The 132606-nt window shown below is 38.8% G+C and overlaps 5 protein-coding genes and 1 pseudogene across 6 annotated transcripts in view; 3 read left to right on the plus strand and 3 right to left on the minus strand.

Moving 5' to 3' along the window:
- Positions 1-7427, plus strand: part of LOC146480400 (D(1)-like dopamine receptor) — a 10625-nt gene extending 3198 nt beyond the window's left edge. The window contains exon 2 of the mRNA XM_085109564.1: positions 7193-7427. The gene's annotated coding sequence lies outside the window, so the exon portion shown is untranslated. The remainder of the gene's footprint in view (positions 1-7192) is intronic.
- On the plus strand, positions 250-11675 carry LOC146480401 (D(1)-like dopamine receptor; annotated as a pseudogene).
- Positions 11676-18839: 7164 nt separating this feature from the next.
- Positions 18840-27950, minus strand: LOC146480402 (uncharacterized). Of its 2 annotated transcripts, none has more exons than XM_085109562.1 (6): positions 27797-27950; positions 26890-26959; positions 26700-26803; positions 23834-25067; positions 21235-22786; positions 18840-19947 (listed from the first exon to the last, which is right to left on the minus strand). In XM_085109562.1, the coding sequence occupies exons 1-5, from the start codon at positions 27944-27946 to the stop codon at positions 22614-22616; spliced, it is 1731 nt and encodes a 576-aa protein (XP_084965688.1). In that variant the 5' UTR covers positions 27947-27950; the 3' UTR covers positions 18840-19947; positions 21235-22613. The 2 variants fall into 2 exon arrangements, with proteins under 2 accessions (XP_084965688.1, XP_084965689.1); XM_085109563.1 differs by having other exon boundaries at positions 18840-19944; positions 21231-22786.
- Positions 27951-28006: 56 nt separating this feature from the next.
- LOC146480403 (eukaryotic translation initiation factor 2-alpha kinase 1-like) lies at positions 28007-51206 on the plus strand. Its single transcript, XM_085109565.1, has 18 exons — positions 28007-28275; positions 31292-31453; positions 33642-33670; positions 34371-34478; positions 34902-34963; positions 35215-35332; positions 37246-37326; positions 37994-38105; positions 39155-39221; positions 40455-40600; positions 41327-41553; positions 42277-42370; positions 43492-43592; positions 44284-44455; positions 45583-45674; positions 46801-46938; positions 47677-47772; positions 48318-51206. The coding sequence occupies exons 1-18, from the start codon at positions 28194-28196 to the stop codon at positions 48546-48548; spliced, it is 2118 nt and encodes a 705-aa protein (XP_084965691.1). The 5' UTR covers positions 28007-28193; the 3' UTR covers positions 48549-51206.
- Positions 51207-56032: 4826 nt separating this feature from the next.
- On the minus strand, positions 56033-121684 carry LOC146480404 (uncharacterized). The gene is made up of 5 exons (XM_085109566.1): positions 121598-121684; positions 67126-67660; positions 59199-59430; positions 58294-58406; positions 56033-56978 (listed from the first exon to the last, which is right to left on the minus strand). Exons 2-5 carry the CDS (start codon positions 67555-67557, stop codon positions 56166-56168), a joined length of 1590 nt encoding a protein of 529 aa, XP_084965692.1. The 5' UTR covers positions 67558-67660; positions 121598-121684; the 3' UTR covers positions 56033-56165.
- An 8500-nt stretch (positions 121685-130184) lies between these two features.
- The window catches only part of LOC146480405 (cytochrome b-c1 complex subunit Rieske, mitochondrial-like), a 4937-nt gene continuing 2515 nt past the window's right edge, over positions 130185-132606 (minus strand). The window contains exons 2-4 of the mRNA XM_085109590.1: positions 132377-132606; positions 131579-131871; positions 130185-130509 (exon numbers count right to left, since the gene is read on the minus strand). The exon at positions 132377-132606 is cut by the window's right edge and continues 37 nt beyond it. Coding sequence (XP_084965716.1) covers positions 130462-130509; positions 131579-131871; positions 132377-132606 — 571 coding nt within the window. The 3' untranslated portion in view covers positions 130185-130461. The remainder of the gene's footprint in view (positions 130510-131578; positions 131872-132376) is intronic.

Below are 132606 nucleotides of genomic sequence, written 5' to 3' on the forward strand. Positions count from 1 at the left end.
CGTTCTCTGTTATCTCCCCGCATTTATTTGTGCGACGGTCGCGGCCAAACTCGGATCAAGTTCGGTCCCAGTTGCACTCCGTTCGCCCTTTATTCTGCTGCTCGCTATAAATAGCGCTCTGAACCCAGTCATCTATGCGTTCCGGTCAAACGAGTTCAAGCTGGCTTTCAAGAAACTTCTCAGAGGAGCTTCGGTTGGACGTGAAATAGAAAATAACAACAGGGTGCGTACTGGCGTGCAGCATTCAAAATGACCACCTGCCATCGTTATCTTGCCTTCCCAACTGGCAAAACCAAGATTGGAGGAATCATCGGTGATGCTGTGATGGGGAATTTCGGAGGCCAGAATGAAGAGAGTCAAAAGCGCGTTGGTTGTGGTATGACCAGGGTGTGGCTGGAGCAAGTGCAAAGGAATACAGCAATATTTGACTTTGCAAAAAAAAAAAAAAAAGAAAAAAGAAGAAGAGTACATTAGAAATGTACAGAACTGCCAAAAATTATCCAACATTTCTAATCACGCGTGGACCAACCAACAACCACTCAATTGACTTTGAAAACGCAACTGTGATTGATAAAGGTGACCATCGTGCGAAAGAGTCTTGAGCCATGACTAATGAAGCAGACAATAATTCCATGCCATTACCTAAACAATAGCAAGTTTATTATTCCGCTATTTTTTCGCACTGTATGCATTCGCGCGCTTTTTAACATTTGTTAAAGGCTGTAGTCTGGTAGCCGAAATCTTATGTTTTTTTTTCCTTTTTAAGCTAGAGAACGCCTTTTAGATTTTAAGATGTCTAATACAGGTTAATCATCTATATTTACAACTATGACTATAATGTGAGTTCATACAGTCGATAAATACAGTCGAACCTCCATGTGCGACCGTCCACTCGTAAGCGACCACCTCCCATAAACGATCCCCTGGTCAAAAGCCCTACAGTTGAAAGCTCTCGTAAGCGACCGTGACCACTTTTTGAGGTAACAGTATTATAATTTTTCATTGTTTTTTAAAACTCTTGTAAGCGACCACTTGACACATCGTTTGATGTCCATGTCATACCAGGTTACTCAGAGTTTACGAGGAACTTTTAATAGTGACCATCTAGCACTGCTCGTATTGTAACTAGGAAAATGTATGCAATAAATTCTCTTCAAATAAGCAGTAAATGTGTCAGACCTGTTTCTGGAAAAGAACCCATCTGGTTCGACTCTCGTAAGCGACCACCTCCCATAAGCGACTACTAAATCTTTGCATTCTGGGTGGTCGCTTACGGGTGGTTCGACTGCAGGTCGTTCTTTAGGTGGGGACTCAAGACGTTTATATAATCAATCTGTCTTATTCTATTAGTTTTATAATGGTAAGTTCTACGCTTGCTTCTACGGTATCCAGCTCGTGCCACACTAGATTTACTCCACGTTAAGGGCACAGTTTACAACAATCCCAGGGGCCCCACTCACATATTTTAATGACGAGGGGGTCCGAAGGATTTTTTTGGGTCTGACATTTTGGCCAAAATGGATTTTTTTGGGTCTATAAGAGACGCCGGGATTTTTTGGGGTCGCGAAAACAACACAGGCATTTTTTGGGAGGTATTGTATTTTTCATCAGCTCAAATCAACAATCACAAAAGCGCAATTTACTGCTTGTGTGGTATTACAGGATATTTCTGAGATTGTAATCTATTTGTTTTAACTTTCTAGAAGATAAATAATAAAATTTGCTAATGCAAAAAACTCTGAGGGACTTTTTTGGGTAGACAAATTTTGAATTTGGGATTTTTTTGGGTATAAAATATGAACCTCTGTCGGACCCCCCCCCCCCCCCCCCACCCCCGTCATTAAAATATGTGAGTGCCTTTAACGTATAGGTACCATTTTTTTCTAAGATGTACGAGAGTCTGGAACATATTTCCTAATCATGTAGTATGCTGTGAATCACTTGCTAGCTTTATAGAATCAGCCCTGAAGGCAGTCAAGTAGCTGGTAGCCCCAGCTCATCTTCATAGACTGTAAACTGACCACTGCCTGACCACTGCCTGACAACACTACTCGCCTCGCAAGCTACAAAGGGAGGCATTTATTGGTCTTAGTATCTAATCTAACTTTTCAAAATTGTTGTGGTTTGCAAACTCGCATGTGTTATATGAAGTTAATGAAAATGTGTTATTTCCTTTCCTTTATTAGCCTTCTTTAGCCTGACTATTCAGTTGACCTTGCTCAGTGTGCCTCCTTCAATCACCTTCTAAACTGTCGCCTACAAAGTTTGGCATCGGTATTCAGTTACATGTAGCTTCGCTGTTTCGTCCTTAATCGCCTACTAAACTGCTGATAACAAATAGATCAGCCTTCTTAAGCATGACTATTGCGTTGGCTCTGCTGTTTCCTTCTTTAATCGCGTTAAAAACGGTCGACGACAAATACATCAACCTCCTCTAGCATGAATATTTAGTGTATAGCGTTCCTGTTTCTTTCTTTACGTCTCCAAAACTCATGGAACTGATCTGTGTTGATCTTGCTGTCTTGGGTTCTGTTCACCCCAAAGTCAATGGTCCTGACAGACGGTTCTCTTTGCTCAACTTACAGTTGCAGATGAACCTTGCTACTCATGACGTGATCCGAATGGTCTGTCACATTCATTTATTATTATTATTATTATTATTATTATTATTATTATTTAAAATTGCATTGTAATTATTGGAATTATTAGATACTTTTTAAGCTCTGAAAAGCCCCCCCCCCCCCCCCCCCGGGGAGAGTTAAATAAATTATTGTATTGTATTGTCTGTCAGAATTCGCGTTTCTCTAAAAGCAGGTACAGGGTATCCTTTGATTCTGAACCCTCCTTTACTCGCCTTGGTTTGCGCTAGCCCTGGTCACACATCTGGTCTCCACAGCCAGTTTGGCCACTTCAGCCAGATTTCTAGAAGCTGCTACGACTCACTGTTTCTGCTCCCCACGTCATCTGGGTTTTGGTCAGTTCCTACCTGTCTCCAATTGATATAGGCCTTTTGCACTGATTTGTGCTACTCTATTTGAAACAAATTGATTGTAATGGAATAAACGTGATCGAATATTTAAATTCTGGTAAATAAATGAGAATGGTGTATTATTCAAATTGGTCATGCTTCTCTGAAAATCATCTTTCCTTTTTAAGGCTACAGAACCTGCTACTCCTAGGGGGTCATGCAATGAAGCTAGGCTCCTCAGCCCTTCTCTTTGTGGCTTCCTATGAATCTCTAGAGAAAGCAACAGTTAAGGTGTCTTCTTTCTTATCCCAAGGGAGTCCTAGTAGCTTTGCTTTATTGGGCCGGTTTTACCACCAAATGTTCCTTTGCATATGTTTGGCCTTCATCCTTCTAATGTGTACATGTATTTGCTTCCAGTTCTGGTGCATTAGAGTACCACTTATTCAAATCAAATCCCGCCCCCTTAAATACTGACACTGCCTTTATTCCGTGGCATTCTTCAATTCTGCTCTCGAGAAGCTTACGATGTCTGTAAATCAGATTTAACAACTTACTCCCTGTAATTTTGTCTGTACTTCGTTAGTCAATGGCAGTACCTTAAGTTTGTTTTCGATTGTTTTCTCCTCCGCTGCGATGGTTGTCGCTTTTATTGCTATAATTCTATCCTGGCAAGGTCACCATTTTGTCGAAAACTGCTTCTCCGGACAATAAACTAACACTCGCGATAGTAAACAGAACGGTTTTAATGGTTTTGCAAAGACATTCTCTCGCCTTGTCCTCGCTGTTCACAAAAAGCTAATCGATAACAACATCCTATAATATTTATGGATAACCGCTCCCAGACTCTAGGAAGGGACGTCTGGTACCAGATAACAAGAAGAGGTTAGAGTAAACCACGCCAGCGGGCGAACATTGTCTCCCGCGAGAAGATGCAACTCGTTTTACTTTTCCTAACAAGAATGAGGGGTTGCTCGTAGTCTAAAGCTCCATTCATACCAACAAAATATGTTTAATTAAACCAGGTTTAACAAAATGAAAACAGAAAGCTGAACCATTGGCTTTGACATAGGATTCAAGTAAACTTTAACTTAATGCTTTCATTTGTACTAAATCTGCAGTCCAAAAAAGAAAAAAAATACGAAAGCAGGTTTTATGAAGGAAACAATTTTAAACTGCGCTTGAACGTATGTGTGACATAACACTTGTTTTTCTTGCATGAAAGCATTTTCCTTTCCTTTAAATGTAAAAAGCACGACTGTCTTAAACTCCGTGGGGAAATGGTATTTCTGCTAAGCATTGCGGAAATGGGGCAGAAATGGCCGTTTTGTGGTCACGGACCAGAAGACTGGTTCCGAGTAAGGGGAATTATGGTTATCTTCCCGAGATATGTGCAGTTGCTCGTTACGAATTTGAATCAGTCTAGGCCAGGACTTGCTCGAACTCCAAAATTTTAAAATACAAATGACGAGATACTTACTTTGAGTCATTATTTAATATTAGTTTCCGTGTACCTCTGCAACCAGAGTTGGCGGCGCCGCAGCAGATTTCAACCACAACGTGGTTTTGGGTTTCAGTTAATGTTATGAAGATCGATCTTTTGTGATACGAGTATTGAAGTGTACAATGATAAGTTAATGGCTGTCTTACAATAAACCGGCTATGAGGTCCTTGCCGACCTACAGGCCTCTGTATCTTCACATCCGCGTGTCTTTCTGGGTAGTGTAGGCAAACTAAGAAGTATTTGAGAATGTGGAATTGACATTCAATAAACTCGTTTGATGTGGGTTTTTCTTTTAAATCACTTGGCTGTCGCCGCGATAAACACAGCTGCTGCGTTAATATTCAATATCACATAAAAATTGAACGTTACGTAATAAGCTTTTAAAAGTTTTTGAGAAGGTGAAAGGAAAGCAGAAAAATGCTCACTGTATATGCATTCATATGTTCTAGATACGTTATTGCAATAGTTGCAGATCTCTTAGCTACACCGATATGTTCATCCTCCAGTCTGTAAGATTGAACATCAGAAATCCAGCCGATCATGGATTGAAAAGGCAGCCATTAGCTTTCTAATCTTCGTCTCTTTTCACCTGCTGCCTATCAAGACGGAACAACAAGCGACAATAATCATAAAAGACTTAAAAATTGATTACACCGTGTTTACCGTTTCCTGTGTCACTTCAACCGCACTGTAATTATGCTCTGTTTTTATCCCCTTTTGTCAAAATAAACTAAACAATATACTTACTGATCCCCTAAGACAAAGTTCTAAACCTCAACTCAAGATAAAGTTTATGATCATTATTATTATTTTATTTTTTGTCATCGCGTCGTTCTCTTATCGTTAGTTTTTAAACTCGTTAATAATTCCTTTTAAAGCGACAAACAAGGGAAATCACCGTGAAGGAGGCTTGGAAAAGTAATCTTAATTATCATAAATTTGATGAACTTTTGCTTTAATTTCTCCAAGCATTATTAATTCACAGTTTAAGAAAAACTATATCAAACACTCGAAAGAGTGTTTTATCCGATTTCCAAACACCTCGAAGTTGGTTGACAAAATTCGGCTGCGCCTCATTTGGTCAAACCACTTTTCGGTGTTTGGAAATCGCAGGATTAAAACACTGTTCCTCAGTGTTTTTGCATAGCTTATCTTATGGTCAATTTGTAATAATAATAACTCTAAAACGCTTGTTTTATTTTCTGTTAAAATTAATAATAATTTGTTCCATTGACAGTTTTTCTTTGTGATAATTTTGAGTACTTACGTCTTTAGCACAAAAGCAAGGAAATGAACTTCAGAAAGGACATATTGGAAAAAATGTGACTCACAGACCAGTTCACTTGCTTGTGAGGAAGAAATGATCTACCACCGAGCGCCGTCAAAAGGTTTTCGCAAAACAGTGATAGTTAATACTTTAACTTGAAACGTGACCTGACATGAGTAGTTCCCTGGACGCCCGTGTCAGTAACAGCTTTGCCTCCAAGGACCTTGTCCAAAGCTTTGCAAACCGCAGTTCTGTGTCCCACAATCGTAGCAAACCTGCTCGGTAATATATGCATTTGCCTGGCCGTTGTTCGAGTGCGCTCCCTCAGAAAGAGACCAAGCAGTTCTATCCTCGCCAGCTTGGCGATATCTGATCTCTCCGTGCTGTCTTTCCTTCTCCTCCGTTTGATCTGGTTGTACGACTTGGAAGCAGCGTCCAAAGTCTGTGAGCATTTCTTTTTCTTGGTAGGAACCCTGACATACGTTAGCATTGCTCACATTTGTCTGCTAAGCTGCGATCGCTATGTTGCTATCATCTGTCCCCTAAGGTACCGAGAAATTGTGTCTAAAAGACGCATCAGAGGAGCATTGGCTGTTGCTTGGGGTGCTCCGTTGGCATCTTTGCTTGCAGTGTCAGTGATTCATTCTAACGAGAGAAGTGCTTTGTACAGGACAGATGCTCTTGGCTGCTCGGAGTCTGACAGTAAACCTTCATTGGCTTTTCAGGTTTATATTTCCTTCGACATCACCTTCTTTGTGGCTACTCCTTTTCTGGTGATGATTTTCGTATACGGTCGTATCGCAAAGGTCTCCTTGTTTCATAATAACCGTGTAGAGCCTGGAGAAAACCTTAATCCTGAAACGGCCGAATTGAAAAGGAAAAGAAAAAAAAGAGATGAAATGGATGAAGACCATAGGTAGGTAACAACTCTCCAGTGACTCAATTATTGTACAATTTCTGTTATGAACAGTCCAAACGGACGGCGCTTTCCATTTGTCTGAACTGGCAGCCCACACCAACCAGTCTGTAAATCGAATGCGTCATTTTGAAAGGATGCTGCAAAATCTTGAAAAATAACCACTCAGAAAATGGTACGCGCTATTTTGAAAAATTCGAAGGACTAGGATAAAACTTATCCTTCAAATCTGTGCATTCCGTTTACGAATTGACTGGTCTGGCCGGCCAGTTCTGACAAATGCAAAGCGCCCTCAAACTTCATTTTGCCAAATAAATAAATAGGACACAACACAAGAAGATTTTAAACACACTCTCAAAACTTAAAACCACCTTGCACAGCTTCACCTGTTAGAGCCACACACAGAAGATATCTTTTAACACACCTATATTTTTTCTCATTTATATGTACCAACAATTAAAAAAAATTTAAGAAACGCTTTAATTCTGAACAGCCACACACACCTCTGGCTTGAGTTAAAAAGTTAAACACGCAAAGCAGGTGTTCCAAAATAACGAATGTGGTCGGCTGGCCGCTGTCAGAATTGTTTACTTACAATCCTTCATGGCCATTTATATAATAGCATCTTCATTTTGAATTTTTATAGCCTTTATATTTTTGGTACTTCTACTCTGGCCCTGTAGGAGACAGACAGGTTTCTTTTTACATTTATATTGAACGGCTAACGCGTTACAATGGCTTACGTTACGTTTCAATTACATACAGCAGTTACTTACTTACAACTAGTATACCGGAACGGCAGTGAATGCTGCCTTGGGGAGGCAGGTGACTGCTGTTATGATGAGAATAAGAAGGGGAGGTTGAAAGAGTTGAAAATGACCCATGGTGCTCATTTGAAACCGGAAATCACAGTGATGACAAGAAACGTGTAAAACAACGGAAATGTGTATTTAATGACATGTTGAAAGTACAAAGGAAACAGAACTTACAATTGTATTTGTTTGAAACTGTTAAATATAGAATAAATTGTAGTGTGATTTTACTTAACGGCGGAACAGACTTCTGAGTTATACTTACTGTTACTAAGTAGTGAGCGTTTCTACAACGCCCTCTATTAGAGTGATTACATAAAACCTGTGAAGCAGCTACATACAAGGCAAAAAATATCGGACATTTGAAATGTTGTTTCCTGTTGCACTTGTTTATTTGGTAAGATAATGAATCTAACTTTTGTTTTACGGGGCGTATAAACATACACCAAGAGATCAAGTTTGGAACGAGGCGTATAAACATGCACCAAGTGATCAAGTTTAGAACGAAGTGTGAAAATTCACACCAAACGAAGCAATGGAAAACTAAAGTTTACTGACCTTGCAGTGAATACAATGATTCGCGTAAATAAAAATCTGATAGAAAATAAAATGTTGTTTACATGTCAAGCATGTCATTGAAAACGACTAACATCCAGTAAAACATTTGAAATGCGTATGTTATTCACATATTCCTGACTTAAGCTGAGCTAAAATGCAGTTTTGACCTGCTGAAAAAAATATAATCAGAAGATTGCTCGATTGGAATTAAATACGCTGTCTCAGCGATTTCGGCGCGGCCGGCTTCGAGAGTTCTGAAACATGGCTAAACATGAATGATTCTTCTACAAATACAGTCCTTGAATGCATTATTTGCTTTTCGCATGAGGTAGTGTTCATATTATAGTGTAAGTTCGTAGCTTGAGTGCCTACGTTTTGTATTTAAAAATGAACAAAGTTGGAAATAATCAACGCAGATAAGCTTACGTAATCAACAACTCAACCTTCAAGAATTTGCCTTCACTTTTACCTCGAGGGTTCTCGAGGATATACCTGACGCTGAAATTGCAAATATATTGCGTTCTGAAATTAAAAGAGATTCAGTTTAGAAAATATAAACGAAGTAGAAACATTCCGCAAAATTAGGGGCAATCAAAACGAAGAAAAAGTACTCACCTTGATTTCTCTCCCTTGCTCTGTCCGAAACTGGAAAAAGCAAAGCAGCGCGTTGCATTGTGGTGCCCACAAAATTAACCACAATTCCTTTTTCCTTTGATCTTTGCGCGACCACAATCCTTTGCATTTTGCAAGAAAGCTCTCGCAAGGCCCCATAAGTAAGAAGTATATTTCTGTGCCGATTAGAGTTGCTGCCTTGCTCGGTCGTTTCAGGCTCCCTCGCTGCGGCAGCAATTACTTACAATAACAATACTTGTAATTCACCGCCGACCGGTTAGCTCAGTTGATTGAGCATCGGACTAACGTGCGGGAGGTCGCGGGTTCAAACCCCAGCCGGACCAACACTCAGGGCCGAACACAGTTTTCAAATATACAGGTGTTAGTAAACATTATTTGAAAACTACGTACTTCTGAGTACCCGAAATCAGCATGGTGCAAAATTAACTAAGAAGGAATATATTTGGTATTCGGGACTTTACGCGAACACGACGCCGACGGCAACGAAAACGTCATCAAAGAAAAGGCTTAATGAGCTAAACAATGCTTTGCACGTGCACTACAAATTTTGATACATTTCGTCGTCATCTTCGGCCAAACAACAACGTGAAATGCCCAAATCCAAGGTTTTATGGAGAGCGGGAGCACATGACAGTAAATTTTCATTCTCTGTACTAACTTGAAGACCGTTTCCACAAGTTCTTTTACTGGATAGTTCGGCCACATTGTAGAAGTTGAAAGAATTGGAATAAGCGCAAAGTAGTACAAGTAACAGAACTTGTATTTTCAAGTGACGTTTTCGTTGGCGTTGCCGTCGTGGTTGCGTAAAGTCCCCACTTCTTGTTGAGCAAGGTGTCGTTGCCATGGCAACAGAGCAAGCTATTAACCATCCACAAATAAAGGTTTTCCTTAATTTTTAGAAAATGCAGTCGTTAGATTTTTTCCATTTTTTGTATCCAGAAAAACTCACAAAATATTGACATAGCGACGCTGCTTTCATGTAATTTTAACAGAGAGCTCTCCTGTAAATGTTGGTTTTGCACTTTCGTGTTTTTTGAAGACACCCTCTGTTAGATTTTTTTTTTTTTTTTGTTTGTAGGCGAGTTACGCTTTTGGAGAACTACTGTTTTGTCAAATTTCACGAAATTCTAACGAGCGGTTTCTTAGAAAACAGTTAATTTCCATTAAAACAACCAGTCACAATTTTTTGCTCAAATGCGCATGCGTGGCTTTTAATTAGATTTTCTCAGCAAAGATGAAAAGCGTACAAAAAGGCTTAGCTTCTCGTGAACTCACTTTTTTTGTTCGGCGATAAATGAAGGATTCACAAACAAGAAACTGAGCTATTTTAAGAGCTAAGGCTTACCTTTGTGATCCATTTAGTATAGAATCGAGGCATCGATAGTATTTGCTTACCACAACCCTAGCGCGCACTTAATAGCATCACTAACAGAATCTTTTAAGCGCGCGCAAACTGTGTTCGGCCAGCTTAAATAACTGAGAAGAAAGTGCTACCTTTGTAATGACATCTGCAAATGGTTCGACTTTCTAGTCTTCTCGGATAAGGACGATAAACCGTAGGCCCCGTCTCACAACACTTTGAACAATGTTCATAACCCTGTGGGACGTTAAAGAACCCAGACACTAATCGTAAAGAGTATGGCATGGAGTTCCCGGTGTGCTGGTCTGGTCTCGGTGATGTTTCATGATTTCGCTAATGGACAAATGCTGAATATATATATGAATAGAAAATGCGGTATATAAATGCAAAATCTGCCCTTCAGTCCGTTGTGTACTGGCCTTGTAGTTGTTGGTTATGTTTTGTTTTGCTTTTTGTTTTTTTTTTCTTTTTCATTCTTAATGTCGTTTAGTACAGGCTTCCCCTTTTGTTAAAAGGTTTAGACCTCGTGCATTGAAAGGTCACAACAATTAAGGTTTTTTCAGCCACCTCCGGCTGCCGCATTGGTGACCATGTATGATACATGTATTAACGTGATGTGTTGTGCAATGTATTTGATATCATATGACATGTAATAATTTATTTAACTATGTTTTTCGTTGCAGTGATTGTGATTGGTGCCTTCGTTCTCTGTTATCTCCCCGCATATATTTCTGCGGCGGTCGCGGCCAAACTCGGAACAAGTTCGGTCCCAGTTGCACTCCGTTCGACCTTTGCTCTGCTGCTCGCTATAAATAGCGCTCTGAACCCAGTCATCTATGTATTCAGGTCAAACAAGTTCAAGCTGGCTTTCAAGAAAGTTCTCAGGGGAGCTACAGTTGGACCTGAAATAGAAAATAACAACAGGGTGCGTACTGGCGTGCAGCATCCAAAATGACCACCTGCCATCGTTATCTTGCCTTCCCAACTGGCAAAACCAAGATTGGAGGAATCATCGGTGATGGGGAATGTCGGAGGCCAGAATGAAGAAAGTCAAAAGCGCGTTAGTTGTGGTATGACCAGGGTGTGGCTGGAGCAAGTGAAAAGGAATACAGCAATATTTGACTTTGCAAAAAAAAAAAAAGAAAAAAAAAGAAAAAAGAAGAAGAGTACATTAGAAATGTACAGAACTGCCAAAAATTATCCAACATTTCTAATCACGCGTGGACCTACCAACAACCACTCAATTGACTTTGAAAACGCAACTGTGATTGATAAAGGTGACCATCGTGCGAAAGAGTCTTGAGCTATGACTAATGAAGCAGACATTAATTCCATGCCATTACCTAAACAATAGCAAGTTTATTATTCCGCTATGTTTTCGCACTGTATGCATTCGCGCGCTTTTTAACATTCGTTAAAGGCTGTTATCTGGTAGCCGAAATCTTATGTTTTTTTTTTCCTATTTTAGCCAGAGAACGCCTTTTAGATTTTAAGATGTCTTATACAGGTTAATCATCTATATTTACAACTATGACTATAATGTGAGTTTATACAGTCGATAAATACAGTCGAACCTCCATGTGCGACCGTCCTCTCGTAAGCGACCACCTCCCATGAACGATCCCCTGGTCAAAATCCCTACAGTTGAAAGCTCTTGTAAGCGACCGTGACCACTTTTTGAGGTAACAGTATTATAATTTTTCATTGTTTTTTAAAACTCTTGTAAGCGACCACTTGACACATCGTTTAATGTCCATGTCATCTGTATGTACTAGGTTACTCAGAGTTTACGAGGAACTTTTAATAGTGACCATCTAACACTGCTCGTATTGTAACTAGGAAAATGTATGCAATAAATTCTCTTCAAATAAGCAGTAACTGTGTCAGACCTGTTCCTGGAAGAGACCCCATCTGGTTCGACTCTCGTAAGCGACCACCTCCCATAAGCGACCACTAATCTTTGCATTCTGGGTGGTAGCTTATGGGAGGTTCGACTGCAGGTCGTTCTTTAGGTGGGGACTCAAGACGTTTATATAATCAATCTGTCTTATTCTATTAGTTTTATAATGGTAAGTTCTACGCTTGCTTCTACGGTATCCAGCTCGTGCCCCAGGGGCCCTACTCACATATTTTAATGACGAGGGGGTCCGAAGGATTTTTTCGGGTCTGACATTTTGGCCAAAATGGATTTTTTTGGGTCTATGAAAGACGCCGGGATTTTTTGGGGTCGTGAAAACAACACAGGCATTTTTTTGGGGGGGTATTGTATTTTTCATCAGCTCAAATCAACAATCACAAAAGCGCAATTTACTGCTTGTGTGGTATTACAGGATATTTCTGATATTGTAATTTATTTGTTTTAACTTTCTAGAAGATAAATAATAAAATTTGCTAATGCAAAAAACTCTGAGGGATTTTTTTGGGTATGCTAAACAAAGTAGGGATTTTTTTGGGTAGACAAATTTTGAATTTGGGATTTTTTTGGGTATAAAATATGAACCTCTGTCGGACCCCCCCCTTTCCCCCCCCCCCCCCCCCCCGTCATTAAAATATGTGAGTGCCTTTAACGTATAGGTACCATTTTTTTCTAAGATGTACGAGAGTCTGGAACATATTTCCTAATCATGTAGTATGCTGTGAATCACTTGCTAGCTTTATAGCATCAGCCCTGAAGGCAGTCAAGTAACTGGTGGCCCCAGCTCATCTTCATAGACTGTAAACTGACCACTGCCTCTACAACACTACTCGCCTCGCAAGCTACAAAGGGAGGCATTTATTGGTCTTAGTATCTAATCTAACTTTTCAAAAAAATTGTTGTGGTTTGCAAACTCGCATGTGTTATATGAAGTTAATGAAAATGTGTTACTGTATTTCCTTTCCTTTATTAGCCTTCTTTAGGCTGACTATTCAGTTGACCTTGCTCAGTGTGCCTCCTTCAATCACCTTCTAAACTGTCGCCTACAAAGTTTGGCATCGGTATTCAGTTACATGTAGCTTCGCTGTTTCGTCCTTAATCGCCTACTAAACTGCTGATAACAAATAGATCAGCCTTCTTAAGCATGAATATTACGTTGGCTCTGCTGTTTCCTTCTTTAATCGCGTTAAAAACGGTCGACGACAAATACATCAACCTCCTCTAGCATGAATATTTAGTGTATAGCGTTCCTGTTTCTTTCTTTACGTGTCCAAAACTAATGGAACTGATGTGTTGATCTTGCTGTCTTGGGTTCTGTTCACCCCAAATTTGACTTGCTTATCAGTCTCATGCGTAGTCAATGGTCCTGACAGACGGTTCTCTTTGCTCAACTTACAGTTGCAGATGAACCTTGCTACTCATTACGTGATCCGAATGGTCTGTCACATTTATTTATTGTCATTATTTTTTAAAATTGCATTGTAATTATTGGAATTATTAGATAGTTTTTAAGCTCTGAAAAGCCTCCCCCCCCCCCCCCCTGGGGCAGAGTTAAATAAATTATTGTATTGTATTGTATTGTATTGTCTGTCAGAATTCGTGTTTCTCTAAAAGCAGGTACAGGGTATCCTTTGATTCTGTACCCTTCTTTACTCACCTTGGTTTGCGCTAGCGCTGGCCACACATCTGGTCTCGACAACCATTTTGGCCACTTCAGCCAGATTTCTAGAAGCTGCTAAGACTCACTGTCTCTGCTCCCCACGTCATCTGGGTTTTGGTCGGTTCCTACCTGTCTCCAATTGATATAGGTCTTTTGCACTGATTTGTGCTACTCTATTTGAAACAAATTGGTTGTAATGGAATAAACGTGATCGAATATTTTAATCCTGGTAAATAAATGAGAATGGTGTATTATTCAAATTGGTCATGCTTCTCTGAAAATCATCTTTCTTTTTTAAGGTTACAGAACCTGCTACTCCTAGGGGGTCATGCAATGAAGCTACGCTCCTCAGCATTTCTCTTTGTGGCTTCCTATGAATCTCTAGAGAAAGCAACAGTTAAGGTATCTTCTTTCTTATCCCAAGGGAGTCCTAGTAGCTTTGCTTCATTGGGGTTTACCCCCAAATGTTCCTTTGTATATGTTTGGCCTTCATCCTTCCAATGTGTATTTGCTTCCAGTTCTGGTGCATTAGAGTACCACTTATTCAAATCAAATCCCGCCCCCTTAAATACTGACACTGCAACTTTTTTCAACTCACGCGCTTGTTCAATGGTATCTCTCCCATGAATGACGTCATCGACAAAGAGACTCTGTGATTTCCTCAATGTGCTCAGGGTATTCAACTCTTAAACTCTCTAAATGTTGGCTCAGAGTTCCAGCGAGAAGGAATGAGTACTGTACGAGCCCAAACAAAGCACGTGGGAATCTGAAAGTCTCAACCTGTCAGGAATCCTTGTCCTTAGTTTATCCAATGAAATCGCAGTGCGTCACAATCTTCCTTCCTCGATCAACACCTGTAGGAATGCCTGCTTCAGATCACCACATACCGCAAATGGTTTGAGACAGTGTCGGACCAGCACACTCCAGACGTTTTGCATCAGCGGCCCAGTCTCTAAACAATCGTTCAGTGATCGGGCATGAGGGACTACCATGGCTGGCCTTAGCTGATGCGTCGAACACGATTCGCATCTTTGTACTCTCTGTTGTTTCTCTTATAACAGCTTCGTGAGCTAGATAAGACTCCCTTTTGCCCTGTGATTCCTCACTCACTCTCTACACAATTCCCAATTCTAGTTGGTCTTGGATTATCCTTTCGTACTCATCGAAGTGACCAGGTACCTTCTGAAGTTTCTTCACCAGGCTAGATAGTCGTTGAGAACTTCCATCTCGATTGTTAGGGAGGGAAGGATGTCCAGCGTTCCACAGTAGCCCTGTCTCGTACCACACTTCAGGGTGACGTACCAGTTGCTCTTGACATTCGTTGTATACTGCCTGTTGATCGCCTGCTGGTTTGTTTTCTAAGCCTAATACATCCAGGCTACGCAACTTCTCGTAATCTGTTGAAGAGCTCCTAGTCAGATACACACTGCTCAGGTTGGTCTCTGCATCGTGGGACATAATAGTCTAACCAAACGAAGTGAGCTCTACCACCGGTTCACCTGGATCCCCCATTCTCGGTGCTGAATTTGTCTTTAGCTTGGCATACTCGCTGGCACCCAGGATTACATGAATTGGAAGCTCGGCCTTAGTATCAGTATCAGCAATAATCACTCCTTTGAGATGCTGGTGCTTGAAGACTATATCTGCATAACTTGGGTTAGGAACAGTCAGCAGGGTCCCCTTGTCCACTTTACTCAGGGTGGTGGACAAGTTGAAATCTCCCTTGATGTTAGAGATTTGAACCTTGTATAATTCTATCCTCTGACTGGTTGAAGTCATCATCATTTCAATTCCTTGGCACTCCTTATGATCGGGTTTTCTGTTCAGCTTTTCTATCAGCGTTGCTGACGTATAGGTACTCCCCGCACTCGTGTCCATTAATGCTCTACACATAATTCCCACTACCTCTGCCAAACCTATTGGATCGACCACCTGGCCTCCGCCTGTTGCTAACATTAACTGCCAGGGTTAGAATTCTAAAATTGTCAGAAATCGAACTATGATGCTTTCAGTTACACTTCTGACAAGAAATTGTGCATCGACATTCAGCAGCTCTGTGCCTAATACAGTTGAAACATAACTTATTGTTAGACCAATACTTTCTTCTATCAGCCACTCCTTTGATCTTCTCACAGTCAACGGATGTGTGTTCTCCTGACTTACAGTAAACACAAAGCCTAAGTTTTGAACCTTCTTGCTCAGCTTGAAGCAACGGGTCTCTTCCCTTGTCACGCCTTCCGGGGTTCCCATCCAGGAGCACGGGGTTTCTTTCACACCATTTCCTCAAAGCTTCCACTAAATGCGAACCCCTTCTCTCTCCAATCTTCATCAAGCCTCACGAGGTCGGGTTTGATGCCTGGTTATTTATCCAAGGTAAGTCTAACGCCCTATCCCCCCTCCTGATATCCTTCTCTTTTCCCATGGACTCTAGTGTTTGGATATTGGTTACCAGTTTCTAATAAACTTCACTGATTCTTGCTGGGTTAGTTCCCGAGATGACTGGCAACCCCATTATGCTCTGAATGTGTGCATTGGCCACATCACTTGGCCTGCCATGCTTGGTCTGTTAAAGGGTAACCCGTCTATGACTGCTCTAACCCGTGGTACAAGTAATTCTTTCAAATATGAGAATTTATCAAATTGATTAATGTCTGATTTGTCTCTCTGCTTCAAACTGCCCCCAAAACCTTTGCCAGCCTAGATGCGTTCCCTGGAATTTTGTAATCACAAACTAGGTTGGGTAGTTTGACTTTTGGTTTACCTACTTCACTCTCCTTTTCGTCTGGTTTCTCCTTTATCTCCCATTTTGCCTTCTCCTCTATTTTCCTGAGTTTCTCTCGCGTCTTGTTCCCTTAGGCTTTGCTCCAAATCCTCTAGTTCTTCGACCACTTTCTCGCACTGCTCCAACATTGCTTCAATTCCCGAGCTCTACTCTTCGATAACATCCTCGCTGTCGCCTTTATTCCGTGGCATTCTTCAATTCTGCTCTCGAGAAGCTTGCGATGTCTCTGTATCAGATTTAGCAACTTACTCCCTGCAATTTTGTCTGTACTTCGTTACTCAGTCGCAGTACCATAAGTTTGTTTTCGATTGTTTTCTCCTCCGCTGCGATGGTTGTCGCTTTTGTTGCCATAATTCTATCCTGGCAGGGTCGCCACTTTGTCGGAACTGCTTCTCCGGACAATAAACTCACACTCGCGACGGTAAACAGGACGGTTTTAATGGTTTTGAAAAGACATTCTCTCGCCTTGTCCTCTCTGTTTACAAAAAGCCAATCGATGACAACATCCTATAATATTTATGGATAACCGCTCCCAGACTCTAGGAAGGGACGTCTGGTAGCAGATAACAAGAAGAGGTTAGAGTGAACCACGCGAGCGTGCGCGAAAATTGCCTCCCGCGAGGAGACGCGACGCGTTTTACTTTCCCTAACAAGAATGAGGGGTTGCTCGTAGTCTAAAGCCCCATTCATACCAACAAAAAATGTTTGATTAAACCAGGTTTAACAATATGAAAATTGGTAACAGAAAGCTGAACCATTGCCTTTGACATAAGATTCAAGTCAACTTTAACTTAATGCTTTCATTTGTGCTAAATCTGTAGTCAACAAAAATCCCAAAGCAGCGTTTATAAAGGAAACAATTTTAAACTGGTTTAACTAAGCAGCTTTTAAATGTCTTTTTAAAAGCCTTGGCATGAATGCAGCATTATAAGAGGTGTACACTTCTCTAAGGCTTGAACGTATGTGTGACATAACACTTGTTTTTCTTGCATAAAAGCACTTTCCTTTCCTTTAAATGTAAAAAGCACTGCGACTGTCTTAAACTCCGTGGGGAAATGGTATTTCTGCTAAGCATTGCGGAAATGAGGCACAAATGGCCGTTTTCTGGTCACGGACCAGAAGACTGGTCCCGAGTAAGGGGAATTATGGTTATCTTCCCGAGATATGTGCAGTTGCTCGTTAGGAATTTGAATCAGTCTAGGCCAGCACTTGCTCGAACCCCAAAATGTTACAATACAAATGTTGAGATACTTCCTTTGAGTGATTATTTAGTACCTCTGCAACCAGAGTTGGCAAAACCGCAGCTGATTTCAACCACAAAGTGTTTTTGGGTCTTAGTTAATATTATGAAGATCGATCTTTTGTGATACGAGTATTGAAGTCTACACTGATAAGTCGTGATGAATGTCTTACAATAAACTGGCTATGAGGTCCTTGCCGACCTACAGGCCTCTGTATCTTCACATCTGTGTGTCTTTCTGGGTATGTTGAGTTGTCATTCAATAAACTCGTTTGGTGTGGGTTTTTCTTTTAAATCACTTGGCTGTCGCCACGATAAACACAGCTGCTTGCGTTAATATTCAATATCACATAAAAATTGAACGTTACGTAATAAGCTTTTAAAAGTGTTGTTTGCGCATAAAATATATATGCATGAAATGCATAAATGACTTAAACCTAGTAAAAAGTTTATGAGAAGGTGAAAGGAAAGCAGAAAAATGCTCACTGTATATTCATTCATATGCAATAGTTGCGAATCTCTTAGCTACACCGATATGTTCATCCTCTAGTCTGTAAGATTGAACATCAGGAATCCAGCCGATCATGGATTAAAAAAAAACGGCTATTAGCTTTCTAATCTCCGTCTCTTTTCACCTGCTGCCTATCAAAACGGAACAAGCGACAATAATCATAAAAGACTCAAAAATTGATTACACCGTGTTTACCGTTTCCTGTGACACTTGAACCACGCTGTAATTATGCTGTTTTTATCCCCTTTTGTCCAAATAAACTAGACAACATACTTACAATACTGATCTCCTAAGACCAATTTCTAAACTTTAACTCAAGATAAAGTTTATTATATTATTATTATTTTTTATTTTTTGTCATCGCGTCGTTCTTTTATCGTTAGTTTTCAAACTCGTTAATAATTCCTTAAGCGAAAGACAAAGGAAATCACCATTGTGAAGGAGGCTTGGAAAAGTAATCTTAATTATCACTGATAAATTTGATGAACTTTTGCTTTAATTTCTCCAAGCATTATTAATTAACGGTTTAAGAAAAACTATATCAAACACTCGAAAGAGCGTTTTATCCGATTTCCAAACACCTTGAAGTTGGTTGAAAAAATTCGGCTGCGCCTCGTTGTTTCAAACCATATTTCGGTGTTTGGATATCGCAGGATTGAAACACTGTTCCTCAGTGTTTTTGCATAGCTTATGTTATTGTCAATTTGAAATAATAATAACTCTAAAACGCTTGTTTTATTTTCTCTTAAAATTAATAACAATTTGTTCCATTAACAGTTTTTCTTTGTGATAATTTTGAGTACTTACGTCTTTAGCACAAAAGCAAGGAAATGAACTTCAGAAAGGAGATATTGGAAAAAAATGAGACTCACAGATCAGTCGATGCTTGCTTGTGAGGATGAAATGATCTACCACCGAGCGCCGTCAAACGGTTTTCGCAAAACAGTGATGGTTAACGCTTTAACTTGAAACGTGACCTGACATGAGCATTTCCCTGGCTTCGCCTCAGAGTACCTTGTCCAAAGCTTTACAAACCGCGTTTCTGTGCCCCACATTCGTAGCAAACCTGCTTGGTAACATGTGCATTTGCCTGGCCGTTGTTCGAGTGCGCTCCCTCAGAAAGAGACCAAGCAGTTCTATCCTCGCCAGCTTGGCAGTATCTGATCTCTCCATGCTGTCTTTCCTTCTCTTCCGTCTGATCTGGTTGTACGACTTGGAAGCAGCGTCCAAAGTCTGTGAGCATTTCTCATTACTGGTAGCAACACTGTCCTTCGTGAGTATTGCTCACATTTGTCTGCTAAGCTGCGATCGCTATGTTGCTATCATCTGTCCCCTGAGGTACCCAGAAATTGTATCTAAACGACGTGTCAGAGGAGCATTGGCTGTTGCATGGGGTGCTCCGTTGGCATCTTTGCTCGCCGTGCCAATGATTTATTCTAACGAGAGAAGTTCTTTGTACAGGACAGATGCTCTTGGCTGCTCGGAGTCTGACAGTAAACCTTCATTGGCTCATCAGGTTCATATTGCCTTCAACATCACCTTCTTTGCGGTTCTTCCTTTTCTGGTGATGATTTTCGTATACGGTCGTATCGCTAAGGTCTCCTTGTTTCATAATAACCGTGTAGAGCCTGGAGAAAACCTTAATCCTGAAACGGTCGAATTGAAAAGGAAAAGAAGAAAAGAGATGAAATGGATGAAGACCATAGGTAGGTGACAACTCTCCAGTGACTCAATTTTTGTAGACGCCATCCTTTTCGGTTAGGTGGATTACAGCAAAACGCTTGTTGCTTACACTCAATTACGTAATGTTAAAATCAAAGGCTCCTGTGAGCCAACTCGTGAATGCAGATGACACATAGTAATTGCAATTTAGACGGTTACGGAAACTTCCTCAAAAGCTAAAAGAAATTATATCTTTGCCCGATTATGTAACGAAAAAATGACCATTCTTGTACTATTAAAATGATTGTCAAATTATTCTGTACAGATTGAATAAGCCGATTATTCTGATGCGCCGATTAAAAAATATCACGTGTTTTTTTTATTCAAAGTTTATAGGAGCACGCCATGTGCAGTACGTCATGCAAATTCGTGTGATAGTCCGCGGCTACTGGATTTCGCGATCGGGCTAGTGGATTCTAACCATCACTTGCCCGATGGGCAAGTGAAGTTTTTTTGGGAATTAAAATTACAAAATTACTGTAGGGCAAGCCGATCTCACAAAGGGAAATATGTTCAACAAAGTATCGCATTACGATTCATGCCCGACATAAATGCGTGAAATTTTTCCTTTGGAGTTCAGTCCACGCAATCCTCAAGTAAAAATAATGAACTATGACAAGCTCTTGCTAAATAAGAATTATTTATCGACCGCGTCCTTTTGCTTTCCCATAAATTACCAGTTGTAAATTTCGAAAATGAAACATTTTTTCCCTTTGAAACCTCTATGAAAGCTGACAAGATCTTAAAAGTGTTCATTTCACCAGAAATTTGCATAATTTTGTTTACGACGTCAATGATGCGTGACATGGCACGTTCCGCTTTCGCGTGAAAACTGACAAATTAAATTATTTTTTAATTAAATTATTTTTAAATTAAATTATTTTTAATTCTTGAAAGAAACCGCACTTCGTAGAAAAAAACGAAAAAATCCTATAACTTTGCTCAGATTCAACGAAAAATCCCCATTCTTACACTAAAATGATTGTCAAATTATTCTCTACAGAATGAATGAGAGAATTCTGACGCGTCGTGAAACAAATTTTCACGTTTTTTTTTTTTTCACTAATTGAGTTTACGACCCCGGACTTTCTGAAAAACTGAAAAAACTTGAAACTTTGCTCAGATTGAACGAAAAATCGCCATTCTTGCACTAAATGATCGTCAAATTATTCTCTACATATTGAATAAGAATTTCCTGATGCGCCATGAACAACAAATGTTCGCGTGTTTTTTTCCACTAATTGAATTTAAAACTCATTCACTGCGCACGCCCGAAAGTTAACGACAAAACCGACTGATCGACTGATCGACTGATCGACCAAGTCGAGAGTCAGCTATCGCTATAACTCGTTCATTGCGCATGCGCGCGTTCACGAGTTAAAAACGAACAGGAGTGTTTTATCGGGTTTAAAATCACGAAGCGCAGCCAAGTGGTTTTAGACCCGATAAAACACGTGCTGCAAGTTTTTTGAACGGCTTCAAAGTCATTCCTGAAAAAGTGTGTGTCACTAGAGTTCATAACAATTATGCTTTTGTGAACTTTGTAAATTAGTATACGACAAAAACACCGCATACTAATGAGGAGTGTTTTATCACCTGATAAAACACCGCATACTAATAAGGAGGAGGTTTATCGATATAACTGCACGTGATGTATTATCGACCATTTGATAGGTCAATGGGCTTATGAATTATTAATGAGTTTTGAAACACAATTTTCGTTAACTGAAGTACAAATTTTGGAAGTTAGACAAGAAGACAAATTCTACTAGTCGAAGTATCGACCTACATTAAATCTGCCCTTCTATCCGTTGTGTCCTGGCCTTGCAGTTTTGATTGTTTTTTATCGTTGTTAATGACGTATAGTTCGTCAAAAAGGTTTAGACGATAAGAAAATCGCGTGATCTCGTGCATTGAAAGGTCACAACAATTAAGGTTTTTTCAGCCACCTCCGGCTGCCGCACTGTTGACCATGTATGATGATATTAAAGTGATGTGACTTGCGTAGCTTGATGCAATGTATATGATATCATATGACATGTAATAATTTGTTTAACAATGTTTTTCGTTGCAGTGATTGTTTTTGGTGCCTTCGTTCTCTGTTATTTCCCCACATTTATCTGTGCGGCGCTCACGGCCAAACTCGGACCAAGTCGAGTCGCAGTTGCAGTGCGTTCGACCTTTTTTCTGACCATGGCTATAAATAGCGCTCTGAACCCAGCCATCTATGCGTTCAGGTCAAACGAGTTCAAGCTGGCTTTCAAGAAACTTCTCAGGGGAGCTTCAGTTGGACGCGAAATAGAAAATGACACCAGGTTGCGTACTGGCATGTCATGCGTGGAAAAACCGAAATGCGGACACCTAAATGAGCATCTGCCCCTCCCAGATAACAAGGTTACATCTCCAGAACCAAGATTGGAGGAATCATCGGTGATGGCAAATGTCGGAGGCCAGAATGAAGAGAGTCAAGAGCGCGTTGGTTGTGTGCAGGTGAATGTCACGTATGGCCAGGGTGCAGCTGGAGAAGGTGCAAAGGAATGCGGTATAATGCAGTAGAATGCAGAATAATGCTGGTTCATCTGAAATAGTTCGTTCTTTAGGTGAGGACTCCTCTGGCATGACTATTCAGTTTATAGCGTTGTTGTTTCTTCCTTTTGTGTCTCAAAAACTGTTGATTATAAAAACATCATCTTCCTTTAGCATCACTATTCAATTAGCTTCGTTGTTTTCTTCTTTAATCGCCTCGTAAACTGTCGGTAACGAAGTCATCAGCCTTCTTTAGCTTGACTATTCAGTTGGCTTTGCTGTTTCTTCTTTAATCGCCACCTAAACTGTCGGTTTCTACTGAAGTGCGATTGATAGCTCTTACTGTTTGGATTGTCTTCACAAGCTCGGAGAGCCATCACTAAATCTTCATCGTGTTCTGTGACAAAATTGATCACTGCAAGAGACAAACATGTGAAAGAGAGATTTTGCTGAACAAATTCGATAAAACTCGACAAAGCCTTTCTGCTGAATACTATTGTTGTGCATGCACGTGTTACACCATGAGTACTACAGGGGATTATATTTCACCACTAAATTTTCTCTCAGTCTGATTGGTTTAAATTGATCATGTAACGTGATAGAGACGGAGAAACACTATCAGTGCATAGTATCCGTCCAGTGAAAATACCCGGATGGGTAGCACTCGTCCAACCTCCAATTTATTCATCAATTCATCAACAACCGGGTTGCTTTTATTGTATGTTTACCCTGTAAGTGGTTTTAAAATTTGTCTTTTTCACCTTAAAAGTCAAATTGGTGTACTGTAAGTAGGAAATGCCAGTCTCAGTGACTTTTGTGCGGAAGAAAATTTAGTGATCAACAACAAAAACAATAGCTGTTTCTGTCTCGAGGCTATCGGTCTGATTGTTGTCCTTCAGAAATTTGATGTTTTTAAAACTAGTATTTCCGCGAAGCAACTATCAGCCGATAGTCCTTCGACAGAAACTGAACGCTCTATTGCTTAATTAGCGTAACCTGGCGACCAACTCATGTACTGTTCCTTTGAACTAATAATGTTTTAATAGCTTTTAATTGAACAATTAGTTCACTAGTTTTTCTTGGAAAAAATTGTTGCAATAGCATTAAACCTAGTTTATGTTAACAAATGGAAATACATGTAAACGTCTTTTTTCGTGTAGAAACGTCCAGAAAGCACTCTCTCTCTCTCTCTGGTCAGTGCCTGTCAGACAAAAATCAGCCTTCTACTCCAATAAACAGCGGCAGATCTTCTTGCTCAGACCGCTTCCTTGTTTTTTTAAAAAAAAAAAAAAAAGAAAAGAAAAGCCTGGATGGCCTATTTTTTAAATTTTTTATGAGACATTTTCACATCATGCCCCTGGGTTCCCACTTCACACGCAAACGATCTGGAACTTCCACTCAGTGACAAGTGCCATCGTTCCTTTGTACCCCTCCCTTATTTCAGGGACACAAGTTTCCTTACCTTTTCCTGAGGCCCCTGCCCTTGCAGTACGACCTGTCCTATGCAGTACTGCCGCAGCATTGGGAGCAAAGTCCAACTGAATCACGTGACTTACATCCTGGATATCCAACCCTCGTGATGCCAGGTCAGTGCATATCAATACCTTTAGTTCTCCTGACTTGAACTTGCTTAACGTGTCTGTTCTCTGAGCAAGAGCAAGCTTCTTATGAATCATTCCAACTCTTCCTATCCAGATGTCCTTGCTACCAGTGGCAATTTCTTCAACAGCACCATCGTCATCCTTCTCAGCCACGTGCTTCCAAGGAAGAGAGTCACTTTGCTCTGTTCCTTTGATGTCGCTGAGAAAGTTAAACGTTCGCTCAGCTGCTTTAGCTGAGTTTGCAAACACCAAGACTCTGAGATTTGTTAAACTAACAGGCTCGAGGAAAGCTTCTCTTTTTCTTCCTTGGTCAACTTTGATTTCATTCTGTGCTTTGTGTGAATCCAGTGAGTCAACTGTCACTGTTGCTGAGATGTTGGAGTCAGACCCGACATTTTCCACTTCATCTCTACTTTGAGTCTCTTCCTCTACTCTTAGCGGGTATTCAATGATTCCCACAAGAGCATTAAGACAACGTAGAAGCTCAGGCAACTTATCAGCTTCACGTACACTTACATAAAATATACCCACAGTAGGCACAGTATGGTGGGCTAAATCGGTGGACACAAATTCTGCATCTGGCATCCATTCCTTCAACACATTGAAAACAGATTTTGGACCATGTTGTGGTAGCGTTGCAGCCACAAAAACAAATTGCCTATTGGGGGTTGGTGTAGTGGCCACGCTTGGCTGACTAAACTCCCCTTCAAGATCTACGGGAACATTTGTTACATTAATTCTTGTTTTTTCAGTTGAGTCACTTGGTAATTCTGGATCTTGAGTAGCATTACTTTGTCTAGAGGCCTTTTGCCTTCTTGCTAAACGCCGTTGTCTTTTCTTTGTCTTCCTACTATCAACCCCTTTAAAAAAGCTGAGAATTTCCCAAATTTCATCTCCTTTCCCAGTTAATATCAAGTCTGCCTCGTCAGTAACCACTACTTGGACATTGTTCAGAGAACTGAGCCTGTAGTTGAATAAGGCATTAGGTGTGGCCAGTATGATAGGATGCCTGGGGTTAATCAGCAGTTTAGATTCTCTGTGAACAATGCATGGTTGCATTGTATTATTTGTTAAACTCTGAAAAACGTTGGCTACCTAAAACAATAAAAAATAAGACCATGGTTTTCGTTCTTTCTTGTTTGGCAACACTATCTTTGCTTGGCTGTTCATTTCTAAAAGAATATTATAAAGTTGAAGCTTACTTATTTATCTACTAACTTGCTTGTTTCTTTTCTTTGAGAGATGACTGTGTACTTTTATAACAGGTATTTTTCTATGGACCCTGTGAGATAACGGCCATACTTTTAAGTTATGGACGGTGCCTACTTTTATTACTGCGTATCTCAAGATACTCGGGTTTCCTATGGGTGGTGCCTACTAATACAGGGATATTTTTGTGCGGTTTAAAACTGTGCAGAGAAAGCAGAACTTGGCAAGTGCTCTTGGTATCTAAAAAGAAAATTGGGGGTAACCATGTATTTATCAGAGATAATAAACCTTCAATTTGGAAAAAAAAAAACGCCATACATTCCTTTGTATTTTACTGTTTTTTAGAATAATTGTTGCTCTCTGAAAAATGCGTGGTTACCCCCAATTTTCTTTTTGGATTTCAATAACCCATACTAAGATCTGCTTTCCCCACATAATCATAAACCACACAAAAAAATACTTCCTTATGAGTAGGCACCATCCTTAAGCTAGTAGGAAGCAGGGAGACTGAAGTGGCGGTTCAAATCCCAGCCAGACCAACCTGGAACAACATTGTAGATAATTAAGCTTTTTATTTTGTTGTAGTCATAATTACACAGGGCCTCTATTGATACCAGCCTAGTGACGAAAGGACCACCCTGTTTAAATAAAGATGATTTGAGTTGATTTGGGGTCTTTAAACAACTCAGGGGAAGGTGCTGCCTTCAGTTTGACATCTGAAAATGGTCAGACTTGGAAGTGGTGGTCCTATCTTCAATAAAGGGGACACAAAGGATAGAATGAACCACGGTTGAGACCACCCTCAGCGTCTTCAAGTGATTGGCTTGGCATGATTTCCCCAAAAGGCTTCTGAGTGAATGAGACCACAACACAGTATAATGACCAGGGCCTGGTTGTTCGAAAGCCAGTTAATGCTAATCCACGATTAAAAGTTAATAATTGAGGTTTTCATCTCGCTCATTTAAAATGGTTTAAAAGGCTAATTTCAAGCTACAGCTGTAAAGGTTAAGAAAAGTCTAAGGCAAAACTGACGGACAAAAATCTTTGGGAGAAGCTTTATTAATTATTAATTAAACTTGCATCAAAGTTCATGTTAATCCGGGATTAGCTTAACCGGGCTTTGAACAACTGGACCCAGAAGCCAAAGAGCCGGAAAGATACGATTTAAAAATTGCAATTAAACTTTTGACACCTGTCCCCAGTTGTTCAAAGAGCAGATATGTACTGGTTGGAGTACAGCCTATTATCCATTGCATAGTGATTTATCCACTGGATAGAGTTATCCACTCTTTGAACAACTGGGGTCTGCTGGTTAAATTTTTCAACCCACAGACCCCTTAAATTTAAAACTTTTCAAGGTTGAACTTTTCTTCCTGGACAACACAATAACAGGGACACCTTTTCATCACAGACAATTTCTAGGGTGGTAAAATATTTAGTTTCAAGTATCCTCCACCAAGAACTCTAATAGAGTCCCTTTGTCCCTAATAAAGAGATTTGATTTTAATAGTTACTTGCCTGATGACAGAGTTCAATACTTGGCAACAGAACAACAGCATAGGGTGGTCTTGAAAGCAGCTGCTTCTCAGCAAGAAGGTTATTGATTATGGGAAGCAAATAGCCTAGTAATAAAAGAGGAAGAGTATTAAAGACATCATTTTTATAATATTACTGCAGAAATGTTAATTGTTATTAAAGTGACACTTACAAAGGGTTTTACCACTTCCTGTTTCAGCATTGATTACAGTATTTTTTCCTTCCAGAACAGATCCCAGAGCCTAAAACAAGAAAGAAACATAAGAAAGAAACATGTGAGAAAAAACTGACTTAGTGCTCTGATAAAACATTATGACCTCTTCAACATGTGACCATGTAGCAAAGGTAATTTTTTTTTGTTAAATCAAGTGACCACAGTCTTAGGCAAAAAATCTCAAAAAGATTTCTGTACAGGGCCATGAATACAGTAATAATATTACACAGGCACCACTGTTTCGCTAACATCTTCCACAAGTACAGCAAGTATGAATAGAATATGAGTTGGAAAATAATATAATTTCTATGCATGAATGATGTATGGCGGTGCGTGGAAACCTTACCAAAAATTTCACTTAGTCTGCACTTTATACAGTTTTATACCCAGTCGGTAGTCCATACTTAATACCTAGTCTGCGTTTGGTACCCAGTCCATTGGTCTGCAAGCGAGTCAGAGTATGAATAGAATAAGCCATTTCCGAGTTGCTTTGAACCTCATTATGAAAACGAGGCTAAGTACAAAGTTTTTATTATGAAAATTAGTTTTCATTCATATGCAGACAAAAGTACTTTTCTTATGAAAAGATTTGCACTTAGCCTTGCTTTCATAATGAGGCTCACATCAACTCAGAAATGCCTATTTGAGTCGGAAAATTGTATACATGAATAATGTATGGCCTCTGTGGAAATCTTCCCCTGGTCCGCATTTTATACAGTTTTATACCCAGTCTGCAGACCGTACTCTATACGTAGTCCACGTCTAGCACCCAGCCCGTTTGTCCGTAGTCCGCAGTCCACGGTCGATATTTGTCATATTTTGTTATGGCTTGACTACACTGCCCAGCATACGTCCCAAAACTAACCTTTTCCTGAATAGCTGTAGGTTTTTCAATGCTCATATTCCTAAGTCTCTTAAGTAAAACATCTCTGATGCCAAACGTATGAAATACACGCTTTTTGATGAAAGAAAACGACCTCCTTGTAGAAATACTGAAATGCACGTGAGCAGCCATCTTGCCAAGCAGCCAGGCCATGTCTGAAGACAGAGGCTTGGTAGCCACGCGATCGAATGATGACATGTCAACAGAAATGACAAGACCATTCGAAAGTGAAAATCAGGCTGAGCTGGAAATTGTGAATTCCGGAAATGTACTCATTTTAGAATTACAAAGCTTTCGGTAAAACCTTGCTGGCTTTGTTCTCTCAGGTTCCGAAATGGAGAAGGAATTTCGTTGTACTCTTTAGCAGTCTTTAGCCGCCATGGCGTCCAACACGAGGTCCAAGTGGACCCGTTCCAAATTTGAGTCTGCTCGTCTCCCATCTCGTTTGACAGAGTTCCAAGGTATGCACCACAGTCAACCTAAAAGCTATTTTTGGTCTTTGTGGTTTCCACATTGTAATTTTCCTGTTTAACAAGCTTAACTGATCGCATTGTAAATATTGAGTCCATTTACAACAAGCTAATACGTGCTGTAAGTTTACAAACTTACTAATTGACGTTTGATAAGCTTATTTAAGGCTTCTTTTAGCTTTATCCAAATTATTTCTTAAATTCCAGAGTGGGTAAGTAATTTACTTTAATTCAATTAATCATTAGCATCTCTGTGAAGGTGCACAGCTGTACAAATTTTCAACACTAAACAGTTTCAATATATGTACATGTAACAGTCATGTTTTAATGCACCTATCAATTTAAAGCCGGCGGGGGGGGGGGGGGGGAGGGCAGGGCATGGGGTGGGGATTTGATTGTGATTGTTGTCCCTGGGGTGGGACTTTTGACTGATCTTGCCTTCCCGGGGGAGGGGATATTTGAATCTGTCTTCGCTCAACGTGGGGATATTTGAACGTCGACCTGAGGGAAAGAGACTGAGACCAAAATTATTTTTCCCGTGTCACGCATGTGCTGTATGTCAGCTCTTCAAACAGCTTCAAACAGCTAGTGGTTCATCCTCGTTCCCAGAGCCTCCGATCTTTTGGTCAGCGGTGGGGACGAGAATGCTAGTGGTTCAACAAGTAAACAATCGAGCGTCAGGAACTTTGCCAGGAGTGTGGCAAGGCCGATCCTCTAGACTGCGAAGCGAACACGATTTCCTGGATTTCATGCGATGGTTGTCTTTTATGGTGGCACATAATCTGTGTTCATCTTGAGGAAGATGTTTCTAGTGGAAATACAAGGCACTGGCTTTGTTTAAGATGTAGCGAGGTCTGATAAATCTTCTAGTACAAACGTTCATTTTCGCTGACAGTGTTATATCGTAAAATTCTACTGACAATTTGTGATGGTCGATACTCAAGTTATGAAATGACTTCAGTGCTATATGGGACTAAAATGTTTTAAAAAATGATCTCGCATTTTAATTATAGCTGCCAATAATTTATTTTATGCTGTTTTATGAGAAACAAGAATAGAAGTAAACTTAAACCAAAGACAATTTTAAGAGCGTTTGATATTCCAGCGTTTGAAACTGTTATTCTTGTTTTAATAGAGAAACAGCTTTCTTTCATTTTGAATCGTTATGCTTTCTGCAGCCTTTGCAGAAAACACGAACTGTTTCCCACAGATTCTGTTGATTTAGCTCAGTGTTGACTGTAATTCAATATACAAAGTGTTTGAGACGCAGATTGAATGGTTTATTAAACACGTGCCTTTGAAGATGTAGCAACGTTAATTCGTGAAAATTATAGAGTTCTATTTCGACCTGTTTTCCCTGCGTCTTTCTTGCATCCGGCCTGGGGATATTTGACAGCCCGGGGTGGGGAAATTTTTGTGCATTTGACTGGAATGGTTTGCCCATGGGTAGGGAATTTGACGGCAAAATTTTGAAAAATGTCAAATCCCCACCCCATGCCCTGCCTCCCCCCCCCCCGCCGGCTTTAAATTGATAGCTGCATTATAATAATATCAGGATGTAATTTATTGATTTGTACTGGTGATATCATGGACGTTCTAGGTAGCTGAAGCTTTGGTCGTTTCCCTGGGTGTTACTCCTTGGAAAGGGGCAAATTCTGCAATCACCTGACCCCCATACACTTATTACCAAAATAAATAATACAAAAATAACGATAAAAGCTTATAAGGCACCTGACTTAAATACCTTACCACAAAAATATATACTCAACCTTTTCCAAGGCCAACATACAGGTTACATGTATTATTTCAGACTAGTGGGCATTGAACTTGTTCTATTGAGACCAAAATCAGGTCATAACCTGTATAATTATTTATAGGCATAATAATTTTTTATTTCAGTCTAAAAAGTCTAAAAGCCATCCCCTCTTGGTAGCACTCCCAATGCACCATATTTTAAGATGTCATTGACCCCCTTTATTTGGTATTGGGTTTTTAAGCTAACAACAACATGCAACATTATTGGATCATTGCAACATGAGGGTGTTAAAAGAATTAATGATGCATGGCCATCTTGATGTCATAACTTTGTTCAACGTGTTACAATAGCTGGTAAACAGTCAATAGCTGTTTGTGTCACTCAATGTTATGAAGTGATGCAAACAGCTGTTGTTTGTAATTATAGCTATTATTAAATGTGGCTAAGTGTAATTTAAGCTAAGTTAAACACAAAACATTGCTGGTCATTGGCCTCCCCTGTCATGGACATGCGAAGTGGTTGGGGTTTGCAGGGGGCTGTGTGGTTTTACAGCGCGGCTTTTAAGGTCAACTCATTCTCACGTACACTTTTGCCGTTTCAACTGTGCTTGGCGATTTGTTACTGGACTGAAACTTGTCAAACTCATCAATAAGTCATGAAGAATAAACAAAGGAAATCATTACTGGAGGTTTACAATGTAGATCTTAATTATCATAAAATTTGCTGAAGTTTTGCTTTGAATTTCTCCAAGAATTATTTATGTTTTGAGAAGCTTTATAAAACATTCGAAAGAGTAGTGTTTCATCCGATTTCCAAACACCTCAAAATTGGTTTAAAAACCTTGGCATCCCCTTGTTTTTCAAACCACTTGTTGATGTTTGGAAATTGGATGAATCACTCTTCCTCTGTTTGATACATTACATGAAGCATTGCAGAAGATAACGATCACCACCCCCCCATGGAATGTCTTTTGAATTTGTTTGTTTGGATTCCTTTTTTGACACCCCCTTTCCCTCAGAATTTTCAATGACTTCCCATGAGGAGTGTGTTGGGGGGGGGGGGGGGGAGGAATGGAACCATACCATATAATTATCCAAACTTTATTTCATGTTTTCAGATAATCTTTTTCTTAGACAGCTTGTCTGTAACTTGATTAAAGTGAAAAATGTTATATCTGATGACCTGAAAGCCGACTGGGTCAATAGACATGTTGATATACATTGTATTACTGTACTTGCTTGTTTTTGGTAGACGCAGATGTCTCCGACACATTCATTGGTAACAATGATCCAACATCTAGTGTCCAAGCGTTGGAGGGCAGGGTTCCCAACTATCTGTTATTAGTGTCTTTACTTGAACATCTGTGTTCTTTGTATGAGAATGATCCAGAAAAGAGCAAGAAGATCTTTCATGGTAAGATTAATAGTTTGTGTTGACACTATACACTGTAGTACATTAAGCCCCATATAAGTTTATACATGTAAAGCCTTTTAGCTCCATGCAATAAGTAAAAAAATAGTAACAAGCATCTAAAACAAAATATTCCATCACATTATTTCCATTGCGTACATGGCACACATTGACATTCCAATCCTAGCAGTATGCAGGACGTTTAGCCCACGAACCTAGTTAAATGGCCTTATAGCTCCCATGAGTCTCCTGTAGCTCAGTGGTAGAGCATCCAAACTAGCAACTGTAAGGTCACAAGTGTGACGCGGCTGTTTGGAGCAGGCAGATTTTTTTTTCCGAGTATGCCTGTGTCATTCTCTGAATAATATATCATTCTCATCTAATTTCTTGTTACAAAATTTATCCCTTGGATAGTGCTAATCGGGCTTTCAGGAACAGAAACTAATCGAAGGATACATTACAACTTCACGCCGATTTAAGTGTGTCATTCAGAAATGGGAAAGGCCGCTGGATTTTGTAGCTTGAAGGCTCGTTTTTAGACCTTTGGGCATTCACTTCGGGAGCCACCGAAAACGTGTTGAATAAGTTCGGTTTCATTCGTTTGGAAAAAAGTGAGATCTTTTGGATGAGGACCTAAAGAGACTTCAAAGGAATGGAACAACAATAGCGCAATTATGCGACCACGAGCGGCAGGGTTTATTATCGTATCCTTTTGTTCTTGATGTGTGAAAAACTACATAGAATGACCTGGGACTTTACATGCATTTAGTTTTTTTCGCAAAACATTTCCAAGTTCGATATGTATTTATGAAAATAGAGCATTTTGAGAGCTTCAAAAAGAGATCTTGAACGAGGCTTTTTGGTCAATGTAGGCCGAAGTTCTATGTTTGTTTGTTGATCGGCAGTTCGAACTGCAAATTTAATTTATGCGAACCCATCTTCTTCCGACATGTGTGTGAATTCCCGAAGGTATTATTGCAGAGAGTCCTGAATGAAATTTAACTTCATCCCGAAAACGTTGCTTTTTTATTTGTATTATTTTTAATGAGAAGGCCGATTTGATGGCTGTAAAATGTGGTCTGAAGAGTTTCTGTGGTTGAGATTTCTCAACGACGCGCCTTCTGACAGCCGACTGCTTCTTCTCTTTTAGAATTTGAATTATGGAAGTTATTCCCTACAAAGTTTTTTCGTTTCAAGGAGGGAAATTACGCGGCGAAGCCGCTGCAGCGAGGCGCGAAGCGCCGAGAGGAAAAAAATTTTTCCTCTTTGGCGCTTCGCGCCGGTGGTGCGGCTTTCGCCGCGATTTTTTGGGTTGAAGGAAAAAATAAACCTCTGGCACCCAGGGTAGTGCTTGATCATAAGCATAAAATAAACTTTAAAGGTTAAAAAATTATCAAAGAAAAGTTGCAGTCCGACAGCTTTAAAAAGTTTTTTTTGTGTATCGAACTGAGCTATTGTTCGTTCTCAGATGATAAACAAAAGGAAATTGTCACACTTTTCCTCAAAGGGCCTGCGATTTCTATAGTTGTCTTACATTCCCGAGTGACATCCGACGTGAACACCGATGAATCGGCAATGAGTCTAAACAATAGCATGAATATATGAATACTTAACGACCCACAAAGCGTGGGTACACACTTAAATCGACGTGAAGTTGTCATGTAAATTTTATTCCTGGGTTAAGGTGATCTAATCCTTGATTAATTGGCTTTCCAGGAACCGGGGTCTGGCTTTCAGAAAATGTCTATCTAAATGTACATCCTTTTTTCACGTTTTTCACATCATCCTAAGGCTTCAATATTATTGTAAATTTTAGGTTGTGTAAAATTGACAGTGAGTTTTTTTGCAGGATATTTACATGTCACATGTGTTTTCCACAGGTCTTCATCCAATTATAGTGCATCTTGTTGGTTAACTGGGGGCTGGTAAATGGTTGAGATAGAAAAAGGGCAGTTGTATGTCATTAATCCTCAAGACAAGTACTGATCAAAAACCTGTCTTAACATTTAAATACAGAACTTTGTAAATCCTGGCATTTGTCAGATTGTTAGATGTGTATAAAGATGGAGTACTGAATGATGCATGTTTACTATTATGACAATGATGTGCTACATACTGCTGTTACTATGGTGTATATCGATGTCATTTAATTACGGTAATAATTATTTTATCACGTTCTTCCTTTTCACAGTTCTTTGTCAACAACTTGCAAAGATGAAGGTACATATATACAAAGTTTATTTTGTATATCTAATAATATACATTGTTGCCACAATCAGGAAAAGTTGGGGAAAACATTTCTCAAGGTCAGCGAAAGGTCAGGGAATTTTCCATCAAGGCAGGGAACTTGTAAATTCTAACCCAAAGTCAGTAATAAGTCATGGAATTTGATTTTAGGCTAGCCACTGGGTTTGCAAACGAGTTTACTTGTTGGCAAAGGTAAGGTTTTTCCAAAAATTATCTGTAAAGGAGCTGATTTCTGTGACTTCATCGTTGCCGATTTATTGCCTAAGGATTTCAATGTCTTTGGTAGTCAATGAAATAATAAAATTATTGATTTATGGTCAGGGAAAAGTTAGCAAACTGTTTTTCATTTTGGTGAGTGGCAATTATATACTTTAAGTATTAGTACTCGTCAACACTACATGTAATTCCTTGTACTTGTGGTGCATGCATGCATGCCCTCTCATGTCACATGTACTTGGTGCTGTCTTTCTTGTTTCTCATGCACTGAAGATTTTGCCCACTTTCAGGTTTGCCTCACCCCCCCCCCCCCCTCTCATGGCAGTTGGGGGACTTAATAAGTTATACCTCATGATAACTCAGTCACAGACAGTTGGTCTCAAAGTTGACATTTGTATCTTAAGTTTACTTTCTTTGACTGTATTCCTAACAATAACACATTCATGTTTCATCTCAGGTTATGCCTTCCTTCTCGTTTCTGGAGGAATTCAGTGTCATCAGAGCAAAATACAAGACAGCCTTCAGTGACCTCATGCAAGCTGCTGCAAGAACTACAGGAACAGATGTAACATATTCCAAAATATAATTATAGCTGTCTAACTAATTTGCATCTGTGATAATTACTCTCATTTAGCAACTGAGATGCAGGCGTTGTTTTAGAAATTTGCTTGTGAGGACTCACTGGATCCCCTTGGGAGGTTTTGGAGGACCAGTTTTCACAAAATTGGCCTTGAGATAAAAATAATGAAGTTCTGGTACTCACACATAACTGATGATGTAAAGTAATGTTTTGAGGCATCAAACTTGTTATTACAATAATAGTCAAAAGGTTACACATGTGCCTAAGACCAGATTATTGTTTTTAATGGAGCTGAGTTAGGTTTCTCCATAATACTCACTTTAGGTTTCAAGGCTAAGACATTACTAGTACTGAAAACAGCAAATCACAACAACTTTATTTTCATTCATTTTTCATTTTTCATTTCAGCTGCATATTAAGCTTCCTCTGGGTGCAAGAAGACCAATGTGTGGCCCATTTACCAATCACAAGTAGGCTGTAGATAAGGACTTTACTAGTGGTGGTAAAATTGTTTATTGCTCTTTGGGATATTTTTTTTCTCAATTCAAATCCTTAAAGTTGTTGGCCAAAAGTTGAAATAGCAAGCCATTTTACTGTAGTATTGAAAGTAGATTTATTCATTTGCAAGGTTATTGTAACTGAATTAAGTTACATAAAACTATTTCAAATTTATAATTTAATTGTTCCTAGTGTTTGACTTGTAGCTTATTTGCCTTTTCAGGAGTCTGTCAGCCCCTCAAAAAATGAATGCATTGCTGCAAAATGGATCTTCACGCTACAAGGAGGAGTTTGTTGAGATAACAAGGCTGGGAAAAGGGGGCTTTGGCAGTGTTTTTAAGGTTTGAAACTTTTTCTAATTTAGTCAGGTTAACAAATAATTAAGCAAGTAAAAATTTAACGAAAAAATCGAACAACATTTCAGAGTCATCATAATATCATTTTCGAGTTAAAAAATGTTTAAAAATAAAATGGTGTCGTGATGGCCCTGAAACATCATTCAAATTTATCATTAATTTTTACTTTCTTATGTTTTACGAAACCTTTATTTATAACAAATAATTGCCATTGTTATGACGACTGTGAACAATAATGGAGCCTTCACTAATGCCTTCCATGACCATGTAAAAATGAACGTCCCATTTCAATTAATTTGTAGATGTTATTGAACCACTGAAGATGTGACACATACTTGTACTGTCCTGATTATGACCAGCCCTAAGACCACCATGTTGTTAGAGGAGAAGGAGGAACAGGGAAGGTCGAATGGGGGAGGAGGGAAGGTGGAATGGGGGAGAAGGAGAAGGAAGAACAGGGAGGGGGAGTTGGAATGGTGGAGCAGGGGAAGAAAGAAGAGAGAAGGTGGAATGGGGAGGAGGAAGAAGAGAGAAGGTGGAATGGGGAGAAGGAGGAAGAGCTAAGGTGGAATGGTGGAGCAGGGGAAGGAGGAACAGGGAAGGTGGAATGGGAGGAGAAGGAGGAACAGAGAAGGTGGAAAGGGGGACAAGGAGAAGGAGGAAGAGGGAAGGTGGAATGGGGGAGGAAGAGGGATGGTGGAATGGAGGAGGAGAAGGAGGAAGAGGAAAGCTTGAATAGGGGAAGGAGGAAGAGGGAAGTTGGAATGGGGAGGAGGAGGAAGAGGGAAGGTGGAATGGGGAGGAGGAGGAAGAGCTAAGGTGGAATGGTGGAGCAGGGAAAGGAGGAACAGGGAAGGTGGAATGGGGGGAGAAGGAGGAACAGAAAAGGTGAAAAGGGGGACAAGGAGAAGGAGGAAGAGGGAAGGTGGAATGGGGGGAGCAGAGGAAGGAGGAAGAGGGAACGTGGAATGGGGGAGGAAGAGGGATGGTGGAATGGAGGAGGAGGAGAAGGAGGAAGAGGAAAGCTTGAGTAGGGGAAGCAGGGGAAGGAGGAAGAGGGAAGTTGGAATGGAGGGGGAAGAGGGATGGTGGAATGGAGGAGGAGAGGGAAGAACAGGGAAGGTGGAATGGGGGAGGAAGAGGAAGAGGTAGGGTGGAATGGGGGAAGCAGGGGAAGGGGGAAGAGGGTAGGTGGAATGGGGGAGGAGGAGAAAGAGGGATGTTGGAATGGAGGAGAAGGAGAAAGAGGAACAGGGGTGTTGAAATGGGAGAGAAGGGGAAGGGGGAACAGGGAAGGTGGAATCCGGGGCGAGGAGAAAGGGGAAGAGGGAAGGTGGAATGGGGAAGGAGGAGAAGGAGGAATTAGGAAGGTGAAATGGTGGAGAAGGAGGAAGAGGTAAGGTGGAATAGGGGGAGGAGGAGAAGGAGGGAGAGGAAGGTCGAATGGGGGAGAAGGAGAAGGAGGAATTGGGAAGGTGAAATGGTGGAGAAGGAGGAAGAGGTAAGGTGGAATAAGGGGAGGAGGAGAAGGAGGGAGAGGGAAGGTGGAATGGGGGAGGAGGAGGAATTGGTGGAATGATGGAGAAGGAGGGACAGGGAAGGTGGAATGAGGAAGGAGGAGAAGGAGGAATTGGGAGGGTGGAATGATAAAAAAGGAGAAAGAGGCATGGTGGAATAAGGGGAGGAGAAGAAGTAGTGAGAGGGAAGGTGGAATGGGGGAGAAGGAAGAAGAGGGATGGTGGAATGGAGGAGGAGGGGAAGAAGGAATTGGGAAGGTGGAATGGGGGAGAAAGAGGAAGAGGGATGAAGGAATGGAGGAGGAGAAAGGTGTACTAAGGTGGAGGGTGAGGAAGGATGTCATATCAAATTATTGATAGTGATTTCTCTTTTGCTTTCAGGTAAAAAACAAACTTGATGGAAGGGAGTATGCCGTGAAGAAAATTCCCCTCAAAGAAACTGACCCTGAACTTTGTTTGAAGGTAGAATGGATATTTGAGATAATACAGTCATGAAGCTTCGTTTATCTTTCGTGGTTACCAGTTTCTTTTTGCAGATTGTGACATTTTTACCAAAAACGGTGTCATCTACATCTGCATTTAGTAACTGTACATCATCGTGCAATGTCCAAAAACAATAATAATGAAACGTACATGCATTCCATTCAATTGTGATGGTCTTCCGTTTCCTAATTCTTTCATCTCAGTTAAAGTATGTGCATGTGAATGAACAGCAACCGTGTTTTGCTTTGAGCATTTTATTTGATGCAGACGTTAGCTTTTTCAGCCTCAGGGGCTGCTAAGAAAGGAGAAAAACGTCCAGTGTATTGTTGTAGCTTGCTTTCAGTACCATAACCTGACAGGTACATTGTAGGGGTTAACTATTGCTATTCCCCTGGATGTGATTAGATTCCTTTGCACGTTTGTGGGCGGCATATTCGTTAGATCATGCCTAATGGTTTTCCAGAATCTATTTTTACACTTTCCTCGAGAAACAACCTGGATCAAACGTCTTTTGTCCAAGGAAACAAAGTAATGCCATATGTCAGGCTCAAACCACAATACTCGCAGTAAAAATCCGATGTGCTCTTGGACATTCAGCCTTCGTGAATCATACAGATATATTAACGTTTCTTTTTCTTCCCAACAGGTTCTGCGAGAAGTTAAAGTGTTGGCACACTTGAGTCACAGCAATGTTGTGGGGTATCATGCAGCATGGTTGGAGTATGTTACAACAGAAAATGCTGACTGTGCATTACCTAGTGAGTTATTTCTGAAATCAAGATAACTCGAGGAAGTCAGGCCTTTGATAGAAGTGGATTTAAATCGTTCAAAATAAAAACTTCAAAACTTCACTGAACAATGCTTGTGACAGCACTGACAGGTATTCTTAGTTTTCACGTGACGTCACCAAATTCTAGAATTCAAAACTGGGAGGCCTAAAAAATTTTTACCTTCATTCAAGGAAAGATTACCTAAAAATATGTCTGTTCACAATTTCTTAGCTCGATGTTGTGCTTCCTTTTGAAAATAGAACAGTTTCAATTTCCGAGTTTCCATCGTGCGTGACATCAGGAGGACGGCCGTGACAGAGCTTTTCCGTATCTTAAAAATGACTCTTCGGGTGATTTTCAGCATTCTAAACAATTTAAGTTTGAGGAGAAATATTAATCTAAAAATTCGAAAATTCACAAGGGCAAACAAACCTCTTGTCTGGCAAAAGTGAACTCCAGATGTTTTTTCCTATTTCCGGCCGCCATGTTTGTGCCCCTCAGATGGACACAAACATGGCGTCTCCATACTAAGCTCTATAAATTTATGTGGAACATTTTGTCAAATAACTCGAGTACGGAATGCCGCACAGACTTGACACTTGGACAGATGCTTTATTTATTTATCCTCTATACCATGTCAATTTCTTGACTTCATTCATGGAATGGTTTCGATTTTTTGTTTTGCAATGGCGTGACAGTGAAAACCGAGAATACCCCAAACTATAGATTATTTTTAGCTCATAATACATACCAGAACAACCCAATATAGACTGAGACTCAGACTCCATAAATGTGTTAAATTAAAACATCCAAAGAAACCACATCACAGATAATAATAAATAATAATCGATCATAGATAATAGTGGATTACTATTTTTCTTTCAGATACAAAGATCTTTCCAAGACCAGTTTGCTAACGTAATTTCACTGCAATTGACCAAATAGTCACCAAGTTATGATTCGGGGAAAGGGTTATTAAGTTAGATATTGATTTTTGTCACGCGCAGAGCCTAAATGAGTGTTAATTCCCTTATCAGGAGTGGCCACTCTTCCTACAAGTCTTAAGGAGCTGAGTGACTTTTCTTCCCTAAATGGAGTTAACAGGTACAAATGACTTCTATTGTAACTCTTTTTTCGTAACGACAGTGGCCCAGGCCAACCAAGAACAAATCTCCAATAGTTAACAAGCGTCCACACTACAGTGAAACTCACTTGTTGGCACTAAAACCTACATGCACTCTTAGGCCCAGTTCAGACGCCGAACTTTTCATGAGCCGAACTTAACTCAAATTAAGGTCGGCCCAAATCGCGAAACTCCCGCCTTTTGATTCAGACGCCGAACTTAATTTGCTTGAAGCAAAACATGCTCTCTACGAGAGACAGCATTTGAAATACGTTATAATAATTTATGCATTAGGTTCGGCTCATGAAAAGTTCGACATGTGGATCAAAGCCGTTCCAAAGCCGAAATTCCCGGCTGAGCCGTACCTAATTAAAGCGGCTGTTCTCAACTGATTCAGACGCCGAACTTTTCATGTTCTTAACTCAAGGTATAAGGTTCGGCTCACGAAAAGTTCGGCGTCTGAACTGGGCCTCAGTGAGTTTGAATCGGCGTAAATGTTTACAAGCACTAATGTAAGTTCATACTTTTGCTCTTGGTCTCTACGTGTACATTTATCTATTTTATTTATTTTATTTTTATTTTCCAATGATTATTATTTACAGTGATAATGGCAGTTCATACTAGTACTACGCCCAGTCCAAACAACCGCGAGAGTTATTATACACTTAATGAATGTTCCCGAGGGAAACAGTTAGTTTTGTTTTCACGAGAATCTCGATGTTTCCCGAGACGAAACGTTTCTTCGGCGGATCCATTTTGCAAACAAGTATCTGGGATAAACAACAAGCCGAGATTTTCCCGCTCTCACTTAACCAGCTACGCTGGCGGGCAAAAACATCACACCACCTTCTGTCACCATGTAATCACGTGCCTGACCACTACTCAAGTTATTCTTTTCCACCCCGGGAAAGTGTGAGTTTTGTATTGTAGCCGCGCGGGCACCATTTGATCGTAGCTTCCATCATGTGACCAAAAAAGAACCAATCAGAGCGCGCATTAGGTCCTACGTAACTCCAGCTATATTATTGTAACAACATAAATTGACACATGAGAGCTCAAACTGTATATGTACAGACTGTAACTTTCATTTCGTCGTAAAGGGAAAAAAAATTTACCTACAAACAAGATAATCCCCACGAGACTGCCCCTTAACAGCCTCGTGCCCACTTGATAAACCCCATCAACTGTCATGTTCTCTGATTTCTGTTTTTCAGAATAATGGAAGTGAGCACAGACAGTCAGAGCAGTATAGTGTTTGAAGGCTCATCACAGGAGCCCTCCACCAGCGGTATCATGTTCTCAGCTCGCAGATCAAGTACTGACTCGGTTGGGACTGGGAACCAGAAGCGTGGTGCACAAGGTACTATTACATTGAATTTAATTATAGAAATTACTTTCCAACTTGAGTGCTGCAACGGACGATCAAATCCGGAAGCCCGCTTCACGTCAAACAGTTTTATTCTTTACCCTGTGCGGTCCTCCATTTTCTTACTAGGGCTAACGCTCAGAGGGTTTTTCATGGGTTCATTTAGCAATTTGACACACAGACCTGAGTTAATGCCCTGATTCATCATTGTGTCCTTAGTACTAGTGTTTGTACCCTTCACATTCACATTTCCCGCAGTTACCGCCATAATCATCCACAACTTGCTGCCGTCTGACCTCGAAGCTCAGTCGATAGAGCAACGTAAATCAAATGCGGAGGTCGTGGGTTCGATTCCCACCGAAGTCGGAAATTTTTTCCTTTGTCTCGTGCGATCTCCCATTTCCCTACTAGGGCTAACGCTGATAGGGTTTTTCGTGGGTTCATGGCACGTGAATAAGTAAGGTCCCTGATTTCTCAGCGGGAATGCGGTATTTGGATTCAACAGTGATTTGATAAATCCAGTGGTCAAAAGTACAGTGTAGTTGTAATGTAACAGGCGATGAATAACACAGCAAAACTTAGATGCCAAAAACACGCTGAAATAAGTGACTACAAAGTGAGCAAGCTATACTGGAGAGCTATTTTCTCGCTCGCTGCTTAATGACAAACAATCGCTGTTCTTTGCTAAGAGAAGCCCCCTTGTCAATTTTTTGTTTACAGCCGATGGTCGCCTGGGTAAGAGTCTAAGGAGCAGCACCAGTAGTAGCCGTAGCAGTAGGGCTCCATATCATACGTCACAGCGCAGCATGCGCCGATCAGCCTCCAGCAGTAGCTTAGGTTCCATGGCAGGTAAAGATGGCGACCGTGTTGATGACGAGCCAAGCGAGCGGAGCGAACAGAGTAATGCATTTTCAGGGAACATCCTAACGAGCACGGCTGTTAATAAGGTACCATGTCCAGCTGTTCCAGCTATGAAGAAGCGATTTTCCTGTTCTCTAACGAATGTGGTCTTTTAAAGTATGCAGTTTTCAATACAAAGCAAACCGCGCTTTGTTTTGATTTTGGTTTGGATCGCAGATTAGCAGCATCGAGATAATATCGTTTTTGTTCTTCCAGCTATGCCCGCTAAATCTGAGTTTCTTTTCTCCGATGTCTATGGGTGGAAAATTAGATTGGTTAAGTATGAAACCTGCTTTCTCTAACTGATTAAAAGGGCATAATTATAAGTGAACTGGGGAGTAGGGATGGCGCAGTGGTGAGAGCATTCGCCTCCCACCAACGTGGCCCGGGTTCGATTCCCGGACTCGGCGTCATATGTGGGTTGAGTTTGTTGTTGGTTGTCGTCTTTGCTCCGAGAGGTTTTTCTCCGGGTTCTCCGGTTTTCCCCTCTCCTCAAAAACCAACATTTCCATATTCCAATTCGATCTGGAAACTGAGGGCCACAGGTTTGTCAGTTGTGACAGACTGTACTGTGTCACTCTCGTTAAACAAAGTTAATTAAACCTAATGAATTAATTACTTCAGGGAATCTGTCATAACAGCTTTGTGGTTTACTTGTCATCATTGCGTTTGTGTATTTCTCGTTGTCAGATGTTTTCTATGTCATTCTTGCGAGCTAAAAACTGAGGAAATCGCTGACAAATCATAACAACGATAATATTTTTTTCTAGCGCTTGGGAATGGTGCTGTTCATTCAGATGCAGCTGTGTACCACAACACTCAGAGACTGGCTCGCCAAGCGTAACGATGAAATTTCACGGACTGGTGAGTTCACGAAAAAAGCTGAACACATCAAGACAGGGAACAGTAGTCTCTAAAATGCAAAACAGTCCTTTTGTCTGTGGAAATCCTCGCAAAAAGCGCGATCTCGCGAGGTGCAAAGCACCCGAAAGCGTGGATTCTCGCGCGCAAGCCTCACATGGTGTCAATTTTCATTTCCTCGTTCGCTCCAGATTTCCTTTTGTAGACTGCGCTCGTTCGTACTTAGCCTGCGTCTGAGCTGGCGGGGTGTTGAGTGAACAAGCAGCGAACGCGCGAGGGGAACACCGCCAAAACTTTTCATCCGCACGCGGACAATACCGCCAGCTATGCAGGTTAGCTCATACTGTGGACCACCGCGAAAAGTACGGATCGTGTTGCCCTCGATGTAGTCTCCTTTCTGGCAAAAAGAACGGCTCCCGAGGAGACAAAGACGAGATACTATTTCCCGCCAGAATCGCGTCGAGATGTTCAGAAACCATGTTGTTTAGTAACTTGAGGTATAACTGATGATTTCGTCATGTTGTCATGACGAAGATCAGAGTGCCCACAAGTTTTCCAATTGGACAGTAAGAATCGGAAGCGTTTTAGGTGCGAGAATTTGCCTAAACTAGTGGTCGTTTGCTCGACAGCATCGAAGGAAAAAATATATTTCTCTATTGATAAGAACTGATTATCGAATTTTAACCGTCACTATTGCTGTCTCTCAAACTACTACAAATCTTTAATTATTCTGAGCACCTATCTCGGCCACTCTGACCGATCGACTGAAGAGGTAAAGTCCCCAGATCGACCAGTAGACATACCTTCACACTAACTGACTGAGGAACAGATGCGATCCGATTTTGTTTAAAATTAATACCAGCAGATTCACTAGCAACTTTTGTGGCTTTATAAGTGTCGAAATTAGGGATCCCTGATAGAGGGTTCCCCTCCACCGATTTAAAATCAGCAAATAAAAAGGGGAAAATAGGTGTGTGGTTCGGTGGTGTGGGGGGGGGGGGGGGGGAGGGGGTAAGCACAAGAAGAATTGTTAAAATAGACAAGCTGACTAAGGAACAGATGCAATCTGAGACAGAAACCTTCAATGCTAGCCTCACATTTGCCCTGTTTCTCCGCTTACCTAGGTAACGGAGTCAACAAGGTAGCCGTTATGGAGATATTCCGTCAGCTTGTGGAAGGAGTGCGGTACATTCACTCTCAAGGGCTGCTTCACAGGGATCTTAAGGTAAAATTGGAAGTGACAGATAATCTTTAGAGATGGAACATCATGACCATGAATCTTGTTTTTATTACTGTCATGTTCGAAAACAACAATAAATCTGTGTCCTTGAAAATAGTTTCAGTAATTATACATGTGTTGTTTCTCCCATTAGTGTACTAATTGCAGTTCAGACTTGAACATTGAAAGTAGTAAAGGAGAGACCCAAAGATACGTACATTTGAGTGAGTTTTGGGGACCAAAGCCACCACCTAGAACACTGATAGTCGACGCAAAGTACAACGCTGGCCAAAAACCCACCCCTCCCTGTATAATGTTATTGTTGGCCATTCAAACCGGTTAACCCTAGTTTGGCGGGGAAGGGAAGGTGAATGTCGTCGCTGGTTGCATGTTGTTAAGTGTTTTCAGGGGGGCAACTTGCACCGTTTGCAACGTCTTACATGGTTGGTCGAGAGAACAAGAGAACGAACAACAGAACAATGCTTCCAACCCTAAAAAACAGTGCAGCTGCAGGTTATCAGGGTCCAGTGAAAATAGAGCTTTTGAAAAGTGCAGGTCTACTGTTTTCAAGACGTTTGGCCAACGTTGCCGGTCATAATACCCAAATGGCTGGATGGCTTGGATGAGTCAACCATACCTTGGTCGTTCTCATACAAGGTCCATGTTGACGAGATTGTTTTATCATTCTATTTTTCAGCCAAGGAACATCTTTCTCCAAGGTCTTCGACACAAAACAGAGGATAGGCCAACTAGGTTCCAGGTCAAAATTGGCGACTTCGGTTTGGCTCGAAAGGAAGTGGTCGTGAGTCCTGGGGGCAGCAGTCCGCTGGCCAGTTTAATTGAGCCGCTCACCCCGCTCCTTCCTCCAGGTATGAAGATTTTTAATAGCTGGTCTTAGTTTTACCGTTCCACGCGCGTCGTATTGGCGTTTTAATACTTCTATTCCAATTCTATTCCTTGCGGTTCTCAACTTGGTGAAATGTTGAATTGTTCTAAAGTGTGAGCATCCAAATGAGTTACGGGGGAGAATCTCTTATGGTACCGTGAATTCTGCTGTACAAAATGGCTCTATCATAGAGACTTCTGTTCTTGGGCCATCGTAGCTTGATCACAAAATAAGTACAAACAGCGGTGATTTATTATGTTTATCACCGCTGTTTGTATTTTAAAACGACTCTAACTTTTTAGTCTGTGGCTATTCAGATGAGATCTACTAAGCAACAATTTCCTGTGGTGCTGCATGAAAGGTGACTCTGCCTGTTGTGATTGTGAATGATATTGTAAAATTTTTACCAGTCAAATGAAACCCTCTGAGCAGTGCTCTCATCTGGTGCTGGGATATTCATAAGTATGTTATTACCAACGGACCATGTACAGTTGGTCGTATTGACCAGTGATCGGATTTGCGAGGTGTTGTAGATAACAAAACGTGTCCATGTGGTTTTGTTTGGGCAAAAAAAGTGGTTTAACTCTAGGCCAATAGATGGGCCTGGGAACTAGTGCCTTAAATGTTGGCAGGGGGCTTCAGCATTTCAGGCACAGTAGGGAGGTCTCCATGGCAACCCATGGAGCGGGAACCACCCCTTCAGGTATCCGCCTACTGTTACCGTCACACTGAAATGAATTCACCTGACCCAGTAATTACCAAACACACAAACCGAGAGGGTGGGTGGGCTGGGAGCAAGACTCCGCAACGATTCACAAGAAAACAAAGCAGTAAGTGATCCGCAATGACGTCACAAGCTATGAAGCTCGCCCCAGGGATCACCCCACAGGCAACGAGCGCTCAAGGGGGGACTGCTGATGGCATTTACAATAAAAGTAAATGTGAGAAATCCAAGGAGATCCAACGTTGACTACTAGCAGGATCTTCATCCACGGTTTTTGCAGTTTATTTGGTTATTTACAATAACGTAGAAATGCCTGGTCGTATTAACAGGGTGGTCGTAAAGCAGTGTTCCATTGTATCCAATGTTCTCATTTTTCTCATTTGCAGGTTTTTCGGGTAAAGACGCCCCTACCGCTGGAGTGGGTACATGTACGTATGCATCACCCGAACAACTGAGGAACAACAATTACGATAACAAGGTGAAGTAAAGTTAATTACACGCGATGACGCTTTTAGTAAGGAGATAATGGTTACGATTTTCGGGAGATTTACGACCGTGACATTTTTCGTGTTATGTGCATCTGTCGTGGGGTCATTTTACAAACGCCAGCCATTCGTACTGAAGACATGACGTAAGCAAATCAGACTGACCTGGCAGTCGTCAGCCATTATCCCATGCACCGTTTAAATCGCCCTTAAATTTGATTTTAAAAACCGGCTGCAGCAAATTATCAAGTGCTGTATGAGTACAGATGTAGAGGAGTGGCTTGATTTGTTTTAGTGTCAGTGGAACAAACAATGGAAATCGTGCTATTAAGAAACATGTAGTACTCATGTGACAGACAAATGATCTTCTTTCCAGACGTAAGTCGGATTAGTCTGGTAGCGAGTTGCTAGCCTGCAGGATCGATAGAGCCAATAGCTTCCTGTGCAGTGATAGAGAAAGAAACTTGGTAAATTTTCCTTTTCAAAGCCTTCCATAATTGAGGTAATTATTGAAGTTTTAGTAAAATTATTGTGTAATAGCTACACGCACAAACCATTTCAGCCATTTTCAATGTTACGTTCATAGCGACTATCTTTCGACGTGCTGGCTAGTAACCAGGCCTAAATCTTAAATATAAGCACAACTGATTTTTTTACGGTTGAACTCGGATTTGGGTGATGAAGATGGGTTTATTTACCACTAAAACACCCATCCTTAAACAAATAGTCACTGCACAGATCAATAAATTGACTGTTTTAAAAGTTAACGCCTGCCGAACAAAACGGCGGAATTCTACCAGACGTCACGGACTAGAGCCGATCGAATGCGTCCTTGAAAATCGTTGAAATTTTCCAGTAACTTGAGAGCCGTGTAACTTCAGCCATTTGAGCTGGTCAGTAGTTTTAGTTTATTTGTGGTTTCGTTTACCCGTACACTGTAACGGCAAAATTTTTCATCTGGATAGTTACAACGGTCTTTCAGCTGTTTGCGTAAGATTTCAATCGATGATATGTCAAAAGATCGCTCAAAAGATCCCTGTACAACCATTACACTGGAAATGGCTGCAGTCTTAGGAAGCAGATGTGATATTTATCTAACTCTTTTCCCCTCGCGTGCAGGCGGATATCTTCAGTTTGGGTATCATCTTGTTTGAATTGTTCTGTGCCTTTGGTACTGAGATGGAGCGAGTAAAGAAAATCAAGGATCTCAGGCAAGGCAGAATACCTCAGGAGTTTTGCGAAAAATGGCCTGAAGAGGTGAGAACGATATCTTTGGTCTTTTAAATATTTTTCCGTGCTAAAATAGGAGTACAACATTCAAACTCCGCGATTACGGACATCGTTAAGACAAGAGAAAGTGTGACCACTTTCCGTAATCACGAGATATCTGTTATTAAGCGGATGTCGACAGGGACAAAACTAATGCCCTCTCTGGAAATACACGACATACGATCCTCTTAGTAAGTTAAACATCATAAAAATGAGAAAACATCTTTCTTACCAGCCAATTAGCGGATGAGCCCAGCAGTTAGAGTAGTTTTTCAATTGAGTGCCATGAAACCAAATCCAAAGTAATCACTTTGGCCAATCACAACAGACGTAAACAGTGCAATGAACCAATCACAACTTGAAGCAAATGCATGTATCTGGTGCCAGGCGCGGGAAAACACGTGCGACCGGCCAAGACACGATTGGTTTTGGTTTGGTTGCCCATTGGTTGAGAAAATGACACGAACTTTGCCAACCAATCATACAGCGTAGTTAAAGCAAAACCAAAGCAAACGCGAAATTACTGTCGACCCTCGATTGAAAACCGCCCTATGCATGAGAACGCTATTGTTACGAAACAACAACAAAAAAAAAAGCTCAATGCAAAATGCCCCGCACAGTATTTCAAAACCTCCTCATTACCCACTGTTCATTGACTCTCCATAAAACACTTCCTGATTTAACAATAGACGTGGTTGTTCTAATCATTCTGTCCTCCCATCTTAGTCCAAGGTTATTCAGAAGATGACGACTGAAAAGCCCAGCGACAGGCCAACCGCCGAAACACTGCTAGAGGTTAGACTGTTCAAGGAAAAGCACACGGTAAGGCTGGACTTGTTTTGACTTCTGTAAACGTTCACTGTGTGAGTTATCTTTTTGACATATGACGCATATCCGGTAGCCTTAACGCAAAGCTAAAAGAAATTTGATTTAAACTTTACTGACTACATATGAGAGCCAACAAAGCGACCAGGAGTTTTAAAACTCGCTTTGGCCAGTAAACTTGTAAAATAAATTTTGATGACATTCAGCGCTCCCAGGACTAGAGTACTTTCCCGCGAAAAGTTGCCTGTCCGTGCAGTAGTTAGCTTAGATACAAATGAAACTCTTGAGCAATTTGCAATAAGCGAAGGAGAGAGGCACTGGGGACTGCTCTGTACCAACCAAGAAGGATGTCATACAACACGTGACACGACACGTCAGGTGGGACTGTTGCCCAGTTCCCTTCGGTCATGGACTATCACAGATGTCCTCTTGACATAAGTAAGTATGGTTAAAGGAAAACTAGTAAGGCAAATTTATGGTCACACTTTGTTATTGAGGTAAACGAATTCAGTTGAACCCTTATATTTTGCATTTCATGACAGATGAGCCATCACCTCAGCGAAAAAGTTGAAGAACAAGCGTCACAAATCATCGAACTGAGGAAAATGTTGTTGACAAAGGATGAAGAACTGGATGCCAGAGTAGACGAGATTGGTGAGCTCAAGCGGCAGTTGGAAGAGAGAGACGAATTGCTCAGACGGATGTTAGACAATCTCTGCAGCACGTGCAACCACAAGCTTGTCAATCAAGTGGAAGAAATGGATACAGGATGACCTCAGTATGCATAAGGGGGGGAGGGGTAGGGATAAAATGGTATGTTTTCTCAATACGGTCTTTTTAAGAACCTGAAGTGAATTACCGTAAGGTAGAGGGTGAGGATTAAATCCTGATTGACACTTGCGAAGCGCTTTTACAAATGCAAGTGCAAGTATTTGAAAACATCGAAAAGGTAAATGCAAACACAAGCGCAAGAAAAAGGAAAATTTTCCTTTACCTGCGCTTGCGTTTGCATTTGTCTCACGTGTAAACACCGCTAGACGCAAGCTCAAGTGAAACGTGACATATCCGCCATCTTGCATTTCCGTTACGTGTGAACATCACTTGCCTTTGTATTTGCATTTACGTTTGTGCGCGTCGCAGGTGGGAACCAGGCTTGATGTTGTGTATAGAAAACTCAAAACAGGATGTTGCAATCTAATCTACTCAAGCTATATTACGCAATACATCATGACTTCCTTATTTGGAAAGCCCGCGTTTTCACAGCATATGAAAATCGTACTTGTCTTGTCATTTTCTGTCAGGCAATTGGAGTTTTTATCCTATATTTGAGTTTATATAAAACCATTATTCCCTACAATCAAAAATATTTATGAACTCGTAGTAAACAAGGGGCACTTAAGTTCATATTCCACTCGATTCCGTGGAATAAATATTTTTGTAGGTTTATTGTAGGATTCATTTCGAAGGTAGAAGTTTGTTTGCATGATGTCGTTTTTTTTTCTTTTCGCTGAGAAATTTGGTTTTACTTTGCACTTTCTTTTTATTATTTATTTAACTTTTTTTCTCTGATGCAAGTTATGTGTTCTTGAAAAAAAGGATTCCCGTTCACCCATGAACTCAAAATGTAAGATTTTTCGGTCAAGCATAGTATCAGGGATCCAGCTTTGGCATTTTTGGGAAAAGGCTGGACATGGTGGCTTTAGCTCGCCAAACTATTAATGAATTCGTCTTGAAAATTTATAGAAACTCTTTTATTGATTGGAATGTTTTTCGTTCTGAAAAGGAAATTTCCTAGCTATTTTTGAGAATGGTGATAGAAAATCGTTCGCAACGAATAACAAATGATACTTATTTACGATTGATATTTCAATATATATATATATTAATATTTCAATATATTAAAATTCTTATAAAGTAAATAATAAATCTTTGGATAAGTTTTGATCGAAGTAGGAGGGTGGGATTAAGTTGCATTTGCAAACGCGATTTTAATGTCATCATCACACAGTACTTTACAATACTTTATTATTAATTCTCCCCGAGGGTTTTTTCAGAAGGGTTTTTTTTTATCATCATCATCATCAACACTTTATTTAATTGCCGTTGCATTTAGCACATCAGTGCTAATTGTGGAGACCAGCAATGAGAGAAAGTACCACTACCAATAGAACATAAACGTTTTTAGTAATCCCAGTTGGCAGAAGGCTGATCATCTGGGTATTGACATAGCGTTGCCTAGGATTTGAACACGAACTACCGTGAAACAACCCCATGTGGCCGGAGAGCAGTACTTGAACTTTTATAAAAACCGTTTAGTGCCGTAACCACTAGACCACGCCGTCTCCGTGGTTTACAAACTTAAGTTTGCCCAAGGAGGTCCCTTTACACCAAAGAATATTTTTCCTTTGATGAAACCTACGATTGGTTACTTGTGTGATCATCAGTAATCGTCGTGATTGGCTCGACTCGAGCTTCAATGTCCATCTACTTAACATTTGAAAAGTCCTAGGGACTGATTTAAATGGATGCCTTCTGTCATTGGCTTACAGATTATCGACCAGGAGGTCATGTAGTTAGTCTTTTTAAAGGAAAGTTTTAGTTTAGCTGTCATAACGTATTTTATTATCGTGGTCGTTTCAGTCACCGTTTGGGTGGTTTAATGTATAGGTATGGCTTAGCGTCAAACTTTGTGCCTTAATTTTCGAAAAGAAATATATAATTATCTCTATTTGATTATTTTATGGACCTTAGGCAACCATAAGGTAAATGATAATGAGAAAATTACGAAACGAAAGGTATAAATGAGTCGTGCTACACTGTATGGCGTACTTTACACATGGGTTTATTCTTAGTAGTTAGCTTATGAGGGTCGAGTGGGTCCCCTTTGGAGGTTTTAGAGGGTCTCTTTTCACAAAGAGAGCCCACGATATTTGAACTTTTCGTCTCACTGAAATCATAAATAATAATCATGAATAACAAACAAAGGAAGTCACCACCGGCGCGCGGAGCCCCATGAGTAAGAAAAATTGGTAAAGCAGTCAAAATTTGCGGGTAAGTCAACTGTTACCCTCTGACGTCATAGTTTCGCAATGTTACACCCTCATGGGCTTTTGGCGGCAAACAGTTCTACTGTTAGATGTCATGTGACAGTGAACTAGCCAATGAATGCGTGCCCTTTGGCGGGAAAAACAGCTATAACAATTTTATTTGTGATAAACCCTGCCATTCTCAATTTTTTCATTAGGCTTTGTTAATAGACGCGATTTATTTCTCGGATTTGTCTTGATTTTATTATTTTTGTAGCAGGGTAGGTTTTTTTACAATTTTATTTATGTTAGAAATTGTACATATGGTTGTAAAATAGCTGCATTTTTGTTTGATTTGAATCAAAAATTGAAAAAATAAATAAATAAAATGTGATGAAATGGTTACTTTTATTGTCTTGTAAGCTTATGCAAAAACTACCAACGGCCAAGGTCAGACTGTTGAGGGAAATGGCATGTGTTTCCTGTTGAAGAAGAAAGCGGAAAGGGCTCCGTGATTATCAAGGAAGGACCCGGATATTTTGAGACAGTGACTCAACTAATTCAGGATTACTGTAAACTTTGAATTCGATTTTATAACTTCTCTTTTAACGTTTGCGTATTGACCAAGATTTAGTGGTGAACGAAAGGTCACGTAGTGTGTCTGCGCACACTTTTGTCAACACTGTTGGTCATGTAAGCCACATTGAAACTGACATTTCTTCCGTTTCTGCGAGAACAGTTCTGAAGCTTTCCTTTAGTTCAAGTAAACCCGTTATCCACTGTTTAACGTACCGGTAGGGTATTCCGGAGGATTGTATTCTGCTGTGGAAACGAGGTTAGCCTTTTTTTAAGTTCTCGTACCGTTCTCGTTTCCTTAATAAATAGTTTAATTACTATACAACGAAGACCGCTTTCTGCTTAGAGAAACAAAATATTTTCTATAGTCGTTTTTGCAGAAAATAAAATATTTGCCTGCATAGTAAATAGTCTCGAAAATAGTGTGTCTTCTCTTATGCCTGTGGTCATTATAGTCGAGTAGTACTGGGGCTTGGGGAGGAGTCAATTGTAATTATGCGAACCCCCTCCCAGGTTGTGTGGGTGTTATGTGACTTGCTGCGAGGTAAGTTTGACTATTTCGTTCCTTCCGTCCCTCTTGGGGCCACAAATCGATTTCCTCTTTGCCTATTTTGGGGTTTATTTTGCAAACCGTTGGCAGTTCCATCGTTCCGTTTCGTTTCTATTCTTAGGCCGTTCTTTTTTGCGCTATCACTGTTGTCTTTTTTGAGGTTTGTTTTTGTTCTTTTTGATGGCTTTCCCCCACAGGCCGCTTCAGTTCTGAGGGCAGGGAGAGAAGGCATAAAAGTTTTTTTTTTTCTTTTTTTTACCAGATGTTGACAAATTAATTTGGGTCAAATGTAAACTTTATAGATCGCTTCCCTGTGACGTGCGGTGAAAAAATTCGTCGAATCTAACTTGTAGGTCTCTCTTGTTGTTGTTGGGACTTCGTACGGTAGCCAATCGTAATATAAATCCAAAATTACTTATTTTAAATTTGAGCTATCATTACTGTTATTAAATGAAGAGACTTGCTTCTTGTTTTTGATTAGCACTTTATTTCGTGTGTGGATATTTAGGAGGTGTGTATAAATATATGGGAGCTAACTCGCTTGTCTTGTGAGGCTCGGTGTAAAAAGCCCCCTTTGATGATTTGACGGCCGAGTTGCTAATGAACATTACCTGTCTTTATCTACTAGTGCATCACACGGAAAACTGTCTTTGCGTCTTCTTGAAGTAGCATTTCACTCAACCGGCAATTTTCTCGATTGCATGTCACAACCCAACTTGTCTAGTAAGAGTCAAGTTGGCACGCAGATTACAGCATTCATGAAAGGGCTGTTTTTAATGTGAGTGTCGTAAAACCAAAACCAAAGTAATTACTCTGGCCAATCAGAAAAGACGTAAACTGGGAATTGAACCAATCAGAATTCGAAACACATAAATGTAACCGGCGCCAAGCGCGGGAAAACTCTTGCGAGCAAGTCACGATTGGTCTTGGTTTTGCTTGGAAGAACTGTAGCGCAAGTTCAAATAAGAGCTGCTGAAGAGTACTCTTTTATGATGCTATTTGGTACGCTGTACATAAAGTGGTTCCAACTTTTGACTCTTTAGATGAAATCGTAAAAGAGTGTAAACATTTAGGTGAAAGCTTTTGAGCGGTACTTCCGTTTTTTTGTTCTTTCCTGCGCTGTACGATTGAGTCTGTGTTTAAAACTTTAACGTGTGACCATATAAAAATAATATTTGGTGAGCAGTTTCTATTTCTTTCAAATGGGGATATAAGGTTGCCAAATTTGTGCCCCTTAGAGTTGTAAGGGTTAACCATTCTGCACTATCTACACTAACTCGATACTTCTGACTGAACTTATATATACTGAGCTACGTTACTGCTCCTCGTACATAAATAGCAAATTCTATCCGCGTGAAAATACTAATGTGCTTTCTTTACATAGATTGTGGATAAACTGACAATAGCCCATTTTACAGTTGTGTGCTTAGTGACCTGGCCTTGGATTGGAAGAGAGGCTGGGGGTGACCTTGTTTTGATACAAACCTCATTGCTTTTCATATGTAGATCATGCTGTTCTTATGCTAACTAGTTTGCATTTTGATTTGAAAAGCAGTGAGGTTTGTATCAAAACAAGGTCAACCCCAGCCTCGCTTCCAATCCAAGGCCAGGTCACTAAGCAGACAACTGTAAAATGGCCTATTTCCAGGTTCACTCATAATAATTATTTTATTATGTTTTTTGTTTTTCTTTTTTCTTTTTGGCATACTATATGATATCTATAAAAACTATCTTCCTTTTTGTAACTCTTTTACTCGAAAACCTTGAAATAATATTGTAGAATAATGAGCATCGTTTGTCGTTTGTCCAGAGTTATGCGTCGTATGGAACAAACATTCTAATAACAGCAAACAAGCAACCTGATGAGGATACAAGGGCTTTTGAACATTATGTATAGACATAACTTTTCAAGGAGATGCAAATCGTTGAAGTGCTGTGCCACGTTCCGGCAAAGTTACAGGAAACTGCAGTTTGGTTATGTTTGACATTTCTACACTTGATCTTGGGACTCCCCTTAGCCCTACAAATATAGCCCAGCTTTGTTTAACGATGATAATTTGTTGTTGTAAATAGCTGTTATTAATTAACTCTATCTGCGTGATATCTTACTAGCTGTCTCAAAGGACTCAAATCCTACACTGAGAATGTGTCTTACCCGGGAAATCTCCAATGAATTCGTCAATTCTCTGGCGTCGAGACTACCACATTAAATTCAGGAGGGTGATCGTCGTATCTTTTAGCAATTCAAAAATTATGTCACGTTGGCTAATATTGTCCCTATCATTTTCAAGGTGTTTAGCCAGGAACTAATTATCAGAAAGAATTTGCACCCTTCACGGGTGAAAATGAATGCAAACCAAAGCCAGGAAATGAGATTCCACTGAAAGTTTCCTAAGCAGGCGCGTATCCAGGATTTTGAAATGGGGGGTGAATTTTTGTAATAATGTAATTTTTTATAGAGCCAAAGCCTGGTTGAGGTGTTTGAGGTCTGTGCAGCGAAGAGCTCTCAAGGAGCTTATTAACGTTAACAACAAAGAAATTATTCTCAAAAAAGCAGATAAAGGCAGAACAACCGTCGTTATGAACGGAGAAAACAAAATCAATGACGGACAGAAACAATTGGATGATAGAAATAACTGTCAGCCACTAGACGAACCAATGGTTAGAGACACATCCCAGAGAGTTAAACACCTCATTGATGCCCTTCATCAAGTAGGGTGCATAGACGAAATGACGGTTAAATGGTTTAACCTAACACCAAATCCGCCTCGAAGCCCAGTGTTTTATACCCTCACAAAAATTCACAAACCGACATTAGTCAGAAGTCAAGACCTATCATATCTGGGTGTGATGGCCCAACAGAACGCCTATCATCATTCGTAGACAAACTACTTCAGCCAATAGCACAAATACAGGACTCGTTTCTAAAAGATACGACACATTTCATAAGGTTTATTGAAAGCACTAGGGTGCCTAGAAACGCTTTTCTAGTCTCAATGGATGTCACTAGCCTTTACACGAATATCCCACAGGAGGACTGAAAGAATCACTATAGTATGCAACGCATACGAGAACTTTCATGCCAATAACCCTCCTATAGCTACAAATTTCCTCAGAGAAATGCTCAGCCTTATACTGAGGGAGAACTCCTTCCAAACACACGGAACTGCCATGGGCACTAAAATGGCAGTAGCTTTTGCCAACATCTTTATGGCATCTATAGAAAAGGAGATCTTAAGGCAGAGCGTTCACAAACCACTAATGTGGAGAAGATTCATTGACGATGTATTTTACTTGTGGGATACAAACAAAGAAGAAATAGAAAATTCATTGAGCAAGCAAATTCGTACCACCCTACCATAAAGTTTACCGCTGATGTCTCACAATAAGAAAGAACATTCTTGGATACAACAGTCTATAAGGGACAGAGATTCGAGAAAGAATCGATTCTCGACGTGCGCACACATTACAAACCTACTAAAACATTTCAGTACACAAACTACAAAAGCTGCCACCCAGCAGGCACTTCTGAGGACAAACGCTTCTAAAGTAGTGTTTGACGAAAACATTAAAAACTTTAAAACACGCCTGGTATCGAGAGCTTATCCTAGTAACCTGGTGGACAAAATCCTCTCCGAAGTTAACTTCGCAGAAAGGAAGAACGCTCTTACACAAAAACAGAAAGTGCACAAGAAAATTCTACCCTTCGTGACACAATTTCAACATCACTGCCATGTTTGAAAAATATTCTAATGGACACTGAATGGCATTTAATACAAAACCAGCCGCTACTAAGAGAGATATACAAGGAACCTCCCTTTATCTATTATAGAAAAGGGAAATCGCTTAAAGACATGCTTATTAAAGCAAAATTATAAAGGCTTTTATCAACACAATGGGCACACAGCGGGAGTCGTGTAGGTCTGTCAACCCCAACAGGCTCAAAATGAATAAATTGATTGGTAGAACCAGTCACCGCTAATGCACATTCTCCACCTCAATTAGAGAAATCAAATATTATTTCAATATTTGACGGATAAGGAAAAAAAAAAGGAAGGGGGCTCAAAAAAAGGGGGGTGAAAATTCACCCATTTCACCTCCCCTGGATCCGCCCCTGCTAAGCTCATTCACGTCCCCCCGGGGGAATTCTCGTGCTTTGTGTGCATTTAAAATAGCCACACGTGCCTGAGTTTTTATATTACAAACCTATGTGCAGTTTATAAAAAGAATCATTAGCGTCATGTCAACAGCGTACTTTTTCTGTTTCCAAAGACGATCTCCTGAATAAAGATTGCCAGTACCGAGACCCACAGTATCCCAATACTAGAAACCTTCTCCCACGATAGAATCATACCGCCTACCGAAAAGCCCACTTCCTTTATCAGGCCCTGCAAGTACATCACGTAGGACTTGAAATTGAACTTGGATTTCTTCTTGTCCCTAGCCGGCTGCGTGTTCATCGTGTTTGTTTTGAAACTAGAGTTCAGGATACAAGTCGAAGGTAGCCGCGATTCCGAAAACGTATCTTCGTTCCCGGTCTCCATGTCAACCAATCGTAGCGGGTTTTGAACTCCCAAGATTTTCCTGTTCGATTCAATTGATCTTACATCCTCAGCCACATCAGCTAGGGAGCTCCTGGCCTCGCTGATCAGTGATTCTCTCCTCAATGCAGCGGCAGACATACGCCTGTCTTGTCGTAACACAAGTCTCTTTCGCTTAAGTGTTTTCAGTAAGTTTGTACTGGCGATGAGAACGCTTCGCGAGCGATTCACCTTGAGCTTTTTCATGGCCTCCTGATATTCATCCATGTCCTCCCCCTCAGATTCGCTTTCGTCTGACTCGGCATGCTCTCCCCAGGACCTCACGACCGACGCAACGTAGGCCTGGTAGTTTTCTGTTGCCCACGCTGCCAGGATCAACGGTGCAGCGCTCCATATCATGGGAACAAGCGCGAACCAAAGATAGATTGCTCGGCGACTGAAGAACAAGAAGTTATATCCGTTGATCACAAACGAAAGGACAGTCGTCAGGACGAGGTTACACAACATGAACTATAATGAGCGACAGAAAAAGAGAAAAGAAACATGAAACATTTCAATCCAGCAAGGTGAAGGCTGGTGTGGTGTTATTGTTACTGGTACATGATAATCATGCCAGAACATGTCCACCATCCCAGATTCTGTGAACTTGTAAATTACATGTGTAAAACAGTTGAAGATGGAACATAGTATCGTTAACTTGACTCCTCTGCCGGCTCAAAAGTTTTCGTTTGCAAACGCATACACTTCGCCTCACTAAAACGATGGGAAACGTTAATCGTTTCACCGAAAACGCTCTCCAGGGTGGAGACATTTCAAAACGGAACGCTATTATTTTAGACTAGTGGACAGTGAGACAGAGTTTTTCGGAAAAAAACTGACATCATTCAACTAACAAACATCGCAGGCGTGTACTTGTCGCATGGGCAGATGACTGTTATCTCCTCGTAGGGTATCAGCGTATTCAGACGTCTTAATGCGGACGAGGAAAAGCGGAATGAACACGATAGTGTAGACTGCGAAGCTCTTACTGTTTTTCAAGTGAGACGAAGACGGAGCGTCGTGAGGACAGTGGAATACTTATTGAAAGTGCTTGTTCGTGTCGTGTTGGGGAATGTTGGGTGAGTTTCTTATACGTAGGTTTATAGCCCTTAGTGCACCCAACCCCAAAATGTTTTTTTCTCTTAAATAAATCTCTACACTTGTTCGAAACATATTGCGCTACTTAACGCCTTTTTATAACCAAATCTTGACTCTTTATAGGCTGTAAAAGTTACGAAATCTAGCCATCATCTGTCCCATGACCGAGCTAGTAAGGGGCATGGGTCTATTCCTGAATTGACGTCACAAACTGATTTGCGTTGTATTAAGTCTTTGTGAAAATGCATGCAAAGCAATTTGGGACGTCAAGTAAGGATAGACTCATGCCCCTTACTAGCGCGGTCATGGGACAGATGATGGCTAGATTTCGTAACTTTTACAGCCTGTAAAAAGTCAAGATTTGGTTTAAAAAGGCGCTAAGTAGCGCAATATGTTTCGAACAGGTGTTAAGATTTATTGAAGCGAAAAAAAAATTGGGGGGTTAGGTGCACTTTAAGCAAAAATGGCTGGATGACAATTTAATATTTTTTTGTCTACATTCAAATTAGCTCTACTAGCTTGGTTCAAGGGGAAATATTCTTTTGATTTTTTAACTCAAGAACGAGGTTAGTAGGGCTAATTTGAATGCAAACAAATGAATATTAAACTGTCAGTCATTTTTGCATAGGGTCCATGGAGTGGTTGTCAGGAAAAAAGAAAAAGAACGGCAGGTGAAAAATGTCCTTACCAAACAGGCATTTGACGATCTTCTGATGAACTGAGATCTGTGCTCAAACAGCTGAACAGCCTCACGAAAAGTCAATCTAACATCACGCTCGCGGAACTCTCCCTCGACACCGTCTGAGAACATGGCATCAAGAAAAAGAAAAACATAAAATAAACTGAGAATTGGGTAAAAAGGAAACAATTGATGCATTTGATGCACTCTGGTCCAACTCTAGTCTATGGATTATTTAAGACACTGGGGAGCCGTCTTGGGTGCGTATCGGTGGTTTGTGCAAAGCGGAAAAGCTGCTTCCTCGCAGATGGGACACCAGTCTATTGCAGCAGTTTTGCTACGCTTCCCCCAGAAAATCACTGGCACCATTTCTTATACTTTGGTAGTAAGAGAGCAACTCTGAGATCAAAGAACTTCCTTCGTGAGCAAAACGCAAAGTATGAAAACGTCCAAACTCCGTCCGCCGTCTTTTGACGCGCGACCTAAAAGAAGCTAACCATTCGTCCTCTGTTCCAAACTCGAGAAGATTGACTTATTATAGCGCGAGCCAAAACTCCGATGCTATCTCAGACAACGTGACTGACAGTCATGCGTTTCCCCACTTCTTAGCATGAAGCATCGCATAACCCTGAATATGTAATGTTTAAAAAACGAACAGGAGTGTTTTAACGGTTTTAGACCCGAGAAAACATTTGCTGCGAGTTTTCTGAACGGCTTCAAGAACATTCCTGGAAAAGCGTGTGTCAATAGAGCTCATAACAATTATGCTTTTGTGAACGTTGGAAATAAGAATACAAGAAAAACACCGCATACTAATGAAAACGTAACTGACTGCCATGTTCTAGCGACCGGCCCGACCTTCTGAATATGAAATTCCGACTTACTTATTAAATTAAAAACCAACAATTATCTACCTCTGAATTCTTTCATAGAGGCACCAGTGATGTACATGACAAAGAGAATGATGACAAGGAACAATATGTAGCCGTACAGTATATGAAGCAAGCTGAGAACTCTTGTTATGTTCAGGAGTATTGTCAGCCATAGCCATCCTAATTCAAGTTGCACGGCATTGTCGATGAAATAACACACGTATTGACCGCATGCCGCAATCACGCTCGCCACGGGCAATAACCAAGGAAGTTTCTGAATAGAAAATAAAATAATAAGCGGCATTAGATAAGGTACTAGCTAAAGTACATATTTATTTAATGCAAGATTTTCTTCAATAGCTCGAGGGTTTCCTATGGTCGTGTGTATTATGATAAGCAAGTTAAAACGTTATTTTGATTTCAAGTCACGTTTGTTGCAGTCAGCAAGAAATACGTGCTGCTTTAAACTTTATTTTGAAAGATATTAAGTGCTAAAGTGACAGGTGAGAGTTTTTTTCCCTCCAGACTTAATAGATTTATGTATTTTCTGCCAAATTTAAAACACGGGTAGAAAATGACTCACTAACGCAAGCTTCCCTTTGGTGAGAATGCCTCCCTGGTTTCCCCGTTTGAGTTATGTTTAAAAAACGAGCAGGAGTGTTTTATTGGGTTTTAGACCCGATAAAACGCGTGCTGTGAGTTTTTTGAACGGCTTCCAAAACATTCTTGGAAAAGCGTGTGTCAATAGAGTTCATAACAATTATGCTTTTGTGAACGTTAGAAATTAGCATACGAGAAAAACACCGCGTACTAATGAGGAGTGTTTTATCAGCTGATAAAACACCGCATACTAATAAGGAGGAGGTTTATCTATAGAGTCACTCCCACGTGATGTATTATCATGACAGGTCAATGGGCTTGAGAATTATTAATGAGTTTTTGAAAGTTGTTATATACTGATATCGTATTCACCAAACGATTCCATTTCCCTCTGGGGGCCTTCATTTCAGTTTGCGAAAACTATGGAAGATACATATTAGGGATATATATGGACTGTTTATTTCTCTTTCACATAAACATCAGTAAGAATTGTATCAATGACAAATTGTTTTTAGAGCAGCCATTTTCATATATGGCTTTCTTATAGGGACACTTCTGAAAGAGGGTCTTACACGGTTAGTGCGCTTTTCAGTAAATCGTGTTTTTATATAGGGGGAGCTTATTAAACGCTTTTTAAGCGCTTTTTGGAAGGAGAGAGCTAAATCGAGTCATTACGATAAATCTATTTTTCGTAATGTTTAAAAACGAGCAGGAGTGCTTTATCGGGTTTAAAACTACGAGGCACAGCCGAGTGTTTTTAGACCCGATGAAACGCGTGCTACGAGTTTTAGACCCGATAAAACACGTGCTGTGAGTTTTTTGAACGGCTTCATAAACATTCCTGTTAAAGCGCGTGTCAATAGAGTTCATAACAATTATGCTGTTGTGAACGTTGGGAATATCCATACGAGAGAAAGACCGCATACTAATGAGGAGTGTTTTATCAGCTGATAAAACACTGCATACTAATAAGAAGGAGGTTTATCGATATAACATCACTGCATGTGATGTACTTTCAACCATTTGATAGGTCAATGGGCTTATGAATTATTAATGAGTTTTTGAAAGATATTTTATTCCTGCGGTGAGAGATGAACTTTTCTATCGCCGTCGAAATATCGTTTGAGTAAGGCCCAAGTTACACTCATTTGAACCACGCCGGACGTTCGAACGTAATTCAAACCTTAGTAATTTCTTCAGCAAATTTCTTAACTAAAAACCTAAGAAAAATAACTAGCAGAATTCATAGTAAATCTTTCCAATATCAACACAGACAGCAAGTAATACACTTTACTGTGAGTGGTGAATGGCATAAATATCAACAGAGTGCAGTTTCGATTCTTGTGTAGATAGGCATGATAGGCATTTTATAAATTACGACTTAAGAAAGAAAGCAGTTGATACTCTGACTAACTGTGGACGTGACTTGAAATCGCAATCAGATTTTAATTTCCTTTTCACTTTTACCATTGCTTAACGGAGGAAAACCTCAAATCTCTCGGTGTATGTCGGCCCTGCGGGACATAAATAATGATGCATAGTCCATACTATACCATAACTGAAAAGTGGCATATTAACAATTATTGCACGCGCCTGCGTTGTGTATGAGATGACAGGTAGCCAACGAGGCGCTGCCGTTGCCTATAATATGATAATCATCCCATATCCAACAAGCATGAGTGGAATAACAGTTTTATTAAAAACAACAACGAAGTTTTGCAAGATTGTGCTGATTTCATTTTGCAAGAAAAATTTTAATAGCCGCTATTTTTCGGGCATGATATAACGGATGACCGCGGCTAAGCCAATCAAAACTCTGTAATTGCAATTATCCCATCATCCAATCAAACTGACAGATCCTGTAATGAACATTTCTCTTGATGTTTTTGTTACCCCTGCGTTCGTTGCGGGAATATTAAGTATGAGAACGAGTTTTCTGTGAGGGAATTATATAAAACAGCTCAAAGAAAACGGCTAAACTACAGTGATGCGTTGCTACTTTATTTTCTAATTTACATTTGGGAATGGTTATTCTAACAGCGCCAACTTGACTTAATACAACCAATAGATCTCTACTTATCTGTTATCAGTGGGTTCTTTATATCCTTCTTGACACTATTTACAGTTGGCCGTGTTAAATTGTTCGTCCTGGCTTGGACGAAATCAGTTTAGAACGCATTTTTTGTTAAAACCTCATACAACACGACCCAATTTTCTTTAAGCTATAGAGCTGTGTTCATGAACACTTACAGTTGGTCTAATTTTGTTGTGATAGGCAAATGAATGATTGAAATGATTGCAATCCAAATGAACGATTTTAATGTAGGTCATATCAGTGATTAAAAATAAATTCAAAAGAAATTTTACTTTCCAAGGGCAAAGCCCACGCGATCGCTTCGGAACCACCTAGTTTCATACATCCGGTACATATATATTCAGAATATTCTTCATTTAATGAACTGCAACAATGCTGTTATTCATTTTAAAAATATACTCAGCAGCTGTGTAAACGAAGTAGTTTCTGTGTTGCTGAAAAATTGAAGTTTTAGCCGACTTCATCCCATAACAGGCGTGCGTTCCCCGAAGCTCCCGAAGCCCGAAAATTAAAACTACTTTACGTGCACAAAGTTTATTATCAAAACTTCAAGTTTTAATTGTGATGAAAGCCAAAACATTTTACATTTTTCAAGATTATGAAACACATTGAGTTTTTTTGTAGGAGAATCTATCTACAACCAATAAAAGAGGGATATGAAAAAATGCTTTTCAGGCCCTAAAGCTCTTCGGGAGATTGAAAAACGCACTCAATTAGTAAAAATGGCACGATCGAAAGGTATAGAAGAGTCCAAACATAAACAAAACACTTCTGTTGTGTGTATTTTCTTTTCCTAGAGTCGATCAAGTCTCGGGTTATCAAAAGTTAATTGCGAGATGGAGTTTAAAAATACCACATTGCATAAACTGAAAGTTTCTAGGTAGCAACTGCTTCTAAGCATTATTGTAAAAAAAAATGGAAGAAAACGGAACGTTGTATCCAGTAATCACTGAAAGCACTATTTGTTTAACAACTCTTGCGAAGAATCTAACGAAAATGATCAAATTCATCCAGCAAGGGAAATTGATTCATTACATGAAAATAATAGCTTTAAATTCCTGTCTGGGTTGCCTTATTTTCAGTCAGTAGATTATCTTTTGCCAGCATGAATTTTTTACACGAAATTCCCTTCAAAAAGTTACTTTATTGAACCAACACAGCTCGGATTAACTACCATTGCCAAACTAAATGACATTGAATAATGAATACGCTGTAATTAAACCAAGGCCGAGTCTTAATTGCACCCTTTCAATGAATGCTCGCTGAGAATGACTCCTTATTCCGACATTTTGGCGTTAATGATTTATTAACATTTCAAGGTCTCAAGCTGATTTTGAGGGTGGTTAGCGCTGAATGGGATCAAAGTTGCCGGCGCTGTTGCAAGTAAGCGACCATGATCAAACAGGACAATAAGAAAACATACTTCATTGTCAATGCCTGATTTCAAATTTAGTCGTTTACAAATACTAGTTATAAATGTGGTGTCATTTGCCTGTTGCCATTGTTCGTTATTTTAGGCTTTTCCACTTCCCACTGAGAGCAGAAATTTACAATTGTTCTCCGATTTTCGCATGAAACAAACAAGCGTCACAATTTGATAATACTACTCTCATTAGTGATACTTCAGGATTTCATCCATCAATTCAAAAGTTTGAATCACCTTGTACAGAATACGTTCGTAGGTACGAATTTCATCAGCAGACTCAAAAGTTAATACCACCTTGTAAATCATATAAACGAACAGTAGCACAGAAAAGTATTTCTCGGTAGCTTTTATTTAAATCCTCAAAAGTTAAAATCAGCCAGCAAAGGGAAAGACCTGCTCAATAACTTTCATTTCAATTAGTCTTAGGATTTCGTTCAAAGACTCAAAAGAATTGAGCCAAAGTTTTGGCTTTTATTATTAAGAAGCAAAAAAGAGTAGAAGCTGAGTTCCTTTTAGAGTTAATCACCATAGTCATTGAATCGCTATTATAGCTTTTTGCGGCAGTAAAATGTCACTTTGAACTTTAATTTCGCAATATGGTTAAATATAAAATGCTTTTTGCTTTCGGAGATGTGAAATATTGTTCTCGGAATGAAAAAAGACCAGTTCCTACTGAAAATTGCATGGGAGCTCTAAAACGTTTAAAAAATAATCAGCCAAAATCCTGACAGAGCAAACTGCATTAGTTTTGTTCAATATCCCTTTAAAACGCGCTAAGGAGGATTGAAAGCGACTTCCGAGCTCGCTCATCTACATTTACCGTTTTGATATCCCAAAAAAACGTATTCGCCTTTCTTTGCCGAAGAATATATTAGATACATTTTCCAAAAAGCCCTGATGTAGAACAGAAGAGAGTCTTTTGAAAACGAAGGGATACATTTATTGTTCTTTGCTTTTACAGACATTTTTCCTCATGAAAACTCCTGCATATCACAAAATCAAAATGTGTATAGCTTAGTTTTATGTTGTCATATAAATATTTTAGTTTTTAGTAGAGAACAGGACCTGCATTGATAGCAGTTTTCAAAAACTGAAGCAGTAATCCTGTACAAATAGGTTCTTTTTATAATTATTAAAATCCCTGCTGATTCAAGCTTGATGGATGAGTTTGAGATCTCCAAAAAAAAGAATAAGCCATTTAAGAAAAGAAACCAAAGAATGGTACGTTCCTAATTATTGTTGCAAGTTAAGATCAAATAAGCGCAAAAGGTTCTGAGAACGCTTCGGGACTACAGAGAAATTAAGTTGTTCAACAGATCTCGGACGAATGACCTTCTGTAAACGGGTCGGTAAGGGAGACCTAATGTAAGATAGGCAGTCATTTACTAGGCTCATATCGCACCTGCCACTTGTCGGTATCTTAAAGGGCCTATGCGATGTGTTCTTTGAACCGTCAAATAATGCATTAGCATCGAAGGAAGCCTTACTGTTTGCTAAAAGAAAGGCTATTCTAGTGCGTAGAAACTATTGAGTATCGGGTTTGGCTGAGAGTGGCTAGCATGGAAATGAATTCCAACTTGAAAAAGTCGGGTCGGTGTTTTCAATATCTACGCTTGTTTAGTTTGATTAAATCGATAACTGACCTGATTTTTGTTCGTTGTTCTAGACTGCCACGACAAGAGAGTTTGTGATGACGATGAATTTTTGTTTCCCAGAATTTAGCGCACGTACAGTTTCAATAAGAATGTAGTTTTATATGTTAATAAAATAAATATGAGATGATTATTTGTCTCAAACATGTCAGTGCTAATATACGGCTACAAGAATTGCGTGAGAAAAGAACGTGGTTTATTTTCCTGTTTGTAAACTTTGCCTGGCAGTGATTGAAAGGTGGCGCCGAGGAAAATCTCACGAAAAGGAATACGTCACATTGCTAGAGATAAAGTAAATATTTTTACCTCCGAAAATTTGATGATAATGACAATTGAAAATGTAATCAAGAAGGTCTCGTGTTGAATTTGGCAACTTTTTATTTAGAAAAAAAAATAACGTCTTGTTTCACAGCTGCCTCGAAATTTGAATTTCGTTTTTACAGCATTGCTTTTTTGAAATATAAAAAAGAAACAAGAAATTTTCTAAAAATTTAGATCAACCGTTGAGCACAAAATTAATGTCACAAAAATAATGTGGGGATTGACCCCCTTCAGTACAGTTAACATGGAAATTAAAACTGTAAAATTCTGTAAGTGTCTGAAAAATATGAGGACTGCAAATTGCGGGGGTTGTTTGAAAAGGTTCGGGGTAATATTTATGGGATTATGAATGACGAAAACGAAGTTTAGACAATTTCAAAATTAAATACACTTGTAGTTATCTGCAAACCGCTGGGGTAAAATAAAAGAAAAAATTAAATTAAAATAACGTGGGACATGTTTTCCTTTCAACGTAAAATTTATTATAAAAATACTATTTTCCAAATTTTCTTCAAAAAGGAAAATGCATTCGTCTTGAATTTGTGGGATTATAAAGCCTTTCGCTCTCTGATCACAAAAGAGTCGATTCACTGACGTAATTTGTGTGCCTTTTTATTTGAATTTTCTTTTGAATATAAAACAATCGCCAATGTATTCGTCTTGATACTTTAGTATTCTGTGCACGTTTCCAGAAAGGAACCGATTAATCAGTAAAATATCAGAGAAATTTTCAAGTGTTTTTAACGCGGAAATATTTGTCTTTGTTCGGGTTGTTATGGGATGAAATAAATGAATAGGATAGTTATTATACTCAAAATTCACATCAACAAATATCTCTCGTCGCTTATTACAACTGGATGTTAAAAAACGGTTTATTTGAAGATTGGATTTGCATCCAAATCATAAAAATATTTCATCTTGGTGAGATTAATAGTCTTTCCTGTTTTCTCGAGCTAATTCAATATGCGCCTAGCAAAGAAATTGTCGAATTTACCTTACTGATTATTTGATATTATTTTTCTGAGCAATCAAAACAGACTAGCCGACAAATTTACAACCGAAATATAAAAGTAGTGTTTATGAATATTCAAGTGAGAGGAACACGAACTTAGAATTTTGATATTCTTAATTACAACCCTGAAAAGAGCTCGCAGAAAAATATCGCGAATTGCATCATAATTTGTCGGAAATATCAAATAATTCCACGTTACTTTAATTGTTATTGAAATGAACTGCTGTTTGAAGAGGATTTCAATATTTTTGACGACTCTTACGGGGTAATTTTTCTCTGACAGCTGTCGCAGAAAATGTTGCTTAAAACAAACTTCACGTGGAAATCGCTGATAGCGAATATACTGTCTGTTGACACAAAAAAATTGAGCTTCTTCTTCGAACCCTTGATTCCACCAATCATTGAAAAGAAATGGGTTTTGCAATATCCAATTTGCTATAGGCGCTTGCTTTCAATCTTCGATTCCTCCTAACAGCCCATGTTTTGGAAGTAAACACAAAAGAAAAAAACCCAAGAGGGACTGGTGGGCTTACTCCTGGTAAAATGAATTCGCTGGATGAAGAGAACTCACAAAAAGAGTAAATATTACGTTTGAACTAGATGAAGTAAAAGTGACACTTTGTGGTGTATAATTCTCACGGTCCGGAAATTCGATAAGAGTGGCGAACCAAGAAAACGCTTGTGTTGCTGTTCGTGATGACAGATTTGTGAGCAAAACATTGTTTTCCTCATTTGTTTATAATCATTTTCAAACGGTACTTTTAAAATGAGAATCAGAGACAAATTTGTGTCATTTCACGTTGTTTTTAGGAGCAAAGTTATGAATGTAATAGAGCTTGAAAATTAAGTCACGTCCCACTTACCTTAGCGATTTTGCTCGCCTTCTCCAGTGTCTCGCTGAAGTTGCCATCCACGTTCAAAATCTCGAGACAATCCTCAAACCACGGAAGTGTATCAGTAATTAGCATGTAAGTCCCTGAGCTAAACGAGATGAAGAAGAGTCCTATCGACGTTGCCCACGCCCAACCGAAGATATGCGCCGCCTCGTAAAAATCCAGTGAGAAATGACAAACCAGATTCATAGCCCAGATGATTAGTCCGACTGTACCGAGGATCGGATGGTGTTTGCTTCGGTGGCCTATAAAGGCCGTCATCAGATGTAACGGCTTTAGTATTTTGTTCACGATTTCACGGTTCAGAGTCACAGTTTGTGTAGGTCTATTCCCACCGCAAGCCATTTTCTTCAACGACCTGAAGTAATTAACTACAGCAGAAAATCTTGATTTTTCCGCCATGATGTGGTCAGGCCGTCTCGCCTGTTTCTTTCTCGAGTGAACGAAGCTTTCTGAGAAACGCTAATTAATGAAAGCCGCAGGAGTTGAAACGGAGTCATTTGCCCTGCAAATAACAAACAAACGAGATTGGTTTTGAATGCTTTCTCGACGCCGTTACAGATCTGAATTGTTGTACCGCACGCAATTCACGCGCATTTTTCGCGGCGTCCCATCCGCGGTTTTAACTCAATAAACCTCGCTTCTACAGGTGTACAAACAAAGTCAATAGTGGTCTTGTCTGACTTAAGCCTCTTTTTCCGCAGGCACTCGAGCTGAAACGTGTCCTCTCCAGGGTTGCTGGGCATTTCAAACTTGCTTCAAACATGAGGTTACATTTCACAGACTGTGTTGTGGCTATTAAGAGAAGACGCTAACAAATTTGGTATCAGTATCGTCTTATCTTATATCTTGAAGGGTTGGCCCTCAAGAAATAATAAAAGCAATTTAAACTTGAAAAATAAACAGCGATCGCTTGCCGTAGGCTATAGTGATATTCCGATACAACCTGAACCGCAGATTTGTGTCATTTGATTTGATATTTTGGTGAAAATATTTTTTAGAAAAATCACATGAAAGTCATGCACATTTATATTTCTGATGCAATTTTTATCCTTTAAAAAAAAAATCCGCAATTCTCCATTTAATTGCATTTACATCACAAGCAGATCACCAAGATATCCAGAACTGTTCAAATGCAGATATTCTATGCCCAGTTTTGAGGATCCCCTACCTATCTTATCAAGTTCGCAATCCAGGGTTACGATGTTAAGCCTTGTAGATTCTTTTTCAAAGAAGAATTGACTCCCAAAATGAATCGTTTTCCCGGCTCTCTGGCCCTTGCTGGATGCCCTGACAACCGAACAACACAGTTGAAAGCCAAAGGGATTTGCCCTCGTTTGAATAATAAAATAAGAATTAAAACAGGGGCTGCCTTAAATCTAGTATAACCCCTGCGGATATTTTGTACAGCAATGTATAGCCGTTGTTGTTAGCCGCAAATTCACTCGCTGGGTGTTTCAATTCATTTCAATTCCCCGGTTCCCGGTCGCGTTTCCTGACACAACGAAAATAAGAGAGCATATATTAATAACAAGCAAGACAACTGTCGCATTTTTGGTGAATATGTTTTTTGACGAACGAGTACTTGATAATGTTACCTTGAAATCGCATCCATTCCTTCGACCATTCGTGCGCTGGTGATTTGACGTCAAAAACGAAAGAAAAAAGGAGCGAATTCAAATTTCCCTTAGTGCACTATCCTCGATAATCCTTTTCAAAAGATTGTGCATATGCAAAAGTTTGACTCTTGTGATGTCACATTACCAGCACGATTCTGATTGGTCAATCCTGACAAACCCCATAATAGTCTATTTTGATTTAATTGACATAATACTGCGTGTTTAATACACAGCGCTTTTATTTCGGTTCATTACTTGTGCCTTTTTTAGCTCTTTTCACACCTAAATGCTATCTCCTAATTACGCCATTGATTAAAATCACCTGCCTCTTTGGGACAATGTCAACGACTTTTTACAGCGTTTTCTTCGCGAGAGCAATAACTGAAATTGAACCTCTTCAAAAGTCATTGTCCCTCCGTGCGTCATTATCTTCTAAGGAACAACGAATGAGCGATTGTTTACCCCGGGTTCGGAGAAAACACTCACAACTCACAATGCTCGTCAACGAATGCAAGTTATTCTTTACTGATCATGATGAGCCGATATTTAAACATAAAACCAATTACAGTTTACTGAATACCACCAAGATTGTAAAAATCCTTTTTTCGTAATTTTGTTTTGCCAGGTTCTTTTTTCTGTTATCCTTTTAAAATCTAAATTTTTCGTTTTGTATCTCTAGTAATACCAGTTTGCCATGATTGTATAGCGTTAGTGCGACAGCTCCTCGGAATTAACGGGAAGATATCGATGGTCAAGCACTTGGCCCTAAAACAAGATTTCCATTAGGAAAACTGTATATCTCATCTCTCTTCATTAAATATTTATCTTATGTATGTATATGACCTTCATGAAACTACGAAAACGACACCCGTTAACTCTAATCAAACAAAATATCCCAGAAATATAATGTATTCGACGTGTAATTAAAGCCACGTTATAAAACAGTATAAACACACACCAAAATGTTTTCAGAACTGAAATAACGCCCAGAGAAATATAATTGATATCTCCTTGATTAAATTTCACTCACTAGCAAATAAAATATCGGTGTTTCAGACCTGTGTCAGTAACTTTAACTTTGCCTTTTTTGTTTTATTGCAGTAATTTAACCTCGATATCTACTCGAACACTCCCAGTTCGTTGTTTTTCCTTACGGTTCGCATAATCTGAATTCAGTTTTATATTCAATAGAATCTTGGTAATTCCAATCTTCGAGGTGAACACAAAAATTGTTCAATGTGATGACAGTTCGAAATACTGGAAGATAAAAATTGCTTAAGTACCACGAGGAAAACGTTTCGCTTCTGACAAGCGAGTCCAAAGCGAGTACAAGTGACTAACGAGGAATTTGAGTAATTAAGATTCAGCCATGCACTGTGTGACGCATATGATTCAATTTACGCTTGACATAAATAACAAAAAGTAATAACATGTTTTCTAAGTTTAATGAATGTTCATTAAATTATACTTGGAAAACTGATTCAGCAGGTGATTTATTGGATTGAATGTGATTGAGCAACGGAAACAAAAACAAACACTTTTAAACCATTAATTTTTAAGTGTACCAAAGGAAAAGATTTTAGTTTTCCTAAAAAATCATCTGAATCCGGCGCTAAAACAGAAAAGTGCTATTCGATAGCGTCAGCTTGAACAGCACCACAAAAGGAGTGGTCAAAAGACGGATCAGGGAATTAGCTCTGTTTTGTATGTTAAAGTGCTAAAGTGAACTCATGAATTTCCTACTGAGCGTTAGCCCTAGGAAGGAAATAGGAGACTGCACGAGGCAAAGAAAAAATCTCCGACCTCGGCAGGAATCAAACCCACAACCTCCGGATTTGATAAACCGTTGCTCTACCGACTGTTACTTACACTACAGAGTTAATTCTCTGATCCATGATTTGTGTCCTTAGTGTAAGCGGCACAACGTCCATTTGTACCCTTTAATGTTCAAAAGGTTTCATTTGAATGGGCATACTTAAGGATTTTAAAGGTTAAGACTAAAAATGGTCCCAATACACAGCATTATAAACAACGTCAGACATGTAAGCTCACGTTAGAGACATCTACAGCATTATGAACCGCACCACAGGAAAGTACTCCTGCTTTGGGACCTCACCCCAAAACTCAAAATACAGAGCCACCTTAAACAGTAAAATATATATGATAAAAAAAACACACATAGGAATCGTTGCTTGATAGCTTTCACTTGAATGGTTTCACTTTAGAGTTTCAGATTGACATACTTGGTTAGAATCAATTTGCACAATATAATAACACCACAGGAAAGCAAACATAACCAAGTGGCTTTCATTTGCGCCGACCTAGTACAACATAATCAACAGGCGGGGAACACAGGAAAATAGTTTTCGTTTGAATGGTCACACGTTAGAGTTTCATCAACACACTCAGAGGTTAGAACCACATTTTAACGTAATAAACATTATTACAGGAAAAAACATAAAATTCTTCAGGATTTTATCCACAAACTTCAAGGTAGAGCCATTTTGCGCAGCAAAATTAGGGGTATATACAATAATAGATTAGTTTAATTTCTGCTCTTAGCCGAGCACTAGCCAAATCGATTTCAATCTGAAATGGCGTTGTAAGTTTTTTGTTTTGTTTTTGTTTTTGTTTTGTTTAGTTTTTTTTTTCCACGACAAGAGGAAAAGAATTGATAGATGTAATTTTTCATTCAGTGACAAAGGCCGGCATAATCGGAAAAAAAGAAAATCTGGGTTCTCCCAACGGGAATTGAAACTATTGACCTTCCGTTAACTGGTTCGTGGTCACGTGGTCCGAGACGAAAGACAGAGAGAGGCCTAGGAACTAAGCAAATTCCCACCGAGTTAAAAAAAGTTCAGTTTTGGCATCAGATGGTTCTATTTCCTAACTGTGATAAAATTCCCAAAAGGAATATCTCAAGCGACTTTCTCAGTTCATTCCGAAGCTAATTTTCCGTTCCTCTATGGCTTGATAATAAACCTTTGCGCTGCGTGCATTTTGAAGTCATTCGAACTTGCGATTGATTAATGGTGGGGGAAGGGTTTAGCGCTGTTTTCTTTTGCTTTTCCGGGAGTGGCAAGAAATAATTAGGTCTCTCTTTGCGTCGTGTGTTTAAAGAATGGGGAACAGTGCCGACCAAGCAAAAAAGAAAGAAGAGTCTCTTTGCAACTGTTTGTTCCCCTCACTGTTAATTTTGTGAAAGAAACCTTTCAGCGTGACCGTTCACTGCACGAAAAAACGCCTTTGCGCACATCAAATGTGTGGTCAAAGACTGTCAAAGGCCGCCTTTGATTACCTTTGATTCGAATCACAGGTGATAAAGGCCGCATTTGATTCACGGTGGATTCAAGTTTGTTTCGAATCAAAGATATCATATATTTGATCCACCTTTGATGCGCGTCATAGGCGGAGTCAAAGTTGTTTGATTTAAATTTGACGCGCGTCAAAGGTAGGGTCAAAGTTGTTAATGCATTTGAACTCACTTTTGATTCGAGTCAAAGGTATATGCAAAGGCGTCATATATTTGATGCGCATCAAATGTGTTGTCAAAAATGTTATTATATTTGACCTCATCTTTGATACGGATCAAAAAAAGAGCAAATCCAATTGTTTGTTTGGCTCTCTAGGAAGTGAAAGATCGATGATCAAATAATAAAAGATTAGCCGTGTTCTGAAAGAAAAGCTGTTAGCCTCAGGGGTACGGCGATAACGAAGTGATGAGAACACTCGCGTCCAACCAGTGTGGTTCAGGTTCAATTCCCGGAGTTGACGCCACATAATTTGATTTGATCTATAGTTTTGAAAATCGTATCAAGCTGGATGTTATTTGTTGTTCTGGCCACCCACCAGCGAGCGCCATTTTTTGTTCTTGATTTTGTTTTTGTTGTCGTTACTTTTGTTTTTACTCCACGTCAAGATGTCGTAGTTATCTTTGCAACAACTGAGGACAGAAAACAATTAAAAATTTCAGTCTTATAGCTTCGTTTCCAAATTAGAGTTTGACTCCGAGGAAGACTTTCTACAGCGGACTTATTAGCAGTCCAATTTCCCCCATTTACGGTGAGGTAATGATGAATACCAACTCAATGCTTCTGTATTGAACAGCTATACTGAAACATACAATAAGGTCTACTAGTTTTCTCTTCCGTAAGTCAATGGAAATGATAGGGCACTAGCTATTTTGTAGAAAATTGTTTAAAACTGAAAATAAAGTCTGAATCGCAGTTCAAAACTGGTGTAAAAAAAGTCCTGAGGTGGTAGGGAGACAGTCAACGATTACGAATCGTTTGGTTGGCATCTTTTATAAAGAGGCACTATCGCGGAGATTTTGTTGTATTTTGGTCAAAACTACTCAATTTTTCGACCAAGAACCTTTCTATAACGTGAAATTGCTGTTAGAGCACCGGGAAGAAAATATTGAGCGATTTCTCTGAGAAAGAACAGACTCGTGTAATCAGGTTTTAGCGTTTTCTCTACAATACACAGGAAGAACTTGAAAAAACTGGCCAATTTTTTCAAGTTTGTAATCCATTTCCATCCAAGCCATCTGCAGCCAAACATAATTAATACTAGTTTCTGTGCACTAATAGGGTTAAAATATTGTTAACAAAACTGAAACATTATTTTGACGATCCCGTGGAGTCGAATATGTTTGTGGCTATTCAAAGTGACACGAAAACATCGGGGACACAGCCCCTTTAATTAAGCCAACACTGAAGACAAAAAGCTTTTGTTTAAATTCAGTTGTTGCTAAGTTTCCTGCACTAACTTGATGGAATTTTTCAAAAAGCGTCTTCGATTATCCACATACGAACAGAGGGTTGACGAACAATTAACGATTAAAAACCATGGAAATCATAAAAAATTTGAAGGCTGAATACTGATTGCAATAATAGGTTTCATCACCAAAGAGCTTTCAACTCGACTTTCAGGTTCTTGTCCCCAGATACAATGTTAATTTATAGAATACATTAAAATAGAATAAATACGATGGTTAATTCTTTGATCTGTAGTTCCAATATATATGAATTTCATATATTTCACTGCCAAATAGATAATTCGTTATTCTCTTTGACACACCGCTAAAATGCACAATAATAAGGTTGGTTTCTTTCAGTATCCTCGTTAAATTTTGAAAGAAAAACAAAATTCACATTTAATCATAGAAAAAAAGTTGTTTGCAGTTGATTTGACTGATGATAGCAAAGTCCTTTCTAGAAACAGATGTTGCGGCTATAAGTCGGCTTTTTTATCCTCGGCTAGCTATACCTGGAGGGTTTGAACTTCTCGTTTATTAATAGCTTTGAGGTATATGCACAATTTCATAATTTTGAACGGAAAATAGACAGACATCTAAAAGGGAGAAACTGAGGGCCGACTGCCCGGAGGGCTGCCAACCATTTGACACACGTGATGTCAGTTTTTCAATAATATTAAACAGTAAACGTTTGCCTTAGCTTTAAGTTGCTTATCATAAGCTCGCTGCGAAAGCCTTAGACAAGACCATGACAGTAGAGAAACACATGTTGAAACCAGTAGATGCTGCTAATAACTGTTTTGGTGTTTTTCAAACGTTTATGGCGCCAGTACGCCGCAGGGACTAGCATTAATTTGTAGATAGATTAGTATTAAGTCCCAGCGGGTGAAAAAGCACAAGTTGGCGGCGTCCTTCTATAAATTTACGTAATTAATAGAACAGGAGAATTCTGAGGAGGAGTTTCAAAGAGCCGCTTCTTTGATTAAGACTTCTTGTTTATTCGATGAGCACGTTTGTATCTGCTTAAATTATAGCAGAAACACTAAAAGAATAATTTATTTTTTGTATCATCAAGAGAAGATACAGTCAATAATTTGGCCAAGATAGTGGATTGATTATTAGCTAACCGACACTCTCACCGTTTATATTAGCTATTGTGATATGCAAATCAACTGCATGCAAGCCAAACTTGCTGATTTTCACTGAGATAAGACAGCAGAGGAACTATTTAGGCGCTTTGAAAACTATATAAAGCGCATACAAGCTGACGCATATCATGTTTGCGTAACATGTATATAATGTGTATACGTAGCTGAAAGTAGAAGAAATAAGCGCGTTTGTTTTTTCGAAACTGTAAATAAATGCAGTTCTTAACAATTTTCCTTACTTAAACGATTGCCATTAATATTAAGATGAAACATTAATATGGACAGCCAACCAACCCTTTGTACCCAACTTGAAAACCTGAACCGGTTTTTGTGGATCTAATGCTTGGCCATTCAAGTGAAAGCCACCGAACAGTACTAGTTTGGTGGGGTGCTGTTTATTCTGCTGTGCAAGGTGACTCTCCTTTTGAGTCTTTGTATAGTATAAGCTTACCAAGCTGCATACTTTGTTATGAAGCCGCTGTTTGCATGCTTTGTTTTGTTTGGAGTTTGGACGCCCTTCAGAGAAGTATTAATGGTTGTTGTATTTGTAACTTACGAGTTAGCATGATGACTTGTTCTTGAAACTAAGTTCACTCAGACAGACGAAGAAGAACCAAGTTAGTGACCAGCACACTCAGTTATCAAGGAAGTTATGTCACACAAATAAACCTGTACTGTTGTAACGTCTCTCTTCGGGGTCCTTCGGGTTCCTGCAACGAGCTAGACGCCTATTTGTCGCAAGCTTTGTAAGAAGCGGAATTTTAAAATGGAAAGCAGAATTCTTGGCAGCTGTTAACACAGGCTAATCAGTGGTGACTTCACCTTTTTAAAAGAAATTGGTCATCAATCATGCACTGCGTGCATAAACAAAAAGTAGCTGCAGGTTTGACACGAAAATCTCCACCAATGTTTGTCTGTGAAAGTCATCTGTTTTTAAATGCGAACAGTCTTTTCCTTTTATTAAGTTAATTTTGGGTAAAAACTAAAAAAAAAAGTAAACTAGAACTTTGAAAATGGGGCCAAAATTACTTGTCATTGCTCGATATTCGCCGTCTGTACACAACAGATATTTAAGAATTGGTTCATGCTTAGCGTGCGTATATCGAGTTATGGATGCACGCGGGAAGTTTGGAGAGCACGAGAGAAGCGTTAGAGTTGCTCAAGGCGTAGCCGAGAGCAACTCTAGCTTCTTGAGTGCTTTCCAAACTTCGCAAGTGCATCCATAACTCGATATACGCACAGCTAAAAGCATGAATCCTTCTATGAATTCCATGAATTCTTTTATAACATAGCGAAAATAAAGTAAACAAGATGCCTGCTACACTGGCATTACGCGTGATGCTGGGGCTGATTCATTTATTCCAACTGTATGCTTCGCCGATTGATAAATCTATCCTTGCTAATGGAATAGTTTGAGTCACGACGATCGCGTTACGTTGTTCCCCTTGTATTACGCGACCCAGACTTTCACTGGAAATTTTTGAAATTCCATTACGATAACATAAGCTTCTCAATGACCTCTTTTCAGTCTCGCGTCGTGGTCTAAGACTGTCAAACAAAGCACGATTCCTTCGCCAGGAGCTCACCAATTTCCACCGTTTTAAATGTCGGGTGCTTCTTAGAAGTTATTCTTTCGATTCACCGCTTCAAAATGGTGAAATTTCCGTTTAAAAACGGCACACTTGAGTCCAGAACATGTTAACAACATGGCACCAAATTTAATCTGGATTTGATAAATAAATCAAATGATGCTTTGACGTCACACAAGTAGGGGTGAGTGGGTCCCCTCCCTCGCGATATAAGCGACAAAAAAGGATTTTGATTGGCCTTCTTTTGTTGAAGACAATCAGGACAATACATCCTGAGTAGGAGAGGGGATAGTTTAATGAATAAATTAATGTACACATTTGTAGCTACGAGGAAGAAAAAAAAAAAAAAGAAATCGACCCGTTTTTAGACACGGTATGCCCCTTCAGGGCATCCCGCGTAATAATTCCTGGAAAACAGGTTTTGTTCCCGGTTAATTACAAAATTCTCTATACAAAAAAAAATGCGAAAATGTTTTCTCATATCGGTTTAATCTTAACGTTTCATTAAGCTTCAAGCTCTAATAAATATACATTTTTTATGGTGTTGTCTCTCTGTAAACGTTTTTTAATAACACAGCGCGTGCATGCTTCCCCCATCTGACTTGCACACGTCCATGATGACGCCAATAGGAATTAGATTAGGATGCACGTGCGCTATATTATAACAATTGAGCCTGCAAAATCGCGCGGAATATCGCCTGATCGATACTTAGACGAGGAGGCCGTAGCTCCAGTTGGCTAGAATTAGGGGATATCACCGCACAACTGAGCAGGATAAATTGTTTAATTATTCAACACATTGTTAACAAAGAACAGTTTAATTGCAGAAAAGCTGGAGACGATCTTTATTTTGCAATTTTTCTCCCCGACACACAAAATTACGTATATCGCAGGATATCTGTTGACAACGGACGACGAATATTCATTGCACTATGACCATATTTGGGCATTGCTACAGTGCGTTGAATAATAATCTGCAACATGTCATTTCGTGTTTCGGGGAGAAAAAATGTACAGATAAAGACTATTTTCATCTTTTCTTGCCATAAAACTGTGATTTAATTGTTATCAGTATGTTGAATAATAAAATAATAGACCCTTCTCCAAAATGGCGGCTGAAAATTCAAATAAGTTAAATTAAAAATATACCAGCACTAGCTTGAAAGAGCACTTTTACTTTAGAAACCTTGCAAAGTTTCAGCATATCAGGTGTAATATCAGCTGAGAGAATGTAAGTTGAAAAATGAAAAATTTACAGACGTTTGTATGACTGGGGGTATGACGTATACCCCAGTGATACAAACGTCTGTAAATTTGTCTAATTTCATCTAACATTTCCCAAGCTGATATAACAGCTAATACACCGAAACTTGGCAAGGTTGCTAAAGTAAAGGTGCTCTTTCCAGGGCTGGTATCATTTTTTCATTCAGTTCAATTTGAACTCATTCAAATCTGTTGCCGCCATTTTTGAGAAGGGTTTATTATACTCCTGAATCTTCCGGCATATCGCCTGATTTTAGCCGACGAAGCCCGGTAAGTATCGGCTGATGTTTCGGACGAGTTCGCTGGATAATCCACTGTACCGGAAAAGAAGGCGACTGGTACATTTACACAATAATTCCTAACATACGAAAACCCGGAAAAGGTTCACGCAAACGCACAGAAAAGTTCTAAAAAATTCAAACCCAGCAATCACAGTGTTGTTAGTAAAGGGACGAATTTTGCAAAAATATGGCTTTCTTGTGTGCCTGTTGACTGTGTCAGATTTGCAAGGCATTGTGGTAAAATGTACAGCCGCCATGTTTTTCCGTAGGTTGGACTGTTAAATATTTTAATATTGGTTTGTTTTAGTAGGAAGACATTCACTTTAGTGTGTCTTTTGTGACAAGTGAAGCGCGAAAGACTTTTGATGCATTGTAAAACAGCTTATTCACTTAGAAACTCTAAGAAATTGAGTATGTAGACAAATTGGCCGTTTCACGCCACTCACTCAGTTATGCTCTTCGTGGGGCATAAGGCCGCAAAAATACGCCAGGGTCATACACTGATCATCATGAATATTTTCGCGGGATGTGGAGGATATGGTATCTACAGCCGACATTTTGGTCGTGTATTATACCATGGAAATTCTATTTTTATGAAAAAGACACCCACACGCTTCCATGCATGAAAACTGGTCTGTTAATATTAAAACAACGCTTGCCGCATTTTGTAATAACGCACTTGTCACACATCGCAACAACATATCGTCGCAATTTATAATAAACCGGAAGAAAGATTTCACCGATTTCTTTGTTTTTTTAGCATTCTAAATAGAAACTGTCTAAATTTTACGACAATGCTTTTTTCAGTTTTTTGTAAGTGTAAAAATGTTTGAATATCAGGTTACTTTTAAAACCTTATTTTTTACAAACAATTACCGCATAATTTTGGAACCTGACGGCAGATTTTTTCCTATCTTCATCAAATGAGCCTTAGAGCTGCAAGTTTCAGGAAAATCGTGACCATACAATTCGCTACACAAAAAAAAATATGGTTACATTTACTCAGAAAATGCTATGTTAATATTTTTGTGTTAGCTGACGCACAACTATCGGAACACTGAAGGTAGACGATTGCCAATTCAAAGCTTAATGCCACCCAAGGCTTCCTCATTCCGTAATAACGCACTAATCGCAAGTTGTAATAACAGGATCTTACAATCATTGTAACCAACCGAACTGTCGCTAGTTCTAACAACGCTTGTCGCATTCCGTCATGAATGACGCACTTATCGCAATTTGTAATAAACTGAACTGTTGCTACTCCTAACAACGCTCGTCGCATTCTGTAATAACACACTTATCGCAAGTTGTGATAACAGGCATTCGCAATTTGTAATAAACCGAACTGTTGCTACTCCTAACAACGCTCGTCGCATTCTGTAATAACACACTTATCGCAAGTTGTGATAACAGGCATTCGCAATTTGTAATAAACCGAACTTTTGCTACTCCTAACAACGCTCGTCGCATTCCGTAATAACACACTTATCGCAAGTTGTAATAACATGTTGTCGCAATTTGTAATAAACCGAACTGTCGCCACTCCTAACAACGCTTGTCGCATTTCACAATAACACACTTATCGCAAGTTATGATAACAGGCATTCGCAATTTGTAATAAGCCTAACTGTCGCTACTCCTAACAACGCTTGTCTCATTCCGTAATAACGCACTTATCGCAAGTTGTAACTGAATATGTTATCGCAATTTGTAATAAACCGAACTGTCGCTTCTCCTAACAACGCTTGCCTCATTCCGTAATAACGCACTTATCGCAAGTTGTAATAATATGTTGTCGAAATTTGTAATAAGCCGAACCTTCGCTACTTCTAATTAACAAGGTTTTTCGCATGTAATTCGTGCTATATAAGAACCATTTAAAAGCGCGTAACAATGCAAGCATCGCAAGTTAAAATTACAAGATGTCCCAAATTTTAACAAACCAAGTTGCCATAAATTGCAAAAATTTGCTTCTTGCTACAACATTTTGCGGGAGTTTTATTTTGCGGATTGGTGAGTTTTTGTCAGTTTGCGGGAACAAATATTTGCGGTTCGAGATGACTAAAATTTTTGCTAGGAACTAATTTTTGCGATGATCTGTTCAAGCAGCAGAGCATTTAAGTGGAAGAAACCTTAATGTTTTTAACTGTTATTGTACGGTATGTTGAGTCACAGTTCACTCTACTTACATCAGAATTAGAGACATATCACTGTAATACCTTACGTCGTAAAGGGACTGAACAACAACAAAACAAAACAAAAAGCCTACCTGGCCTACTATCAGTGTACTATGAACAACCAAACACTATATTATTTTATAAGAAAGCAGTATGAATGTTTGAATTACCGTAGCTGAAACCTTTCTAGGCATACAGAGGGGCTTTCGAGTGAAAGATGTAGCAAGTACAGTGTATAAAACTTTGAGACCTAACTGGGAGCGGCCTGCTAAAATGCAAAACTTTGCCCTATCGTAACGCAATGAGGCAGACTCAGCCGATGATAATAACACTCTTGTTCAGTTGAAGTTTCAAGAGTTGAAATAACTTCTGTGCAGGCCGCCGCAGAAGCGCCACTAGATCATGGTTGGTCTGTTTAAGTCCAAAGTATATCGCCTCAGTGGCGCAGATCTATTAAAAGTGGAGTTTTTAATTTGGCTGAAGGGAGTTAATATTTGCGGCGTTTTATTTTGCCGGTGTTTATTTCTGCGGGAACTAATTTTTGCGGATCGGGGTCAATCGGCAAAATCGGCAAAAATTAGAACCCGCAAAATTTTCATGCTACACGGTATTACTTCGAGCTATCGCACTCTCGCAGATTTTAATAACGCTGGTCGCACTTGGTAATAGCGCACTAATCCCAAGTTGTAATAACATGTTTTCGCAATTCGTAATAAACGGAGCAGTGAGCAAGTAAACAAGTTAGTAAGTAAATGCTTTATTTCAACACGATTTAAAAATCAGCATAGCGCGCTGGTAGGGTTGTGTAAAAATCACTTTATAACGACTAAATAATTATGATAAGTAAAGGTTTAGATATACATAGGCAAGTGCCGAAAATAAACGATAAAAACGAACAACGTTTCGGTGGCGCGCGTCATGACGCCATTATCAAGTTCGGAGTAATTGAAATAAAGTTAATGTCAGAAATAGTTCACCAAAATTGACAATATTTGAATATGTAATGTCACGCAAATAGTTGAATTGAGTCCGATTGGACATTGAGAGATGGTGTTAACTCTCTAATTAGCAACATTTCGTAAACTAAACAATCGACTTTTCTGAATTACTGCGAACTTGATAATGGCGTCATGACGATACCGAAACGTTCGTTTTTATCGTTTATTTTCATTTGTTTATGTGTACGTAATTATATACAATGAAAAGAAACCTAGTAAAACACAAATTAAAGCGTACTAAAATACATGTACTCATGGTGCCTACATTTTTGTTACGGCATCATTGGGGTCGAACTTTATTTAGTGAGTGACAAATTTTGATAATTCGCAAAAAAAAGCGACAACGCTTTTCGTATTTCGCACTACACCCTCATCGCAAATTGAAGTAAGACCTTGTCGCATTAATAATGAACCGAACTCTCGTATTAACACACTTGCCGCCAGGTAACTTGTAACGGACACCCTGGTAGGGAACGCTATTCTATTATTTCGTTGACACAGTGCTAAACCTTTGGCCGTACCTGCCTGTATAAAGTCCATTTCATAACAAAATATTGTCACGAAACATAACATGATCTCCATTGTGAAATACTCACCTTTTGAGTCATCGTATCGGGTTTGCCTTCAGTTTTTTAATAAGGATTTTCCAATAACTGACTACTTAGTGATCATTATGGTTGATAGCATGAAACAGTAGGGAATGCTATTAAAAAGGCCGGGCTTTACCGTATGCCCTAACTCTTGTGGTATATTTTGTGTTCGGTTAAGCTGTACAAGATGCAAGCATCTGGACAGTCGAAGTGGTATAATATATATGCGTTATTGAACAAGCGTGAGGTCAAGATGGCTGGATATTGGCCAAGTTCTTTTTTTGCGTTTTTATGGACCGAGACGAAGTCGAGGTCCATAAAAACGCAAAAAAAGAACGAGGCCAATATCCAGCCATCTTGACCGAACAAGCTTGGTCAATAAAGGATTTATTATATGGCTTTATCTTCAAGTTAAAACTACAACAACAAAACAAAACGGAACAAGAAACTGTTCTGCTCGGAAAGAAATTCTTCATAGCCGGCCGGTGTAAGATTCATTTTCAGTGCATTTTTGGATTAGCATGTAATCATGGAAAACAAGGAATCCTAAATAAATCTTAAGGCTCTAACTTTATAATGGCTTAAAGGGAGTATACGATTATTGAGTACGAAAAATTTAGATTTTCGCAAGTGCGGGAAGATTTTAATAGAATCCGGCATACTCGCCATTTTCAGCCGATCGCGCGGTGGCGTAAATAATAAACATTTTTACACAGTTTTCGGCCTCCAATCAATAGTTCTTGAATGAAACAATACATTTTGAAATTATATGCAAACATTAGCCGAAAAATAGAGCGGGTGACTCAAAAAACTGGGCGAAACTTTGATAAGATTTTGTTGTTTACAACAAGCAAGTCGCGGCGAACTTGAGAAAAACACTCTTCTGAACCGCTCTAGACACTTAACGCAACTTTCACTACGCTATGATTTAAATACAGTCATTGCAAATCTAGAGAACTAATCAATTAAGTACTCGACTTGAGACAATAACTTTTACAAAATTAATCTCTACACACAGAGCAACTCACCGATTCAACTCGCATTCATTGTAGCTGAAACAAAATCTTCACTACACCAGGATGATTCTATTCTCTTTCCTTTCCTTCAGGTAAATGTTGACACGGTTTACCGAACATTTTAGTAAGCATTTTCCGCCAGAACAAGGAGAAAATCGAAGAAAAGATTGCATTGTTCCTCGGGATTAAACTTTCGATGCCAAGTGGACGGGCAACGGGTAATCCCGAGCGCGCAAGATAGCTCCATCTTGCCCGCTCGGGTAGCCAATCACAGCGAAGGATTTGACTCATCTTGCCCGCTCGTGGAGCCAGCCATATAATAAATACTCATAATAACACCTCCTACAATGTAGCCCTAGAGGTTCATTTTAGTCTATATTATTCAAATAACGAAAATGGAATCAGAGCCGCAATGTCGTGACGCTGTTCAGTATCCAATGAGAAGAACTTTTTTTCTACAAATTTAGCGAAAACCATGAAAGAAGATCAATAACAGATGTAATACTAGTACGTTATGTGATATTTTTATTGTTCTAGCCGTGGTGATTCCACCGCGATAAAATTTCTATAACTTAAGTCCGATTGAACTCAACTTCTCTACCTAACTCGATGGCTCAGCAAAAAGCAATTACCCATGCCTTACTTAAAGAACATTTTTAAATAGAGCCTCGATGACTCAAAGTTTAGTTTACTCAAACAGCTTTTTTGTTTTTCGAGATGGCTTGACTTGTCTGATTGAACTGTAGTTTCTTGTGTTTTTTGATATTGTAGACTGTACAACACTCAAGCGAAACCTCGAAAAAGACACAAGCGAAAGAGTAAAATTAACCCTTGTTGGAGGTCTAGCAAAGAGAGATTTGCTTGAAAGAGCGCAGTTGTTCGTTGAGAGAACAATTGTCAGTTTGTACGCTACGGCGTTTGCTGTACACTATACCTTAATATATACTAAAAACCTGATAACGTTTTGAAATGAGAAAAAATAAATATCATATTTACCTTTAAATTGTCTTTGGAAAACCATGGCTATCAAACGACTTCAACTGGGCTGCGCTCTGAATATAGTTTCAATTACTGATCCTCGTTTACTTATCGTCCACAGTGAATTGAAGAATTAACTAATTAAAACTAACGTTGGAGAAAACCTTTTAACGAATGGCCAAGGAAGCAGCCTATGTGGGCACCTGGTGAAGTCTAATATCGCACTTAGTCTTGGCAGTCATCAAACAACGCACAATATCTGTAAAAAAAATTCAGTGAAAAAAAATATCGAAACGTTTTGCTCGTTTGTGCTGACTTAGAATTTTAAGGTGAAAGACAGGTTGTACAAATCTTTTCTTCTTCGATAAATAAGAAATTTGGAATATATCGTGACCGAATGAACGACAGTTTTAAGCTATACTTTTCTGTTAATGCAAACAATCTACTACAAGTTCCGCCGTTCGGAGTTTGAAGGAAAGATATTTATATAACATGGAACAAACATGACCAATAAAATGCGTGTGTCACGGGAAAATTGACACTTCTACTGGCCAGCGGGGTATACAAACACAACAACAGTCTCTTTTTCTCCATTTGGAAGAGTGTGAAAATGTAAACATTTAATGCTGGTCTGATTTTGTGAACGCTTTTATATCTCAAATTTGAGTTATGTAGATACTGTTTGAAAGCAACTCGAGCAAGTGTAGTTGAGGCACCAACTTTTAATCAGGTGTATGAAATCCTCAAGTGTGGCCTTTCAAATGAAAGCTTTTCAGAATTTTCTGTTATGGTAAATGTTTTAAACTTATCCTAAACTGAAATGTACGTGTATTTTGTAAGTTCTTAATAATGGTGCTTTTAGAAGGTGAAGTATTAATCAATAAAACCATTTCTTATCAGGAGGAAGGTTTTGTCTTCAGGTTAGTGCTTTCATTACTGAACATCTCGTTTCTGTTGTGACATTAGTTTGACGGAACATTTACTTAGAAAGTCAAGATTATTTTGGAACCACTTTAAATTTAACAGAAAAGCTAAATTAAAGAAATGTGATGGTATATTTCCAGCCTGGTGAATGAATGAGAATGATGATTATTCTAGAAAGTGACGCAGGCATACTCGGAAAAATGAAATCCGAGTGCTCCTATCAGGAGTCGAACCAAAGACCTTCCCAAGACTAGTTCGGATGCTCTACCACTGAGCTACAGGAGACTCGTGGGAGCTAAGGCCATTAAACTAGGTTCATGGGACAAACATCCTGCATACTGCTAGGATTTGAATGTCGAACGTATGGTATATTAAAGAAATGTGATGGTATATTTCCAGCCTGGTGAATGAATGAGAATGATGATTATTCTAGAAAGTGACGCAGGCATACTCAGGAAAGCTAAAGTATCTATACGTCACCCTCTGCCTCGTTCTCAGGCATCGCAGAAAAGAAGGGAGATACGTTTAGCGTCCATTCTTTCCGCGAAATGCGTTGGGGCCTGGGAAGAATCAGCGTCACTCTTCAGTTCAAGAAGACTGGAAAAAATCGCTATAAATCAGCAAGGTAACAACAACAACAAAAATAGTAATACACCATACTTTAAGTGGCGAATAATAGAAACGTAGCACAGAGTGCAAGTATAATCAACAATTATTCTCTGAAATCGAGGTAGTTTAGTTGAAACGACTGTATACCAGCGTTTTACATCACCAATTACACGTTTTGGGTTGGTTGTACATGAGCAAGTTTTCCTTGACGAGTTTTGTTTCGTTTTTTGTTTGTTTGTTTTTTTTGTTTTGTTTTGTTTTGTTTTGTTTTGTTTTTTGAGAATTTTGACTTGTTCCGGAGTGTGTAAAGCATGAAGAAAACTTGTCAAAGTAAAAACTTGCTCGTATACAACCAGACTTATACTTCGAATTCTTGCATGGTTAACAAAGTTATTGCCTTATATGGAGTCTTGCCCGCATATTCATCGGAAGAGTGATACAAAACCAAATACCAAGTTAAATGAAATCTTCAACGCATCGAACAGAGAGTCCGTTACGAACAAAGTGCACTTTGACTTAACAATATATATATATATATATCAGGTGCCCCGTGATCTCTTCATAGCACGGTTGCGGATTTCTTTTTTTGCCAGAAAAATTATGTTTGTTCATCATCCAAACTGATCACGATCGAAATGTTAACTGACACAGTGCGTCTATATCACCATCCAATTTCGCTGATAACTATGCCGTTCGCAATTTTCAAATACTTGTGAAATGTTCGTGGCTAGTCTAACGCCGCGTTTCGTCTCAGACAAAATAGAAGAATATTCAGCCATAAAGTTTTGGTTTTCTGGGAAGGTAACTCGATGGCAAATAGTCACTGTTAACCTTAAAAGTCAAGACACACGTAGCAGCTTTTTGGTTTTTAATTCTTACCTGTGTGCTTAATCGCCAAAGTTTTATTTCATATTTATGTCCCATCGAAGCTGAATTTTAACAAGACTGATATATTAGATCCTTAAAATATTTGCCGATAACACACGGGCACCACACAGTTTTATGTAAATTTAGCTGATAAACACACAAAAGGATTGTCCAATAACTGACTATTTAGTGATTACTATGGTGCGAATCACGCCATTAAATGTTGATAGCATAAAACAGTAGGGAATGCTAAAAGGGCTTTACCGTATGCCCTAACTAAAAGAGAACTCTCTTGAGGTATATTTGTGTTCGGTTAAGCTGTACAAGATGCATCTGGGAAGTCGAAGAGGCATAATATATACTCATAATAACACCTCCTACAATGTAGCCCTAGAGGTTCATTTTAGTCTATATTATTCAAATAACGAAATGGAATCAGAGCCGCAATGTCGCGACGCTGCGGAAGACGATTTCAGTATTCAATGAGAACCAACTTTTTGTCTGTTTTGTTTTTTTTTTTTACAAATTTTGCGAAAACCATGAAAGAAGATCAATAGCAGATGAAACACGTTGTGTGATATTTTAATTGTTCTGGCCGTGGTGATTCCACTTCGATACAATTTCTATAACTTAAGCCCGATTTAACTCAACTTCTCTCCCTAACTCGAAAGTACAACGAAAAGCACTTACCCATGCCTTGCTTAAAGAACATTTAATCGAGCCTCGATAACTCAAACTTTAGCTTACTCAAACAGCTTTTTGTCTTTCGAGATGGCTTGACTTGTCTGATTAAACTATTGTTTCTTATATTTTTTGTTATTGTAGACTGTACAACACTCAAGCGAAACCTCGAAAAAGACATGAGCGAAAGAGGAAAATCAACCCTTGTTGGAGGTCTAGAAAAGAGAGATTTGCTTGAAAGAGCGCAGTTGTTCGTTGAGAGAACAATTGTCAGTTTGTACGCTACGGCGTTTGCTGTACACTATACCTTAATATATACTAAAAACCTGATAACGTTTTGAAATGAGAAAAAATAAATATCATATTTACCTTCAAATTGTCTTTGGAAAACCATGGCTATCAAACGACTTCAACTGGGCTGCGCTCTGAATATAGTTTCAATTACTGATCCTCGTTTACTTATCGTCAACAGTGAATTGAAGAATTAACTAATTTAAATTGACCTTGGAGGAAACCTTTTAACGAATGGCCGAGTTAGCAGCGTATGTGGGCTGTAACATCATCAACTTTTCAACTTTATTAGGTGTTTGCATAAATTTACATGTACAATTTCTTGGCGCCGCAGGTAGCAAAGCTAATCTAGGCGGGCCAGGATGACAAAAAGAATAGAATGACTTAAACTGCTAAGTAAGAAGGCAGACTGAGATATAATATCAAAGATACAAGAATAAGGAAAGGTTTTTGGGAGGACTAACGCAGGTGGTGAAGTCTAATATCGCACTTAGTAGACTTGACAGTCTTCAAACAACGCACAATATCTGTAAAAAATAAAAAGATTAAGAAAATATCGAAACTTTTTGCTCGCTTGTGTTGACCTCGAATTTTGAGGTGAAAGGCAGGTTGTACAAATGTTTTCTTCTTTGATAAATAAGAAATTTGGAACGTATCGTGACCGAATGAACAACAGTTTTAAGCCGCTATATTTTTCTGTTGATGCAAACAATCTATTACAAGTTCCGGCGTTCGGAGTTTGAGGGAAAGATGTTTATATAACATGCAACAAAATCAATAAAATAAGGAACAGTGTGTTACCGCAAAATTGACATGATTTGACATCTACTGACCAATAGGGTATACAAACACAACAACCGTCTGTTTTTCTACATTTGATAGAATAAGAAAAATGTAAATTTTTAGTGCATGTCTGATTATGTAAACGCTTTTATATCTCAAATTTGAGTTATATAGATACTGTTTGAAAGCTTGCCATCGCGCAGTTAAACCTCCTCGGAAATCGAGCGAGTGTAGTTGAGGCACCAACTTTTAATCAGCTGTATGAAATCCTCAAGTGTGGTTTTTCAAATGAAAGCTTTTCAGAATTTTCTGTTGTACTAAATGTTTTAATTTATCCTAAACTGAAATGTACGTGTATTTTGCAAGTTCTTAATAATGGTGCTTTCAGAAGGTGAAGTATTTAACAAATAGATTCCATTTTGCCTTGCGTCTGCCTTGCCTCAGCTCCCCAATTTAGCGTGTAGGTAATATAAAAATCCACGACATTGAACAAAAAGATTTTATTAAATATATCGGAATTTATATTGACAAACATCTTGAATGGCAACAACAAATTAAGCACGTTAAAAGTAAAATATCAAAAAAATACTGGAATTATCAATAAATTAAAGTTTTATGTCGACCTGAATACTCTGAAACAACTCTATTATACACTAATTTATCCTTACATCAACTATGGTGTAATGAGCTGGGGCAACACCTACACCACCCATCTCAACAAAATTCGCACGGCCCAAAACAAATGTGTAAAAAATATATTCTTTGCTCACAAAAGAGAAAATGCCACTGTTGACTTCAATCTACTGGGAATTCTATCCATTGACAATGCATTCAAACTCAAGGTTGCCATTTTCACGTTCAAAATAATAAATGATCAAATATGCATATGTCCTGTTTTTGCAAACTCTATTTCCACAGCATCCTCTCGGCACTCGTACAATACCCGATTTTCATCTCGACAAAATTTTAGCAGACCAAAAATACGTACTAACTACGGTAAACACACTTTTCAATTCGCAGCATCACAAATATGGGAAACAATAGACTGTAACATTAAGCAATCAAACTCTGCTTCTTCGTTTAAAACCAAATAAAGGAAAAATTTGCTTATAAACCATAAGTAATGTAGAGTTCTTCACCGTCATCCGTTCGCTAACCACGCTCTTTTTCTTTTTCTTTTTCTTTTTCAAACCTTTACAAATAATTTTCTCTTCCACTGAAATAATTTTCTCTTCCATCGTAAGCAGTGCCCAACTCGAAAGCAGCATGCTCCTTTGGGCACTGCTCACACTAAACCAAACAAATTTATTCTAATACTTTTTAATCCTCCTTTGTAATATAAATGTTTATTGCTTTTTATGTATTGTACTGAATCTCGTTGTACGTGTGAAAAATAAAAATTGATTTGAGATTGAATTGAAAAATTGTACTCTGATATCGCACAGATGACGTCAAAACGTGGTGGGAACAAAGAAGTACGTGACTGATATTCTCACCACGTTTTGACGTCCTCTGTATCTTATCAGAGAACAGACCCACGGCAAAATGTAATCTATTTGTTTTATACAATAATCAAGACTTTTGACCACATTTTGTGAGCGAGCATCACGTTGACTGAGTCGACTCAAAAACTTTCAAGGACACTTTAACACCATTTATACACATACGCAGTGGTAATCCTCTAAATAGGCCATTTCCGAGTTGCTGTGAACCTCATTATGAAAGCGGGGCTAAGTGCAAAACCTTTTCATATGAAAATTAGTTTTGTTTGCATATGAATGAAACTAATTTTCATAATAAAAACTTTGCACTTAGCCTCACTTTCATAATGAGTTTCACAGAAACTCGGAAATGGTCTATTAGAGTATAATCCGAAAGAATTTCACCAACAATATTTTCAAAACTAACCTTTATTGCAGTAGGAATTTCTTGCCCCCAAAATATTGCAGCATGTCAGTTGCTTCACTGTGATTTGTGATCGATTTATACTCGCCATTTCCGGATTTCTATCGGCGACAAATTTGGGCAAATATTTCCTTCCTTTTCACGTCACAACAAAGTTCTAATTTTTTTTTTTTAACCTGGTTGAGGTTACTCTCAACGGTCTTTATCCAATTTTTCGTCGGACAGTTTTCCTTTCTTGCGAAAATTTGCCTATGTTTGTCTGCTACTCGCAAAAATAGTTTGCAAAACTTTGTTGACCAGTCACTCTGGCTGGACTCTAGACTTTGATCACTTGCACCAGGGGTCGTGCACCTGTCACACCACTCCATGACGTCAATCGTCAATCGTGCGTCTAGTCTATACTCGAATCACAAATTCCGCTCCACCAATCACAATGCGAGATTTACACTGTTCATTGTAAAATAATCAATAAAACCATTTCTTATCAGATAGAAGGTTTTGTCTTCAGGTTAGTGTTTTCATTACTGAACATCTCGTTTCTGTTGTGACATTAGTTTGACGCAACATTTACTTAAAAATTCAAGATTATTTTGGAACCGTTTTAAATTAACAAGAAAGCTAAAGTATCTATACGTCACACTCTGAATTGAGCTAATTCTAATCTCGCACTTAACAGTCCTAAAGACAAGTTTCAAGTTTATAAATTTTCCTGGGAAATACTAGAATAAATTTGAAGCCAATTTCAGCTAATCGTCAAACCTCGTACAAGGTTCGTTGATGCTTAACAAAATGGCCGAATAACCACAGAAAACAGTGAATAAGATCTTTCAGTAACAGTCAAGTTTTAGGAACAGCGTCTTCGCAAATTTTAGTGATTTGTGCGACAGAAAAATTAGCAAAGGCATTTTCACCTCTTAGAAGGTGGACAATGTTGAATTTTCGGCGATAGCCGACTAATTAGACGGAGGCACAACGCAATTTTGGATTAAATAGCAAAGAAAAACTAGTGTTTTCCTTAGGGAAAGGTCACTTTGAACTTTCGTAACATCAAAAAACTAATTCCTTTTGATGTGGTGATGTGGATTGCTGGAAAAAACATTTTAATTATTTTACTTTATAAACGGGGTAGTGTCACCTATTTTAGTGTTACTTTGAATGGTCAAAAAGCATACTTCAGTTGATAGAATCGTTAAAATAATAGTCGAGTTTTGTTAACAATCATCCTACTAGTGGAGAAGAGAAACTAGTTTTAGATATGTTTGACTGTAGATGCCTAGGATAGAAATGGTTTCCAACTTGAAAAAATTGACCAATTTTTTAAGTTCTTCTTGTGTATTTTCGAGAAGTCGCTAAAAACTAAGTTTAGTTTGTTCTTCCTTAGAGAAATCCCTTAATATTTCCTTCCCGGTGTTCTAAGAAAAATTTCATGTTAGCAAATAGGTTTTTCGTCAAATATCTGAGCTTTTTTTTGACCAAAATACAGCAAAATCACCGTGTCAGTGCCCCAGTCCACTGTTATAGTATGTACAATTATTTATGCGTAGTTTTTGGTCTTGCACGACATGCACACAACTGATATCTTTCTGCGACTAAAAAGAAGTCTAAATTGAACGGATTCGACTGTTACAGGATCACTTCCCTTGACAGTAGACCTTAAAATATTAGAGAGATATTAGAATAACGTTTACGGCAAACGGTAAAAATGACCACGTGACCATGTTTATCCTTCATTTGCCACTCGCTGTTTTAGGTTTCTCAGTAAAATTGAGTAGTTTTGCATTAGCATGAAAGGCCAGAATTATTTTGTACTATTCTCATCTATGTACTAAGTTTTTCAAGTAAACATAAACGTGAATCTCACATTTGTCGTTTGCAGTAAACGCGATTCTAAATCTCTCTACAGGAAAAAACGGTGCACAATTTGATTGCACAGTGTTTACCAAATAGCGCGCGCGTACGAATTCATGCGCGAGCTGTAAAGTATGACGAAACAGACAAAATAGAATATCGTCATAAACGAGATAAAAAAAAGTCTGTTCAGAAAGTCAAGTACAGAAGCATGCAAAGATGGACGATGAAAGGTCTATCATACTCAACTGTGCAATTATTACGGCTTTATTGATTCCGTGTGCCGTGATTTCTGTTGTCACAGCAGTGATTTGTGTTGTGATAACACTCCTGTGTGTTGTGAAGAAACTGTGTACTCGCGTTCAGCGCGAGTTGGATTTGTTCAATGAAATTTACGGAGAAAACAGGAGACCCGTCTGGGATGAAGGGGGATTATTTGCGGCCTTCATTAAAGGTGAGGATGTACACGATCGTCGTCATGAGACGAACAACCTCAGGCCCAAGACAGAAAACAGGAAGAAAGCTAGTACTACAACCAGAAACTGCAGTGAAAATGGAACGACTTCCACAGCGAAACGTCCATTGATTGGAAATTTTTTCTTAAGAAACCTCATTCGTCAAAGACCCTACACTTCTTTGCAAATTTCTTCTGGGATTACTGGTAAACGTCCTCTCACTAGTATAGACTATAAAAATTATAACAACACCAAGATTGATGCTTCTGTTTATCCAGTAACCAATGGTAACGCAAAGGGCGATGACCAACTTCAAGCTGCAAATGGAAGCCGAGATCACAGTTATCCACTGCACGCAACACGCCAAGTTTCCAGTCAAGCCGCAAATGTAAGTTTAGAAGAAAATTTGCATGAAGGAACAAGTGTCCCAAGCTCTCAAGTGACGGTACTGCCTCAAAATAGCGCAGATAAGACAGGTAACGTAAACATCCATCAAGAGAGTGGGCGCTCTTCCTTGCGCGTTGAAAAGAGAAAGAAACGAAGTAAAGCTGCGAGTGTTGGCTGTATAACCAAGGTCGGTGGTGATCATACGAAGAAATTGTCATCTCAAGAAAGTGAGAGCGCTTCCTTTAAGGTTAACAAAGAGAAGAATAGCACCAAAACTGATAACGTTGGCTGCTCCCATTATATCGGCGTAGGTAAGAAAGCTGTCGACAATCAAGAAATCGAGCGCTCTTCCGCAGTTACCAAAAGGAAGAAAGGAAGCAAACCTGCGAGTATTACCTGTTCCAATCAAATTAACGTAGATAAGGACGCAGCTTCCCAAGAAATTAAGCATTCATCCTTCGATGTCAACAATGGACAGAAAAGAAGCAAAGCTTTAATCTTTGGCTATTCCAACGAAGTGAGCGCAGATAAGAAAGCCGAGGCCCCTCAAGAAATCGGGAGATCATCCACTGCTAAGAAAGAAAAGAAAAGAGACAAACCCGCGAGCGTTGGCTGTTCCAATCAAATATCAGTGTCAGAATTTCAAGCAAAGAAACCACGGAAGGAACCAGTTGCAGTTCAACATCGCCGCGAGACTTCAGTGCTCACACGGTTGAGAAAAATTACCAAGGAAAGGGCATCCCAAAACGGACCTCATTCACGTACGCGTACTATCTTAAGGCAGCGAAAATTGCAGGGCGTAGAACTGCGCCATAACGCACGATTCGTTGGACAACCAGAGCTTTTTAAAGCTGCAAATCAAGAGCCAGAAAAGGAAATAGCGATTCCATTCGAAGGGCTATTGAATGAAAACCTACCGTTGCAATTTCCAGGCAAAGAATCAACTACAAGACACAATGTGATAGGAGACGTTATGGATGCCAAGCGACCATTGCCGGTCACACCTTTTACTGCGGAGCAAGCTGCAGAGTCAATGGAAACGGACCAGGAGTTATTGCAGAGCACACCCTCTATGACAGAGCTCGCGTCTCTAATGGAACAGCTTACAATTTCGCTACCTGAGGATGAAGATTATGATGTCCCTTTGGTCTCTGATTCTGACTCATATGACGAGTCTGATGCTGAATATGATCTGTACCCTGAACTACAAAGTCTGCCTGAACAAGTTCTTCAGCTTATTCAGTTACTGGCCTAAAAGAACCCTTAACATGTTTGACTTGTTTAGTTATTTGCTCTTTCTATATCTCGAATTCAAATGTAATTATGAACATTGACTTTATCTTCTAGTGGTAAAATGATATCTTGAGCTGATATTACAATTACTTACTTATCTAAAAACTGTTTAAACTTAATACTCTAATTTAATTGCAGAAATTCCTACTAAAACATTGATCTAAAGTATAGAAAAAACACTTACAACTCTTTTTGTGTTGACAGAGAGCCAACTATTTTTATCGTTGGTGATTTTTTTAGATGACAAATCAGATAAGTAGGCATCTCTACTAAAAATCATTGGTCTAAAGCCGAGCAAAAAATCTACGATTCTACTTGTGAAGGCAAAGAAACCAGAAATTTCATTGTTATTGATTCCTTTAGATAACAAATCAATAAGTGATCCTATTTCAAACGTCATGTTACTGCCATGTCAAGCTGTCTCTAAAATGTTACACTACTGCAGGGCTACTTGATTTCCGAGTGACGATTGGTTTAAATTTGCATCTTATTGATCCAGAAAGTGGCGCGAATAAATAATAATAATAATAATTTTGCTGGCCAGTCGCAGTACGTAGTAAAGTAAAGTTCCGACGTCAAATTCAATTCAGTAAATGCAAAACAAAGTGTATTATAACAGTTTTCAATTGAGTGTCGAGAGTAATTCGTGTTTGCTTTGGTTTTACTTTACTACGTCCTGCGACTGGCCAGCAAAATTCGCGCCACTTTCTGGACCAATAAGATGCAAATTTAAACCAATCGTCACTCGCCTGCAAGCATTTTCCCTCGCTTGGCGCCGGTTACATATATTTCATGTTGCTTCGAATTCTGATTGGTTCAATGCGCTGTTTACGTTTATTGTGATCGGCCAGAGTAATTACTTTGGTCCACTCAACTGAAAACCGATCTAGATGTACTTATAATTGAGTACAGCACGCCAGAGACATGACAAGTAAAACCAGGAGGCGCATTGCCGTTTAACGCCAGAGTGCTCGCTGTACTAAGTCGGATTTAATCGCAGCGATCCACAAAGCTCAGCACGACCTCTAAGACAGACCAAATAGTCATTGATAAGGACTGGAAACCCTGAGTATTTACGTATCTTTGTACAAACACGATGGTGTTTGTATTAGGAGATGTGAACTCAAAGCAGTTACAAATTACGGAAAAATTAAGGAAACTATGTATCGTGACGTAATGAGTGTGTGAACATGTAACATGTAACAAATACAAAATAATGTCATTTTAGAGAGTTAAGTATAACCTGGTGACTGTTTATTCAGTAAACCCGCAATATGATGGCCTATGCAAGGGTGATCTAATCGTATAAAACTGTCTTGAGAGCGCATGCGAGGAAAATTGCCGAACTCGTAGACCAAAATGGCTAGAACTAAACCACTTTTTTCCCCGAATATTTTCGTTGAATAGATCGGTCTTGGGTTTTGCTGAAACAATCAGACGATTTGCTCTCGGTTTCTACCGCAAAGTTGGCTCGGAGAGAACTATTGGTCGATAGAAAAGTGGAGTTTTCCGTCTAATTGTTCAATAGAAAGATGAGCATACGTCAAAGAGAACAAGAAACTGTGAGTCGCAGGAAAACGTTTCTACTTCTGTTTTGAGTTCTGCAAAAGCCAGTGAGGACCCATTTGTAATAATAGTGTTTTCTGTGTCCTTTAGGAAACTGCAATGCGTTTCTTTAAAATTAAACAAACGTGGCTTTCAAGCAAATACGGTGCATGTTAAGTGTCTTCAGTGAAGGTTATTTTCTAATGTCTAAGAGCTTCTCTAACCAATCAGGGCTCTCGTTATATCACCGCCATTCTTTAGCGAAACACAGTTCAGTTGCGTTTAGCCGTTACTGATTAGTTTGAGATCTCGGAGCAAATGTGCAATTATTTTCCAATCATGAGCTAAACCCAAATTTTTGTTTACTTGGCTTGCGCATATACAGCTATTTCAATTAACGTTGTCGGATCAAAATAAAGTTAAAAGACAAGACCGCAATGTTTTGTGGGATTATTTTTTATGAATAATTTCATTAAAATCATCCCTGCACGTGCAGGTCATTGTACTGCTAATTACAACCTATTGTTTTCTTCAGGCATGACTGATTTTGATGAATTTATTCATAAAAATCCCACATAAACTTTCGGTCTTGTCCTTTAGCTTCATGCTTTGAACCGACAACGTTAGTTGAAACGACTGTATACCAGCGTTTTACAACACCAATTACACGTTTTGGGTTGGTTGTACATGAGCAAGTTTTCCTTGACGAGTTATGTTTTGTTTTTTTGTTTTTGTTTTTTTTTTTTTGTTTGTTTTGTTTTGTTTTGTTTTTTGAGAATTTTGACTTGTTCCGGAGTGTGTAAAGCATGAAGAAGACTTGTCAAAGTAAAAACTTGCTCGTATACAACCAGACTTATACTTCGAATTCTTGCATGGTTAACAAAGTTATTGCCTTATATGGAGTCTTGCCCGCATATTCATCGGAAGAGTAATACAAAACCAAATACCAAGTTAAGTGAAATCTTCAACGCGTCCGTTACGAACAAAGTGCACTTTGACTTAACAATATATATCAGGTGCCCCGTGATCTCTTCATAGGACGGTTGCGGATTTCTTTTTTTGCCAGAAAAATTATGTTTGTTCATCATGCAAACTGATCACGATCGAAATATTAACTGACACAGTGCGTCTATATCACCATCCAATTTCGCTGATAACTACGCCGTTCGTAATTTTCAAATACTTGTGAAATGTTCGTGGCTAGTCTAACGCCGCGTTTCGTCTCAGACAAAATAGAAGAATATTCAGCCATAAAGTTTTGGTTTTCTGGGAAGGTAACTCGATGGCAAATAGTCACTGTTAACCTTAAAAGTCAAGACACACGTAGCAGCTTTTTGGTTTTTAATTCTTAGCTGTGTGCTTAATCGCCAAAGTTTTATTTCATATTTATGTCCCATCGAAGCTGAATTTTAACAAGACTGATATATTAAATCCTTAAAATATTTGCCGATAACACACGGGCACCACACAGTTTTATGTAAATTTAGCTGATAAACACACATAAGGATTGTCCAACAACTGACTATTTAGTGATTAATATGGTGCGAATCACGCCATTAAATGTTGATAGCATAAAACAGTAGGGAATGCTAAAAGGGCTTTACCATATGCCCTACCTGAAAAAGAAGTCTCTTGAGGTATATTTGTGTTCGGTTAAGCTGTACAAGATGCATCTGGGAAGTCGAAGAGGCATAATATATACTCATAATAACACCTCCTACAATGTAGCCCTAGAGGTTCATTTTAGTCTATATTATTCAAATAACGAAATGGAATCAGAGCCGCAATGTCGCGACGCTGCGGAAGACGATTTCAGTATTCAATGAGAACCAACTTTTTGTTTTGTTTTTTTTTTTTTTTACAAATTTTGCGAAAACCATGAAAGAAGATCAATAGCAGATGAAACACGTTGTGTAATATTTTTATTGTTCTGGCCGTGGTGATTCCACTTCGATACAATTTCTATAACTTAAGCCCGATTTAACTCAACTTCTCTCCCTAACTCGATGGTACAACGAAAAGCACTTACCCATGCCTTACTTAAAGAACATTTAATCGAGCCTCGATAACTCAAACTTTAGTTTACTCAAACAGCTTTTTGTCTTTCGAGATGGCTTGACTTGTCTGATTAAACTATAGTTTCTTATATTTTTTGTTATTGTAGACTGTACAACACTCAAGCGAAACCTCGAAAAAGACATTAGCGTAAGAGTAAAATGAATCCCTGTTGGAGGTTTATCAAAGAGAGATTCGCCTGAAAGAGCGCGGCTGTTCATTGAGAGAGCAATTGTCAGTTTGTATGGTACGGCGTTTGCTCTACACTATACCTTAATATATACTAAAAACCTGATAACGTTTTGAAATGAGAAAAAATAAATATCATATTTACCTTCATATTGTCTTTGGAAAACCATGGCTATCAAACGACTTCAACTGGGCTGCGCTCTGAATATAGTTTCAATTACTGATCCTCGTTTACTTATCGTCCACAGTGAATTGAAGAATTAACTAATTTAAATTGACGTTGGAGAAAGCCTTTTAACGAATGGCCGAGTTAGCAGCGTATGTGGGCTGTAACATCATCAACTTTTCAATTTTATTAGGTGTTTGCATAAATTTACATGTACAATTTCTTGGTGCCGCAGGTAGCAAAGCTAATCTAGGCGGGCCAGGATGACAAAAAGAATAGCATGACTTTGACTGCTAAGTAAGAAGGCAGACTGGGCTATAATATCAAAGATACAAGAACAAGGAAAGGTTTTTGGGAGGACTAACGCAGGTGGTGAAGTCTAATATCGCACTTAGTAGACTTGAAAGTCGTCAAACTAGGCACAATATCTGTAAAAAAAAAAAAAAAGATTGAAAAAATATCGAAACGTTTTGCTCGTTTGAGTTGACTTAGAATTTTGAGGTGAAAGGCAGGTTGTACAAATGTTTTCTCCTTTGATAAATAAGAAATTTGGAACGTATCGTGACCGAATGAACAACAGTTTTAAGCCGCTATATTTTTCTGTTGATGCAAACAATCTATTACAAGTTCCGGCGTTCGGAGTTTTAAGGAAAGATGTTTATATAACATGCAACAAAATTAATAAAATAAGGAACAGTGTGTTACCGCAAAATTGACATGATTTGACATCTACTGACCAACAGGGTATACAAACACAACAACCGTCTGTTTTTCTACATTTGATAGAGTGAGAAAAATGTAAATTTTTAGTGCATGTCTGATTTTGTAAGCGCTTTTATATCTCAAATTTGAGTTATATAGATACTGTTTGAAAGCTTGCCATCGCGCAGTTAAACTTCCTCGGAAATCGAGCAAGTGTAGTTGAGGCACCAACTTTTAATCAGCTGTATGAAATCCCGAGTGTAGCCTTTCAAATGAAAGTTTTTCAGAATTTTCTGTTGTACTAAATGTTTTAATTTATCCTAAATTGAAATGTGCTTGTATTTTGCAAGTTCTTCATAATGATGCTTTCAGAAGGTGAAGTATTTAACAAATAGATTCCATCAGTTTGCCTTGCGTCTGCCTTGCCTCAGCTCCCCAAATAAGCGTGTAGGTAATATAAAAATCCACGACATTGAACAAAAAGATTTTATTAAATATCTCGGAATTTATATTGACAAACATCTTAAATGGGAACAACAAATTAAGCACGTTAAAAGTAAAATATCAAAAAAATACTGGAATTATCAATAAATTAAGGTTTTATGTCGACCTGAATACTCTGAAACAACTCTATTATACACTAATTTATCCTTACATCAACTATGGTTTAATGAGCTGGGGCAACACCTATACCACCCATCTCAACAAAATTCCCACCGCCCAAAACAAATGTGTAAAAAATATATTCTTTACTCACAAAAGAGAAAATGCCACTGTTTACTTCAATCTACCGGGAATTTTAACCATTGACAATGCATTGAAACTCAAGGTTGCCATTTTCACGTTCAAAATAATAAACGATCAAATATGCATATGTCCTGTTTTTGCAAACTCTATTTCCACAGCATCCTCTCGGCACTCGTACAATACCCGATTTTCATCTCCACAAAATTTTAGCAGACCAAAAATACGTACTAACTACGGTAAACACACTTTTCAATTCGCAGAATCACAAATATGGGAAACAATAGACTGTAACATTAAGTAATCAAACTCTGCTTCTCCGTTTATAACCAAATACAGGAAAAATTTGCTTGTAAACCAAAAGTAATGTAGAGTTCTTCACCAACATCCGTTCGCTAAACACGCTCTTTTTCTTTTTCTTTTTCAAACCTTTACAAATAATTTTCTCTTCCACCGAAATAATTTTCTCTTCCATCGTAAGCAGTGCCCAACTCGAAAGCAGCATGCTCTTTTGGGCACTGCTCACACTAAACCAAACAAATTTATTCTAATTCTTTTTAATCCTCCTTTGTAATATAAATGTTTATTGTTTTTTATGTATTGTACTGAATCTCGTTGTACATGTAAAAAATAAAAATTGATTTGAGATTGAATTGAAAAATTGTACTCTGATATCGCACAGATGACGTCAAAACGTGGTGGGAACAAAGAAGTACGTGACTGATAGTCTCACCACGTTTTGACGTCCTCTGTGTCTTATCAGAGTACAGACCCACGGCAAAATGGAATCTATTTGTTTCATACAATAATCAAGACTTTTGACCACATTTTGTGAGCGAGCATCACGTTGAGCATCACGTTGACTTTTCATATGAAAATTAGCTTTGTTTGCATATGAATGAAAACTAATTTTCATAATAAAAACTTTGCACTTAGCCTCACTTTCATAATGAGTTTCACAGAAACTCGGAAATGGTCTATTAGAGTATAATCCGAAAGAATTTCACTAACAGTATTTTCAAAACTAACCTTTATTGCAGTAGGAATTTCTTGCCCCCAAAATATTGCAGCATGTCAGTTGCTTCACTGTGATTTGTGATCGATTTATACTCGCCATTTCCGGATTTCTATCGGCGACAAATTTGGGCAAATATTTCCTTCCTTTTCACGTCACAACAAAGTTCTAATTTTTTTTTTTTTAACCTGGTTGAGGTTACTCTCAACGGTCTTTATCCAATTTTTCGTCGGACAGTTTTCCTTTCTTGCGAAAATTTGCCTATGTTTGTCCGCTACTCGCAAAAATAGTTTGCAAAACTTTGTTGACCAATCACTCTGGCTGGACTCTAGACTCTGATCACTTGCGCCAGGGGTCGTGCACCTGTCACACCACTCCATGACGTCAATCGTCAATCGTGCGTCTAGTCTATACTCTAATCACAAATTCCGCTCTACCAATCACAATGCAAGATTTACACTGTTCATTGTAAAATAATCAATAAAACCATTTCTTACCAGATAGAAGGTTTTGTCTTCAGGTTAGTGTTTTCATTACTGAACATCTCGTTTCTGTTGTGACATTAGTTTGACGCAACATTTACTTAAAAATTCAAGATTAATTTGGAACCGTTTTAAATTAACAAGAAAGCTAAAGTATCTATACGTCACACTCTGAATTGAGCTAATTCTAATCTCGCACTTAACAGTCCTAAAGACAAGTTTCAAGTTTATAAATTTTCCTGGGAAATACTAGAATAAATTTGAAGCCAATTTCAGCTAATCGTCAAACCTCGTACAAGGTTCGTTTATACTTAACAAAATGGCCGAATAACCACAGAAAACAGTGAATAAGATCTTTCAGTAGCAGTTAAGTTTTAGGAACAGCGTCTTCGTGAAGTTTACTGATTTGTACGACAGAAAAATGAGCAAAGGCATTTTCACCTCCTAGAAGGTGGACAATGTTGAATTTTCGCAGATAGCGGACTAATTAGACGGAGGCACTACGCAAATTTGGATTAAATTACAAAGGAAAACTAGTTTTTTCCTTAGCGAAAGATCACCTTGAACTTTCATAACATCAGAAAACTAATTCCTTTTGTTTTCGAACGGGCAAATACGCCGGTAAAAGTGTGAAAAAAGACCAGCTAGCATTTTCGGAAAGCCGACAGCAGCTTATAAATTTGGAAAGTAAGATTCCGAATAAGATTCCGAATAAGATTCCTTTTTCCGCTAAAGAATCCGAACATATCGAACTGTGTTTAAAAGCTTACACAAATTTACTTTTACAAAGCCACAAAATGATGTGGATTGCTGGAAACAACATTTGAATTATTTTACTCTAACGGGGCAGTCTCACTTATTTTTAGTGTTACTTTGAATGGCCCAAAAGCATACTTCAGTCGATAAAATCGTTAAAATAATGGCCGAGTTTTGTTAACAATCATCCTACTAGTGGAGAGAAACTAGTTTTAGATATGTTTGACTGTAGATGGCTAGGACAGAAATGGTTTCCAACTTGAAAAAATTGGCCAATTTTTCAAGTTCTTCTTGTGTATTTTAGAGAAGTCGCTAAAAACTAAGTTTAGTTTGTTCTTCCTTGGAGAAATCCCTTAATATTTTCTTCCCGGTGTTCTAAGAGTAATTTCAAGTTAGCAAATAGGTTTTTCGTCAAATATCTGAGCTTTTTTGACCAAAATAAAGCAAAATCACCGTGTCAGTGCCCCAGTCCACTGTTATAGTATGTACAATTATTTATGCGTAGTTTTTGGTCTTCCACGACATGCACACAACTGACATAATTCTGCATCTAAAAAGAAGTCTAAATTGAACGGATTCGACTGTTACGGGATCACTTCCCTTGAAAGTAGGACTTAAAATATTGAAGAGATTTAAAATAACGTTTACAAAAAACGGTAGAAACGAACACGAGACCATGGTTATCCTTAATGTGTCGCTCGCTGCTTTCAGTCTCTCAGTAAAATTGAGTAGTTTTGCATGAGCATGAAAGGCCAGAAGTATTTTGCACTATTCTCATCTATGTATAATATAATAATGTTTTTCAAGTAAACATAAACGTGAATCTTATATTTGTCATTGGCCGTAAACCAGTGATTCGAAATCTCTCTAATAACAGAAAAACGGTGCAGTGTTTATTAAATAGCGCGCGCGTACGAATTCATGCGCGAGCTTTAAAGTATGACGAAACAGACAAAATGGAATATCGTCATAAACGAGATAAACAAAGTGTGTTCAGAAAGTCAGGTACGGAAGCGTGCAAAGATGGACGGTGAAAGGTCTATCATACTCAACTGTGCAATTATCACGGCTTTAGCGATTCCGTGTGCCGTGATTTCTGTTGTCACAGCAGTGATTTGTATTGTGATAACGCTCCTATGTGTTGTGAAGAAACTGTGTACTCGCATTCAGCGCGAGTTGGATTTGTTCAATGAAATTTACGAAGAAAACAGGAGACCTGTCTGGGATGAAGGGGGATTATTCACGGCCTTCATTAAAGGTGAGGATGTACACGATCGTCGTCAAAAGACGAACAACCTCAGGCCCAAGACAGAAAACAGGAAGAAAGCTACTACTACAACCAGAAACTGCAGTGAAAATGGAACGACTTCCACAGCGAAACGCCCATTGATTGGAAATTTTTTCTTAAGAAACCTCATTCGCCAAAGACCATGCACTTCTTTGCGAATTTCTTCTGGGATTACTGGTAAACGTCCTCTCACTAGTATAGACTATAAGAGTTATTACAACACCAAGATTGATGCTTCTGTTTATCCAGTAACCAATGACAACGCAAAGGGCGCTGACCAACTTCAAGCCGCAAGTGGAAGCCGAGATCACAGTTATCCACTGTGCGCAACACGCCAAGTTTCCGGTCAAGCCGCAAATTTAAGTTTAGAAGAAAATTTGCATGAAGGAACAAGTGTCTCAAGCTCTCAAGTGACGGCACTGCCTCAAAATAGCGCAGATAAGACAGGTAACGTAAACATCCATCAAGAGAGTGGGCGCTCTTCCTTGCGCGTTGAAAGGAGACAGAAACGAAGTAAAGCTGCGAGTGTTGGCTGTATGACCAAGGTCGGTGGTGATCATACGAAGAAATTGTCATCTCAAGAAAATGAGAGCGCTTCCTTTAAGGTTAACAAAGAGAAGAATAGCACCAAAACTGCTAAAGTTGGTTTCTCCAATCATATCGGCGTAGATAAGCCTCGGAAATCTGCGGATCCTCAAGAAATCGAGCGCTCTTCCGCAGTTACCAAAAGGGAGAAAGGAAGCAAACCTGCGAGTATTACCTGTTCCAATCAAATTGACGTAAAAAACAACGCAGCTTCCCAAGAAATTGAGCATTCATCCTTCGATGTCAACAACGGACAGAAAAAAAGCAAAGCTTTAATCGTTGGCTGTTCCAACGAAGTCAGCGCAGATAAGAAAGCCGAGGCCCCTCAAGAAATCGGGAGATCATGCACAGCTAAGAAAGGAAAGAAAAGAAGCAAACCCGCGAGCGTTGGCTGTTCCAATCAAATATCAGTGTCCCAATTTCAAGCCAAGAAACCACGGAAGGAACGAGTTGCAGTTCAACATCGCCGCGAGACTTCAGTGCTCGCACGGTTGAGAAAAATTATCAAGGAAAAGGCATCCCAAAACGGACCTCATTCACGTACGCGTACTATCTTAAGGCAGCAAAAATTGAAGGGCGTAGAACTGCGCCATAACGCACGATTCGTTGGACAACCAGAGCTTTCCAAAGGGACAAATCAAGAGCCAGAAAAGGAAATAGCGTTTCCATTCGAAGGGCTATTGAATGGAAACCTACCGCTGCAATTTCCAGGCAAAGAATCAACTACAAGACAGAATGTGTTAGGAGAAGTTATGGATGCCAAGCGACCATTGCCGGTCACACCTTTTACTGTGGAGCAAGCTGAAGAGTCAATGGAAACGGACCAGGAGTTATTGCAGACCACATCCTCTATGACAGAGCTCGTGTCTCTAATGGAACAGCTTACAATTTTGCGACCTGAAGATGAAGATTATGATGTCCCTTTGGTCTCTGATTCTGACTCATATGACGAGTCTGATGCTGAATATGATTTCTTTCCTGAACTACAAAGTCTGCCTGAACAAGTTCTTCAGCTTATTCAGTTGCTGGCCTAAAAGAACCCTTAACATGTTTGACTTGTTTAGTTATTTGCTCTTTCTATATCTCGAATTCAAATGTAATTATGAACATTGACTTTATCTTCTAATGGTATTTAATGACATGTTGAGCTGATACTACAATTACTTACTTATCTAAAAACTGTTTTAACTTGATACTCTAATTTAATTGCAGAAATTCCTACTAAAAAAATTGATCTAAAGTATAGAAAAAACATTTACAATTCTTTTTGTGTTGACATAGAACCAACTATTTTTATCGATGGTGATTTTTTTAGATGACAAATCAGATAAGTAGGCATCTCTACTAATAATCATTGGTCTAAAGCCGAGCAAAAAATCTACGATTCTATTTGTGAAGGCAAAGAAACAAGAAATTTCATTGTTATTGATTCCTTTAGATAACAAATCAATAAGTGATCCTATTTCAAACGTCATGTTACTGCCATGTCAAGCTGTCTCTAAAATGTTACACTACTGCAGGGCTACTTGATTTCCGAGAGACGATTGGTTTAAATTTGCATCTTATTGATCCAGAAAGTGGTGCGAATAAATAATAATAATAATTTTGCTGGCCAGTCGCAGTACGTAGTAAAGTAAAGTTCCGACGTCAAATTCAATTCAGTAAATGCAAAACAAAGTGTATTATAACAGTTTTCAATTGAGTGTCGAGAGTAATTCGTGTTTGCTTTGGTTTTACTTTGCTACGTCATGCGACTGGCCAGCAAAATTCGCGCCACTTTCTGGATTAATAAGATGCAAATTTAAACCAATCGTCACTCGCCTGCACGGCATTTTCCCTCGCTTGGCGCCGGTTAGATATATTTCATGTTGCTTCGAATTCTGATTGGTTCAATGCGCTGTTTACGTTTATTGTGATCGGCCAGAGTAATTACTTAGGTCCACTCAACTGAAAACCGATCTAGATGTACTTATAATTGAGTACAGCACGCCAGAGACATGACAAGTAAAACCAGGAGGCGCATTGCCGTGTAACGCCAGAGTGCTCGCTGTACTAAGTCGGATTCAATCGCAGCGATCCACAAAGCTCAGCACGACCTCTAAGACAGACCAAATAGTCATTGATAAGGACTGGAAACCCTGAGTATTTACATATCTTTGTACAAACACGATGGTGTTTGTATTAGGAGATGTGAACTCAAAGCAGTTACAAATTACGGAAAAATTAAGGAAACTATGTATCGTGACGAAATGAGTGTGTGAACATGTAACATGTAACAAATACAAAATAATGTCATTTTAGAGAGTTTAGCATAACCTGGTGACCGTTTATTCAGTAAACCCACAATATGATGGCCCATGCAAGGGTGATCTAATCATTTATTAACTGTCTTGAGAGCGCATGCGAGGAAAATTGCCGAGCTCGTAGACCAAAACGGCTAGTTACAGTTTATTTTTGGCTGATAAGGTCTCTTGTAGATCCTACGTCAACTGACAGCATTATCGTTCGCGGTCCTTTGCAGTTTTCACGTCTAGAACTGAACCACTTTTTTCCCTGAATTTTTTCGTTGAATAGATCGGTAATTAGGTTTTGCTGAAACAATCAGACCTTTCGCTCTCGGTTTCTACCGCAAAGTTGGCTCGGAGAGAACTATCGGTCGATAGAAAACTGGAGTTTTCTGTCTAATTGTTCAATAGAAAGATGAGCATACGCAAAGAGAACAAGAAACTGTGATCGAAACGTGAGTCGCAGGTAAACGTTTCTACTTCTGTTTTGAGTTCTGCAAAAGCCAGTGAGGACCCGTTTGTAATAATAGTGCTTTCTGTGTACTTTGGGAAACTGCAATGCGTTTCTTTAAAATTAAACAAAGGTGGCTTTCAAGCATTCAAAAACGTTGCATGTTCAGTGTCTTCAGTGAAGGTTATTTTCTAATGTCTAAGAGCTTGTCTAATCAATCAGGGCTCTCGTTATATCACCGCCATTCTTTAGCGAAACACAGTTCAGTTGCGTTTAGCCGTTACTGATTAGTTTGAGATCTCGGAGCAAATGTGCAATTATTTTCCAATCATGAGCTAAACCCAAATTTTTGTTTACTTGGCTTGCGCATATACAGCTATTTCAATTAACGTTGTCGGATCAAAATAAAGTTAAAAGACAAGACCGCAATGTTTTGTGGGATTATTTTTTATGAATAATTTCATTAAAATCATCCCTGCACGTGCAGGTCATTGTACTGCTAATTACAACCTATTGTTTTCTTCAGGCATGACTGATTTTGATGAATTTATTCATAAAAATCCCACATAAACTTTCGGTCTTGTCTTTTAGCTTCATGATTTGAACCGACAACATTAGTTGAAACGACTGTATACCAGCGTTTTACATCACCAATTACACGTTTTGGGTTGGTTGTACATGAGCAAGTTTTCCTTGACGAGTTTTGTTTTGTTTTTTGTTTTTTTTTTGTTTTGTTTTGTTGTTTTGAGAATTTTGACTTGTTCCGGAGTGTGTAAAGCATGAAAAAAACTTGTCAAAGTAAAAACTTGCTCGTATACAACCAGACTTATACTTCGAACTCTTGCATGGTTAACAAAGTTATTGCCTTATATGGAGTCTTGCCCGCATATTCATCGGAGGAGTGATACAAGACCAAATACCAAGTTAAGTTAAATCTTCAACGCATCGAACAGAGAGTCCGTTACGAACAAAGTGCACTTTGACTTAACAATATATATCAGGTGCCCCGTGGACGGTTGCGGATTTCTTTTTTGGCCAGAAAAATTATGTTTGTGCATCATCCAAACTGATCACGATCGAAATGTTAACTGACACAGTGCGTCTATATCACCATCCAATTTCGCTGATAACTACGCCGTTCGCAATTTTCAAATACTTGTGAAATGTTCGTGGCTAGTCTAACGCCGCGTTTCGTCTCAGACAAAATAGAAGAATATTCAGCCATAAAGTTTTGGTTTTCTGGGAAGGTAACTCGATGGCAAATAGTCACTGTTAACCTTAAAAGTCAAGAGACACGTAGCAGCTTTTTGGTTTTTAATTCTTACCTGTGTGCTTAATCGCCAAAGTTTTATTTCATATTTATGTCCCATCGAAGCTGAATTTTAACAAGACTGATATATTAAATCCTTAAAATATTTGCCGATAACACACGGGCACCACACAGTTTTATGTAAATTTAGCTGATAAACACACATAAGGATTGTCCAATAACTGACTATTTAGTGATTATTATGGTGCGAATCACGCCATTAAATGTTGATAGCATAAAACAGTAGGGAATGCTAAAAGGGCTTTACCATATGCCCTAACTGAAAAAGAAGTCTCTTGAGGTATATTTGTGTTCGGTTAAGCTGTACAAGATGCATCTAGTCGAAGAGGCATAATATATACTCATAATAACACCTCCTACAATGTAGCCCTAGAGGTTCATTTTAGTCTATATTATTCAAATAACGAAATGGAATCAGAGCCGCAATGTCGCGACGCTGCGGAAGACGATTTCAGTATTCAATGAGAACCAACTTTTTGTTTTGTTTTTTTTTTTTTTTTACAAATTTTGCGAAAACCATGAAAGAAAATCAATAGCAGATGAAACACATTGTGTAATATTTTTATTGTTCTGGCCGTGGTGATTCCACTTCGATACAATTTCTTTAACTTAAGCCCGATTTAACTCAACTTCTCTCCCTAACTCGATGGTACAACGAAAAGCACTTACCCATGCCTTACTTAAAGAACATTTAATCGAGCCTCGATAACTCAAACTTTAGCTTACTCAAACGGCTTTTTGTCTTTCGAGATGGCTTGACTTGTCTGATTAAACTATAGTTTCTTATATTTTTTGTTATTGTAGACTGTACAACACTCAAGCGAAACCTCGAAAAAGACATTAGCGAAAGAGTAAAATGAATCCCTGTTGGAGGTTTATCAAAGAGAGATTCGCCTGAAAGAGCGCGGTTGTTCATTGAGAGAGCAATTGTCAGTTTGTATGGTACGGCGTTTGCTGTACACTATACCTTAATATGTACTAAAAACTTGATAACGTTTTGAGATGAGAAAAAATAAATATTATATTTACCTTCAAATTGTCTTTGGAAAACCATGGCTATCAAACGACTTCAACTGGGCTGCGCTCTGAATATAGTTTCAATTACCGTCTGATCCTCGTTTACTTATCGTCCACAGTGAATTGAAGAATTAACTAATTTAAATTGACCTTGGAGAAAACCTTTTTAACGAATGACCGAGTGAGCAGCGTATGTGGGCTGTAACATCATCAACTTTTCAATTTTATTAGGTGTTTGCATAAATTTACATGTACAATTTCTTGGTGCCGCAGGTAGCAAAGCTAATCTAGGCGGGCCAGGATGACAAAAAGAATAGCATGACTTTGACTGCTAAGTACGAAGGCAGGCTGGGCTATAATATCAAAGATACAAGAATAAGGAAAGGTTTTTGGGAGGACTAACGCAGGTGGTGAAGTCTAATATCGCACTTAGTAGACTTGAAAGTCGTCAAACTAGGCACAATATCTGTAAAAAATAAAAAGATTGAAAAAATATCGAAACGTTTTGCTCGTTTGAGTTGACTTAGAATTTTGAGGTGAAAGGCAGGTTGTACAAATGTTTTCTCCTTTGATATATAAGAAATTTGGAACGTATCGTGACCGAATGAACAACAGTTTTAAGCCGCCAAATTTTTCTGTTGATGCAAACAATCTATTACAAGTTCCGGCGTTCGGAGTTTTAAGGAAAGATGTTTATATAACATGCAACAAAATTAATAAAATAAGGAACAGTGTGTTACCGCAAAATTGACATGATTTGACATCTACTGACCAACAGGGTATACAAACACAACAACCGTCTGTTTTTCTACATTTGATAGAGTGAGAAAAATGTAAATTTTTAGTGCATGTCTGATTATGTAAACGCTTTTATATCTCAAATTTGAGTTGTGTAGACACTGTTTGAAAGCTTGCCATCGCGCAGTTAAACTTTCCTCGGAAATCGAGCAAGTGTAGTTGAGGCACCAAGTTTTAATCAGGTGTATGAAATCCCCGAGTGTAGCCTTTCAAATGAAAGTTTTTCAGAATTTTCTGTTGTACTAAATGTTTTAATTTATCCTAAATTGAAATGTGCTTGTATTTTGCAAGTTCTTCATAATGATGCTTTCAGAAGGTGAAGTATTTAACAAATAGATTCCATCAGTTTGCCTTGCGTCTGCCTTGCCTCAGCTCCCCAAATAAGTGTGTAGGTAATATAAAAATCCACGACATTGAACAAAAAGATTTTATTAAATATCTCGGAATTTATATTGACAAACATCTTAAATGGGAACAACAAATTAAGCACGTTAAAAGTAAAATATCAAAAAAATACTGGAATTATCAATAAATTAAGGTTTTATGTCGACCTGAATACTCTGAAATAACTCTATTATACACTAATTTATCCTTACATCAACTATGGTTTAATGAGCTGGGGCAACACCTACACCACCCATCTCAACAAAATTCGCACCGTCCAAAACAGATGTGTAAAAAATATATTCTTTGCTCACAAAAGAGAAAATGCCACTGTTTACCTCAATCTACTGGGAATTCTAACGATTGACAATGCATTCAAACTCAAGGTTGCCATTTTCACGTTCAAAATAATAAATGATCAAATATGTCCTGTTTTTGCAAACTCTATTTCCACAGCATCCTCTCGGCACTCGTACAATACCCGATTTTCATCTCGACAAAATTTTAGCAGACCAAAAATACGTACTAACTACGGTAAACACACTTTTCAATTCGCAGCATCACAAATATGGGAAACAATAGACTGTAACATTAAGTAATCAAACTCTGCTTCTTCGTTTAAAACCAAATACAGGAAAAATTTGCTTGTAAACCAAAAGTAATGTAGAGTTCTTCACCGTCATCCGTTCGCTAAACACGCTCTTTTTCTTTTTCTTTTTCAAACCTTTACAAATAATTTTCTCTTCCACCGAAATAATTTTCTCTTCCATCGTAAGCAGTGCGCAACTCGAAAGCAGCATGCTCCTTTGGGCACTGCTCACACTAAACCAAACAAATTTATTCTAATTCTTTTTAATCCTCCTTTGTAATATAAATGTTTATTGTTTTTTATGTATTGTACTGAATCTCGTTGTACGTGTGAAAAATAAAAATTGATTTGAGATTGAATTGAAAAATTGTACTCTGATATCGCACAGGTGACGTCAAAACGTGGTGGGAACAAAGAAGTACGTGACTGATATTCTCACCACGTTTTGACGTCCTCTGTGTCTTATCAGAGTACAGACCCACGGCAAAATGGAATCTATTTGTTTTATACAATAATCAAGACTTTTGACCACATTTCGTGAGCGAGCATCACGTTGACTGAGTCGATTCAAAAACTTTCAAGGAAACTTTAAGACCATTTATACACATACGCAGTTGTAATCCTCTAAATTAGAGTATAATCCGAAAGAATTTCACTAACACTATTTTCAAAACTAACCTTTATTGCAGTAGGAATTTCTTGCCCCCAAAATATTGCAGCATGTCAGTTGCTTCACTGTAATTTGTGATCGATTTATACTCGCCATTTCTGGATTTCTATCGGCGACAAATTTGGGCAAATATTTCCTTCCTTTTCACGTCACAACAAAGTTCTAATTTTTTTTTTAACCTGGTTGAAGTTACTCTCAACGGTCTTTATCCAATTTTTCGTCGGACAGTTTTCCTTTCTTGCGAAAATTTGCCTATGTTTGTCCGCTACTCGCAAAAATAGTTTGCAAAACTTTGTTGACCAGTCACTCTGGCTGGACTCTAGACTCTGATCACTTGCGCCAGGGGTCGTGCACCTGTCACACCACTCCATGACGTCAATCGTCAATCGTGCGTCTAGTCTATACTCTAATTACAAATTCCGCTCCACCAATCACAATGCAAGATTTACACTGTTCATTGTAAAATTAGTCAAAAGAACCATTTCTCATCAGATAGAAGGTTTTGTCTTCAGGTTAGTGTTTTCATTACTGAACATCTCGTTTCTGTTGTGACATTAGTTTGACGCAACATTTACTTAAAAAATCAAGATTATTTTGGAACCGTTTTAAATTAACAACAAAGCTTAAGTATCTGTACGTCACACTCTGAATTGAGCTAATTCTAATCTCGCACTTAACAGTCCTAAAGACAAGTTTTAAGTTTATAAATTTTCCTGGGAAATACTAGAATAAATTTGAAGCCAATTTCAGCTAATCGTCAAACCTCGTACAAGGTTCGTTTATACTTAACAAAATGGCCGAATCACCACAGAAAACAGTGAATAAGAGCTTTCATGCAGTAACAGTTAAGTTTTAGGAATAGCGTCTTCGCGAATTTTTAGTGATTTGTGCGACAGAAAAATGAGCAAAGGCATTTTCACCTCCTAGAAGGTGGACAATGTTGAATTTTCGGCGATAGCCGACTAATTAGACCGAGGCACAACGCATTTTTGGATTAAATAGCAAAGAAAAACTAGTGTTTTCCTTAGCAAAAGGTCACCTTGAACTTTCGTAACATCAAAAAACTAATCCCTTTTGATGTGGTGATGTGGATTGCTGCAAACAACATTTTAATTATTTTACTTTATAAACGGGGTAGTGTCACATATTTTAGTGTTACTTTGAATGGTCAAAAAGCATACTTCAGCCGATAGAATCGTTAAAATAATGGTCGAGTTTTGTTAACAATCATCCTACTAGTGGAGAGAAACTAGTTTTAGTTATGTTTGACTGTAGATGGCTAGGATAGAAATGGTTTCCAACTTGAAAAAATTGGCCAGTTTTTCAAGTTCTTCTTGTGTATTTTAGAGAAGTCGCTAAAAACTAAGTTTAGTTTGTTCTTCCTTGGAGAAATCCCTTAATATTTTCTTCCCGGTGTTCTAAGAGTTATTTCATGTTAGCAAATAGGTTTTTCGTTAAATGTCTGAGCTTTTTTGACCAAAATACAGCAAAATCACCGTGTCAGTGCCCCAGTCCACTGTTATAGTATGTACAATTATTTATGCGTAGTTTTGACCATGTTTATCCTACATTTGCCGCTCGCTGTTTTCAGTCTCTAAGTAAAGTTGAGTAGTTTTGCATTAGCATGAAAGGCCAGAAGTATTTTGCACTATTCTCATCTATGTACTATAATAATTTTTTTCAAGTAAACATAAACGAGAATCTCGGCTTATATTTGTCACTGGCCGTAAACCAGCGATTCGAAATCTCTCTAATAACAGAAAAACGGTGCACAATTTGATCGCACAGTGTTTATTAAATAGTGCGCGCGTACGAATTCATGCGCGAGCTGTAAAGTATGACGAAACAGGCAAAATGAAATATCGTCACAAACGAGATAAACAAAGTCTGTTCAGAACGTCAAGTACGGAAGCATGCGAAGATGGACGGTGAAAGGTCTACCATACTCAACTGTGCAATTATTACGGCTTTAGTGATTCCGTGTGCCGTGATTTCTGTTGTCACAGCAGTGATTTGTATTGTGATAACACTCCTATGTGTTTTGAAGAAACTGTGTACTCGCGTTCAGCGCGAGTTGGATTTGTTCAATGAAATTAACGAAGAAAACAGGAGACCCGTCTGGGATGAAGGGGGATTATTTGCGGCCTTCATTAAAGGTGAGGATGTACACGATCGCCATCAAAAGACGAACAACCTCAGGCCCAACACAGAAAACAGGAAGAAAGCAACTACTACAACTAGAATCTGCAGTGAAAATGGAGCGACTTCCGCGGCGAAACGTTCATTGATTGGAAATGTTTTCTTAAGAAACCTCATTCGCCAAAGACCATGCACTTCTTTGCGAATTTCTTCTGGGATTACGGGTAAACGTCCTCTTACTAGTATGGACTATAAAAATTATTACAACACAAAGATTGATGCTTTTGTTTATCCAGTAACCAATGACAACGCAAAGGGCGCTGACCAACTTCAAGCCGCAAATGGAAGCCGAGATCACAGTCATCCACTGCGTACAACACGCCAAGTTTCCGGTCAAGTTACAAATGCAAGCTTAGAAGAGAACTTGCATGAAGGAAGAAATGTTCCAAGCTCTCAAGTGACGGCACTGCCTCAAAACAGCGCAGATAAGACAGGTAACGTAAACATCCATCAAGAGGGTGGGCGCTCTTCCTTGCGCGTTGAAAAGAGAAAGAAACGAAGTAAAGCTGCGAGTGTTGGAGTGTTGGTTTTCCCAGCAAGGCCGGTGGTGATCATACGAAGAAATTGTCACCTCAAGGAAGTGAGAGCGCTTCTTTTAATGTTAACAAAGAGAAGAATACCACAAAACTGCTAAAGTTGGTTTCTCCAATCATATCGGCGTAGATAAGCCTCGGAAATCTGCGGATCCTCAAAAAATCGAGCGCTCTTCCGCAGTTACCAAAAGGAAGAAAAGAAGTAAACCTGCGAGTATTACCTGTTCCAATCAAATTGACGTAAAAAACAACGCAGCTTCCCAAGAAATTGAGCATTCATCCTTCGATGTCAGCAACGGACAGAAAATAAGGAAAGCTTTAATCGTTGGCTGTTCCAACGAAGTCAGAGCAGATAAGAAAGCTGAGGCCCCTCAAGAAATCGAGCGATCATCCACTGCTAAGAAAGGAAAGAAAAGAAGCAAACCCGCAAGCGTTGGCTGTCCCAATCAAATATCAGTGTCAGAATTGCAAGCAAAGAAACCACGGAAGGAACCAGTTACAGTTCAACAGCGCCGCGAGACTTCGGTGCTCGCACGGTTAAGACGAAAAATTATTAAGGAAAGGGCATCCCAAAACGGTCTTCATTCACGTACGCGTACTATCTTAAGGCAGAGAAAATTGAAGGGGGTAGAACTGGGCTATGACGCACGATTCGTTGGACAAACAGAGCTTTCTAAAGTGGCAAATCAAGAGCCAGCAAAGGAAATGGCGATTCCATTCGAAGGGCTATTGAATGAAAACCTACCTCTGCAATCTCCAGACAAAGAATCAACTACAGGACAGAATGTGCTAGGAGAAGTTATGGATGCCAAGCGACCATTGCCGGTCACACCTTTTACTATGGAGCAAGCTAAAGAGTCAATGGAAACGGACCAGGAGTTATTGCACACCACATCCTCTATGACAGAGCTCGTGTCTCTAATGGAACAGCTTACAATTTTGCGACCTGAAGATGAAGATTATGATGTCCCTTTGGTCTTTGATTCTGACTCATATGACGAGTCTGATGCTGAATATGATCTGTACCCTGAACTACAAAGTCTGCCTGAACAGGTTTTTCAGCTTATTCAGTTGCTGGCCTAAAAGAACCCTTAACATGTTTGACTTGTTTAGTTATTTGCTCTTTCTATATCTCGAATTCAAATGTAATTATGAACATTGACTTTATCTTCTAGTGGTAAAATGATATCTTGAGCTGATATTACAACTACTTACTAATCTAAAAACTGTTATAACTTAATACTCTAATTTAATTGCAGAACGTCCTACTAAAAAATTGGTCTAAAGTATAGAAAAAACACTTACAACTCTTTTTGTGTTGACAGAGAACCAACTATTTTTACCGTTCGTGATTCCTTTAGATGACAAATCAGATAAGTAGGCATCTCTACTAAAACTTATTGGTCTAAAACAAAGAAAAAATCTACGATTCTATTTGTGAAGGCAGAGAAAAAAACTTATTTCATTGTTCTTGATTCCTTTAGATAACAAATCAATCAGTGTGCTATTTCAAACGTCATGTTACTGCCGTGTCAAGCTGTCTCTGCAATGTGACACTACTGCTTTTCGACGTCAAATTTAATTCAGTAAGAGCAAAACAAAGTGTATTAGGCAGTTTTCAATTGAGTGTCGAAAGTAGTTCGTGTTTGATTTGGTTTTACTTTACTACGTACTGCGACTGGCCAGCAAAATTCGTGCCACTTTCTGGATCAATAAGAAGCAAATTTAAACCAATCGTGACTTGCCTGCAAGCATTTTCCTGCGCTTGGCGCCGGTTACATATATTTGCTTCGAATTCTGATTGGTTTAATGCGCTGTTTACGTTTATTGTGATAGGCCAGAGTAATTACTTTGGTCCACTCAACTGAAAACCGATCAAGATGTACTTATAATTGAGGAACGCACGGCAGAGACATGACAAGTTTGTTAAACCAAGTGGCACATTGTCTTGTAACGCCAGAGTGCTCGCTGTACTAAGTCGGATTCAATGGTAGTGATCCACTAAGGTCAGCACGACCTCTAAGACAGACCAAATAGTTATTGATAAGGACTAGAAATCCTGAGTATTTGCATATCTTGGTACAAACACGATGGTGTTTGTATTGAGGAGATGTGAACTCAAAACAGTTAGAAATTACGGAAAAATTAAGGAAACTATGTATCGTGACGTAATGAGTATGTGAACATGTAACATGTAACAAATACATAACAACGTCATTTTAGAGAGTTTAGCATAACCTGGTGACCGTTTATTCAGTAAAGCCGCAATATGATGGCCTATGCAAGGGTGATCTAATCATTTATAAACTGTCTTGAGAGCGCATGCGAGGAAAATTGCCGAACTCGTAGACCAAAACGGCTAGAACTGAACCACTTTTTTTCCCGAATTTTTTCGTTGAATAGATCGGTCATTGGGTTTTGCTGAAACAATCAGACGATTCGCTCTCGGTTTCTACCGACTTTTCCGGAAAGTTGGCTCGGTGCGTGCGAACTATCGGTCGATAGAAAACTGGAGTTTGTCGTCTAATTGTTCAATAGAAAGAGTCGCAGGTAAACGTTTCTACTTCTGTTTTGAGTTCTGCAAAAGCCTGAGGACCCGTTTGTAATAATAATGTTTTCTGTGTCCTTTGGGAAACTACAATTTGTTTCTGTAAAATTAAACAAAGGTGGCTTTCAAGCAACCACGGTGCATCTTCAGTGTCTTCAGTGAAGGTTATTGCCTAATGTCTAAGTGTTTGTCTAACCAATCAGGGCTCTTGTTATATCACCGCCATTCTTTAGCGAAACACAGTTCAGTTGCATTTAGCCGTTACTGATTAGTTTGAGATCTCGGAGCAAATGTGCAATTATTTTCCAATCATGAGCTAAACCGAAAGTTTTGTTTACTTGGCTTGCGCATATATACCAGCGTTTTACATCACCAATTACACGTTTTGGGTTGGTTATACATGAGCAAGTTTTCCTTCATTTTGGCCAGAAAAATTATGTTTGTTCACCATCAAAACTGATCACGATCGAAATGTTAACTGACACAGTGTGTCTATATCACAAAATAGACAAAATAGAAGAATATTCAACCATAAAGTTTTGGTTTTCTGGGAATGTAACTCGATGGCAAATAGTCACTGCTAATCTTTAAAGTCAAGAGACACATAGCAGCTTTTTAGTTTTTAATTCTTAGCTGTGTGCTAAGTGACCAAAGTTTTATTTCAAATTTATGCCCCATCGAAGATGAATTTCAACAAGACTGATATTTTAAATCCCTAAAATATTTGCCGATAACACGCGGTCACCACGCAGTTTTCGAGCGACAGTTCAGCTGATAAACAGCCGGGAAAAATGTAACCAAAAATGGCCACCAAATGTATCGAATTATTTCAAACAAAGTACGGTATGTTGGTAATGGCTGAAAACCCGATTCAATGACGCTATTAACTGTGGCATCGTAAAACAAAAAATGATATTCTAAATCTAACCAGTTCGTCCAGTGATTGAGTAATGTTAATATATAGAGGGAGAAAACTCTGAAAGTCTTAAAATTTAATTTAATCTCTACCTAGTCGTTTGAGCAATAACCATGGTAATTTCAAATAAAGTTCTCAAGTGATGAAGCCATAATTCTCGTGCCAATTTGATATTAATCGCCATAAGGTAAAAGAAACGAAGACGTCAATTCTCATAAATAATCCTTGAGGAGAAAACAATGGAAGTTAATGCGGTGGAGGAAATTTGAAAATGTGATGGTAATTATCAAAAAATTTGGTGAAAGAGTCCTTCTTCCGATTTCCAAACACTTCGAAGTTGGCTATAAACTTGGCTGTGCCTCGCTTTTTTCCATCCCTTTTTTAAAACTCATTAATGATTTATGAAGAGAAAATAAAGGAAATCACTGCCGTGAAGGAGGTTTGGAAAAGTGATCTTAATTGTCATAAAATGTGGTAAACTTCAGCCTTGATTTTCTCCAAGAATTATTCATGGTGTGAGAAACTAAATCAAACACTGATGGAGTGCATGAAGTAATATCAGACACAATGAAGAGTGTTTCATCCAATTTCCAAACACCTCGAAGTAGGTAAAAAAAACTCGGCTATACCTACTTCTCGCCCACACAAAAACTATCTGCCGACGTTAGAGTAAAAAAGTAAAAAAATACTGTGCGGTAAATGCTTTAATTTCAAAACTGCTTTTCAATTACCATCAAGATTTGAACCAGTGAATATCCTGGCATGATTTTGGTGGTGAATTCTGAACAGCTGACGAATCGATTAAACAAGAAAAATGGATGCGCGTTGAGAAATATACGAATGCCGTAAGGATTCTAATAAATTCAGTGCCCAGCCGGACCTTAATTTTACTTTAAGAGTTCGAGACGGTGCTTATTAAGGAACAGCGCGCCTATGTTTCTGTTCAGAAGTAAACACCTGGAATTTCAAAGGAAACAAAAATACTGCAATGAAAAGCGAGCGCTGGTCAACATGCCCTGAAACAGTGCAAATAACCGAACAGATCTTGTGCATTTTTATTGGCTAAAGTAAACGGAAAGCTCTGGGCCTTGTGAATAAGGATACAAACATCTTTGTTGCTTTCTACTTGGCAAACATGACTTTTTTCGATTTTTCGGCTGGGGTGCAACAACTATCGCCCCATGCAGTGCTGATAACTTCTTTGTTGCCGCTTATTAATGATAAAATGGCAAAAAAAAAACCTCGAAGACCACAATTACTTAAATATCCGTTATTTAACAGGATCTTTCTCGCTTACTTTCTTGCAGCCCTCAGTTGAGATCGCCGCGGTTTTTAGTGAACCTTGGCAAACGATTTATTTATGAGCTAAAGGGCCAGTAGTAGATAGCTAGGCTAGAGAAATGTTTTTAAACTTTTCATTCCAAGCAAAAGATGGTTAATTTATAAAAGGTCACTGCTCAATAAATAAATAAATAAATATCACTTGTAGTATTTTCCCGTAAAGAGTTACATAGATGATGCATTTCTATGTGGAGATCTTTACCTAAAACTGCTGGGTTTTTTTTTATCTTTATACATCAACATTATTTTAGATTCAGATTTGCAACACAAACGCACAAATTTCAGGCTTTTTTTTTTTCAATTTGTAACACTCGTCGAAAAGTTGTTTTAATTTTTGAGATATTTATTAGTTTGCAGGTTTTCGGTGCCTTTTAAAACTCTGCAATTCACCTGCTTGAGACCTTTAAGGTGCCGCCAAGTTAACTAGGCTCGTTAATCAGTATTATATTGCCACATGTGAGATTTGCCGGCCAGAAGACACTAACCACAGGGAATTTAAAATTGCTGACTTGAACGCAAACCTGGTTAATTCGATGCTTTCCACTTTAGTACGTAGTAGCTGGATGGAGCTGTTTCTCTAGTGCAGTTCACTGTGGCACACTGTCAATACATTAGTAATCAAGCGGTTTCTGCTTGAAATAAAGGAAGTCTCTGTTCTAAAGATAGCCTGAGGGAATATTGCGAGAGACGAAAAAGGGATTCAATTTTGCAACTGTTTACGTGTGAAGGCTGTCTAAACATTAATGATCACTTCGCGGAATAACGCCTGACCTGTTTACAATGAGAAGAAAAAAAAAGAAAGAAAAAACCCCGATATAGCCGTAGATTAAAATTTACGGTGAATATTTCATTCATTATATTGGCCTAAAAAATAATTGATGTCCATTTTTGCATTTTTCATTTCGCTTCGCGCTTTCTTTCCATTATGCGCCTCAATATCAGCGGGCGTATTTTGCCGGTACGGAGTTGCACGATGATAAGACCTTACCGCTATCTCTATCATATCGCCGGTATAACAGGCAGTTTGTCCTTTAATCACTGTCAGCTGAGGTCTCAGGCTGCTTTTTGTGTTGAAAATAGTTAAGTGATTTCATTTGCATATATTAGAATACATTTACATATATATATAGCTGAATATTATTTTTAAACCGTTCAAGTCATGCTTCTTCGCAACCTCATTCCCAGGACTTTTCCTTTGTAACCCTGGGAACGAGGTTGGCTTCGTACGAATCTTTCTTTTTTTTTCTTTTGTCGTTCAATAACAAAACACTACAAAAACATCAGGTTCCCTCTCGTCTCTTGTTTTTCCTTTATTTCTTCCTGAGCTCCCTTTCTCGTCATTCTTAGGACTAACCCCGTATTTTGGTGCTCAACTTTTCATCGGCAACCTTTTCAAAATCCCGCTAGAAATACTCTAGCCCGAGGCCCAAACCCTTATACTTTTATATACCTGTTTTGACAGGAAAGGTTACCCTTTCATATACTTTCCATAGGAAATGGTACCCTTTCACATACCTACAATAGAAGCATTCTATCTTCTTTCGTAGGGTCTGTTCGAGATATTTTGAAAGTCCATTTCACTGAATATATAAATGACAATTTTCCCTACGCTTTTCTATACTTTAGCGTACAGAATCCCTACCCTTTTATATACCTCCATCCTGAAAAAGGTACTTCTTTCGTGTGGAGCCTTCCCGTATGGTCCATTATAGGGAGTCCCCCCACCCCTGGGAAGTCAGCAGGATGCTTACTGACATTCGTCAGCTCGTGGTTAATTCTTTCAGTGTCAAATGTCCAAAAAAAAAAAAGCCGGCGCTAAGCAACATGTAGAAAACGCATCTTACTTAAAATGATTCGTTGGTACCTGTGTATCAATCTTCCATGTTAAAATCAATATTGTTCGAGTTCATTTACGAAAAAATAGCGCCTTCTCAGTGTGGAAGATTAATCCCAGGCTTTTAAGGCAACGATTGAAAATTCTTGTGTCAAAAATCTCGTATGTATATTTAAACAGGCAATGACATTGTCATATGTCAACTAATTTGCAGTTGTTTCATCTCTCAAACAAAACAAATATATGGAACAGGTAGGCCACGGTCAAAGGCATGGCAAATTGATTCGAGAAAACAATTTCAACATTTCAAATAATGGTTGGGTAAAAATTACACCAGCAGAGAAAATTCGGTACATTTTCAATTTACCGAAACTGTGGACACTTTATTAAAAAAGAAACTGTTCAGATCTTTGTCAGTTCCATCCTGAACTTAATATGACCAAACTTGTGAAAATGAATGAAAAGGTGTTTGTCTGTCCATGCATATCAGTAATTAAAACAAAATAACTCGGCCAATTCCTGCTGAAATCGGTAAACGCACTACATTTTGTACACTCTAGCAATATTAGTGACTGAATAATTTTAAAATTAAAAAGCGTTATCCAGAATATTGAAAAGAAATTCATATGAAAACCACGCGATGTGTTTCATTTGAATATTTATATTTTAGGCATTTATATATCCACGGTTACAATGGAAAAGTTAGAATAAAAGTAATTTTGTCGTTGGTGCGAAAGGTTAATATTCGAAACGAGTTAATTGCACCCAAGGTACGCGGACAGGTAAATCGAAGGTGAACATTTTCAAGAAAGTACATTCAGATTAAAATCAATCGAGTTTAATAGTAATTTATAACGCAGGATTCGTTTTGAGCGACTTTCGTTTGCATTGACGCTAAATTAAAAAGAAAACAAAATATTGAATAGACATACACTAAAGAAAAACATTTGTTCAATGTTCGACCGTTTCGAAGTCACAACATACATTGTTGAGAAAAAGCACCTTAATTTTGTAGAAACGCAGAAATTTTTCCAGTGGATCGAGATTTGTCTCAGTACAATCCATAATGGAAAGGCCAATTATGATTAAAAATTCACTGCGTTCAGTAAATGGTTCATCTTATGAGGATTCTCTCCGTTTTCTTAATGCGATTTAGTGATCTATCAGTTTTCGATTAATAATTCAACACTAACCATCGGCCAGAAACCAGTTAATGAAATTTTTCACTCTGTGTTGATCACGTACGTGTGTTGAGCACGCAGACCTAATAAATTCGACATATATATACTTTGTCAGCTGTAGCTTTTCGCGATGATCGTTCAAAACTTACACATCATCCAACGAAGTAATTGGCGCAAAAGACTGTCGTGATTTAAAATTTTAACTTAAAACCTTTCCTTTTCCGACCTTCCTCTAGACTAAAGCTGTACATAATCGATATCTGACTAACTTTCATGGTCCTCTATTCAAAGTTTGTGCAAAAAAATCACTGCTAAATATAGCTGAAACGCATTGCATGAAACTAACATGCAAAGATATTCTGTTTAAGATCGACTTACCTTTAAACAAATGTTCACAAGAACTCACTGAAGAAAATGCCGCACCCAATATGAAATGCGCTTACATTATGCGCTTGGTCATGGGAAATAACAGCGAGAATTAAACTTACCCAGTAATAGCCACACTCCGGTTGGTATTATCATTTATTACCATATGTCATGCATACATGTAAAATGATTAGATGCAAAAACGTTACAATTTATTTACCATTATGTACCCGTTGGCTAATCATAATGATATCGTATTTGAATAAACGCTTCCTGTTTCGCTAGCTTTTTTTTTACTTCCCTCTTTTACTTTCCCATCTACTAAAAGGAGAAGTTCTCTATTGATGTAGCCCGGTAGATTTTATTTCCACATCACTAAAACACCAGTAAGTGCACGAGTGAAATTTAACCGTACGAATTCGAAGGGGTAGGGGTCAGGATTGAAGAAGTCTGCTTCGGATAGAATTCTGTCTAGAGTGCCTAGAGTAGTGATGGTTTCACATTTTGAGGGAAGAAAATTATAATCATTATTTTTGTTTTATTCGCTTTCGCTGTGAAATAAAAAAAGCCAACGAACGAACCATTTTTCTTATTAATTCGTTGTCAGATGATAACTGTAATTAGCGTCGAAGTGTAATTACAACTTGTGCTAGCCTTTTGTTCAACTTTTATACCTGTTTTAATTAGAAAGTAATTAATTCAGCAGAGCTGGAATATCGTTTTATCCAATAGAGCTTTAGACATGTTTGTTTATGTTTCGTAATTACTGTACGCTCTTTTGGCTATGATGTAATTCCGCATCGCGTCCTGTTGTAGTCGCGGTGCTGTGTAAGATGACATTGATCCCACTCCTGAAGCGGTATTCTGGGCTACAGATTAAAGTCTATGTTGGACCCAGGGGCTGTGTGTTCTATTGGCCTCGAATATTTTATTTGCGGCAAGCTCCTCTCCTTCCCCCCAGAGTTTAGAATTACTTGTCATTGGTCAAAAATGTGTATGTTGTCTTGGTATCCTTGTAAGCCTCGATAAAAACTCGCTCGATATGTCTCGCTTTCTCATCCAAACCTTTCAATAGGCCTTATCACGGTTTTTGACGCCATTTTGACGAGTAGGCAAACAAGCTCGAAATAACAGTGTTTGTATGGAAATCCGATGTCAAATAATTTTCATAAAATATCGCTTCGGAAAAATTCATGAATTGGAAACTATTGGCACTAGGAAAAGGATTTTAAGAAAAAATTTGGAGGGATGTAGCTGTGCCAGAAAGCGTGCAGTCGTGTTTTGAACTTTCCATACATTTCCCTGTATTTTTTTCCCGCGAGCTATTTTTAGAGCAGTTCGCGGCTGGTTCGCTAACAGACAAATGTATGGAAAGTTCAAAACACGACTGGACGCTTTCTGGCACGTGAATCTTGAGAGGAAAGGCTATTTCTTTTTCTTTTTTAGTTATAGTAAATTTGTTTTTCTTAAGTCTGTATTGTGAAGAAAGACCAAATTAAATAAAATGAAAATTAAACATGACAAAAATCATTATTATTTAGTTATAGTGCTTTCGTTCGGTGTTCAGAATCTAAAAAAGCCAACGAGAATAACAGTTTTTTTCAGTTTCAATGCTTGTGTTAGATCAAGACTGTAGTGTGACTGCAGCTGTTATGTATATGCAGTCTTTTGATTGTGCGTAGCTTGGGTTTCAAACCAGACCAGATTTATAGGCAATAGAGGTCCCAATACGCCAACATTGGCCAATATGGCTGACCATGGGCCAATATGGCCAATATGGGGCACTGTGGGCCAATATTGGCCAACAAAGGCTATCATGCTCCTTAGGCCGATGTTTACTAATATAGGTCACTATCAGCAAATATTAGCCAATATGGATCACCATGAGGCAAATTGACCAATAACGTTCACCAGGGGTCATTATGGGTCAACAATGGACCCATATTGGCAGATATAGATCACCACAGACTTGTATTGGCCAATATAAGTTACCATGGGCCAATATTGGACATTAGCCCCTATAGGTCTCCGTGGGCCAATATTAGCCAATGTGGGCCATGGTGGGCCATTATTGACCAATATTGAGGTCACCATTTACAAGGGAAAACCCTGTTGACACTTCACTGAAAAACTTATCTTATAAGTGCTGTTATGCACACGAAACATGTAATTCCACTATATATTCCTTCTTTAAGCCGTGTTGATATTCACGGATGGATTCAGACGCAGAACTTTGTCACTTGCTTCTACTGCCCTTGCAACAGTGAAGCTTTGCTAAATATTCTCAGTAAACCAAGACCATTAATCTCAGTGTACATAGAAACCCACTCAGCATTAAAGAACAAAAACAGGATAACAAAAACTACTTATCGTACTCTGATGTGCTGAATCAGGGAAGGTGAAACACGATGGACTCGAATGCACTGTTCTCTTGTAGTTTTTCGAATCGCGCAGCATTCACTTACGATCAAGCCAAGATTTGAACTTGACCGTTTGTCAAACTGAATAACTTATCAACCCAACGACTGCTTTATTGGAGTATACAGTGTGCTATAAGCTTCATTCTTCGCGCATTCCTACAAGCCAGGCTAATATTTTTTTTGGAACTGTAACAATGAGACAATTGATGTGAACAAAGTTTTCTGACGATAATTCGGCATGCAACCCTTACAAAGGAAGCTTGCGGAATGGCAGGTATTACGATTGACTGAAAAAAAAACCGGCTATAATAATGAAAAAAGGCGGCAAGTAGACACTGAAGAAACGACTTACATTAATGATTAAAAATATTAAATATGATTCTGATGATTTAATACGGGCTTTTTTCCGCGCTTAAATCGGTGCTCAATGGGCCATCCATACCGAAATCAAATAATACTTCAAAATAAAGGGTAAGACATTTGTGATGTCAGAATTTCATAATGGATACAAATTTAATCCATTTCTTTGTTCCCCTTCAAATAACATTGATAATTCATACGCCCATTGACCTATCAAATGGTCGATAATACATCACGTGCTGTGACTTTATATCAATAAACCTCCTCCTTATCAGTACGCGGTGTTTTATCAGCTGATAAAACACTCCTCATTAGTATGACTTAGTATGCGGTGTTTCATCAGCTGATAAAAACTCATCTTTTCTTATCTTATCTCTTATCTTATCTGCGATTTCTTTACGTTCTGCGTTTTAACCTTTCTCTGCGATTCCTCCACTATTTGTGTTTTATGTTATCAAATGGTCGATAATACATCACGTGCAGTGACTTTATATCGATAAACCTCCCCCTTATTAGTATGCGGTGTTTTATTATTTGATAAAACACTCGTCATTAGTATGCGGTGTTTGTCTCGTGTGCTAATTTCCAACGTTCATAAGAGCATAATTGTTATGAACTCTTTTGACACACGCTTTTCCAGGAATGTTTTGAAGCCGTTCAAAAAACTCGCACCACGTGTTTTATCGGGTCTAAAACCACTCGGCTGCGCCTTGTTTTAAACCCGATAAAACACTCCTGCTCGTGTTTTAAACATTACATAAACCATTTTTAGATTGCAGCTAGCAGTCTCTTTCTGGATAGATAAAAGAGCGACATGAAACTGGAGCGGCGCAAAATAACCATAAGACACTCGGCTCCTCCTCCCTTAATTCTAACCGACAGACACATCCGGCCACACACACACATCCTCACGAACAGTGCCTATGTGGCACCGTAGGGTGGGTATCTGTAAAACGCGGACCGGATGGCTGCGGATGGCGGATGGCGGATGGCGGATGGCGGATGGCGGATGGCGAAAAAAAGAAAAAATGAAATAAAATAGAAAGTATAAATATATAAATAGACAGATTAACAAGAAGAAAAAAATTGAATGGAAAATAACAACAACAATTAACAAAGAACTAACGTTACCCGAAAAAAACCGCCAGTAAACAAAGAACGGCGCTGGGGCTTAAAGAGACCACTAAACCAATCATCAATTTGCCTTTGGTCGGTAGTCTTCATAAGACGTGTTAATACTCCTTGCGTTCCGTTCGTTGAATCGCTTTCTTTGCTTCCCGGTTTTTCACTCGTATTTCTTCTATTAAACCGGGAATAAAAAAATCGATTAAATGGCGTTAACTCAGAAAAAGACACACACACTCAAACGCCATAAAGTGCTGTACAGGCCCGCAAATGATCCCGGCCCGCAAATGATCCCCGGACCGGAAATGATCCCCAGATTGAACCGCAAATGATCCCCGATCGCCTGACCATAAATATTGAATGGAATGGACTCAAATTTGGACAGTGGATTTAAATGTTATATACTTTGTTTTTTTTTCCTTAATAACACACACCAGTCGTTATATTAAGCTACATGCATGCAAATTTCACAACTTAAATTATAATGTAGCAGCTCAGTGCAACAGAACAATTTACTTTATATAAACTGGACCATACATGCCAGTTGTTCTCTCAGATCAGGTGTGTAGCCTGCGAACTGAACGCAGACGTATTTCCGGCTGTCGAGATTCTCTCCGACAGCCGGAAATACGTCTATGTTCGCAGGCTGTCAGGTGTGTCGCCTGTGAACAATAAGTAATTGGGTGCGTCGCCTTTGCTTCGTGAGCCGGCTAACTCTGATATATTTAATAGAAGTTTCTTCAGAGGGAGATTTTGAACTCGGCCGTTCTTATCTCGGGTGTATCGCCAGTAAAGGACGAGCAATGGGGTGTGTCGCCTTTGGTTTGCCGTGTTTAATACTTGCTGCACATCGACGATAACTTTATTTTACTCCGGATTTTCCATTGTTCGGAGGTTTTTGACTGAACCGGAAATAATCGACTGCACGCAGTGAGTGAGTGTTGATTGCTGTGAACGTTTTACAATGGGATGGGTGAAACTAATGTGGTCTTAAACTGTCAACAGCACTCCCGTAAACAATAGACCTCCTATAGTGATCGAGGAAAAATTTGGATGGCAAACTCGGTTGCCAAGCTAAGGCATGCGGCTCCCCATGGAGGGGGACAATGGTCTTCTGTAGGTCTATGCCGACGACAGTGTGTTTTGTAAAAAACAAAATAGACAAAAAAAAAAAAAAACTGGGAGTCCAACTAGCTGCAAAACGAAAACGAAGGACAAAATCAACATATTACGCGATAACGTATGGACGACCGAGGCTTAAACTTTCTGCTTAATACTAAGATCCGATTAAGAACAAAGGCGACGATAGTGGGTGAGATTTGACCGCCATCTGAAGCGCATTGACCGATTCTCCTTCCTTTTTCGAAAAAATAAAAATTGAAAAAAAAAACTTGCGAAAATCTTAATTGACCCGCTCTTTAATTTGGAAGAGTTTCGTACAATTCGTGCACATTTTAGGCATTGTCATGGTATAAGTAAATCATATACATGTATGTTACTCTTTATAGGTAAATTGTTCTGTTGTACTGTGCTGCTACATTATAATTTAAGTTGTGAAATTTTCATGCAGATAGCTTAATATAACGACTGGTGTGTGTTATTAAGGAAAAAAACAACGAAGTATATAAAATTTAAATCCACTGTCCAAATTTGAGTCCACTTCATTCAATATTTATGGTCAGGTGATCGGGGATCATTTGCAGTCCTATCTGGGGATCATTTCCCGTCCGGGGATCATTTGCGGTTCAATTTGGGGATCATTTCCGGTCCGGGGATCATTTGCGGGCCGGGATCATTTGCGGGCCTGTACAGTGCGACTTTTTCATTGAGAATGTTCAGGTATAACTATGTTATTGAATCTATCACTAGCGCTCCTCTATCAAACCGTATATTTGCAGCCATGTTTGGATCGCCTGTGGCTCTCGTAGGAACGGAACCTCGATTTTCATTTTGGTTTCTCAACTGTGGTATTTTTCCCGCCGAAATGATCCTGTGGTTGATCGGTTGTAATTTTTGTAAATGGCTGAACGTTCTCGGGAAAAAAAGCCAAAACAGATTCATACGGTACATTGAAAACGCTTTAATCATGGCTCACAGCTTTGCATTAATCTCACGAGTCTCCCGCACGCAACGGCGACTTGGCCGTCACTTATCACAGAGACCTTATCATTATTTAAGACGCCACCTCGGCTGATGGCAAACGTTACAGGAATTCAGTTCGTTGAAAAAACAAACAAGCGCACAGAACGTTTATTGGAAACTAGAAAAGAATGTACAGGGGCACCCAAAGGAATATTTCAGGAAAATATCTGTTCGGATGGAAGGTTCCCTAAAAATTTCGAAAGTTTTCGCCTAGCGATCTCCTAGACTTTTCGAGGTTTTTCGGAAAACCATCAAGTTTCCCTAGAATTTTCGGAAATGATGTGCACACGTTTTATAACATTGTAACGTTAGTCCTTTCTTAATTGTTGTTGTCATTTTCCATTCAATTTTTTCTTCTTGTTTATACTTTTTATTTTATTTTATTTTTTCATTTTTTTTTATTTTGTCATCCGCATTTTTCCATCTGCATTTTCCCATCCGCCATCCGCAGCCATCCGGTCCGTTTTACAGATACCCCCGTGGGGTCTCATCGAGATTGCGCTAAGCCGATGCCTTCTTCCAAATTTCACGACCTTCTCCCATCCAATGTCTAGTTCGTTCAGCTCACTTAAAGGGACAGTATCACGATATTTTTAGTAACACATTGAAAATCGGAAAGACGCTATTCGGTTGATAGCAGCCAAGATAAAATGACAAAATTCCATTAAAAGACTATCAGAGTGCAAAGAAACTATCCACGGATATTTTTGCCGGCAGATGACCAAGATAGAGAGGGGTTCAAATTTGAAATCGTCTGGCGGACGTTTTCAAATTTCGCTTTTGTAACGCACTAAAAGTCGCCGGTTGTACTACATTTTGGTTCAACCTTTCGTCTTAGAATCACTATTAATATTTCTTTAAAATAGCGATTGAGAAATTAATTTACACAGTGTTCAAAGTTTAAATTTAGTGAATTTTGGCCAAAAATCATGATATCTCCCATCGATCTCCCATGACACTGCCCCTTTAACACCATCCTTCTCCATGTTATCCTTGGCCACTACCTCTTCCTTCTTCCCTCTGGCGATCAGGTAAACGCTACCCTTTCAACAGCTGCAGGTTCCAGTCTCAAGGTGTGCCCAAACCATCTCCAGTCTTCTCTTGATAACCTCTCACCAATGGCCGATTAATTAAACATGGTTCTCAGTATCACCCAAACTTAACTTTAGGAGGAGGTTTGACAGGGATTTTAGCGGTGTTTTGTCCAAATTTCCAATACGTACATACCCCTCCTCATGAGCAAACTGCTCATATAACACCTAGAAAGGCCTTAAGTGAGAGTTTTACACGACACAACTTGAAAACATTGGCCAATTTTAAATTGTATTCCGTTTCTAGCTCACTCGCAACAGCACAAATCAACTGCTGCCTCGATTTCGCAGCCTTCGAAGTTTAGAGAGCCCGTTTCTCGAAAGTCCCGGTAACTTTCCGGGCCCAATAAGTACATTTTTAAATATTTTTTCGTTGATTACACAGTGATTACGGACATGGCATTTGGTCGACGTTTCATAGAATTATACGATTTTAAAATTAAGTATTATGGGTTAACCAAAATTGACTTCTGTTAAGAAACATTTATCACCAAAGACACTTATCGGGCGCGATAAGTTACCGGGTCCTTCGAGAAACGGGCCCCTGGGCCCCATTGTTCAAAGCCCGATCAAGCTAATCCCGGATGAACATGAACTTTGATTCCAGTTTATTCTCTTATAGATAAAGACACTCCCAAAGATATTTGTCCGTCAGTATTAGCTGACTTTACTTAACCTTTATCTTGAATTACCCCTTTAGCGCATTTTAAACTAGCGAAAGAAAAAAAAGCCTTGATTAACTTTTAATCGTGGATTAGCGTTAATCGGCTTTCGAACAACCCGGCCCAACAGTCTCACAGTCAATAAAAAATAAAGATTAAGTGAGTATTAAAGCTAGCGCTCCTGCAGTCGGAGAATAATAAACTTATTACACTGAGTGTGTAAGACTAGCACTACTGCAGTATCATGGAGCAGGTTTTGAAGTTGAATGTCAATTGGGCTGGGTATTCTGATGTCTAGCCCATCCCTACCCTAAGACAGGTGTCCATAACTGTCACTGTGTAAGTGCAACCGATTATGATGCGTATGTTGTGGTTCAAATTTTTTCCTGGTTTGAAAATTATTAAACTAGTATGATTTTTATTTTTCTTTGTCTCAGATATTTATGGTAAAGAGCCGGTGGCAAAGGAAAAAAAATTAACTGGTTTGAAATTTTTAAAACCAAAGAAAAATAAACACATACATCATATCCACAAGGAATAGACCTAATGCAAAAATGCCTGACATTTTAATATTCTCTTGCCGGCACGCAAATTAACCTCACTAGCCTCGTTGAAGGTAAAATATTCTTTTGATTTTTGAACTCAAGAACGAGGTTAGTAGGGCTAATTTGAATGCAAATAAAAGAGTATTAAAATGCCAGCCATTTTTGCAGAGGGTCCATGGTGCCCTGCGCAGAAAAGAACATTACTTCTCAACAGTGCTTCCACCAACACAATTAAACAATAAAGACAAACAAAGTTCAGACTTTGAAGACTTGTTTTTATTCAAAATAACACCTCAGGCTTGAGACAAATCTGGCGAAGTCAGCGATAATTATCTATCTTACATGTACCTTCTTGTCCATCTCAAACAAGACAAAATGTCAAAGTTTAAATTTGCAAAAGCCACATCAACTTTGTCTATTACCAAGGACAGATTACTTGAATCAAAGTTCACCACTTCCACTGTACAATAATATTATTGCTTTCCTCTTGTTAGAACCTATGGTAAATTTCGATTTTGTTGATGTGGCGTTTTATCCAACAACCATTGTGGTCTCGTCAAGAAAAGTGTACTCAGGAACCTGTGATTAAAAAAAAAAAAAAAAAAAGAAAACGGGAAAAGAAATAACAAAAACATCAATAAATGCAGTTTTCAATACGTGTGCAAACTTTGTGATTTATCGTAAGCCATTCTCAAACTACATCGTATAGAATAAATAAATAAATAAATAAAACAACTAAAAAGCACAGTGGAGGTTTAGCATTAATAAGCATGAATTTGGCAACAATTTGTACTTCTTTATAACATGTGAAAGTGAAAAACTCTTCCATTCTCTTTGTATTACATTTTTAAGTATTCCTTACCAGGTACAAAGTGCATTTGATCAGGTCAATACATCATTATTTTTTCATGTGAGGCAGGAGGGAGTGTAATCCACTTTAATTTTGTCCAAAAATAATTGCTAAAAAATTATGTTTACTTTGGGTTTGATATAAACACCTTCTTTACAACTGAAGCAGGGATGCATCGTCCTTGTTCTCTTCCCCATACAGCACTGGAAATATTTTTTCTAGATTACCAGGATGCTTCTTTCCAAATCTTTATTTTGATTCGGCATATTTCAAAATTGCCCTGGCATCCAACCTCTTAGATTTTTATGCAAGACACAATCCACTAGCATACATGATGTGTTATAGGATTGGATTTGTACATTGTATTTTGAGTGCTTTTGTATAACAAACATGGGAAGTTGACAACTTCCACTTAACACTGGTTTAAGAATAAGTCAGACATTTTAGAAACATGGTCAGACAATGTCTCATGACTGATGTAATATATCAAACATGACACACACTGTTTCATCACATATCAAACAACGAGAAGAGAGTTGAAAATACGATGCATGGTGGAGTATTTTTGACAAACTTCGAGGTTTTTGATATTGTGATGAAACACTGTGACGAGTGTTTGATATGACTTCTCAAACAAACTGATTTTGAGGGAGAAATTAAGGATGCAAAAACAAGGAGTTTTTCATCAGATTTCCAAACTCGTCACAGTGCATGATTTCCCTTGTCTTTGGCTTTTGAATTATTAATGAGTTTAATGTTGTTTCATGCACTGCAATTTGTAATGCGCATTTCTCTCACCTCAAGATTGAGTGGAGCAGGTCCCTTTCTGATCCTTCCAGATGCATCGTAGTGGGATCCATGACAGGGACAGTAGTAGCCTCCAAACTCTCCAGCATTTGCAATTGGAACACAGCCAAGATGGGTGCAAACACCAAGCACCACCAGCCACTCATCCTTGACCACACGTACTGTGTCATCTTCTGGATCACGCAAACTGGCAGTATCAACATTACGAACGTCATCAACTTCCTCAGCAGTGCGATGACGCACAAACAAGGGCTTTCCACGCCACTTGAACACCATGTTCTTTCCTGCATAAACAAGGCAAGATTACTCATCAAATGCCAAATCAAATACTTTTTGTCAAAAAGCTTTTTGTCTCTTTGTCTTAGTTTGCATTTTCACTGATAAAACGTGGCAACTATGTAATCTTGCATAAACAAACACGTCCGCTAGGGCAGATCAAATTCGACTGTGTGATGCAGGGATCAAATCTTATTGAAATTTTTGGAAAATTTTAAATTGGTAATAAGTGTAATTAGAAATTTTTAACTATTTTAGACCAAAGGGGTGTTGCTTTTTTTAGCCTGTAAGTTGTGTCTTTTTACTGCACATGGGGTTGTTTACTACCACTTTGCTAATTTGGTGATCAATGGTTGCTACTATTGCTCTCTATGTAGAAGTCAAGAACTTGATGACACACACAAACAAACCAAGAAGACAGTTCCTGTTTCAACTTTAAAAGGTGAATTTCAACTTTCACTGGTTTGTAGCAAACTCTTTACATTTTAATTTCACAATTCCGACAATCTTTACCTTCAGGAATGTTTGTGAGATCCACTTCAATTTTGGCCAAAGCCAAGACATCGGCTGATGCACTCATTGTTTGAATAAAATCAACCACTACATTCTTTCCAATATGAACTCCAGTAATGCCCATTCCAGCCACCATCAGATACGTAAATGCCCGCCGATTGATTTCAGTTGAGTTAGGTTTGCTGGGATCCATAGAGGACTCCCTTCTGTAGGCAGAGAAGTCCGGCATG

This window comes from Pavona decussata, unplaced genomic scaffold, assembly GCF_977016875.1.
Source record: "Pavona decussata unplaced genomic scaffold, jaPavDecu1.1 SCAFFOLD_53, whole genome shotgun sequence".
Classification (NCBI taxonomy): Eukaryota; Metazoa; Cnidaria; class Anthozoa; order Scleractinia; family Agariciidae; genus Pavona; species Pavona decussata.

Excerpts from the sequence above, each read along its gene's own strand:
- LOC146480402 (XM_085109562.1), bottom strand. The coding sequence starts at position 27,946 with ATGGCTGCTCACGTGCATTTCAGTATTTCTACAAGGAGGTCGTTTTCT. Across the intron at positions 26,960-27,796 it reads CTACAGCTATTCAGGAAAAG|GCTCTGGGATCTGTTCTGGA; the intron begins GTTAGTTTTGGG and ends TTCTTGTTTTAG. Across the intron at positions 25,068-26,699 it reads GTATTGAACTCTGTCATCAG|GTAGCCAACGTTTTTCAGAG; the intron begins GCAAGTAACTAT and ends TTATTGTTTTAG.
- LOC146480403 (XM_085109565.1), top strand. The coding sequence starts at position 28,194 with ATGGCGTCCAACACGAGGTCCAAGTGGACCCGTTCCAAATTTGAGTCT. Across the intron at positions 31,454-33,641 it reads GAGCAAGAAGATCTTTCATG|TTCTTTGTCAACAACTTGCA; the intron begins GTAAGATTAATA and ends TCCTTTTCACAG. Across the intron at positions 42,371-43,491 it reads CGATGAAATTTCACGGACTG|GTAACGGAGTCAACAAGGTA; the intron begins GTGAGTTCACGA and ends CCGCTTACCTAG.
- LOC146480404 (XM_085109566.1), bottom strand. The coding sequence starts at position 67,557 with ATGGCGGAAAAATCAAGATTTTCTGCTGTAGTTAATTACTTCAGGTCG. Across the intron at positions 59,431-67,125 it reads AGGCGAGCAAAATCGCTAAG|AAACTTCCTTGGTTATTGCC; the intron begins GTAAGTGGGACG and ends TTTTCTATTCAG. Across the intron at positions 58,407-59,198 it reads CTCTATGAAAGAATTCAGAG|ACGGTGTCGAGGGAGAGTTC; the intron begins GTAGATAATTGT and ends CCATGTTCTCAG.